We start from the raw sequence: 144,179 nt of genomic DNA on the forward strand, positions 1-144,179 counted from the left end.
TGTCTGGGGTGTCAGATATATAATAGGCTAGTGATATGCCACCTAGTCAGCAGGTTTCTGTCATAAACAGCATGCCTCAGTAAATCACTTAATGATTAGATTGTTTGCAATCAACACAAAAATGTGTATCCTGTTTTAATTATGTTTATATTATTGTATTGTATGTTTATATTATTATATTGTTTATAATATTTCGCCATCACATGATTTTTATTTAAACATATTCTATATCAGACTCGTAGCTTGGGGTTTGGGTTCACTGAAAAATATCCTATTTTGATTGCTATGCCATTATAAATGGTTAAAATAATCCATCCAAAACCCATCAAATAAAAATGAATTTAAATACAATTGTTGTTATCATGAATTTTTTTAAATTAATTAATTAATTTATTTATTTTTATTACTATTATTCACATGGCCAGATTCTGTCTGAGGAAAGTTGAATGTGCTGGCCAGTTGGTTATTTATAATTTGCGTAATAACTGACAATATTGTTTTCCATTTAAATATGATTATTTTTAATGACATGTGATGTAATAAATTTGTATGGTAAAATAAGTGATGCCCTTTCAGATGCAACCCAACACTGGGAAAGTAAAAATAAGTATTTTAAAAATGTTTTTGGTACATCAAAAAGTGTGACCATCCGACAAGCTAATCCAGCTAAAAAAAGTGCTTACAATTATTTAAATTTCATAATTAGCTAAATAAAAAATGAGGTGTATTACAGCAAAAAGAGAAAAAAGAATCACCCTTTTCACCAAGCTGGCTGTATATAATGTATTTATTGTAATTGATTGAGAGTTAAAAGGTGGTAGGACAACATACAGTAAAAACGTCTTAATTATAGAGTGTGTCTTACAGAGGTTTATAAAGGGTATAAAGTAAAACTAGAAAGTAAGAATGAGTTATAGAATTATGTGTTAAAATATGCACACATTTGTATGAGTAATAAATGTAAACATTTCCTTATCACGTAGGCTAGATTACATTAATCAATTAAATAAATGATCATTCAAACCGGCGAAATTCGTCAAAAGTCGAGTATTCCTAGTATTTTTGACTGGATATTACTGCCCGTTATAAAACAGTTGTTAAATATGTCTTGAATTCGATCTTACCTGATTTGTTTTAAGGATAAACTGACGCCTCAACTCAATTTCGACCTGTTTCTGTGGTCAGTAAACCACGCCTACTGTATTTTTATTGGTCACCTGTGTTATTTTGACAGATGCGCTGTCAGAAGGTTGATCCAGACCAGCGCAAAAATTCAACTTTTCAACAATTCAAAAATTCTTCTGGTTGTCCAAACAACTTAACGCCGTGTAACGGAGCTTAGCGGAACAGTGCATTTCAAATATTAGGGGCCAATCTGGACATTTCTAAGTATTTCTAAGTTTTTAGGAACTGATGATGTGCGTCAGTCAGCTGATTATTTCTTAGAGGCAGAGCAAGTTTGGTTATTGTGTGGCTACGTGTGCGCGCACGATGGATAATTTTCTTTTGTTCTTGAAATGTGCCTCAAACTACAAACTCCACTGTAAAAAAATCCTGGTTGACTTAAATTTTTAAGTTAAATCAAATTAACTTTATGTGTCAGTTGAACTTATATGATGTTAAACTGACTTAAAACAGCTTGCATAACTTAAACAATTAAGATAGAGCATGATTAACCAAGTTTATTAAGTTTAGTTATAATGGCATTAATGGTTAAATGGCATTAAAAACATATGCTGTCAGGACTAGTTGATCATATAATTTACAGTGTAGGCTCAATTTTGGTAAATTTTCTTTAAAATATTATTTCAATGGAAATGTTACTTTTGAGGAAAGATCAGAACTCTTTATATTCTTTCTATCTGTAACGTCTCTGATTTAGAAGTATTTTAGTAGGCTATAATTTAAAATTTGATATCTGTATTTTTTTATTTAATTTTAGATAAAGTTTTAGTAGTTTTGTGTTTTATTATATGACCATAATGGTTTATTAATATAATTTATTTTAATAAAAATCATGCTGAAATAAAATAAATTCCATTTTGGTGTCTGCATCAGATACAAGTTACAAAATTCATTTTATATATAAAAAACATTTTCATAGAAATAAAATAAGCACATTCATTCTTAAGCACAAATTCAGCTAAAGAGTTTTTTTATTGGTCCAAATTGTATTTGGGGAAACTATAACAAGACATGGGTGAAATATAACTTAATTGTTATTCAGCATAACACATATTTACATAAAAATGAAGCCATACACTTACTGACTTGCTGTTAAATTATAATTTATGTATTTTTAAAAATTCAGTATTATAGCCTACATTAAATAACAAAAAACTTGCTGTCAAATAGATAAAATCTAGTTATCTGAGAGATTCCAAGAAGAAATAAAAAAAATAAATAAATAAACATATTTTTTAGACTCTTTAACTGCCTGCTCTACCAAATGGTTGACCATGTTTTGACTTACCATGGGATGATAACCGTGTTCAAGGTATACCGTGGTTTGGAAAAGTCAAGGTTTTGGAAACCGTCAAAATTTTCTGCTATATCGTTCCTAAAGTATGAATAAGATTTTTTATAAATTGTTTTGTTTTTGTTTTTTAGGACAACATTATCTCCAGCAGAGAAGATCCCAAAAGATGAAGACAGCAGAAGTCTATAATTCATTTAGCCTGACATATTTACTGTTTCAAAATATTTTAAACGTTTCCCAAATTAAAATAAATTGTGTACAAAGGGGAAAAAGTTTTTGATTTTTCCCAGACATTTAAAAAGAATATGTTTGAGAGCAGTAATCACAATATCGTGATACCGTGATATTTATATCCAAGGTTATCATACCATTAGAATCTCATACCAACCCATGCCTAAGTTTGACTGTTTTAAACAATGACTGTTAAAGTCGTTTAAAGAATTAATGTTTTAAATAGTGGTTTACACATCATTTTTGATATTCAAGAAAATCAAACAAACCTAATCCTGTTGCACTACACTTGACTTTGGTTTTACTGTAAAAAAAAAAAAGAAGAAGAAGAAAACATGTTAAATTAAATGGGAATCTAAAATATTTTATGGCATACTTAAAAAAAAAAGATGATTTAGTGTCCAAAAATGATTTATTTTAAATATTGTTTAAAAAATAAATTGATCTTACACTTCATATTTTCTGTTTTTCATAGTATATGTATTAATCTTAGTACTTTTTCCATAAACAGACATATCTACCATTTGGTAGAGGCTGCTATTTAAAAAATTATGGGATGCGTTGAAAAAAAATGCATTGAGTTAACTAGTGTTTAGTGTTAAATAGCAACATTAGCAGTAACCCGGCAAGCATTTTTTGTTTTTAAAAGATGTCTAATAGACCTTTTAACAGTAATCTTGGCTACAACAAGGCTAAACTTGGGCTGTCAGTAAAAATCTAATAGACGTCTACGAAAAGGCCAAAACTAGACTAGTTATCAAATAAACCAAAATGAATAACTACACATATAACGTCTGTCTATTTGACAACTAGTCTAGTTTTGGGCTATTCTTAGATGTCTATTAGATTTTCACTGACAGCCCAAGTTTAACCTTGTTTTAGCCAAGCTGTCTACGTTTAGATGTCTATTAGACATCTATTAAACAAATTGTTTGCTGGGAAGAAATGCACAAAAGTTCATTGTGGGGTGGTTAAAGGGTTCATTTTGGGCCAGCAGTGTGATCAATAAATATAATCTTATTATAATCATCAAATAATTCTTGTTATAAATATGCCTGATAAGATTTGATGGCATTTCCACTTTTGTTCCACTGAACAATAGTTAACATACACAATAACCTTGCTCTGATTCTGCTTGAGAATGTGAGTGAATCATCATAAGCTGACTCTGATGAGATTACTCCTTGATGGAATGATCTGAAATACTTTATTTCCTATATGTTTTCCAGTCAGCATTAAGACTGCATGAAAACTTTAAGGGCCCGTCTGAGTCCATGCACCTAATGTGTAGCTTAGCTTGTGGAAAATCCCCTGATTGGTTTATTGGATCAGTTAGTTAGAAAAGCCTGTCAGCATGTATGACACTTCAGGCAAAGACCAGAAGAGCCGTGACAGGATTTAACGCTCCCCAGGAACATCGGGGTCACGAGTCCACTCCATAGCCGTACAAGGCTCTTTCACAGCGTGCGTTTACGCTCTGATCACCATATGTAAGCACAAATAAAAGAGGAAGTGAGGGATGCACAAAGAGCACAAAACACCCACAGGATGCTGCCTTTCCTCCCGCAGCACAGGCCGGGGTTTGAAGGCTGGTCATGTGATGGAGGGAACGTGTTGGTGGTCTCACTCAATCCCCCCCCTTCCCTCTTTCACACTCTCCCCCATCGTCTCCACCCGTTCCCTCACCCCCAACCACAATGCAGCTCGACCTTCAGCCTAATTGGGCTGTGGGGAGGGAGGAGAGATGGAGCAAGGGGGGACTGGGATTGAGAGAGTGAGAGAGAGGCCTAGACTGTTGTGTTTTTAGGAAGATTCCCAAGACTCAGGAGGGCGGGATTGCTTGAAGACTCGGAGTAAAAAAGTGACAAAGGCCTTGGGTTATGAGATTGCAAACGATGAACATGGATACACACAGTGCTCAGCATCTCTCTCTCTCTCTCTCTATATATATATATATAAGACATTAATTGGAATCTATGCAATATTATATTTGTGCATATACATTAGATTAGTCAGTATTGAAGCCAAACCTAGAGATGATCTAACAAAATAACTTAAGATAATGGTCCAGAAACAAGTACACCCAAATTTATATGTTATAGAAAAATTTAAATACAAATTTAAAAAAGAGGAAAAATCAAGAGAAGCAAAATAATTGAAAAATAAAGTTGAAATTTTTAGGTTGTAATTTTGTTTTTGCAATATTTAGCTTGAATTTAATTGTATTATTTTTTTTAATTTCTAAAGATGTTTGGTGACTAAAATATTGCTTTAATACACATATCTGTTTAATAAATCTGTTTTGTTTAAATGCACCAAAATACACTGCCTATATTCACTGAGAAATGGATAAAATTTTCTAAATGGGGTGTACTCAATTATGCTGAGCACTGTTAAGTGATGGTAAAAAACTGAAAGCTACAACTGGTGTGTTATCAAGTAAAGAAAATGTAGGCAAAGTTGCAAATTGTTGTGTGGTTGGAAAAGGGGTTTGATGTATTAACGCCAGAGTGTACTGAGTGTAGTCACTGCAAAAAGAAGAAGCTCTAAATAAAATAACATGTTACCAGGAAAAATAAAAAAACAATTTAGTGCTTTACTTAAAAATGTGACATTAAAGATTTACATTAAAGGTGTACATTAAAGTCCACTACAGTTTTTAAGCATTATTTTTCCCTTTTTATTTTAAAATAAAATCCAAACTAATAAATGTAGTAAGAAAACACGTTTTTTTTTATTTCATATTTTTAAAGATTTATTTTGATTGAATATTAACTAAATAAAAAAGAGTTTTAAAATTATATATACAGCTAAAGTCTGTATTCTGTATTATTAGCCCCTGTTTATTTTCCCCTCAATATCTGTGATTTCAAGATTTTTTCAACACATTTCTAAACATAATAGTTTTAATAACTCATTTCTAATAACTGATTTATTTTATCTTTGCCATGATGACAGTAAATAATATTTGATATTTTTCAAGACACTTCTATAAAGCTTAAAGTGACATTTAAAGGCTTAACTAGGTAAATTAGGTTAACTAGGCAGGTTAGGGTAATTAGACAAGTTATTGTATAACGATGGTTTGTTTTGTAGACTATCGGAAAAAAACTTAGCTTAAAGGGGCTAATCATTTTGACGATAAAATGTTTTTTAAACAATTGAATACTGCTTTTATTCTAGCCGAAATAAAACAAGTAAGACTTTCTCCAGAAGAAAAAATATTATTAAACATATAGTGAAATATTCCTTGCTCTGTTAAACATAATTTGGGAAATATATAAAAAAAAAAAAAAGAAAAAAAAATTAAAAAGGGGCTAATAATTCGGACTTTAACAGTATATTATAATTAGAGGAAGGGTTGTAAATGGGAAATGAAATTAGTATTGCAAAACTTCAGTTGCACTGAGAAGTTCTGCTTTCGTTTTTTCAGTCATTGCTTCTCAGATAGCTCTAACAAAATCATTTTACAAGGACTAGACGACTTTCCATCTCCACATCTAGAAATTACTATCCATTACAGTTCAAAGAGCCACAAAAACAAATTTATTGTAAATAAAAATCCCATGAATGAGCTATTTGTAAATTAACAACTTTGACTATTTAAATCCTGTTTTAATAAAGTTAGACCCTAATTTCTTCATCCCGCTCTGCTTTTGTGTTTACCACAGATGTTTGATGTGTAAAACCAAGATAACTTGAGATATTTTCATCCAGATGCATCTCTGTGCATTCAAAAAGGTAGAACGCATCTACCTGTCATCCCAGGATATTCAGGGACATTCACCCAAGCAAGGCTGCTCTCCTGAATGTCTGTCAACATCAGAAAACGTCAGCCAGAGCTGTGATGAAACTGGCAGAGTTAAGTGACCTTGGATGATTTGTACCGATGCTGAGATTGTCACATGACCAAACAGCAATGCCATTTAGGGTTTACACAGCTCACAAAAGAAAGACTGAAAAGATTTGTTTTGTTTTGATTTTTTTAGTTATATATAATATATATCCACACTCATACCACGGTTCACAAACTTCAAGATATTTAACAACAACACCACCAGAGCTTTGATTGGATGCTCAATCATAAACCCCGCCCCCCATACATTCATTCTTTCATTATTTGCAGATATACTAATGATCTATTTATTACAGACGTGAATAATTTACAATAAAATAACAATTTTCGTTATTCAATCTTTTATACTACAGTGATCGTACCCTGTTCGTCCTTCAGAGATGCGTCTCGTCTCAGCTCTGATAACAGAAAGGGCGTTGAATTCTTCTGGAAAACGGTAGAGGGGTTTGCTGCAGACGGCAAAACGTCTAGTCCGATAATGAAAGGGTCTCATCGATGCTCCGGAGCTTAATCCCAGGCAATCTTGAGCTCTTGAAAGGTTTTCAGTTAAACACGCACCTAAACATGGAAACCAGGACTACAACTTCAGTACCAGCACACACACACACACACACACACACACACATACAGAGAGAGGAGAAAAACTGCATATTAAGACATACAAACTCACAAACTGAGACTGCCTTCAAAACTCGTTTTGGGGAGCACCCTCACAGAAACCATTTAGAGAACAATGAACACAGGACTATTGGACTATTTAACGGTGTGACAGTGGTTTTCCTTTGATTTAGTCAGAACATGTTTAACCAAACAAATACAAAACGGTATAGACACCTGATCTTGGCAAATTCGTGATCTGTGTATGTAGCAAACTGTGTATACAAATCCGCGGTGTGGCTGAATAGTTTGCTAGCCTTTGGAAAGGAATCCCGATATAATATATTTGAATATTTGAGCCTTGGCAGACGCTACTATGTAGAAATCTCACATTTAGATCGCTCTTAAAACTGAGAATGTAAAGAATGTTGCCGTGAGTTCAGTTTTTGTTTTTTTTTCTTCTCTTTCTTTCACCCAGCAGCTTTCAGATTAGTTTGATAATCTGAACACAACTGTCCAGCTCCGAAAAAAAAGGTGTACAAGGAAAAAAAAGTGCCCCAAAAATATTGCCTCAGCAACCGTTTTCATCTCTCCTCCCCTCCATAATCTCTTGCTACATTCCTTCCCCGAGCTCTCTTGTGTGTCAAATTAGAGAAACTTTGATTTAGTGCAAAAAATCCTTGTTTTTTTTTCAAAAGTGAAACCTTTTTACAGTTGTGAGAGGCATCAAGTGTGCAGGTTGATGACATGGGAAAAAACAAAACAGCACCAATGAGACAAAAGGGCGATTTTCAAGGGTGATAATCTGAGCTCAAACTAATTTCAAAACAACAACAACAACAACGACAACAAAAAATAAAAAAGGACAAAAAAAAGAGAAGAAACCCCTTAGTGATCATTCCAAAACTTTTTTGTCAAGTGCTTCTTTGCCATTGGTCCGCGAGTAGGGCTCAAAGGCGGAGGAGCTCAGGTATCGGGCGGAAAGTTCCTGCAAGTTCCCTGCAAGGGATCCAGCCATGCCGAGCGGGGTGGAGGAAATACGTGAGGCGACCGACCCGAGCAGAGAGGGCATTGGGAAGCTGAACAGCCCGTGGGCAGGTGGGGATCCCTGCAGTCCCGTGACTGTCCCAGAGCTGGTCACGGTTGGCAGCGGTGGACTTCCTCCCGCTGTGCCCGAGCTGCCGGCACTGCTGCTGCTGCTGCTGGAGGAGCCTCCGTTAGCTGTGATCCCTAGCGATGGCCCACGCAGAGCTGAGCCCAGCGACGAGCTCCCGCAGTGGGGCAGCAGTCCTGGCAGGCCCGGTGGAGTGAGGAGACGGCCCTGCTCCAGGAGGCGCAGGACGCTGCAGGTGGCGGCCGTCTCAGAGACCACCGAGCGCAGCTCTGAATCCTTCCCCTGATCCTTCTTCTGCTTGGTGCGCCGGTTCTGGAACCACACCTTCACCTGACAGAGGATAAACAGAGAGAAATTAGGTTAGAAAAGATAAATAACACGAGGAATGATGTGAGCTAGCATAATGCTACTAATGTTAATTCCACACTGAATTTGGAACGAAAGAAAGAAAGAAAGAAAGAAAGAAAGAAAGAAAGAAAGAAAGAAAGAAAGAAAGATTGAAAGAAAGTTGGTGTTATAAAGTCATGCCAACTACATATTTTTACAGCAAGTATGGAACTTAAATGTTACTATAGTTGAAGGAAGAATTATTAGCCCCCTGAATTATTAGCCCCCCTGTTTATTTTTCCCCCCAATTTCTGTTAAACAGAGAGATTTTTGTCAGCACATTTCTAAACATAATAGTTTTAATAACGCATTTCTAATAACTGATTTATTTTATTTTTGCCATGATGACAGTAAATATATTTGACTGGATATTTTTCAAGACACTTATAATCAGCTAAGAGTGACATTTAAAGGCTTTACTAGGTTATTAGGTTAACTAGGCAGGTAAGGGTAATTAGGCAAGTTATTTTATAATGATGGTTTGTTCTGTAGATTATCGACAAAAATATACAGCATAAAAGAGCTAATATTTTTGACCTTAAAAGACTTTGACCTCAAAAAAAACTTTCTTTGGAAGAAAAAAATATTATCAGACAAACTGTGAAAATTTCATTGCTCTGTTAAACATCATTTGGGAAATATTTAAAAAAGAAAATAAATTCAAAAGGGGTTTAATAATTCAGATTTAAACCATAGATATCATTTAATAAGTGTTTAAACTGGTTAAGATTAAACACATTCTGGGATTTAAAAATATTTGAAAGTGTTTATTAAATAAAGGTTTATTAAATAATATAAATAAATATAGATAATATAATATAATATAATATAATATAACAATATAACATAAATGTACTAAATTTAGAGTATTAAATATGATATTTCTATCATAGCTAAATATGGTCAGATTGTATATGTTTAAGTTGAATCCAATGAAATCAGAGTTGCAATTTGATGTGTATTTTAGGGTGGTAAAAAAAAACACTATAAATGGGGAAAAGAATCCCTGTGCACATAAAAAGGGGAACTAAAATGTAAATGTTGTAAGTGACACTAATTTTAAAATGAAACAGCATAAATGTTACTATTAAAATGTAAATAATAATGTGTATATTCTTGAATAACACAGCAACATAACTTCCTTTTGCAAGGATGTCTGGATCAATACTGTTTTGAACCAAGTAATTGTACTGTATCCATTTAATTTAGGTTTACAAAGAAAGAGCAAACTGTAATTTCCAGACAACTCGTGTTTAGATCAAATTCCAATAGCAAAACAAAGTCCTATGACATACATTTAAACTCCATAGAGCAAATGAAGTCCGCCTTATATTCGCTGTATACTTCAAATGATCGATAACAGCTTCACAGGAATAAGAACAAAGGAGAATGACTAACATCACGGAATTGAGTCACACGGTTTAACCGTCACTCTTATAAACAGCTTAAATGCATGGCAACGGCAGAAATAATCTTTAAACACTGTGTATTAAAAAATAATTATGTATCAGTTAGTTATATAAGTGCATGCCTCAATGTTTATGAATGTTGTAATGGAATGCTAAATATTGAGTTTTCAGATTACTAAATCACTAAAATCCACATTTGTCATTTGTATTTATTTAATGTTTTGCGAAAACCATGAACCCAGAAGGTCAAGGAATTACCAGCAATTACGTTTTCTAAACACAATTCTTTCCCTCTCATTCTTGACGCATTTTTGCCTTTTAAAAAACAAACAAACAAACAAACCAAAAAACACACACACATTGCTGGTGCACTTTCACAAATGCATGACTTTCCACAGAACATTCTGTGTTTCCGAACACAATGTTAATTTCATGAAGCTGTCATTAAGGAGCACTTCACCCTCCTCATCAGGCGGCCAAGAAGAGACACGGGAAGCTTTAATGTAATCAAGGCATGGATTTGAACTGCGCTGCTGCACGGGGCATTAGAGAGGGCATTAGTGAAGCGAACTCTATTGTGCACCCTGTGTTAGCAGCACCGATCTGCCTCAGGGCTTTAAATGTCGTAATTTCGGTCCACAGGAGAGCAGAAGAATTTTAAAGTCGTTAGTGGGGCGATGATGTGATAGAATGTGACATAGTTCAAATGGCCAATAGAATTAGAAACATTGAGACGGCATTGTCGGTTTGCAGGTGTTCAGAGAGTTTAATTAGTGCATCCCTGACTGACAATACACATCACCCAGAAGAAATGAGTACACCCTAACAGATTAGTTTTTTAGAAAGATTGATTCTGAGATATTTGTGCAAATCTCGTTTATTGGTTTATTTTACATTAGATTAAATAAGACAGAACTAGAATTAATTTAACAAAATAACTTTAAGAAGCCCTGGTGCAAAAATTACAGCGCCCAGCAGAAATGAGTACACTCTAACATATTTGTTTTTTAGAAAGATTGATATTTGTGATGCTTTACACTGAGATATTTGTGCAAATCTAGTTTATAGGTTTATTTTACATTAGATGAAATAAGACAAAAATAGAACTAATTTAGAATTTAATTTAAAACTAGAACTGGTGCAAAAATGAGTGTATTTGCAAGGAGAACACTTAAATATTATTATTATTATTATTATAGAACAAAAAATCTGTTTATTAAATTTAGTTGATTGTTGTGTAGGTATTTTTTTTTGCATCATTTGAATGCATTTGAAATTTAATTTATAATTTCTATGTATAACAATGTATATATTTGTAGAATTTAATTGTATAATATATAATCCAATATTTAATATGCAGTGCATAATTGAATACAGCCCAATTTTGAAAATTAATTTTTGTATCCATTTCTCAGTAGTTATAGGCAATGTATTATGGTGCATTTGAACAAAACAGATTTATTAAATAAATATATTAATTAAAATAATATTTTAGTCAGTTATTTGAAAATTGAAAGATAATACAATTAAATGCAAGCAAAATATTGCAAAAATAAATTATAACCTACAAAATTTCACCTTTTTTGTTTTTTTTTTTTTACAAAGTTTTTGCTTCTCTTAATTTTTCCTCTTTATTAAAACCGTTATCATAAGTTATTTTATTATATAAGCTCCAGATTTGGCTTCAGTACTGACTAATCTAATGTATATGTAAACTCAAATATAATATTGTATAGCTTCCCATAAAAAATATTAATTTAAAAGAGAGATTTGTGAGGAGTGTACTATATATATATATATATATATATATATATATATATATATATATATATATATATATATATATATATATATACATATATATATATATATATATATATATATATATATATATATATATATATATATATATGATTTGAAATTATTTTATTTAAAACTTAAAAAATGTGTTTATATGCAAATTATTTATATTTTTTTCCCCAAGACTTTTCTTATATTTTTAATGCATAATGTATACTTTTTCTAATCCTAAAATTGTTAAGTCACCATAGTCTAGTTTTAATAAATATACCTGTTTCGTTAAAACATTTGTTATAATATGTATAATATTGATAAATGTTGTACTCATGGTGTACTCGTTTATTCTGAGCAGTAGGTACTTTATATAATGAATATTTAATCTACAATTTGAGTAAATAAATTAACACAAATAAATAACTAAAGCCTTAAAATTGGTAAACACAGCAATGTAATTTTGATTTATCATTTTCCAGTGACTTATTTTCCCTAATAAAAGCAGTGCTTGGTCACGCAAGCATGTGATATAATGAACATGTTCACTGACGAATAAACAAATAAAAACATAGGATCCAAAATTAGCCTTACTACTGCAGTCAGAGTTTCCCCGCACTGCAGATTATCCAGGGAGACACGGAGGGAGAGGGAGAGAGAGAGCGAGAGGGATAAAAAGAGGTTGAGAGAGAGAGAGACAGAGTGCATGTACAGTTCAGTCATGTAATCTCAAGCTTGTGACCTCTTACTGACCCCTGTGCAAAGCATGTGCCGCAAATGCATCACTAGGCTTATTTTTGTAAAGCGGGCCTTTATGCCACTAACAGACCATCAAACTATTGCACTGCTGAAGAGGGCAGAAAAAGGGAATTGTCCAGAAACAACAAAATGCGATCAGATTGTTGATATTTTAGGTTGCCTTAGGGTGATCAAAATGCAAATAAATGAAATATTAATATCATGAAGTAAGTGCATTTTATTTTCAGGTAGCTCTGTGTGTTTTGGTAAAGAGCCTCCGCAATGCACTTCTTTATACATTGAATAATAATTATGCTAGTGCATCAGACATGAGTCACGTGGAAAGACATATTTGTGAGAGGCAAATTAATTATTTTGCAATTGTATGGCAGTGGCTGTCTTCAGTGGTCTTTATAATGTATTTGCAATAGTGTTTGTGTATCACTATTTGCATTCGAATGTGTACCTGAGTTTCAGACAGGTTAAGTTGCCGGGCAAGTTCAGTTCGTTCCCGTCCCACAACATACTGACACCGCTGAAACTCCATCTCCAGTCTGTATAGTTGCTCTGCTGTGAACGAGGTCCTAGTGCGCTTTGGTCGGTCTAGATCCAAACCCTTGGGGAGAATAATTTCTCGAATCGACCCTTTGGCATCTACATGTGAAGAGGAAAATGTGTTCAGAAAATTGTCATACCTGCTATAAGACTAATATTAAAATTACTTGAGATAAGCAGAATATGTTATAAGTTTTAAAAAATGCTAAAATGCTTTTTCTTTTGAGAAATTAATATTGGTAGTCATGCAAATCGTATTAAACATTGCACAATTTCGATTGCTAAATAACCAAAGCATTTGATGTTTTTATTAAATAAACCCTTGTCCTGCCTGAATGCTGTTTTTGTTGTTGCAATATAAATGCCAAACAAATGCTGATTAGAACAATATTATTTTATTAACAAACAAAATTACATACTCTTACAAAAAATCTGTAAGCAGAAAAATGCTAAATTAAATTAAAGTTCAAAGCAATTTTAAATAAATTTGAAAAATGGCATAAATCACAAATAAATAAAAATACTGTCATATAAATAGAAAAACTATTTTCTATTTTAGCTGTAAAATTTATAATCGTTCTGCTGTCAAAACAGATTAAGTAATAATAAAATTGTTAATAGTAAAATAAGTTTTTAATGACGTACATGAATGCAAATAGGAAGAGAAATGCGTTGTTTAAAACAGATATAAAATATTTTAAAACATTCATCAAACACATTAGCTGGTGTGTTTTTGTATGTGTGTGTATCTCTGTGGAGAATGTGCTCTGGTGTGCTTAACCCTAAAAATATATATATAAATCTTTAAATATTATTTACGAATTGTGACAACTGTAAAATTACTATTAAAAACACAGTGGTTTATTTAATTATTCAACTTGAAAATAAAAAAGACTGCATTAGCTGTTAAATTTTAACAGATGAAATTACACAATAATTTCATAAGGTTAATTTCCTCATATTTCAATAGGCCTCTGAGACTGACCTAGATTTAGCTTCACAACCTAAATAAATTAATGGATCTGATTGCTCTCCAGAATTTCACAATCAGCTGACACCAGCAGGAGGGGCTTCACAAATATTCACAATTTAACACAAATATAGACAAACTGCTTTTAGCCAATTGATCGCATTATAATAGCTAGAGCTTAAATAATTACAGCTTCTCTGTAAACGTATTGTGAAAAATGATAAATCTACAAATAAACTGCTTTGTGGGCTCCACAATATAAATGAAAATTGTGACTAAGTAAATGTAAGATGTAGTAAAATAAATTTAGATATATAAAAATGGAGCAAATATAAATAAGAATGAGAGATTATAAAGCAGAATAACTCCAAAAATAATAAACAACATCCAAATAAATGTACATTATCGTTATGGACAATAGTAAAGTATTGCTTACATAGCTAAAATTTTTAAAAACAACCATAATCATGCAAAAGTAATTTCAATCATTTTTAATTATTAGATTTTAGCATTTATGTAAAACATTTATAATTTTAATGCACAGCTGAAATTAGTCTAAATAGCATTTACAATTATCATTAACCAAAAGGTAGCACAAATTTTTATTTTAATTATCAAGCCATTAACTGCACCATTACAGTGAGCAAAATTAAAGTATTATTTTTTTCAACAATATTCATACTTTTTTCTGTTATCAGCTTAGTTTGTATCAATTTGCATCATCTACACTTGTGCACACTCAAATCTATACACACTTGCCGATGGAGGAAAAATAATAAAAATCCAGCGACTAAAACTGACACAAAAAGCAAAATGAAAAGTTCTTGTTATATCGATTTCTTGTTTATTTTATTAGTATTTTTTGAGGGATGGGAGCAAAATGTGCAGAAAGCTCCCAGGAGTGTTTTTAAACTCACCCCGAACTAGAATCCTCCGGCAGTAGTCAGGATCTCCTGAGCTCGCCCGGCTCTTTTCACAGTTTTCCACCGCTCCGGATGGAGAGAAGGACTCCTGCTGGTCCTTCAGGAACGTTTTTGAAATGCTCCCCTGGGAATCCTTTCCCTCTTTCCCCTCTTTTAGTCCATTCTTCAGCAGCATTCCGGACTCTGAGTCTTGACTGTAGCGGACTTCCATAGTCTCGTATCCTCTGCGAAGAGTTCTCCTTCTTTTTCTCCTTGTTGGGCAGAAATAACTGTTTGGGGACGGACACACACTGCTTATTGTGGGTAATATAGGTTTGGTCTTTCTATAAAACAGCAGCTTGGAATCAGAGTCAGATAGCTAATGTGCCACCAGCACTTGCCCAGTCCACTGATCTGCCCTATTATCTCTGTGCAGACTCACTTGCCCAATGATCATAGACTTCTCACCCAAATTCAACAGCAATTTAACAGCTCCTCTCCTTGCAACATTCACATCAGGCTGATCTCCGGGTAATCAGAACTGTGGACGGACGCATGCTCGCCGCTTCAATTGATTACGGTAATTTTGCTGCCTCCACATTTGCGTAACCTCATGAATACTCTAAACTGTTTGGGAAATACACATTGTCCTGATAGAGGGGTCCGCTCACTCCGACCCCTCTCTCCGCCCTCGTTCGCACAGGATCAAGGGAGATGATTTGCCTCGAATCGTCACCACGCACAATCACAGCGCCAAAGGACCGCCAGAAAAGTTCCACTTCATTCCTCGATGCCCCGGCACTGGCAGTTGCCCTGCTGTTGGGCTGTAGACGTTGGCTCGGGGTAACTTTGTGCGCAGGCTGACAAATCTCCCCCCGGATAACGGCCCGATACCAGACGCTGAACCCTCGGAGCTAATACAAGCAAAGACCGAAAAGAGATAGGGAAAGATCGGTAGAGAGCAAAGAGAGAGGGAGAGAGAGAGAAAGAGAGACAGAGAGAGAGAGAGAGAGAGAGAGAGAGAGAGAGAGAGAGAGAGAGAATGAGGGAGGCGGAGAGACCTGAAATACGAAAAAAAAAAGGAATCCACTTCGCTCGGAATCTGTAGTGGTAATGAACACGGATTCACAAAAGAAAGGAGATGAACACAAGGGAACTCTGTCGAGCACTGGACAGTGAGCAACAACCACCTCGAGTTACCCAGCACCTCTAGTACAACCCCAAAGCAAACACTACGATCACTCAGCCTATAGGAAACCTACTAAAGAACGCCAAAAAACTCAACCTGCCCAAGATCCCAATGCTAACACCCAAAACGACCCCCTCCTCCTCCTCCTCTCTCCCACTCCTTCCACACCACTACACACCCACCCACTCAGTCTCGCCTATTTTCATTGTCAACGCAACAATATCTGGGGGAACAGCAGTGGTCTGTAATCCAATAAGACCATTGATTAGGCTACAATGATTCAATTCAAGCCAATGGTTGTGAGCAGGGAACAGGCTCGGACCCTTCTTGTCACCTTGCTGGGCCAGAGGCCCTCTTCATGCTGAACTCCCCCCTCCCGAAGCCATTCAGTCCTTTATGGGAAACGGAGAGCAAAAGGAGTGAAAGATGGCAATTATCTAATTGGACTATTAACAAACAATTCTGTGAGTGTGTCTGGTAGGGAGCAGAAGAGGATGGGGAGGGGGTACTGGACTAACTTCATTTAGCGAGTGTGTGGGGCAGCCTGTTGGAGAGAGGGAAAGGTTGTTTAAAGAAAAGATGAGAGGGAGGGATTGTTTAAAGAAAAGGTAAGAGGAGGCTACGAAAGGGGGCCGCAGGGGCAGCCGGATGATTCTACGCTGAGCTTGGGAAAAAGAGTTTGGTGGGACGTGCACCAGCTGTGGTCCGAGACGTCCCAGGTCAACAAAAGATGAAGATGTCCCGCATAAAGACTTGAGGACATAAACTGTCTCAGCACAGAGGCATCTTTAAATATTGCAAGCTTCTTTAGCCGGCATGCCCCATACAGTAACATCTAAAAATAACTAAATCTCTTAGGTTTGGGATGGAAGGTTACCTACCATGCAATAAGTCACTAAAATTATCTCTTCAGTTACTGATCTCTTGAGGTTCTAATAAACACCATTAAGTAATGAAGTACCTTGAAGAACTAGTATGCACCATTTTGTAAAATCATTTTTGTCTTTTTCATGATATGACAGTATTGACTGATAGAAATCACAGTTTAAAAGAGAATAAAAAGGCACCCCAAGTAAGGAATTGAACTCAAATGGCCTAAAGCAAAAAACTGATATAAACAAATATGTGAAAGCGCTGCCTCTGAAAGCAAACTTTTTTGAGTTTCTTTCTTCTGTTGAACACAAAAGAACCTGAAACCAGTAGACACTGACTTCGATTGTACTTTTTTGTTGTTGGCTACCCAAGATTCTTCAAAAATCTTTTGTTTTCAAAAGAAAAAAGACCACTTGTAGGTGAGTATAAATATATAATCTCTCAAAAAAGGTTTTTTCTAGTTTACTATAGAATACTTCTTTAAAAAAAAAAAAAAAAACAGAAACTATACTTTGTATATCCTTCTCTGAAATGTACATATGTACTGCTCAATAATACTTATTATTGCCCTAAAGTATACTTGGCTTTTACTAACAGAAAATTTTTAGTATATTTGGCTAATGTTTGTTCATTGATATATAATTAAAAGTATAATTACATATTATAAGTATACTTGGTCTGCAGTTGTTTTTATTATTTTGATTAAGTGGCCTATTCGTTTTTATTCATTATATTACTATCTATCTATCTATCTATCTATCTATCTATCTATCTATCTATCTATCTATCTATCTATCTATCTATCTATCTATCTATCTATCTATCTATCTATCTGTCTGTCTGTCTGTCTGTCTGTCTGTCTGTCTGTCTGTCTGTCTGTCTGTCTGTCTGTCTGTCTGTCTGTCTGTCTGTCTGTCTGTCTGTCTATCATCTAACTATCTATCTATCTAAAAATACTTATTTTGCAACACAAATAAGCTTGAATCTTGACTAGTTGTGTACCTAAAGTGTACTGCTGTTACATTTAGAATACCTTTAAAATATTATATATGATAATTTATTCCCAAGAGGTGTTCAAGCAGTATACTTACAATAATAGTTCTAGTACTAAACGTACAGTTTTTCTCAGTGGCTTTAGTGCATTTCTCACAACACTATTTACATTTGCACAACAGTAAATGCATTTCTCAAAACAATTCCTGCAAAACCACGTCACTTGCTCTAAATGGATAGCTCATTCCTCAAAAGCAAGTATTTATGTCAATCAAAGTGTCAGTGTCATCAAGATGAAAAGTCCTGACACCTTTGTTTATGAACAAGATTTTTCATTATGACAGTTTACTCTGTAAATTTTTTCCAATGCAAGACTTTGGAAACAATTTGCACAGCCAATTGAAAATTACAGTAAAGTTAGATATCACTGAATTTAGTAAGATATCTAGGTACAAGACACTGAATATGTATGTTTCACAATTTTACTGCATATGCTATGTGCAATTCTAATTTATTCACAGCATTGTGCAAAAGAATAAATACACCTTTATTTACAACATAAACTTCCTTTGGGTAGAGCTGCGCACAACTGTAAACAATATTGCAGTACATATTGGAACTGAACCTAAAATATTCATAGGTATGTAAATCATTCATAAAATTGTTCAATTTAGAAAATATTTTCAGGAAAAAAGTTCTAAAAATGCTTATAAAATTAGCTTGACAGATTTTGACAACTAGTTCAACATTTTGTATGTGATAACTCAAGTAATGAAATGAGGTTATTAGTTTTATATGGACTGACTATTCAGCATTCACAAGTGTAGTTAATTTTGACTGACATGACATAAGCGAATGATAATCTTATAAAACAGCAGAGAGCTGTATGAAAGCAATTGATGCATGTCCAAAAGCATTTGCAATTTGTTGGAAGGAATAAGAAACTGCTACTATGATGTGCACAAATGACTAATTGTTTTGAGAAATGCATTAACTGTTGTGCAAATGTAAATAGTGTTGTGAGAAATGCACCAACGCGATGGAGAAAAACTGTAATACATGAAGTATATGCTTTAAATATAATCCATTCTACGTTGTTTAAGTACTTAATCAAATTAATTTGAAGCATTTTTACAAACGTTAGCCATCCGTTTTCCAACATAGCAGATCAAACATATGTTTATGCTGGTGTGTTTATGTATAAGCACAAATGTCTATACTGGTGCAATAACTAGATGGCCACCTAACCAGTGTAAACCAACATGGACTAGTATGCAAGTTAAATTCTTATTTAGTCTGTGCCAATAATAGAAACCAATGGCAGAAACTTTGTGCTGTGGATTTTATGTTTGTTTTTATTAACAAGTGGAGTGTAATGAGGGTTGATGTACTATTGGGCAATGGGATTGGACTAAAAAGCAGGTCTTTGAGAGCCAGCAGAACTTGCATGCATCTGACATGTCAGAAAACATTTGACCCTGTACTCACGTAAATTACTCATCAATCTTTTGATAAATACTAATTTTGCAAGCATTTGAATATGAAAGACAAAAATTCCACAGATTTGACAGGGTCTAAAGCCTCACGGCACAACCATTTGTTTAGGAAATTGTTGTCCTGACCTTCACTTTAGTCACTTCTGTCATAACAAAAGCAAACAAAACATTGTGAAATGCTAATATTTTGAATATAACATATTTTTGGCTTTCATCAAGTTTTTTCGTTGTTGATATTTCTATATGAAAGTTATTCAGATATTCTCAAATAAAGTATCTGTGAAGATCTCAAAACAATGTTAGTGCCATTTCCTCTTCCTCTCTGTATGTCACTATTGTGCCAGTACTGGTAAAGCCTCCAATCAGATGGTAAGTAAAGCTCACAGTGTCAGAATGACAAAACTCACCCACCTCATTTATTTACAGACAACAAAACACTTCAGCGTCAAAAGAGAAGAGGGACAAAGGGGAGATGGGCGGAAACACACACAGATAGAGACAAAAAGACAGATGGTGAGACATATCAATAGATAAATAAGAAACAAGGCACGACATGACAATACCTGTAAATGTGAAAGGTACATTTGGTGCAGCTCCTTTGAGACTGGGTGATGCATTTGGGAAACACAGCTCTCAGAATGCCAAGTTTTTAAACACCGCCTGTGGATTTTGAAAAAAACATAACAGGTGTGCATAAGAAGAATGGCAAATTCCAGGACTGTAATCACTTGAATAAATACAGAACACCTGCTTCATAAAATATCTGTAGATGCTATAAATGTCTAAAACTATTTGAACTCCGAATTTTCAACATTCATAAAATTTCATAATTATTTAAAATAAAAAAGAATAACAATAAGTCTAAAAATACGAAAAGCACTTTTTCCCTCCAAGTATGATAATTAAACGGAGATTTCTCCTTTCCTAAGGGAATAAATGAAGAATGTTGCATATAATCCCTCAAGCAAAGCTCTTATTACTATTTAGTGTGGACACATCATGGTCAGAAGCAGCTTTACAAAAATAACAGATAAAAAATTTAGTAAGAAAAATGACTAACAAAGAAATTTTAAAACATTGCAAATGACGAAAGTAAAATTCAACAAGTCTCAGTCAAAAAAGGTTTGGAGTGCATATTTGATGCATAAAAAGTTAGGATGGATCTTCCTCTGCTTGTCAATCTATAAACGAACACTTGCGATGGGTTCATGTGATCGGTCAGATTAGTATGTACCGATCGAGGCATAAAATGTGATTATCGGCTGATATCTCTGGCCGATCGATCGGATCCCTAACATATAGTAAATTTAACATACAGTTGAAGTCAGAATTAATAGCCCCCCTTTACATTTTTTTTAAAAAATATTTTCCAAATAATGTTTAACAAAGCAAGGGCATTTTCACAGTAAGTCTGATAATATTTTATCTTCTAAAGAAAGTTTTATTTGTTTTATTTTGGCTAGATTTAAAGCAGTTTTTAATTTTTTTAAAACCATTTTAAGGTCAAAATAATTAGCCCATCTAAGCTATATTTTCTTCTGATAGTCTACAGAATAAACCGTTATAGTACAATAGCTTTCCAAACTATCCTTACCTGTCTAGTTAACCTAATAAACCGGTAACACTTTACAATAAGGTTCATTAGTTAATGCATATAACATTAACTAATCATGAACAACACATGTACAGCATTTATTAATTATAATTTAGCATTTACTAATGCATCATTAACATCCAAGTCCATGCTTGTTAACATTAGTTAATGCACCATGATTTAACATGAGCTAACAATGAACAACTGTATTTTCATTAACTAACGTTAACTAACAAGAACAAATACAGTAGTAAATGTTTTGTTCATTGTTTGTTCATGTTAGTAAATGCATTAATTAACATTAACTAATAAACCTTATTGTAAAGTGTGACCAATAAACCTAGTTAAGTCTTTAAATGTCACTTTAAGCTGTATAGAAGTGTCTTGAAAAACATCTAGTAAAATATTGTTTACTGTCATCATGACAAAGATAAAATAAATTAGTTATTAGAAATTATTTATTAAAACTATTATGTTTGAAAATGTGTTGAAAAAAAATCTGCTCTTCGTTGAACAGAAATTGGGGGAAAAAATAAACAGGGGGGCTAATAATTCTGACTTCAACTGTATATGGCCATACTGATGACTAAATCTTTTTGGTTTGAATTTATTTTAAAAAATTATTTTGTATATTTTATTTTAATCGTATATAATATTATTAGGTTATCACATTCTATTTTATTAAAAATATATTATATATTATAAAAATTATTATATATATAAAATATATTATATAAATATATTATTAATTTTAATAAAAAAAAGCTGTTTCAAACGCCACGTTAAGAATAACAAAACTATAATCGACAGAATAAAAAGTGTAATATTAACACTGCCACTAAATCAATGATACTTTTTAAAGCCTTTTATTAGGTTAGACTTAACAATTAGCACACATGACTAAATATCAACTTTATATAATTGTAAAAGAATATCTAGCACTGTCAGATAAACTGATGTGATATCAATAAATCTCCCTAATCACTAAGTAATGATCAGTTTGTAGATTTAAATACTGACAGACCACTGTACTTGTAGCATTGTGGCAATTGAAAAAATAAAAGTACAAAAATAGTATCTGCAGAATCACAACACAATAAAAAAATACAGTTAAAAATCAACTAACTTACTGTAACAGGGTAAAACATGCATCTAAAATACAGATTCTATTCGACACCCCCAACAAACACAAGTGCGGTCTTACACTGCTAATACACCCATTATCAGACAAAGTGTGTTTTGGCTGCAAAAGAGACAGAGGGGGAGAGACTTGAGTCCTATCTTGCTCTTAATAGCTCATTAGTAGGGCTAAGCAGGCTCTCTTCTGTATCGCTAGCACCTTTATTCTCCTAATGTTCCCCGTACCTCTTTCTGCCCTCTAAATGTGTCAAATGTGCACAGAGAGACCAAGAACAGCCAAAACCTGGGAACGGTTTCAAAACATACTATGTTGCTTCCACAGAGGGATTGCTTTGAAATATCCTGAAAGGGTCATCCTTTTTTGTGTTGTGGGCTTGAAACAGGCAGCTGCTTCCGTCTAGTTAAAGTATGAAAGTTCAGGTGTTTGAATCCTTACATGACACGTGAAAGCAAACAATGCCTGCGCTTAAACTCAGCACCAAAAGGCATAATATAATACCTTGAGCCCCATAAATGCACACCATATTCAAATACAGCAATACTACATCGTTTATGCAACAAAGATTTTTTATTTTTTTTTTGCAAATTTAAAGCATGAAAGAGAATTAAATAAACAAATATCCATTATATTATTCATATTACACCGCATATAATATTTGGCTCACTTCAACTGAATATATGCTGCAAAAATAACATTTCATCAGAAAGGCTATAGGGGTTGATTTTCGTATATGCATTAGATATTTTAGACCCTATGCATTTATAGACACTCAATTATTTGACGTCTGGCACATTCAGGTCACAGATTCATTGTTTTACATGTAGCGGCTCAGAGTTTGGTATATTCACAAGGATTAGACAAAAGACCTGGCTTTTTTAAACGGAAGTGATTTTCACATAATTACTCTGAAGGGCATATGGTCAATGTTTCCTCTTTTCTCTTCCATGCTGTGACCAAAAGCCTCTCATTCAGATATATGAATCAATATCTCAGTCTCTTCTCTCCTGTTCTAGCAGTGTTAGGACCACCTTCAAATCATAATAGATCCTATAATACCAGCATAAAAATAAAACACAGCTTTGTGTAAGTGTGTCACCCTGACCTGGAGTCTGTGTCTCTCAGGCTGAGCTTTCTCATCATGTATAGAACATTTTGTGAGGGTCTAATATGGAGTTTCAGAGCCATAATAGGTGGAGCAGGAGGGGTGTTTGTAGCCACGGCTCTCATCTTTGAGACGAAATCGCTGACAATCACTCCAATTTCAATTAAATGAGTCAGGCTGCAGAGAGATGAGGAATTTGTGCATGTTTCAGTTTTCTTTTATGCTCAATAAAAGCTTGAACAAAAGCAAACGTGGTCTTGTAAAATTAAAAAAGTGCAGTCATTACGTTTTTAAAGCATTCAAAAGGCACACTAAAGCTTTGATGTTTACAGGGGAAAAATGATTCAAATTCAATAATCTAAACAAAGAACCTGTAAATATTTGTGAACATTTAATGATTTTCTGTTCTCTTATTTTCTTTTCACTTCACACAAAGAAAACCAACTAATATGCTTGCACTGTTAAATGCATGCTCTTTTAACCAACTACTTCTTTAAAGGAAAAATGTATGAATAAGTTCCCAGTAGGACAATCTGCAGTTATAAAACATGCAGCGTTTAGGCTTTTTAGGATAAAGATCTCCCTCCCCCTTCTGGTGTCCCACTTTAGCTTGGTTTCAGGATTTCATCTGTAAAGCTCTTCTTATAGGAGCATCCTCCTAAAAACCTCAATCTGTTTCCGTACACGAGTTTGAGAGTAACGTAAATTAATGCGACGCACTGGCTGAATATAATAACTTACACTGAAGATTTGCAGGTGCAGGTAACGTTATGGTCATCGGTAGACATATGCGAGGCTCTGCAAGACTGATTCAAACAGTTGCAGCCAAATACAAAGTCTAATTTGTACATTGCTACTACCTCAGTGTTTTCTTTTTTGAAAGTAACTTAACTTCCGTGAAGCTGGGAACACATACTAGCGTTGAGATTTCAATTAATAGCCAAGCCACCTTCGAAATAGGTCTGAAGGTGCCTGTAATACAAATTAGAATGAGCGAGGATAAATTGTTTATGTTTTATACAATTCTGGAGAGCAAACCGACCTTAATCTCGTTATCCACAGTTTCCAAAGTGCTTGCCTTTGGCGCTTCTTCAGCCTCCTACAGTTTAGCGACTGACGCCATCTTCTGGTGATGTGACGACATCACTTGCTAGTTACTAGAGGATAACTTTTGACCTCCGATAAATTTTACTTTATGTTTTTGAAAATTAAGTAAGCTATTTTAAAGGGCATTGTTTGTAAAAATATTAACATGTTAAAAAATATTGTGATGTTCACAAATCACACTGATATCCAAAAAATATTGCTTTTGACAATATGAGGCAAAATATTTCCATGTTTGACATTTTAGCTGTTTAAATGGTTAGAAAACATAAAAAAATAGTAAGTTAATGTTATAGAATGTTATCAATCTATTTAACGGGCCGTTATCAATGGCTCTGATAGATATGGGCCAGTAGGGGCCCTTTTGCACTGGTAGGCTCAGAAGGCTGTTAACATCCATCCACATGCACTGTAAAAAATGCAGGGATCCACACAATTCATTTATGTTGTCCCAACACAAATTGATTAAGTTAACGTAACAATTTTAACAAATTTAGCCTATATACAAAAAATAATAATAAATTAAAAAAACATGGTCCCAATGAAATGTCAAGAATTGTGTTGTTTCAGCTAATTTTAGTTTAAACAAGTAAAAAATGTTTTTTGAGTGTGGTTAGTCAGCTATACTAATAGAGAAGACTCCAGATCCAGATCTGTTTTGCATTACTGTGACGGTTGGGTTTAGGGTTGGGGAAGGGGTAGATGTTAATACACATTACAATTAATGCGAAAATTAATAAATAATAAAAATAACTTTCTTTAAGTTCTGGACGCAGTCACATGTGATCTATAGGTGATTAGCCATGTGGATGCATGATTACAGTCTTCTGAGCCTACCAGTAGGCTCAGAAGGCCTCTACAGGCTCATATCGATCAGCTGATAAACACTGATAACGCCCATTCAATGGAGCGGTGACATTTTTATCAGTCCTCAGATAGTTAAATCCTGGTAAAAAAAAAAAAAAAAAACAATAATCAAAAAATTGTTGAGAATTAGAAAATATCATTGACCTCTTTATAAAAACAATGTAAGTCTGTGAGCCTGAGGTATCCACACTGTTTTACCACAACAAAAATTAATATAAGTTTTTGACGCTGAAAAAATATTCATAGGATTAAAACATTTCTTTAAGATAACTAGTTGCAAAAAAAAACTAATTAAATGTAGTAATTTTTTATGAACTTAATTTTTTTTTGATGAAATGTATTTGTTTAAATTCAGCCCATTTCAATTGTTTGCTGCCAGTTAGTAAATCCAAAGAATAATTTTAGTAAGTGTATACCATAGCAGCCAAACTGTTTTTACTACATTAACCATAGGGTAACCATGTAATTTGTAGTAAAACTGAATGGAGCCAATAAACCATGTTACTATATGCTTACTATAGGGGGGACAAAATCTTGTTTATTTTTCGTAACAGCAAAATAGTCAGATCTTACAAGTTACCTGACATTCTAGAAGAAACAACAATAGTTAATGCGGAGGAATAAATGCAGCATTTATAATAATTATAAAACAATTAAAAGTTCAACACTTGACAATTAATGTTAATTATTTAAAGACATTCCAAGAGGATACTTAGTTATTTGAGTGTCTAATTTGACTGTATGCTTACTGTTGTCTTTGTACACAAGCTATCTTACAGGTGATATTTGTGAGAGGAGCAAGTAAGGTGAGTTTTTTTGTAAATGTTCAGAATTGAGGTGGAGTAGACATGCTGTAGCAAAGCAGAACTCTTGTACTGACACATGACATGAACAATCAACAATGACAATACTGGCAACATTAACACATGTCACAAATATGCCTTCAAGAAAATAGGGTGATTTTAATGAGTCAGATGAATGAGTCGCTAGCCATAATCTCTTATCTTGTGATAAAGGTTTGAAAGAGGAACAGTGGTGAAGCTACTTATTCTCAGCCAGACAGAAGTAATCTTTCTAAAGCAACTTTGCGTTCGTTGACTTGGGTGAGTATCCATTTGAATTTCATTCTTCTGGAGAAAGCCTTATTTGTTTTACTTTGGATAGAATAAAAGCAGTTATTATTTTTTTTAATTGGGGAAAAAAAATAAACAGGGGTTCTAATATTTCAGGGGGGCTAATAATTCTGACTTCAACTGTATGTATATATACACACACACACACACACACACACACACACACACACACACACACACATATTACTGGATCTGGGTGAATCATTGTGAAGAAATGACAGCATAGTTCACCCAAAATACAACATCTGTCATCATTTATTTAGCCTCTACTTGTTCTAAACTAGTTTTTCTTTTTCTGTTGAACACAAAGATATACTGAGGAATGTCAGAAAGCAACAGCCAATGCCTTCCATAGAATTTATTTATTTTTGTTCTTACTATGGATGTTAAACCTAATGACTGCAGGTTTACCACAGTCTTCTGATACCTTGTGTTGCGCTTAAAAGCAGAAAGGTATACATAAAATGTTACAAGCTCTTTAATATTTCCATAGGAAATATTCATTTTTACAGTATTACACTTTATCAATGTTTTTGTATAAATAAAATACTGGGTCATTAAAGAGGAATTTTGTTTTGAATTCCCAGTCAAGGTGAAAATGTGACTTCCTGTTTGATTACTTCATATAGATTTATATGCATTTGCTTTTTCTTGTAGTCTAGTTATGACTTGTTCGAATATGTCAAATGATATTTGCATTGTTATGAAAGCTTGGCATTAGTATGTGAATGAAAAGGTTAACTTCATGTAGGTGACTTTTTAAGAAAACTAGCTTTTCAAGCTATGCATGTACCGCCTTTTCCATACTCAGGCACTCTCACTTGCGTTTCAAGGACAGCTGTATCCAGATCTCCACACAAAGCTCCAACAATGCTTAAGGTTAGATTGTCTTTCCCTTTTGGATTTATTTTAAGCACCTGCAGTTGACATGCTTGTAATGTAACATTTTGTGAGACATAAAATAGTTCCCTTTTTTCCTCTAGCTGTAATGATTGCTTACATCAGTTGAGAGTGCAAATCTTGTGATCATATAGATCATGTGTTATTTGGGAATTTTTGTAAATCAGATGGTGATATTTCTCAACCGCCTCAGTTTCTGTTTCTGTTTGTTTTTCTTTTAATAGAAAGAAGCCAAGCCATACTGGAATCTGTCTGTCAAAGTTTTGCGCGCAAAGATCCATCAGTCCTACGACTACTGTGAGACAATTCACATTCTTAACAGCAACCAAATATAATCTTACAGATTACAGACCGTACTTTTTAGCAAAAGTCCCAAGCTCACTGCAAGCACGTCCAAACCTGTTTGCAGATTTGATGTAAAATGTGTGCTGTTGTTTGAACTTGCTCTGCTGATTATGTTTGACGCTTTTATAGAATATGTAATAATACACAATAAAAGTTCTAATCCAAAGTGTCAGAATGAATATCAGTATGATCCTTTCCAGACTGAAAGGCATTTTTAAGCATTTACAATTCGACTGTCCATCATAAATATCTCTTTGTAAGTGTACATTATGACTCACTAACATTTTCAATTTATTTTTCTTTAGTGAATGAATCAGACTGCTATGTCATCCTGAACTTACCCACGGCATCAGCCCGCACAAAACGCACCAAGACTATCCCAAGTAATAACAACCCCGAATGGAATGAAACTTTCACTTTCCGGGTGTTCAGCAACATTAAGGTAAACCATTGAAATTGATAAGATTTTTTTAACCTCCACTATTCAGTCATCTTTTTAGTAGGATGTGTCATATGAACTAAAATGTAGGCATATCATTTTTACTTTACGTTTTACGTTTCATCATATTTACGTTATGAGATCAGTTATTATTAATTACAGTTACTCTTGCAATTCTTTATTCATGTCCTCCTGCACAGAACGTTCTGGAGATCATGGTCTATGATGAGGATCCATTCATGAGAGATGACCAATGCGGCACAATCCTATTTGATGTCAATAACCTCACTCCTGGGAAAAAGGAGACCAAATGCTTCATAATAAATGAAAAGGTCAGTGCTATATATGAGCTATATATGAGAATCTAAAAAGACAGTGCAACATAAAACGCATTCTTGACAGAGCACCTAATATTTGGTTTGTGATTATTAACATTTCTTTCTCAGACCAAGAATGAACTGTGGGTAGAGTTTGAGATGACTAAAAGGTGAATGAGCTTCTGGTAATTTTTTTTTTATATTTACTTTTATGTACAATTATAAACTTGTAAAAACTTATGATAAAGGTTTTTTGCTTGTGCATGTATTCCAGCTCTGTGACACCAAGACCATGTACATCTAATGGAGTGTTGGTGGTATGAATCTTTACTTTGACAGCTTTCTTACGTGTATCATGAGTTACAGTAGAATATATTGTATTCAGATTATTCTGAATGATAAAATTCTGAACTATAGATTTTCTCAAAAGGTTTCAGGTTCACTCTTGGCACAAAAAAAAAAGATTCCTACATCAGATTAACTTTTGGTTTCTCATGAAAACAGGCAGGACCTTTTTGTGAGCTGAATGTGGAGATAGACAAGCTTCTTAAGAACTCTGAAGGTAAATATGTTTTCATTACAAAACATTTTCATCCTAATTTTTCAAGTAAAAGCTTCGATAATAATACTATTCACAAATAGATGCAGTAGAAAATAAAACGTGACCCTGGACCACGAAACCAATTATTTGTAACAGTTTTATATATAAATAGATTTGTCCATCACATGAAAGCTAAATAAATACACTTTCCATTTATGTATACGTTAGGATAGAACTATAATTGGCCAATATACAGTACAATGTAAGTAAAATGTTTATCTAAAAACAAGAAAATCACCTTTAAAATTGTCTTCACCCGCTTCGAATGATATCACTCGATTGAATGAGCATTATCAGTGGTTATCAGCTGATAGATATGGGCCAGTAGGGGCCTTCTGCACCTACTGGTAGATTTAGAAGGCTGTTAACATCCATCCACATGGTTAATCAGCTATAGTAATAATGAAGACTCCAGATCCAGATCTGTTTTTACATTACTGTGATGGTTAAGTTTAGGGTTGGGGTAGAGTAGACGAGGTGTTAATAAAATATAATGGGAAATTTAATAAATAATATTAATAATTCTCATTTACTTCAGGCCACAGCCATATGTAATCTATAGCAGATTAACCATGTGGATGGATGATAACAGCCTTCCGAGCCTACCAGTAGGCACAGAAGGCCCCTATTGGCCCATATCTATCAGCTGATAACCACTGAAAACGCCCATTTAATCGAGTGATAACATTTGAATCGGCTGTAGTCTTAATGAAGCAAACGCACAACATCCAAAAAGGGAGTTTTGATACAAGAGGAAATTTACAAAAGATCTTCAAGGAACATGAAAGCACGAATGCTTTCTATTTAAATGATTAATGGCATTAAAGAAAAATGTCATCATTTTGACCTATAAGATGCATATTTGGCTATTCTTACAAATATATGTATGTAACTTAATACTGGTTTGTTGGTCACAAATGGTTAACTGCTTTATAATTATTGTTGACAACACAAGCACTGTATAAAGCACTAGACAGAGTGAAATAATCCCATATTTAGGTGTGCTCCTTTTTGTGTTCCAGCAATGCAGAACATGGTGTTAAAACTGAAAGGGGCATATAAAGAGGATATTGTGATCTCAAATTTGGATGAAAGCTCCAGCATCATGACAACATTACGTTACTTCATTAACCGAGATCTGGAAACTGAACTCAATCTAACCTCCGAGGCAGCTGTCAGGCCAGAAAATGTAAATCTGTAATGCCAACATGCATTTCATACACACAAATATCATGTTTATTGATAATGGATTTATCTAAAAAAATCAAAGCAATTATATTGGTATTTGGTGTAATTGGAAACGACACGCCTCACATGTTGGGTTATTTTTAAAGCATCTAAAACAGAAATTGTGGATTAAAAAAGCTTTTAAATATTATATATTAAACATCCTTTTCTCCAGACTGTCGTAGTGGATGGTACAGTTCCAGCTCTTGTAGATGCTGAACTGACTTCTGTTCCTTTAAAACCACTTCCAGCCAAACAGAAGCTTACTGTCTCTTTGCCTCTGGGAGAGGTAAGCACTATTAATGTCTTTTTATGTTTACAGTTTATTGATTATATATTAAAACTATTATGTGTTTATATTCTTACTAAGTGCATTTTATCTAAAGAGACATCTTTTTTTTCTGTCTTTTTTCATAGAATAAAGTGGATCTGCAACTGAAAACAGATGATCGGTAACAAACAAACCTATTTTCAATAACAGTTTAATAACAATTTGTTATAATTCGGATGTGTAAACAAATCATTGTAAGCTAGAACACTATTATTCATCTACTTTCATATCAAATCCACGCTGATATCAGACTGAAAATGTGTTTGTGTCTGTTCTGAAGCTCTGATGAAGAGATGGATGTGCGTCTGGATTTTGACATTCCAGAGAAGGAAAAAAGATTTCTGGCAAAGAGAAGAAAAGTTGTTTCACAAGCACTTCAGAAAGCTCTGAATCTCAGCTCTGCACCAGATCCAAGCAAGGTACTGCATTGCGTACACACAGACACAGACACATTGTGGCTTATGTGGATATTGGTTAAAGTATGATTTTTAAGTGTTTTTAATTATGAGGACACAAGACATGTCCTTGTAAACCACCTTCATGAAACACAAACACATTGTATATGTGGTTTATGAGGACTGGCATTAGCTATGATTTTTAAGGGCTCTATTTTGACGATCCATGCACAAAGTGCAAAGCGCAGGGCGTAAACGCATTCAGGGCATGTCAGAATCCACTTTTGTTAATATAAGGGCAGAAAAATCTGCTTTGCGCTGTGGCGCATGGTCTTAAAGGGTTGAGCTTATTTTCTTTATGAGTTATAGATGTGTTTTGAGAATTAACCAATCAGAGTCTCATCTCCCATTTCCTTTAAGAGCCAGTTGTGTCGCGCCATTGCTTATTTGCTTTTTACATGACGACTTTGTAAGTGGAAAAACTGAGCCTTTCACTAGCAAGAAAACAGCTAAACAGAGCATCTGCAGCATGAGAATGAGAGATAAGGCCTCTCATTATCTACTTTCCCTTTCGTTCTAGTGGATAGGGAAACCTTGTATGCACAGACATCAATTAGCCTATAAATAATTAATTTCGTTTGGTAAGCGCAAAGATTTGTTTCAAAACTATTTCTAAATTCAGTTCTAATTTCCAGCAAACGAATAAATGAACAATAATAACTAAGCGTGGTCAAAATACTGAGTTATATCCAAATACACATGCTGTGCCCCATATGGTGTGAAACATGAGAGGTGGGCAAATCTAAGCTTGTTTTTAATAAAACAAATATAAATATGGATATAATAAATAATACGGCTAATAATAATAATAACATTATACAAAAGCAAATTGTCACGGAAAAACTGAAAAAGTCCCCGAGATGAGAAAAGCATGAAAGTTTGGTTTTTATATTTATGTAGGCTAGAAAATAATATGTTTTGTAATATTTTAATCCTTTATATTTATATCCTATATATATATATCCTTATTTTATACTTTATATATCCTTAATATTTTAATTATTTTTCATATGTAAAGATATTTGTGTATTGCTCTACATCTTGTATGTATTCAGCAGTGTGTAAGCGAGGCGCACATAACGCGCTCTGCGCTGGACAATAGACCAGCTTTGTTCTGGTCTATTGAAAAATCTATTATAGTTTCTCAAAATAGCAACGCGCCAGCAATCCGCCTCAACACGCCTTCCTTTTTAGACCAGAACGCCTATGGGTGCACATTTGAGTGCAAATGCATTTGCTATTTAAACAGCTTGGTTAAACGTCAAAATGACTCTTACACCAAGCTGAAACTAGCAAACAACAATTGCGTCGCGCCTTGTGCCACATTGCGCCGGGTGTATGATAGGGCCCTAAGTGTTTTGAATTAAGAGGACACAAAGCATATCCTAGTAAACCACCTTAATGGCGCACACACATTGTATTCTGTATGTGGTTTATGAGGATATGCTTAACATATTTTATTATTAAAAAAAAAACTCTCATTTTATGGCCTTACCCTACCCCTACCCCTAAACCCAACCATCTCAGGAAATCTGTGGCAAATTTTGAAGGTCCAACCCCTATCATTTTAAAGGGTTTTGAGTTATGAGGACACAAGGCATGTCCTAGTAAACCACCTCAACAAACGAACATCTAGGTCATAGCCATGTAATTATAAAATTTTGTGTCCCCGTACACCACATAAACAAGTACAAGCACACATACACCCAAAACCCAGAAACTTCAACTACAAAATTGAGCAAAAAGAATCAGTTGAAGTTCAGCATTTATAACCAAACAAACCAAAATGTGATAAGTTCGGTGTTTGATGTGACTCTGCAGGTACCGCTGGTGGCTGTGGTGTGTTCGGGAGGAGGGAGCAGAGCTTTAACAAGCACATACGGAAGCCTTAAGGGTCTGCAAAATATCCAGATTCTTGATACAGTCAGCTACATCACAGGGGTTTCAGGTGCCACTTGGTAAGAACGAGGAGCATACGTGTAGTTTTAATCTCTTGTTTCAGGACTGATAAAAAGCCTTTGTGCCTTTCTCTTGAAAGAAAAAGTGCCAGAACGTGTTTTGTGTAACGTTTGCCTCAGGCAGACTGCAACTTAAGGGGTAGTTCATTAACAAAAACCTAATGTTACTCACCCTTTGATTCTCTTTTTTTCTGTTAAACACAAAATAAGATATTTTAAAGAATGTTGTTAACCAAGAGAAGAAAACACCAAAGAATTCAGTGGCTATTAGTTTCAGTGTTCATATTTGCTGCTTTCTTGTTATACTGAAGAAACATGTTTTGGAAATGGAGGGAGAGCAAGTTTTGGGGGGAACTATCCCTTTAATACAAAATTAATTGAAGATGAATAAGTACACTGTATAACACTGCTACATTGTTGTATGGCTAAGGAATTTATGTTTTTTTTTTCTTTTATCTCTGTAATTCAGGGCTTTAGCCTCTATTTATGAAGAACCGAACTGGTCAAAGGGTGACATTGATAAAACGATGGAGTCTGTAAAGAAGGAGCTCTCTAAAACCATATTCAGTTTGTTTTCTTCGGAGCAGCTACAGCGATACAAAGAGAAGATAGATGAGCGAGAGAAGCAAGGACACATTGTATCTCTCATAGACATGTGGGGTCTGGCTTTGGAGTATCTTTTCCGGGGGAAGGTAAAAGCAGCACCAAATGTTTGCTGGCACTTTTAGGCTTAAAACTTGAAACATATAACATATTTTTTTTATTTAGCAGTTTGTGGATGTAAAAAGACATAATAACTAAGGGATAAAAACTGACATTATTACATGACTCTTTATTACATGCTAATTACATGGTTACTTAAAACTGAACAGTTTTACAAAAAGCATTTATTTGAGCTGTAGTAACTCTGCAATTAAGCATAAAGCTGACAGGAACACAGATGTCTGAATTAAATCTATTACTTATGTCTATTTAAATTCAAAACCCTACACTACACATGCACTGTGCATGCTGAGAGTCCTGGATGAGTTTTGAATGTTTTTCCCTATATGCATGAAGCATGTCACCATCATGAGATACATATGCTGATTCTTGATGTCTCTGTGTTATTAAGTTTCTCAAATGTGCAAAACATTCAGGCTGCAATGTGTTTTTGTAAAATCAAAGTGAAACTATATTCAAATACAATTTAAAATCAAATCAGTCTATTAAACATTGATTTAATCCGATTATTTCTCTTGTTATAACTCAAAATGACAGCAGCCAAAGAAAATTATGAGCCAGAGAGCACAAGTAAAGCAGCCACTGTTCTTCAGAATGGTGATCTTTAACAAACCCAGTGTTTTTAGTAGATGTTACTAACATAATACAACAATTTTGATTCATTTAGTTTTAAACAAGTAAGACAAACATGTTAAAATCATATTTGAGCTACAAGTGTATATTCAAAGCAAGTTTTCTTTGAGTAGATGCAAAATATGTGCCCTGATTAAATCATGTTCATTCAACAAATAAGTGTACATAATGCACTACAAAGTATATACACTTATGTTCATGTTACACTTGCAACAGAGGTTTGAGTTGATCAACTTGTTCGTCCAGTGTTTAATGATTGATTGTGGGCTTGTATTGATATAATATTCCTACAGTGTTTCCATTCGCTGAGACAAGGAAGTTCAAATGCACTATATCAAGAAAGGGCAAATCTTTAAATTAAATTATTGTAACAATTAAAGTATTTTGATCTTGTATGTATACAAAGCATAATAAGGAATCTTCCAAATGGTATAATAGAGACACATCACACACTTTCTTTTTATAGAAACACATGGGAACACTCTCTGAACTGCAGAGGACTGTGTCTGAAGGCCAGAATCCTCTGCCTATCTTCACATCTGTCAACATAAAGAATGGCAGGGCAGAGTGTATAGAAGATGCAGGTATGTACTAAAAAAATATAATGTCTATTTGTTCTAAGACTAAAGTGTATAAGATTATGTGCAGTAATCATGTTGAACACATAGTGTTGACTTAAGGTGCTTTCTTTAATGATCATAGTTGCGTTTAAACTCAGATGTGTCCTGCTGTACTGGTCGTACAAGTTTCTTGCTGACATAATTACTGGGTGTGCATCATGCTTTGTTTTAAAAGTTACTACATGGGTTAAAACAATACGTACAGGATTAAATAATCCTTTCATAGTATACTGTTCTGTAGCTTACATATATTTCTAGAAAAACTGCTATGCATTTTTTTTGCATTTATATGGTGTGTAAATCAATTTGTACACTGAAAAAAATGTTATGTTGAATTTACTTAATTTTATTACGTCAAGGGGTTGCACGAAATAATTTTATCTAAATCCAGATATATTTTTTAAGTTAAGTGAATTTATATATTTTAAGTTGAGTTTACTTATATTTTATAAAGTGGTTCTACTTATATTTTATACATTGAGTTTATTAATCTCTTTCAGTAATTTCAGATTAATTATATTCATAATTTTAGCTAAACTATTTTGAGTAGAATTAACTCAAATTAATTGTGCAACCAGATCAATTTAATCGTTTAATTTCTACATATTAAAATTAATTTTAATCCAATATTTTTTTATCTATTGTATCTTTCATTAATATTCAGACAAATAAAGCAAACCCAATATTTTCAACTCTAACTTTATTTTTGTGATCCAAGAGATATTTTTGCTCTCTCAAAGAATGGCAGTAATGTAACTCAGTAATCATTTCTCAAATTGTTTTCTTATAACAAAATGCAGTATATCATCCATTAACATAAAATACATTGTACCATTCGTAACAAAACAAGTGCACCAGATTAGCTGGAAGACAGCGAACACTGAATAACTTGCGTGGGATTATATTTAACTGCAAACTTACATTGAGTCAATATTCCAAAACATCATTAGTGCAGCTTTAAATATTTACAATAGTGGCTGTATACATATAGACACAGGAGAACTTTGGAGGGAAGCCTTTTAACACACAACAAAACATATACAAGTAACAAAATACACCAGTACTATACAGAACAAAAAATGCTATAGTACAAGAACTGTCCACAGCTGCAACACAGTGCACACTGAGGACCTGATGCTGAAATTACAAAAAAACTGTAGTTACATTAAAAAAATACTAATTAAAAAAAAAGATTGTTATATAACAAAATAGATTTTATGTTTGGCTGAGGTGAAAAAGTTGGTGTATAAATATGGAAACAGACTTACTAAATAAAATGAAACGTGACTTAAATGTCCACTGAAGCTTAAGCTACTCTAAAAAAAAAAAAATAAATAGTGTCAAATGAAAACATCACATCTGTGTGAAGCAATGAGGAGGCTGTAACATTCTCACATGAAACTAACAAGAATTGTCATAATTCCATGTTTTACACATGGTTCCCCATTGTTTGAACTTTGACTGGAGCTCTTTTAATGACGTCATCTCATTGTGTCCTCTTCTTATGCAATGCCTTAATGGTGCAGACATCATCAACTGTTTATCTCAAAGCGCTTAACTTCTAAAATTCATATGGCGTTAATGGATGGATGGATACTTTTTGTGCTGAGTGTGGATAGAAACCTGGCCTATTTACAGGATTGCAATTTTTATTTCAGGTGAATATTCCACTAAATCCAACGACAACTTTAAATGTTCACACCAGTGGTTATGTATTAAAGTCCACCACTCACTTTGTTTTCAGTTTGAAACATTTTCTAGGGCTGCATTTTACATCATACTATATGTTTTCTATCGCCTCCCAAACCAGATTTAAAAATGCAGCTTAGCAGCGTTTACATGAGCGGCTGAAGAAATCCTACAGTCCAGCAATGATTTTGTTCTTTAGTCCAAGGACTTTGGGGGAAAGTCTTTCTCCATCCATTTTCAAGAGCACATTTTGAATGAATTCATAAGAGTACTTCAGCTCTTTGGGGTAGGCCAAGTTCAATACATAGATGACTCCCAGCATCATTGCAGATGCTTGGGCTACAGATCCAATGTTGTCCAGAATGATTTCTCCTTCAACATAAATGTCATCATGTGCTCCAATTTCTCCACCCTCCTTGTTGATGACATATACGCCCATGGTGGAATTCTGCAGGTCTCTCTGGATGCCATCTCCTTCAATGTCCTGTATATTTGTAGAATATAAGAAAAACATGAATTTATGTAATAGATTTTAATGACCTGCAAATTCAAAATTTCTTTATATTTACAATACATAATTACACTGGTCAGTAAAACCATTGAAAATATTTTTGTCAGTTAAGTAAAGGTTCATTTGAATTAACAAACCACAGATTTTTGTTTTTATGGCTTTATAAAAAATATCCAAAATTTTCTGCAAATGGAGCAGACACAGAAGTCAGAATGGATTGAGAAATGGACTAACACATTGTTGGTTTTGGTCTTTTAATTTAACAATAAGAAAAGTTATGAATAAAGCCTGCCTTATTGTTTCAAGAACCAAACTGATGGTTTAAAATGTTTTAGCCAATTACTGAACATCTCCAGTCCAGACACAGACAAATGTACATCATCCTGTGACAACATCCATGTTATTTTACTCTGCAACATTTCATTTCCTCAACATAAAGTTTGTCAGAGTCTGTTAATAACTATTGTATGTCAGACTTCTTGAATGCACCAGGGTGTGTTTAGAAAATGTTACCTGCTTTGAAAACTCTGCAGCAAATTGTTGATTTTATAAAAATATTCTCATAATGTTAAAGAATAAAAAATGAGCTCAATGTTAAAATTGACCAGAGTTCTCCTTTAATGCATTCATCATCAATGGACTAAAACATAAAAACCACAGTATGATCCTCTGTAGTGACATGCTTTAGTGGCTAGAGCATTTTTCATAAGTTTTGCATTAGTTGATTTAAATAAACAGCAGTCTTCCACACTATAATAGCTCTAGACCCCAAAACACGACAGCATGCAGACTGTGTAGGACTACAGCTGCCATAGTTTTGGTGTCAACACACTGATTTTGTTGTGCACTGGGTTTGTTTTTGTTGAGTGCCCCTTTAAATGTATTTTCTTCTAACTAGTGGGTTAGTGACATTAGGATCTTAAAACATTTTATAATACAAGACAGTACATCAGACTGATAAATGCAATTACAATTACTTGCCTTATACTCCTGAATGAGATGTTCATCATCCTCACCAAGATAGATGCAAAGTGCCTTGAGGACTGCTGCCCTTTTAAGATTGATGTCACTTGTAGCCTGTGTAAAAGGACAACAACTATTAAAATACAATTAATAATAAAAAATGTCTAAAAACTGTAGAATACTTTAAACCTGTGGTAACCTCAAAAATATATACACAATGACTTCATGATACATTCTGTAAATGGGCTGCCTTCTTTAGCTAAAGAATGTTAGTGTATTGTGACTTCATTTTCAGGTCTGAATGTGTAGGGCGATAGGGTGACAGTTCAGTCTGCATGGTAGGTGCAAATGTACCAAAAGATCTCCGTTTTAAAACAAAAATGTAGTAGTGTGGATGTAGCCTTAGGAACCTTGCCATTTACAAATAATCAAGGCTGGCACTAGACAGGTACATTTCAGGTTTCTCCACATTGTATATGATATTTTCAACTAAAATGTAAAAACATGTTTACCTCTTGCAAGATCGCCAGATGTTTGGCTAGTTTTTGGCCAGAAACACCTTCCTGATGTCAGCTAGGGTAAATGGCTGTCCAACTGAGCCATAAAGGTTGTTTCAAGTGGGATGGTTGTTATGCGCTGGAATTCAACATTTATCTACACACATAAAAACAACAACAGAAGACAAAGAGCACTGTGATCAGCCATTGGTGTAATGATATTTTGTAGCTATTAAATAGATATAATCAAATTTTCTTATATTAGGTGTACAGTGTGTTCTAGCCAGATGTATTGCTATCAATCAAGAGTAATGGCAAGATATCAAAACTGGACCAGCATCCTTATTTAAACCTTAATAATATTTTTTTTATATTTACAATGGGTCAAAGTGCAATGTAAAAACCCAGGGAGCAAGCATGTGCTTACCTCATCAATGTTTCTTAAATTAACTACCATTGTTTGTACAACAATGCATGAAATATAAACACATGTACAGTGATTTAGAATAAATAATTGTGTAAGGTTATTTACATTGTGTCAGATCATATTATATGGCGATTTATTATAAACTGTTTGTGAAATCAGAAACAGAAAAATCTCTTCGCAATGCAGTCCACAAGCCTACTACTACTAAGTACATTGTGAGATATTATAACTGAGTCAACAAGTCAAGACCCCTGCCAGCTCTTAGTTTTGTAAATGTAATTAATTTGTTAATTTAATTAAAATTAATTAATTATTTATTCTGTCTTCATGCCATATCACTAACTCTATTAGTATTTGGATTTGTCATGTTCCACTTCTATACTAAAAGTATTAGTTTAAAATTGGGAGCAATAAATGCAATGCCAACATAATTGGTCTTTGTATTTAACGTTAGAGCAGAAACAAAGTTGAACAACATCAACCTGCTAGCTAAACCCTGGTCTTTCACTGGACTATCGGCTGTGGTCGTACTAGTTGGTCCTTTCGTGTCATATGCAAATCTCCTGCAATTTAGTTATGAAACATTTGCATGCTTCTACAACATCTACTTTCACCCCCACCTTTACGTTTTAAACCCTGATAAGGCGAGTCGGAGACAGTCCACGAGGACTGCGACCCATGCCGCTGCCACGAAAGAGAAGCTTGTTTACTTTTCCTACCCGCATTCCGCGAAGATCTGCCTCTGATTGGCTAGTGTTCGTTGCAATCGTTGGTTAGGTCAAAAAAGCTCTTTGGTTAGGTTTGCGCAAGTGGAGCGACGTCACGATCGGTCGGAGCCAGTCAGCGTCAGAGTAGGGGCGGGTCTACGGGTGTAAAAAAAAATACAAACTTTTAAAGAAACGATAAATTCAGGTACCCAACGTAACTTATGACTGCCATTATGATTATGTAGAAACATAAATTCTTGCCGTCAGTGCACATTAACCACATTTTACCAACATGATTTCACAGGTCTATTTTGTTCTAATGTTAACACATTGACAAGATTAGAAGAAATGCTTACAGCCAGTCAGGAATAACGTTATGTAATGTTAGGCTTGGCCAGTCTAACGTAACGTAACGTTACAAGCCTAGACAGCAAGGAAGGTGCTGCTACAATTAACGTTAACATTCGTAAAACTGTTTTGCTTTTATTCGGCTTCCACAAACTAATAAATAATCAAGACAAACACTGAATTCACCAAGCATTTAACACTTAAGCTAAGTTAATTTACTAACCTTACACAACTCACGTAGTTAAGCTAATCGCTGACACCTTAGTTGTAATTTAATTTAATGTAACGTTAATTGATATAAAAACATACCAATTTAGCATTAGCTAAACACATTTTTCTATAAAATGTTTAAAAGTGTAAACAGAACCATGTTTAAGTAACAAATATAACACACCAATGATTATATATTGATTACTTACCGAAAATGCAGAGCTGGATGCAGCATTCAAATGAGTGCATCACGTTCAATCTCCCCGCCTTGGCCCCTTCAGGAAAAAAAGTGTCTGCACATGCGCAGACCGGATAGTATATGGAAATTAAATGAAACGTATTTTTTTCTAATTACTTTTAATTGAATGAAATTAACTTGTTTTAAACAAAAGCAGTAAATTTGAAAACTAATAATAAAAAATAAGTAGGATTAAATAACACATTAAAATCAGTGAAATTAACCAGATAAAAACATGTAACATTTACAAGGGGTCAGAATCATTTTTTTCAGTGTAGTTAAAGGTGCTGTATGTACGTTTTTGACTCTTCTAAAGCATAAAAATACTATAATATGTTTGCAGATATTTAGGAGATATGTTAAGTTAACGTTATTATTTATCTGAAAAACAATGCTAAAGTCAAATATTGTGCTTTAAAAATGTGCATTAAGTGCCAGAATTCTGTTTTTGTTTTGGTTCTTTTAACCCGCCCAATGTTTATCCAATTCTGTTTCAGCACCCCGGGTTGCCTTGATTGAAACCCGCGTGTTTCATTCATTCAGTCGGGAAGGCTCTTAAAGCATGTGTTCATGACTGAAATGCGACCTCCGGCGGACAGTAGCAGACTCCGAAATGAGACGCATATTCATAGTTCCACATGATGTTATTAATTAGCAAATTATATCAATATTATGAACGTAAACATTAGGGGAGCAGGTTACATTGTAACCCCGAGTCCTAACAACACGCTACATGACGAGATGCGCAGTAATAAGCAATTTGGCTGTTTGCACCTTACAAAACATGACAGAAATTTGAATACCGCCATTCAGAAGTAAATAATATGCACTCACTAACTAAATGGTAAGGTTTTAATCTAATTTATACATATTAAACCTCAATAACATTATTAAATGTTGATGCTCAATCACAGATTGGTGTTGGTTTGCATTATTTCAAAGTTCTAAAGTTCAATTTCAAATGGTTTGGTTTGTTTTCAAGATCTGAGGTAAACTATCTGCTACTGCTTTCAGTAGTATGGCACAAAACATCATATAAAATGGCATTCAAACTTACTTTGTTAACATTTAAAACTGAATAAAGCACATGAGATGTACCTGAGGTGATCATTGTCAGTTTTATAAATTCCAGGTGTTGGTAATGACAAAAACTCCTTCTAATATGAAAAAATTCCTTTTATCACGTGCCGTTGCTTTTATTTAAAAAACAATTTAAATCACCCTTAATTTAGCCTTTATAGGCTTAATGGTCAGGCACACTCCTGTTGGTTCTCAATCTGGGCATGTTCAACCCCTGGGTGTCAAACTTACATACTGCACCTTTAATTATACAGTACATCCATGTGTGATAATATAAATATAATTGCCATTAATACAAATTGCCATATTTAAAAGCACTGAACTGCTTGATAAATGTCTCTAGCAAGTTTTAATTTAAATAAATGTCATTTATATTAAATGTGTTTTTATATTTTATCGTGAGAGTTGCATTGTAATTGTTGCATCTTTATCACATTATATCAGAGTGTTGCCTAGTTTTCTCCTCCTTTATTTTAATCCAACATTGACTGTGCAGAACAACAGAACATTGTTATGTAGAGCAGTTAGTAGAATTTCCCTCTGTTTTCTCTGAAAATGATTTATCAAAAGCCTAATTCAAAAATGATTCTTAACAGGTCTTAAAGGTTACTTCACATTTTAGAACAGGTTCACTTTATCTGTTTAAAAAAACAAGACATAACAATATCTAACTTGATTTCATGTTGTGCTTTATTTAGAATGGTGTGAGTTCACTCCATATGAGGTTGGATTTCCCAAATATGGTGCCTTCATACCTGCACAGAACTTCGGGAGTGAATATTACCTTGGGCACATGATCAAGAAGCTCCCCGAGACTGCACTCTCCATTCTTGTGGGTGAGTTTGAGGTTATGAAAGCATGAAATGGCTATCAGCGTCTTAAAATTTGCATTGCTCTTAATAGGCTGTAGACATCTGTATCTGAAAGTGATCCAGTGCTCCAAGTAAGTGATGTGATGTAGCCAGTCACCATTTACAAATCCAAACTCTGTATGTTTTGGAAGGAATGTGGAGCAGCATTTTCTCTGTAAATCTGACAAACATCTGGAGTATAGCCACGGGAGCCGCACCTTCCTGGACCCCTCAGGTTGAAGGAGGAAAGAGCAACACAGGTGAGATTTTAAACCCTGTATGTACTAATTATGTATGTACTCAACTAATTCATAGAGCACAGACATTTTTTAGATATTTAATTATTTAAAATGTACTGTTATGCATTAAATCACTACACTATTACTATTTTATGTATATTTAAAATAAGTAATGCAATTAAAAAACTTGACTGGACACTTGTTTTTCTGTTCTTTTTTCTAAAGAGACTAGTAAACCGACAGCACTTACCACACACCTGATCAACCCGGTGACTGACTTTGCTAAAATGCTCTGTGGCTTTATGACCAGTCGTCCCATAGTCAGCCAAATGTACAACTTCCTGAGAGGCTTCAACCTGCACAGAAACTACCAAGAGAACACAGGCTTCATAGCATGGAAAGGTCCAGAGCTCTCTACTATACTTATTCTGTGTTTTGCATCTCCATTTAGAAGTCAGTCAGTTGTTTTATTCTTCAGATGGTCTCTGTTGTGTCCTATTTCATGTCTATAAATGTACTTGATCCCTACCATTCTAGAATAATGTTTTTTACACCAGTATAGTGTTTGCAGTCCTCCATAACATTCCTGTTTTGTCTTCAGAGAAACATCCGGATGCCTTTCCTAACACCATGACTCCATCTGATCCAGTGCTGAGTTTAGTAGATGCTGGATTTGCCTTAAATGCAGGATTTCCACCGGTAGTTCGCTCTCACCGGAATGTGGATGTTATTCTGTCTATAAACTACTCCTGGGAGCTGGATCAATTTAAGGTGAGGAAGATCTGGAAGATTATGAAAGATCTGGTTAAAATACCAAGGTCAGGAAATTAAAGGGCTATGAAAATAGAGTAATTCCTTGCTCATCTAGTGATGTATTTTTCTTTCTGACCACAAAAAAAAGGTAAAAAACTCTTACAAACACTAGAATGGCAGTGGATAATATCACTTGAAAAGTATTAAAGAATGTTATGCAAAACGTCATACTTTTGTGTTCACTAAGTGCTCTCAGGGTTTACAAAGAAGTTTGGTAAAAACGTGAACAAACCAAAATTGTGTATTATTTAATAGAACTCTTAACTTATTAACACTTCTGTTCACAAAAGCAGACACATGCACAGTTTTGATCAATTGAGTTAAATCAAGCATACAACAAAATACCGTAATACCCTCAAAAGTACTTGTTTGTTTCTGAATATCACCAAATGAGATCTACAGTTTTTAGTTTCAAGGTGCATATTTTTTAGATTAAACCCTGGCTTGTTTTTCACTCAGCTCTATCATGCACCCTTTAAACACTTAGAATATGTGTACATCAAATGCAGTGTATACCTGCAGTTCTACTTTATGAATTTCAATGCTAATTCATTGGAAACCTATGAGTGAGTTCAAGCAGGACTTTTTTAAAATTTAATACAGAAGGGCAAATAGCTTTGAAATAATAGGGTGAGAAAATTATGACTCAATTTGCACTTTTGGATCAAGTATGCCTTTAGGTTTGCTTGAAAACATAAATTTTTATGCTTGCTTGTGCCCAATAGGTCGTAAAGCAAGCCCAGGAATACTGCACCGATCGAAAGATCCCATTTCCAAAAATTGATTTCAAAAAGCTGGAGTCTGAGCCACTGAGGGAAGTTTATGTGTTTGAAGATAAAAATAATCCTGATGCTCCCATAGTGCTTCACTTTCCCTTGGTCAATGTCTCATTCAAACAGTTCAAAGCTCCAGGTAAGACCTACTAACTCTTTGGACATCTCATCTGCCATATTCTTGGATATTACATTATATTTAACAATGTTAAAATTTGTTGTTGTTGTTGTTGTTGTTGTTGTTTTGTGCGTTTTTTTCTGGAAAAAAGAAGCTTAAAATAATATTTATTTAAAAACCATACAAAAGTCTGTAGTGTTACTTTTAATTAATTGAAAGTGTCTTTGTTGAAAAAGTACAGTATGAATGAATAAAAAGTCATTGTCAGGGTGTTTTAAGTGAAAACAAAAGATTTAATTTTGAAAATCTTCCTTTTACTTAAACTGTTAGAATGCTCAGATGTACTACATTGCCACTACTGTACTTTATTTTACACTGTTTGCATACTGTTTTTTCTATTGGTCCTGACATTTGTTTTGCCTATATTTATTCAATTATACTTTACATTGTACGTACAGACATGAGAATATCAAAAGCAGCTCTAAAAACTGAATCATATTATTCTGTTTCCTCTCAAGCCCTGGTATTTCCTGTAGGAAATGTAAATGTGACCCTGGACCCCAAAACCAATCATAACAATCTATTTTTGGATATTGGGATGTAAACATCATGTGAACGCTGAATAAATAAGCTTAATGCATAGTTTGGATAGGGGAGCATTTAGCCAAAATAAAACTGTGAAAATCTAAAGGTTTAAAAGATTTATAAATACTGAAAAAACACTCAAAATCACCTTATGTTCTTAGCATTGTATATTACTAAACAAAAATTATGTTTTGATACATTTATGGAAGTAAGTTTACAAGCATGTGGTCGATGTATCTGTCCGTTGTGGTAAAGAAGGAGCTGAGATAAAAGGCAAAGCTCTCGATTTACAGGTCGGTCTACGTTCTTACTCTCACCTATCGTCCTGAGCTTTGGGTCTGGGGTAATCTCCTAAGACTGTCCCCGCGACCCGGCCCTGAAAAAGCGGACAAAAATGATAAAATGAGATAAGTTTACAAAATGTCTTCATGGAAGATAAATGTTAATATTTTAATGTTTTTTGGGTTTTTTTTGCACTCATCTTGACTCATGCAATTTATATTTGTCTATTTCCAAATATACAAGTGCAACATAAGGCTGGATTTGTGGTCCAGGGTCAAAAACTATAGATTCATATTATATTCTATGCATGAAAAGTTTATTTGCAGTGTGCTTTGAAACATCAGCTAAAATTTGTTGATCATGTATTAGTTGATCATGTATTATATTTTGGTACAATACATCAGTAAACATTTTCCGACGTCCAAAAAAGTAGCTCATTAATAAAAACTAATCATAAATAATGCTCTGTATGTACTGTATGTGACGCAGGAGTGAAGAGAGAGGGTGAAAAGGAGCTGAAAGAGGGAGCGGTTGATGTTGACTTTAACAGTAACACATCTCCATATGCCACTCACAAACTGACATACACACCGGAGGACTTCCAGAGGCTCATTAACCTAACTTCCTACAACATCCAGAATAACAAAGATGTCATTCTGAACGCATTAAACAAAGCACTGAACAGAAACAGAGACAAGAGGACAGGGGAAGAAAGCAAAAAAGAGGAGAAAGGAAAGACCTGTTCAGCACCAACACCACAACCAGGATCACAGAAAACACAAAAGACACAAAAGTAATCTGAATGCAAAACTTGATATATCTTGAATTGTTGTTGTTGTTACAACCTACTCTAATCATGTTTATGTAACTTACAACTAGGGAATGTTACTTAAAACTCACTAAGTTACATTCAACTCACAATTGTGATTAGTGCTTGTGATAGACTCAAGGCAAGACATGCTCACTGCCAGAGCCACACATAGAGGGCAGTATATACAGTAGTACTCTAGTATGCACTCTACAGGAATGCTGCTCTGAAGAGCAGAGAAGTATAGTTCAGTTTCAGAGTTTTCCCTTTGGTTTGAGATACACTGCTGAAAAATAAATTGAACTTCTATTTTATTAACCAATTGTGTGTGTGATGAGAAGTATTGAGTATGTTTTACATTTGCACATAGACAGCTTTATCTGCACTGGTACTATATGAAGGGCAATTGCAATGACGTGTGCAATGTTTTTAAATGTAAACCTGTGCCAAAAAGCCACAGCTATTGCATTATGAGGGTAGGGTAGTGTGACATTTATGATGTCATAGGTAAGGTAACGGATGTGTAGTTCCCAGCATGCTTTACGGAGAAAAAAAAGGAGAAAATGATAATAATAAAAGCATTTATATCACAATTTTATTCAAATTTTATTCCAGCTAATTAATTCATTTATTTTTTTTTTTCGGCTTATTCCCTTTATTCATGGATCTCCATGGTGGAATGAACCATTAACTTATCCCGCATATGTTTTTAAGCAGCGGATGCCCTTCCAGCCGCAACCCGGGAAACACCCATTGCATTCACACACATACACTACGGCCAGTTTAGCTTATTCAATTCACCTACACCGCATGTCTTTGGACTGTGAGGGAAACCGGAGCATTCCTGCTAATAAAACATGCATATTTACATTAACATGAAAATGATTCTTCCTTAGATAAGTTAAAACAGATCCTTTCAAGCTTGCAATGAGATATAAAATAGCCAGACCAATCAAGTTACATTCACTGACAGACAGCTATGCCTTAAGCCTCTGTACATTTTCAAATAATTAAACTATAATTAGTAATGGTGTCATGGTGGCACAGTGGGTCACATAATCGCCTCACAGCGAAAAGGTCACTGCTTCGAACCTCGGCTGGGGCCGTTGGCTTTTCTGTGTGGAGTTTGCATGTTCTCCCCGTGTTGGTGTGAGTTTCCTCCGGGTGCTCCGGTTTCCCCCACAAGTCCAAAGACATGCACTATAGGTGAATTAGGTAAGCTAAATTGTCTACAGTATAAGTGTGAATGAGTGTGTATGGATGTTTCCCAGTGATGGGTTGCAGCTGGAAGGGCATCAACTGCAAAAACATATGCTGCATAAGTTGACGGTTCATTCCGCTGTGGTGACCCCAGATAAATAAACTAAGCCAAAAAGAAAATGAATGAACGAATGAATAATTAGCAGACTTACATTTGTCATTGATATTGTACAGGTGTTACCACATGATTTACATTTGTAAGTTGATCCAAAGCAAATTTTCAGTATGCTCTGAAGGAAAGGATGGTTCTCTTAAATAAATAACGCAACAATTTTAAACAGCAAAAATTGATTCAGAAACAAACTTAACTAATTTTGACAGATATCACATGTAGTGTACAAATTCATTAATTTCTGATTTCTGACCAATTAAGCAGAGAAATATATTTTTCTTCCTGCTAACAAAAACACAAATAACTGACAAACGATTTAATAATACAGTAAAGATGTATTATGACTTGTTTGTTTGACTAATTGTTGGATAGACAGAAGTTGGTGTTCTTTTTTTTTTTGGATGTAGTTCATTTCCTAATCAGGTTTTTACCACGTGCCATATCTGTGAATGTATTCATTGCACTTCCACTATGTAAATATTATGAGAACTAAAATGTATGACTTTATAAGGTATACTTTGTAGAAATGTTCAATATATATATATTTTTAAGTATTTTTACAATAGTGCCTGTTAAATAAAAATAAATAAATAAATGTGGCAGTGTTTAGTGTATCATTATTTTGTATATTCTATTATTCATTTTCTTTTGGGACAATGGGCAATAAACAATTCAGTAAAGTTGGTTTAGCAATGTTTACCAATATACAATTAACCAATATACATATTTTTTATTAAGTGAAACCAAAAAAGCGTGCTACAATAAATTAAAATATTCAATTTCACCAATAACATTAAAAGACTTGATACAGGCTACTACTAAATTTAGATGTGACCTACTAGACAATTTTGAGTTTGTGGAGTAAATTATTTTACAGTGCATAAATAATAATCATTTATATTTATAACATAATTGTAAATAATATTCTTTCAAAATGCTGAATCATTTATTTTTAATATTTGTTTATTGTATGTATTTTTTAAAATAAGATTATTATTATTATGGTTTACTATTATAGTTTTTCTAAAGCAGATTGTGGTGAATTGCACAGGTTAATATGAATATATAATAATAATAATAATAATAATAATTTCATAACTATTCAGAATATGATTTTACAATGTTTTTGGCACATGAATACCAATATATATATATATATATATATATATATATATATATATATATATATATATATATATATATATATATATATATATATATATATATATAACATAATAAAATTCAACATAGGAAAAGAACAACAAAATAAATGCAGCCTTTTTTATATTTCATGAATTTATTATTTGATTTATTTATTTACAACCCACGAATCCACCTGTGACCAATCACTGCTAGACAATTTAGAGTTTGGGGAGTAATTTTTTTTTACATGAATAAATAATTAGAATTTATATTTATACCATAATTGTAAATATTATTCAATTAAAATATGGAATAAATACATTCAATATTTGTTTTATTTATTGTATTTTTTAAATTATGATTATAATTATTAAGGCTCATTATAGTTTTCATAGGGTAGTTTGTGGTGAATTATTTACAAAATCAGGTTAACAGAGTAATAATTATATATAATAATAATTACATAACTATTCAAAATATTATTAGTTTCATAATAGTCTATACCCCTGGAATAATGATAAAGTTAAATATTTAAATAATAAATAACATAGTGAAATTCAAAAAGAAAAAGAAAAGAATTGCAGCCTCTTTTATATGTATTAAATAACCAATTTATTAATTGATTCATTTATTCAGAATGGTTGCTTCCACGATTCCTGCGACTTCCACATCTTCAGGTGATTCTGATGTAAATCTGCTGTCCAGAATCAGCTGGTTTGTCTTAGTCGGGCATCTCCGCTGAGACCAGTCCACTATGGGTGACCCTGCCGGTATCTGTGAAGTACCAGTGGCGAAGCTCTCAGCATCACTGATGCACACAAGCCCTCACAGCACGTCAAGCTGCAAACCACGTGAGGGACCCTAACCTAACCTACCCTACCCTAACAGACACCGCAAATCACCAAACGCATCGAAACTCTAAGAAGAGTCCAGCGACCGACCAGCAACACGAGAACACCTGCTCAGAAAACCTCGACAACCGCGCAGAAAACCACCTGAAACATCCTGAAGACCACCGAGCAAACCAAGAACTTCAAGTCAACAACACCAAGAATCAATAAAAACAACCAATTGATGAAACAAAACATGCAAAAGGAAACTTACTGTGAACTTGCTCTACAACTATGTACACTATATACATATATACATACGCAGGCCTGCAGTGTGGTTTGGGACACTGTGAAGACTCAGCGTCTGGCCCTCTTTCTGCTGGGCTTCTTAGGCAGTGGCTCTCCACTGATGTCCACATGGAATCGAGGAGCGATGATGTTTGGCCCGGGTCCACATCTGCGTTCTGTAATCAGGATTCGTCCATCAGCCTGCACCGTCTCCTCCATCACAGGACACCTGAGCGCCTCCCACAGCCGCTGCTTGATCTCCAGGCCCAGCTGAAGGCTGTAGGGACGACTCTTAATCATGGGCTCGACCACAGAGCAGTAGATGTCCTGGTAGGCCTGAACGCTGTAGCCGTGGATAGAGAGTGGCTCCTCCTGCTGTCCCACGTCCACTGAAGGCACTGGGGATGCTGGACGGATGTGGGGAAGGACAGTCGCGTTCTTCAGGTGACGCTCCTCCAGACCTGGGGAAGAGACACAGCTGTAAGTGTGATCCAACCTGATCACAGCTGCAGGATCCTGAACAGATGGGACACCCTCCAGCAGGAAGTCCTTCAGGTGTGCTGGAAGACTCCTGGTTCGTCTGAGGCGCCGCTGCTCCATGAATATCAACTTTCCAAATCAGACAAATCTGAAGAAACTTGTCAAGCTGGAGAGTTGAAAGAGCTCAAGTGATCAGATTCAGAGAGATGTGTTGATTTCCAGTGTAAACTCAGGTTGCCGTGGTGACAGAATATTGGAGTCATTTAAATGTAAACAATACTTGATCAGCAGAAAGTCAATTAGAGCAGTAGAGGAGTTCTTCTCTGTTGCTTCTCTTTTACATAGTTTGTCATTTTTACATTATAAACAAATAAATATTGTGTGATCTAAACAAAAGGTGTAATACAGAAACATTAACACTTTCAGTTAAAATTGATCAGTTAGGTTAAGCAGATATCATGATAATTATTATTATTATTTTATCATAACTGGGTCTAGATCCCAAAACAATAATAAAAACGAAAACATACACAAAATATTGTCTTTATTTATTTATTTATTTTCGTAATTAATTTTAATCAAATTTTGTTGCAATCTAAGTTTATTTAACCAATTTTCAAATTTCATTTTTTTTTATCTGATCATATTTTTGCATTAATTGTTTTATTATTAGAATATATAAAACAAAATTACACTGTAAATAAAATAATTGTGGACACTGACCAACAAACATTGACTCAACAAATGACTTCACAATAATAAGCCCCAAACGAAAAAAAACCCCACATTATTAATTTTAGCGGATGGTCTGAAGTAAAAAATAAAATATATATTCACCAAACATAAAACTGTGCTTTGCCAGTTTATCAAACAGAAGTGAAATAGTATTGGAGTTTGGCGAACAAACCTTGCAGCAAAAAGCGCGTTTACGCATGCGCGTGAGAGTCGTTTGTTGGATCAGATTTAAATTCCAGCGCAGCAATGGCAGAGCTCCTCCGAAACATCATATTCAGGCGATTTTTCTTCCTCAAAGTTATGGTGACTGTGAGTAGTGAATTCTGTATTTATTAAATCGTTTTTAAGTTTAGCCAAATGCAAGTCTCAGTAATTCCTGACATAAAACGAAAAGGTATTACGTAGCTAGCCGCTCCGTCATAATGTTGTACATAACATTAGCACTTTAACGTTAATTATGTGCATTTATTTAAGACTTTTCTTTACTTTAATGAGAGGGAAACAATTATGCCTATACTTTTTTGGATGGAGTAGCTTTTTTGATAAAAAAATGTGACAACAGACATGTCAGACGATTGTTACATTACTCTGTATATAACGTACCTCCCCAAAATTTTTTGGACCAACTTCTCTGACTGCATTCAATGGAAGAGAGCATGGTTATTACCTGAAAAATTCAACATATCCAACAAAATAAGAGAGATACATTTTAAGATCTTGCATAATGTTTATTCTACAAATTCCCAAATTGCTAATTATTTTGATATATCTAATTTACTTTCTGCAATATACATGAAGAGACTTTATTTCACTTATTCTATAGTTGCACTCACATTAAACATTTTTGGAATGACATCATTTTTTATTTATCATCCTTATTTATTTAAACATGATTTAAATTTGTTTATAAAAGATATATTTCTGTACTTCTCAGATGATGATCATGCTCTCGATCTTATTGTAAATTTCTTTTACACAAAAATAAGTTTCTAAAAACAATACCTATTTTTAATTCTTTCCTTGTTGAAATTTCGCACAATATTGAATCTCTTAAGCTTATTAATAATAATAAGAATAATAAGTTTCTTAAAGCTTATGACTATCTTTTTTCTTAATAATTGTGGCTGTTTTTTGTTTTCTCTCTCTTTTCTTTCTTATTTTTTGTTATTGTATTTTTTCTTCAATGCAGTGATGTTATTATTCTTGTATTCAATAAAAAAAAACCGTTAACGTTAATTAACTTGCATACATTGCTCTGGCTAACTATACGTTACCGGTTGTCAGTTCTACTGTAGCCTTATTTATTTTCTATAAAACAAAATATTATGTAAAACACAAGCCTGCCTTATTGATTTCAACTTGAAAATATTAAACATTGATTTGGAGTTCTTAAAGGGACAGTTCACTCCCAAATCTAACTGTACTATTTACTCAGGCACATGTGGTTTCTAACTTTTGTAAGTTTCTTTCTTCTGTTGAACACTAAATGCCATATTTTGAAGAAAGCTGAAACCTGTAACCATTTATTTCCATGGTAGGAAAAACAAAGACTATGGAAGTCAATGGTTACAGGTTTCCAGCTTTCTTTAAAATATATTATTTACAGAAGATAGAAAGAAAAACAGGTTTGGAATAAGTGAAGGGAGAGTAAATTATGACAGAATTTTCAGTTTTGTGTGAAAGATAACCTGTTTTTTGTCTTCTGACGTTATTTACTCACTGTAAATGATATTTAGAACCATTGCTGTAAACAAACAGGTGCCTGGCCAAAGTGACATTTTACATATAAATGTGCAATTTACCACATGGCATTCTCACAGTATGGAAAGTATTAATTACTTTACTGTTACTTACTATGCTATTAATTATGTGAACATCCACATTCTGTCATTCTAAAATAGCATTTTCTGATCCAACAGGAATAGTGTTTTTGAAAATAACACAGTATTATGGTGACATTTGAATATGTATTTGATATAGACTTAATATTGACATTGCTATGTTATATTTTTAACATACAGGGCCATTGGAAAACCACACAACTACAATGAAGATGGGAATCCTTGAAACAGTAAGCAGTAGCAGCAGCAGCATGAACTTTAAGAGCCCTGTCAACTGTGCTGAATGTCTGCTGTCCTGGAAGAGGAGATGGTGTTTGACAATAGGAGACTTTATCAATGCATCTTTTGTGCTTTTGGATTATAGAATCTACTCAACCTGGAATACAATCACTAAATAGGTTTACATGGTGAATATTTAAAACAGATGCAGCTTTATGTGCTTGAAGTTCCTCTTGAAGATTTATTTTGAACTTTTCTTGAAACTTTTGTGAGTTTTTTTTTCCTGTTTTGGAGTCATCTGTGTTAACTGGGTAAAGTAACTCATTGTTTAGATTTGATGGTGTTTTTAAGATTTTAATATTCATTTATTAATTTTCCTGCAGCTTATTCTCTTGTTTATCAGGGGGCGCCACAGCGGAATGAACCATTCATTTTCCTATGAAAATATATTAGATGTTTAATGTTAATGAATGGGTTTAACCACTAAAAATGTGATTTCATAAGTTCAGATTACCTTTTGTAGAATGAAAGTATTCAGGTGACAACACTAAACAATGGTTAAAGTAACCTCACAAAAATACTTACATTTTATGCAGTTTTTTTTTTTTTCATTTTTGCAGATAAAGTATTTGGAATATATATCAAATATACTTCAGCTCTATGTATTGACCTTATTCCTCATGTACGAGCAGGCACAGCCATTTGAATCTTTTTGTCTGGAGATTTCTGCTCTCGTTCACTTCCATTGATTTTTAGACATTAAAAACTGTTTGTTATGATGCTTGATGTTGCAAACTGATATTTTCTTATTATATTATTCTGCTTTGTCTGTAGAGTCAAAAACACACTAGTTTGTAGAGGAAGTAGTTTGTCTATTTTCCAGTGTTTATTATTCCTAGTCATTTCTCCCATAGGGCACTGAATCGGATGTTCTAAAACAATCGCAAAAACGAGGGCACTTCCGCCTTGAAGAATAAGGTCAATATTAGGAGAAATAAAATGCATGACTTTATAAGGTATACTTTGTTAAAATGTGTAATGTATTTGTAATTCTAAAGTACTTTTACAATAGTGTCTCTTCAATAAAAATAAATAATGAAACGTGGCAGTATTTAGTGCATCATTATTTTGTAAATTCTATTATTCATTTTCTTTTTGGACAACGAGGAATAAACAATTCAGTAAAGTTGCTTTAGCAATGTTTACCAATATACAATTTACCAATATACAATTTTAAATTAGGTGAAACCAAAGAAGTTTGCTACACACAATTTAAAATATTCATTTGGGCCATTAACATGATTGGGCAGACTTGATGGTTTTTTAATTGGCTCAACACATTGTTTCTCATTGAGCCAATGTTGACAGGCTGTTGCTACAATTGAATTCAGATGTGACCAGTCACTAGAAAATATAGTTTGGGGAGACATTTATATTTAAATTTATTTAAATAAATTATTATATTTATTCATTTTTTACAGCATATAAATAATTAGAATTTATATTTATAACATAATTGTAAAAATTATTCAATCAAAAACTTGAATAAATTATTAAAATATGTGTTATTTATTGTATGTTTTTTATTATTAAAATTAACATTATTATGGCTTATTATATTATAGTTTTATTATAGTTTTCATAGTGCAGTTTGTTTTGGATTGTTTTGAAAATCAGGTTAAAAGGTTAATAATAATTCCAGAATTGTTACTTTTATTTATTAATTATAACTTGATAAAAATCAACATAATAGAGAAAAAAGAAAAGAATTGCAGCCTCTTTTATTTGTATTAAATAACAAATTTATTAATTGATTCATTTATTCAGAATGGTTGCTTCCACGAATCCTGCGACTTCCACATCTTCAGGTGATTCTGATGTAAATCTGCTGTCCAGAATCAGCTGGTTTGTCTTAGTCGGGCATCTCCGCTGAGACCAGTCCACTATGGGTGACCCTGCCGGTATCTGTGAAGTACCAGTGGCGAAGCTCTCAGCATCACTGATGCACACAAGCCCTCACAGCACGTCAAGCTGCAAACCACGTGAGGGACCCTAACCTAACCTACCCTAACCTAACAGACACCGCAAATCACCAAACGCATCGAAACTCTAAGAAGAGTCCAGCGACCGACCAGCAACACGAGAACACCTGCTCAGAAAACCTCGACAACCGCGCAGAAAACCACCTGAAACATCCTGAAGACCACCGAGCAAACCAAGAACTTCAAGTCAACAACACCAAGAATCAATAAAAACAACCAATTGATGAAACAAAACATGCAAAAGGAAACTTACTGTGAACTTGCTCTACAACTATGTACACTATATACATATATACATACGCAGGCCTGCAGTGTGGTTTGGGACACTGTGAAGACTCAGCGTCTGGCCCTCTTTCTTCTGGCCTTCTTAGGCAGTGGCTCTCCACTGATGTCCACATGGAATCGAGGAGCGATGCTGTTTGGCCCGGGTCCACATCTGCGTTCTGTAATCAGGATTCGTCCATCAGCCTGCACCGTCTCCTCCATCACAGGACACCTGAGCGCCTCCCACAGCCGCTGCTTGATCTCCAGGCCCAGCTGAAGGCTGTAGGGACGACTCTTAATCATGGGCTCGACCACAGAGCAGTAGATGTCCTGGTAGGCCTGAACGCTGTAGCCGTGGATAGAGAGTGGCTCCTCCTGCTGTCCCACGTCCACTGAAGGCACTGAGGATGCTGGACGGATGTGGGGAAGGACAGCCGCGTTCTTCAGGTGACGCTCCTCCAGACCTGGGGAAGAGACACAGCTGTAAGTGTGATCCAACCTGATCACAGCTGCAGGATCCTGAATAGATGGGACACCCTCCAGCAGGAAGTCCTTCAGGTGTGCTGGAAGACTCCTGGTTCGTCTGAGGCGCCGCTGCTCCATGAATATCAACTTTCCAAATCAGACAAATCTGAAGAAACTTGTCAAGCTGGAGAGTTGAAAGAGCTCAAGTGATCAGATTCAGAGAGATGTGTTGATTTCCAGTGTAAACTCAGGTTGCCGTGGTGACAGAATATTGGAGTCATTTAAATGTAAACAACACTTGATCAGCAGAAAGTCAATTAGAGCAGTAGAGGAGTTCTTCTCTGTTGCTTCTCTTTTACATAGTTTGTCATTTTTACAGTATAAACAAGTAAATATAGTGTGAACTAAACAAAAGGTGTAATACAGAAACATTAACACTTTCAGTTAAATTTGATTAAAATCAGTTAGGGTAAGCAGATATCCAGATAATTATTATTATTATTATTATTATTATTATTATTATTATTATTATTATTTTATTATAACTGGGTCTAGATCCCAAAACAATAATAAAAAGAAAACAAACATAAAATATTGTCTTTATTTAGCTATTTATTTATTTTCATAATTAATTTTTTTATCAAATTTTGTTGCAATCTAAGTTTATTTAACCAATTTTCAAATTTATTTTTTTTTTATCTGATCATATTTTTGCATTCATTATTTTATTATTAGATTATATAAAACAAAATTACCCTGTAAATAAAATAACTGTGGACACTGACAATTAAATATTGACTCAACAAATGACTTCACAATAATAAGCCCCAAACGAAAAAAAATATCCACATTGTTTATTTTAGCGGATGGTCTGAAGTAAAAATTACAAATATATAATCACCAAACATAAAACTGTGCTTTGCCTGTTTATCAAACAGAAGTGAAATAGTATTGGAGTTTGGCGAACAAACCTTGCAGCAAACAGCGCGTGTACGCATGCGCGTGAGAGTCGTTTGTTGGATCAGATCTAAATTCCAGCGCAGCAATGGCAGAACTCCGAAACATCATATTCAGGCGATTTTCCTTCCTCAAAGTTATGGTGAGTAGTGAATTCTGTATTTATTAAATCGTTTTTAAGTTTAGTCAAATGCAAGTCTCAGTAATTCCTGACATAAAACAAATAGCATGGGTATTACGTTAACAGTTAGCTAGCCGCTCCGTCATAATGTTGTACATAACATTAGCACTTTAACGTTAATTAACTTGCATACATTGTTCTGGCTAATTATATGTTACCGGTTGTCAGTTCTACTGTAGCCTTATTTATTTTCTATAAAACAAAATATTATGTAAAACACAAGCCTGCCTTATTGATTTCAACTTGAAAATATTAAACATTGATTTGGAGTTCTTAAAGGGACAGTTCACTCCCAAATCAAATTGTACTATTTACTCAGGCACATGTGGTTTCTTACTTTTGTAAGTTTCTTTCTTCTGTTGAACACTAAATGCCATATTTTGAAGAAAGCTGAAACCTGTAACCATTTATTTCCATGGTAGGAAAAACAAAGACTATGGAAGTCAATGGTTACAGGTTTCCAGCTTTCTTTAAAATATATTATTTACAGAAGATAGAAAGAAAAACAGGTTTGGAATAAGTGAAGGGAGAGTAAATTATGACAGAATTTTCAGTTTTGTGTGAAAGATAACCTGTTTTTTGTCTTCTGACGTTATTTACTCACTGTAAATCATATTTAGAACCATTGCTGTAAACAAACAGGTGCCTGGCCAAAGTGACATTTTACATATAAATGTGCAATTTACCACATGGCATTCTCACAGTATGGAAAGTATTAATTACTTTACTGTTACTAACTATGCTATTAATTATGTGAACATCCACATTCTGTCATTCTAAAATAGCATTTTCTGATCCAACAGGAATAGTGTTTTTGAAAATAACACAGTATTATGGTGACATTTGAATATGTATTTGATATAGACGTAATATTGACATTGCTATGTTATATTTTTAACATACAGGGCCATTGGAAAACCACACAACTACAATGAAGATGGGAATCCTTGAAACAGTAAGCAGTAGCAGCAGCAGCATGAACTTTAAGAGCCCTGTCAACTGTGCTGAATGTCTGCTGTCCTGGAAGAGGAGATGGTGTTTGACAATAGGAGACTTTATCAATGCATCTTTTGTGCTTTTGGATTATAGTATCCACTCAACCTGGAATACAATCACTAAATAGGTTTACATGGTAAATATTTAAAACAGATGCAGCTTTATGTGCTTGAAGTTCCTCTTGAAGATTTATTTTGCACTTTTCCTGAAACTTTTGTGAGTTTTTTTTTCCTGTTTTGGAGTCATGTGTCAACTGGGTAAAGTAACCCATTGTTTAGATTTGATGGTGTTTTTGACATTTTAATATTCATTCATTAATTTTCCTGCAGCTTATTCTCTTGTTTATCAGGGGGCGCCACAGCGGAATGAACCATTCATTTTCCTATGAAAATATATTAGATGTTTAATGTTAATGAATGGGTTTAACCATTAAAAATGTGATTTCATAAGTTCAGATTACCTTTTGTAGAATGAAAGTATTCAGGTGACAACACTAAACAATGGTTAAAGTAACCTCACAAAAATACTTACATTTTATGCAGTTTTTTTTTTTTTTTCATTTTTGCAGATAAAGTATTTGGAATAAATATCAAATATACTTCAGCTCTATGTATTGACCTTATTCCTCATGTACGAGCAGGCACAGCCATTTGAATCTTTTTGTCTGGAGATTTCTGCTCTCATTCACTTCCATTGATTTTTAGACATTAAAAACTGTTTGTTATGATGCTTGATGTTGCAAACTGATATTTTCTTATTATATTATTATGCTTTGTCTGTAGAGTCAAAAACACACTAGTTTGTAGAGCAAGTAGTTTGTCTATTTTCCACAGTTTATTATTCCTAGTCATTTCTCCCATAGGGCATTAAATCGGATGTTTTAAAACAATCGCAAAAACGAGGGCACTTCCGCCTTGAAGAATAAGGTCAATATTAGGAGAAATAAAATGCATGACTTTATAAGGTATACTTTGTTAAAATGTGTAATGTATTTGTTATTCTAAAGTACTTTTACAATAGTGTCTCTTCAATAAAAATAAATAATGAAACGTGGCAGTATTTAGTGCATCATTATTTTGTAAATTCTATTATTCATTTTCTTTTTGGACAACGAGGAATAAACAATTCAGTAAAGTTGCTTTAGCAATGTTTACCAATATACAATTTACCAATATACAATTTTAAATTAGGTGAAACCAAAGAAGTTTGCTACACACAATTTAAAATATTCAATTGGGCCATTAACATGATTGGGCAGACTTGATGGTTTTTTATTGGCTCAACACATTGTTTCTCATTGAGCCAATGTTGACAGGCTGTTGCTACAATTTAATTCAGATGTGACCAGTCACTAGAAAATATAGTTTGGGGAGTCATTTATATTTAAATTTATTTAAATAAATTATTATATTTATTCAATTTTTACAGCGTATAAATAATTAAAATTTATATTTATAACATAATTGTAAATATTATTCAATCAAAAACTTGAATAAATTATTAAAATATTTGTTATTTATTGTATGTTTTTATTATTATGATTAATATTATTTTGGCTTATTATATTATAGTTTTATTATAGTTTTCATAGTGCAATTTGTTTTGGATTGTTTTGAAAATCAGGTTAAAAGGTTAATAATATTTGCAGAATTGTTACTTTTATTTATTAATTATAACTTGATAAAAATCAACATAATAGTGGAAAAAGAAAAGAATTGCAGCCTCTTTTATATGTATTAATTAACCAATTTATTAATTGATTCATTTATTCAGAATGGTTGCTTCCACGAATCCTGCGACTTCCACATCTTCAGGTGATTCTGATGTAAATCTGCTGTCCAGAATCAGCTGGTTTGTCTTAGTCGGGCATCTCCACTGAGACCAGTCCACTATGGGTGACCCTGCCGGTATCTGTGAAGTACCAGTGGCGAAGCTCTCAGCATCACTGATGCACACAAGCCCTCACAGCACGTCAAGCTGCAAACCACGTGAGGGACCCTAACCTAACCTACCCTAACCTAACAGACACCGCAAATCACCAAACGCATCGAAACTCTAAGAAGAGTCCAGCGACCGACCAGCAACACGAGAACAACTGCTCAGAAAACCTCGACAACCGCGCATAAAACCACCTGAAACATCCTGAAGACCAACGAGCAAACCAAGAACTTCAAGTCAACAACACCAAGAATCAATAAAAACAACCAATTGATGAAACAAAACATGCAAAAGGAAACTTACTGTGAACTTGCTCTACAACTATGTACACTATATACATATATACATACGCAGGCCTGCAGTGTGGTTTGGGACACTGTGAAGACTCAGCGTCTGGCCCTCTTTCTTCTGGCCTTCTTAGGCAGTGGCTCTCCACTGATGTCCACATGGAATCGAGGAGCGATGCTGTTTGGCCCGGGTCCACATCTGCGTTCTGTAATGAGGATTCGTCCATCAGCCTGCACCGTCTCCTCCATCACAGGACACCTGAGCGCCTCCCACAGCCGCTGCTTGATCTCCAGGCCCAGCTGAAGGCTGTAGGGACGACTCTTGATCAAGGGCTCGACCACAGAGCAGTAGATGTCCTGGTAGGCCTGAACGCTGTAGCCGTGGATAGAGAGTGGCTCCTCCTGCTTTCCCACATCCACTGAAGACACTGGGGATGATGGAAGGATGTGGGGAAGGACAGCCGCGTTCTTCAGGTGACGCTCCTCCAGACCTGGGGAAGAGACACAGCTGTAAGTGTGATCCAACCTGATCACAGCTGCAGGATCCTGAACAGATGGGACACCCTCCAGCAGGAAGTCCTTCAGGTGTGCTGGAAGACTCCTGGTTCGTCTGAGGCGCCGCTGCTCCATGAATATCAACTTTCCAAATCAGACAAATCTGAAGAAACTTGTCAAACTGGAGAGTTGAAAGAGCTCAAGTGATCAGATTCAGAGAGATGTGTTGATTTCCAGTGTAAACTCAGGTTGCCGTGGTGACAGAATATTGGAGTCATTTAAATGTAAACAACACTTGATCAGCAGAAAGTCAATTAGAGCAGTAGAGGAGTTCTTCTCTGTTGCTTCTCTTTTACATATTTTGTCATTTTTACATTATAAACAAATAAATATTGTGTGATCTAAACAAAAGGTGTAATACAGAAACATTAACACTTTCAGTTAAATTTGATTAAAAGCAGTTAGGGTAAGCAGATATCATGATAATTATTATTATTATCATAAGGTTTAGATCCTAAAACAATAATAAAAATGAAAACATACATAAATATTGTCTTCAGTTGATTATTTATTTTCATAATTAATTTTTAGCAAAGTTTGTTAATCTAACTTTATTTAACCAAATTTCTAATACGTTTTTTTATCTGATCATATTTTTGCATTAATTATTTTATTATTAGATTATATAAAACAAAAATATACTGTAAAAAAATAATTGTGGACACTAATAATTAAATATTGACTCAACAAATGACTTCACAATAATTAGCCCCAAACAAAAAAACAAACACTTTATTAATTTTAGCTGGTGGTCTGAAGTTAAAATTACAAATACATATTCACCAAACATATTAAATTTTGCCCAGCCAGTTATTCAACAGAAGTGAAATAGTATTTGGAGTTTGGCAAACAAACTTTGCCGCAAAAAGCGCGTGTACGCATGCGCGTGAGAGTCGTTTGTTGGATCAGATTTAAATTCCAGCGTAGCTCCTCCGAAACATCATATTCAGGCGATTTTCCATCATCAAAGTTATGGTGAGTAGTGAATTCTGTATTTATTAAATCGTGTTTAAGTTTAACCAAGTGCAAGTCTCAGTAATTCCTGACATAAAACGAAAAGCATGGGTATTACGTTAGCTAGCCGCTCCGTCATAATGTTGTACATAACACTTTAAGGTTAATTACAGACATGTGTTCTTTTTGCCTCTTTAATCTCTTTTTTTTAATATACTGTGATTGTATATTCTCATTTTCGTATAAAAAAACATTAATTACAGACATTACTCTGGCTAGTTACCGGTTGTCAGTTTTACAGTAACGTTAGCCTTATTCAATTACTATAAAACTAATTATGTAAAACACAAGCCTGCCTTATTGATTTCAACTTGAAAATATTAAACATTGATTTGGAGTTGTTCTTAAAGGGACAGTTCACTCCCAAAATAAATTGTACTATTCACTCAGGCACATGTGGTTTCAAACTTTCGTAAGTTTCTTTCTTTTGTTGAACACTAAATGCCATATTTTAAAGAAAGCTCAAAACCTCTAACTGTTTACTTATATAGTAGGAAAAACAATGATACGCATTATGCACTATGGAAGTCAATGGTTACAGGTTTCCAGCTTTCTACAAAATATATTCTTTTGAGTTTAACAGAAGATGGGAAAACAAACAGGTTTGGAACAAATGAAGGGAGAGTAAATTGTGACATAATTTTCAGTTTTGTTTTTTGACTTTATTTACTCACTGTATATGATATTTTAAACAATTGCTGTAAACAAACAGGTGCCTGGCCACAATGACAATGCAATTTACAGCATAGCAATCTCACAGTATGGAAACTATTGAAAGTATAGTATGGAAAGTATTAATTTAAATTAATTAAAAATTATGTTAATGGCATGGTGAGAATTGTATTAATATATGTACACTTAGTATTGACATTGTTATTTCATATTTTTAACATACAGGCCCATTGGAAAACCACACAACTACAACGAAGATGGGAATCCTTGAAACAACATCAGCAGCATGATTAACTTAAAGACCCCTGTCAATTGTGCTGAATGTCTGCTGTCCTGGAAGAGGAGATGGTGCTCCAACTTAGAGACTATCAATGTGATTTTTTTGTGCTTTTGGATTATAGTATCTACTCAACCTGGATTACAAGGACTTTCTAGACATGTTCGCATAGTAAATATTTGAAAAAGATGCATCTTCATGTTCCTAAAGTTAATTCCTCTTGAAGATTTTTGTTTCACTTTTTTATGTTTTTTTCGTCTTTTCTGGAATCATCTGTGCCAACTGGGTTAAGTTGTAGAAATTTCAGGCACATGCATGATATTATGAACAAAACAACCTACGTTAGCTGTACAGGTAAACAACGCAGTGTAAACAGTTTATAATGGCTCAATTTTCTTCATTCAGAGCATGAATCAGCAGGAGTGACGATAATGTGGCATGTGAATAAAACAGGGCTTGGCTGATATTTACGGGCATGGAAGGGTAATCTCTGAAATGTTGCTCACTCCGCATCTTAGGAGTTTTAAAGCATATCATGAGCCTCAGTGCATCACATTTATTTTATTAATCAGTCAAAACCAATCAAGTATCTGTAAAGTTGCCATTGAAAACATATTTCACGATAATTATTTTGCAACCTGCCAGATCTACAAAACATTAACAATAATACATTTTAGAGATGGATGATGAGCAAATAAAGGGTGGAGATTATTGTAAGCAAGCTTCATGGACCCAACTTCAGTGCTATAACTCAAGACACTATCAAATGTATTATCAGGGAAAAAAGGGATGGACAAACTAGTTTCTCAGGTTTTCTTTGTTATATGTGACTTTGACTGGTGCAATCTTCATTTCTTATTTAGTTCTGAGACTTCACTGCAGGCCTGCTGAGGAGAAAACAATGCTGAAGGTATTATTTAGCTCATGGACATTTGACTGTAATTAATTACAATGCTTTTTTGTTCGTTTTGCCTGTTGTGAAGATTATGTCCAACCAAGGGCTGAAAAGGTTATTAAAAAGTGGTTCAAAAGATTTTGTTATTTTTTATTGAAACTGAATCTATTGAGAATGAATATAATATAATTAATATTGCCATCTTTATTATGTTATTGTTTTAACTCATTCATAGTTGGATGGTCATAAAACAGATTTGTTTTTCAAACAGAACAGAAGTAAAACATTTACCAAACTTAAAATTGAAATGTACAAAAACCAAAGTGCTTGCAATAATATTAAACACAATTGTATTTATATACATTTATTTATTTATTTACATTTTTATATATTTTCATTAGTCTTGAAGTTAAGCCTCAGGTTTAAATGAGTGAAGCTTACATATTCCATATGTACTGTATATATTCCATGCAACACAACTTCTCTATTAAGATCAGTAATCATGTTTCTGTCCAAAATTTCCTTTAAAATGTAAATATATCTGTTTTTATTTTACTTTTGTTTCACAGATAGAGTTGATGCCATACTGGAACCTCAGTGTCACTGTGTTGAGGGGAACATTCAGTCAGTCATATGATGTTTGTGAGTTGTCAATCAGCCTCTGAAAAACTTTGTGACTTGTGGAGAACTAATGATAAATATGCTTTGTAACATAAATATTTAGCTTGATTTAGCTGTCTTTGATTAGAATACCTATTTCATGTAATAATCATGCTTGGTGTGCATTGATTGAGCTATGTCTGTCCAGTGTCCAAAAATGACTGCTACGTCACGTTAAAGTTACCCACGGCCAGTGCCTGCTGTCACCGCACCAAGACTGTGAAAAATAGTAATGAACCAAAATGGAATGAAACTTTCCATTTCAGAGTGCACAGTGGTATTAAGGTAAGAAATACTGTTTTAGACAATTGCAAAAATTTTTAAATAATATCCTTGATGACGTAAAACATTAAGTTTCTCCACCCTCATTGTTCTTGACTAACGTGACAAATAAGGTTGATTTCAATAATAGTGGTTAATAGTGGTAATCTGGTTGACAACAAAGCCATTTTACATAGAAGTAATTAGATTAATTACTGTACTTAATCAAACTTTCATCACATTTATGTAACCATCAAAACAGTTCTCATAACGCTTGTTTAATTCTCAGCTAGTGGCTAAATTTGATTGCAGTACCTTAAAAATATACTTTCTGTGAATTTCTGTAACAAAGTACAGTAGATTGTACAACTTTTATCCAGTCTGTTTTTGCCTTTATCACCCAAAATTAAAAATAATTACTTACCTTTTACTAACCCTCATGTGGTTCCAAAAGAATTCGAAAATCTTTCTTCTATTCAACACAAATTGAATATATATACTTTTCTAAAGAAGAAAATTAAGAATGTTGAAAACCGGTAGGCACAAACATCCACAATACTAATAATGCCAATGACTACTTTTTTTTTTTTTTTTTTTTAAGCATTGTTCATAATAGCTTCTTTTGTGTTCAAAAAAAGAAAATAAATGAAATGACAGAATGTTCATTTTCGGGTAAACTATCCTTTTAAAATTGAACTAAAGGCATAATGAGATCAGCTTTGATTTACACAAATAGATAATGTACTTTTGTAACTACATCCGCAATGTTTTTGAAATTAAAATAATATTTAACGTTTTTAATATTGTCATTTTGATTTAAAAAATGCATCCTTGGTATGTCAGTCTGATGTTATTGCTGCCATTTTTTTCAGTTGATTCCAGCGAGTCAAAACACCAATGGCATAAAGACAACTTAACTGTACTAATAAGACATGGCTGCAGATTTCGTTATTGGGGGAGTTTGGAGTTTTTATTGTTTGTTAGTTCACAAAATCAAAATGTTTTGCAGTGAGATTTAAGCTTCAGACTCATCTGCGGATTAAAACACAACTCTCATGAACAAAATATTGTTAATCCACAAGTGTACCTTATGCTTCAACCCTAAAGTAGTACATGTTTAGCTTCAGCCCACGTTTACATTACTACAGACCAGAATTGTCTCACAATAATAATTTGATTTGGTTGTTTTGCTTTTCTAAAGTAGACTGTATTTTTGTCTTTTCAGAACATTCTGGAATTCCACATGTTTGATGCTGACAAATTAACGAAAGATGACCATTTATCCACCATCCTTTTCGACATCAGTAACCTCACACCTGGACAAAAGCAGACCAAATGCTTCATGTCAGATGACGAGGTATTGTATGTAATTTGGAATTAGAAAATGACATATAATATCTCCTTTTATTTAAAAAAGTTTTTAAAGTCAAAGCCTTTGGTATCCATTACTTCAAATAAATGAATGCATGTCAAGTATAGTCCTATGAATGCATGTCAAGTATAGGCCTATTTTTTATTTATTCTAGAGAAGGGGTGCACTGTGGGTAGAGTTTGAGATGACTGTGAGGTGAGTTAAAATAAAATTGTTAAAAATTATGGGGAAAAGAACTTAAAAACAGTTATAAAGGTGGCAAAAATGTTTTGTTTATGTTCTCTATTTTTTTTCTCCAGCTCTGAGAAGCCTATACCATACTTTTCTAACGGAGTACTGATGGTAAGAGTTTTGACATATTTAAATCTAAAGGTAATATTAGCGCTCCTGAGAAACTGTAATTCTTTTTCAAGAACTGTGAAATAGGACTATGAAATATTTGAAAAATATTAATTTTTACTTTTCTTCCATCTAGGGACATTTTTATATTTTACAGATTAAATATATAAAAACTCCATTAGTTTCCATTAAACAAAACTGACTGTAATTTGAAAATCGTTGTTGAATTAAAAGAAAAGCAAAAGCAATTTTTTCTTTCCATCCCACTCATTTCTAGGCAGGTCCATTCTGTGCACTGGATGTGAAGTTGCAAAAACATCTGAAGACAAATGGTAAACAGAAGAACATTCAATCATTTCTGAGCTTTGACGTCAAGAATTTTACTCATACAAATTTACATACACTGTAAAAATGCTGAGTTCCACACAATTCATTTATGTTGTCCCAACACAAGTCGATTAACTTAATAGTTTTAAAAAATCTTAAGTGTATTGAACATAAAAAGTAAAGTTGTCCCAATACTTCAGAATTGTGTTGTTTCAACTCATTTTAAATGCGTAGTTTAAACAAGCAGCAAATTTTTTTTTTGAGTGTAAAGCTAACCACAATGTGACATTAATATATACAAGCTTTATAATGACAACTGAACAATTATAACTGAAATTATAACCAGTTTTTGGTGGTAATTTAAGTCAACAGTTATAATTTACAGTAAATTTTGTACTAATTAGAAAAAAAAATCAATTAAAGGCGATGGAATAAGTATGTTGTAAAAATTAAGATTTTTTTCTGCATTTACCTCAGCTGAGAACAAGATGATGTTAAGACTGCGCGGCGCATATAAGGAAGACTGTATGATCCTGAGCTCTGATGAAAACTCAAGCTGCTTGCAGAACACGTGCTTCTACATCAACAGAGATCTGGAGACTGAGTTTAGTCTCTTACCCCCAAAAGTGTGTGACCGATTACACAGATGATCTCAGAACATTTTTTTAACAACTTTTACCAAATTAAATAAGGAATACAAAATAAGCAACGTATGACAAAATATGAATCTTGCTTATTTGTTTGCATTTTTTTTCCTAGGCTGGGGCAGAAATGGATGAGAAATATGCAAATACTGCAGACATTTTGTCATCTGTTCCTATGAAACCTTTATCGGCCAAACAGCAAATGAAACTCTCCATGCCTATTGCACAGGTACGTACTGGTAAAATCAGATTTTTATTGTATATCTATACATTTTTCCAACGTACTGTAAAATGAAAAGCTAGTAACTAATTGGAGTAATAATTTATTTTAGGGTGAAGTGCATCTAGAACTGAACACAGAGGATTGGTAAACAATCTTTTCTATAACCGTTTAAATAAACTTCTTTTGCATGCAATTTATTGATCAAAACTGAATGCTTTTAATTGTGTAATTGATTATAATTAAATAAGATAAATCACAAGGAACTACCAGCATTTTCTCAACTGATTCCATGAGTCATGTGAATGTGTTTTTGTTCTAAAGCTTAGATGAAGAAATGGATGTGCGTTTGGAATTTGATATTCCAGTGGAGGAGAAGAATTTTCTGCTGAAGAGAAGAAAAGTTGTTTCACAAGCTCTTCAGAAAGCTCTGAATCTCGGCTCTGCACCAGATCCCAGCAAGGCAAGAACACAAACACTCACATAAAGGCATTCAGCAGATAATAGGATAATGGCCTGACATGCATATTTTATTTTTATTTTATTTCTGGGTGGAGTTTGCATGTTTTCCATGTGTAAATTTAATTAAATTAATCACATTTAAAATGAATAGTACTGTCAAACAATTATTTGTGGCTAATCAAATTCAAAACAAAAATTTGTATCTACATAATATATGCATGTATATTTATTATGTATAATATAAATAGCACTAAAAGTTATTATAAATGTATTGAACATATTTACTGACATAATGTTACAAGAAGTTAATTAATGTCACATATACTGTATATGCATATACTAATTTAAAACTACTGTGTCTATATAAATCTATGATGATTCTTCAGGTCCCACTGGTTGCTGTGGTGTGCTCTGGAGGTGGGACCAGAGCGATGACAGCCACATTCGGAGGCCTAAGAGCTCTGCAAACGCTCCAACTTCTTGATGCAGTCAGTTACATCACAGGGGTTTCTGGGTCTACCTGGTAAATGTAAAATTAATATAAATTTAAAAAGCAATACAGGCAACACATTAACATTTGCAACTCTAAATCAGTAGTTCTCATCTGTTTTGTATCATAGCTTTTAGATTACATAAATGTCATGTGAATAATTATTTTTATCTTATCTCACAGGACTATGGCTTCACTTTATAGTGATGCTAACTGGTCAAACAGTGACCTAAATGTGGCTATGGAGTCTGTAAAAAAGGAGATCTCTAAAAGTGTGTTTAGTGTATTTTCACCTGAGCAGCTACAGCACTACAAAGAGAAGATGGAGGAGCGAGAGAAACAAGGACACCTTGTATCTCTCATAGACATGTGGGGTCTGGCTATAGAGTACCTCATCCATGGAAAGGTACTCTGTGTCTTTAATATCAGATGCAAAACTCATTTTATAAGCATAAAAATATCAAATTTAAATGCAGTGTGCGAATTATATATTGACTATCAGGGGGGTCATCTTTTTCGGTAATGTTAGTTTGTTTAATACATCCTTCATGAAACAAATGTATGCATTCATTTAAATGACATTTAATTTAATGAAACATTAGTTTTCAGTGTTTTGTGGGATATTTTGTGTATTGTGTATTTGTGACCTACAATATCATCTGATTAGCTGTTTCAGAGGTTACTGTATATCAAACTTTTCATCTAATTTTACTTTACTTTTAGGCTAAATGTAGAAACAAACACCTATTTGTGAACACTTACCATGTCTATTGGTGTAGACTGATTGATGTGTTTATGCTTTCACAATGGTATAATCCATCATAGGGGTGGTCAAATATATATTTATATTATCTATGTATTTTTAAGTATTAGCATTAGTATTTAAGATACAGATCAGAGCAAACTATTTCTCACTAGTTAGATGGCTGACCCCCCCTCCCCCATGCTGTTTTGATGTCCTTTAGGAGGAAACAAATATTAATTAGCGGGGTCTGTCCCCTCTAAACCCCCTTGTAATTCGCATCTTGTTTAAATGTAATTTAACAATTATTTTCTTCCTCAGAAAAAATTGGGTACACTATCAGACCAGCAGATGGCACTGTGTAATGGCCAGAACCCACTTCCCATCTACACAGCTCTCAACATGAAGAACGGCAAGACGGGATGTATCATAGAGACTGGTGGGCAGTGTCTTTAATTCACTTTGGCTTATGTAATCGCCTACCACTTCCTGTCCTGCAAGATAATGGTCCATTAAGGTCATGTTTATTATGTTTGTTACTTAACAGATCAATTCTCTGGATTGAGAGCAGCTGAAAGTGCTTACGTTAGATATTAGTGACGGGAGAAACAAACTTTTGAATCAACAACTGGAATCAACTGTCCTAAAACAATTCACTGTTTCAAAAGTTCAAAACTGTTTAAATGCATCGAAAACTCAAATGATTACAAAAAATGTAATCTATTAAAAGCAACAAATGAACAAATCAACACAACATTAAATATGAATTGTGTGTATAATATGTCTAATTTTCAAGTCAATAGAGGCATTAAGTTAATCAGATCAACTGCAATTCCTACTTTTTATTACACAAATTTAATTTCAATGTCTAAGAAATAAATCAAGTTCACAGAGGTTATCACCCTCTAGTGATAGCAAGGATGCAACTGTATGACATCATCATAATGCCTATATTATTTGATTTTGGTATTTTCTCCAAATCACTGGTTTGAAGCAAAGACTTCAACAAGAAAATGTTTGAAACCTTCACAAATCAGCATTTTAAAGGCTTCTATCATGCTTCTCTTTGCTCTCTTGTCAGAATGGTGTGAGTTCACTCCATATGAGGTGGGATTTACCAAGTATGGCGCCTTTATACCTGCACAAAACTATGGGAGTGAATATTACCTCGGTCACATGGTCAAGAAACTCCCTGAAGCTGGAATATACTCTCTGTTGGGTAAATAGATGTAAATGCACTTGGAGTAGTAAATCATAACAAGTCAATGATAGTGACTTATTGTTCTCAAAATGTCAGTCAGAATGTGTTATGTTTACAGGAATCTGGAGCAGTGTTTTCTCTTTGAGTCTGACTCAGCTTTGGACTGTCGTGACTGGAGTGATTCCCTCCTGGGCCAGCAAGGTTGGGGAAGAAGTGAACCACACAGGTAAGAGAAAAGCAATGAGTTTGAGCACAGGAGAAAATGTCACCAGGTAGTGAAGCTTTTTATTTCTTAGGCCACCTGTTTTATTAAAAGGATAGTTCACCCAAAAAAAATTATTCTTTCACCATTTACACACCTTTTGCTTGATCAGAATTTGAGTTTCTGTCTTTTGTTAAACACAAATGCTGGTAGCTAGTGCCATTGATTTCCAGAGTTTTTTTCCTATGATGGAAGTCAATGGGTGCCAGCCAGTAACCAGCATTCTTAAAAATATAATCTTTTGTGTTCAACAGAAGACAGAAACTCAAGGATTTACAATCACATGAAGGAGAAAATAATTTAATTGATCTACTATGATTTAATGAATAAAATTTAATTAAAATACAAAAAAATAATCACCAGCCTGTAACTTAAGCCTCTATAGATAACATTACATTTGTTGGCAGTACACTTTATTACACATTTATTATTTATTTATTTCACATAAAGATTGTAACTTCTACATTAGTAGGTCAAAAAAGCACTCTTAATTTCAACTAATTGCATTTAATATAACTTTAAACTACAATCAATATTTTTTTTTTTCAACTGCAAGTAACATGGACTTAAGAAAGTAAGAACTGACTGATTCACTTTGACTGGGTTAATTTGCCTGCAACTTTCCATCATTTAAGATAATGGTCCATTATGGTCAGTAAGTAATTGTGTTCCTCCAATGATCAATTATTTATATTGACATTGGCCGACTAAAGTGCTTACTGTAAATTTGCTGCCCATGCTTCTCTGCGTTCTCTCTCTATCTTTTAAATTGTTTTCTGGCAGTGCAATTTATGAGGAAAACTTGGATATTAATGCAAAAATATGAAATTTTCACTGCTAGAGGGCATGTATTCATAACAAACAAGTGTGCATTGTGGAATCATGGGAGTTGTAGTATTCGTTACATCAGGACTCCTGCAGAAATCATGTTCACGGATAATCTAAATCAGTGGTTCTGCTCCTGTTTTTAGAAATAGTTTTGAAACAAATCTTTGCACTTAACAAATGAAGTTATGAAATTAAAAATGTAATTACTGTCTTCAGTTATAAACACACTCTTAGCTCATTGAGAAAAAAAGCATAACCCCTTTTGACAATGCACAGATGCAGTTTTTTTTTCATCCTTAAAATAGCAAAAGTGGATTGTAATATTGCCCTTAGTGCTTTTGTGCCATGCACATTAAACTTTGTGCTTAGATCAATAAAATAGAGGCCTATGTCTAATCATTTCATAAAACTGTGTGCAGACTAAGTATATGCATTTTGTTTTATCTATATGCAAAAAAATCCATTATCAATAGACACGGACAACAAACCATCAACATCGAACACGCTTCATGTCAACCCTATGACTGAACTGGCAAAAAAGCTAAGCAACTTTTTAACCAGCCGCCCCATTATCAGCCAAGTGTTCAACTTCCTGAGAGGCTTCCAACTGCACAGGAACTACACTGAGAACTGTGACTTCACCGCATGGAAAGGTCAGAACATCATTTATGCAGTTCAGTTTAGCTTAATTAGCACCATTCCTTCTTTGAATCAGTTTAATCTCACAAGGCATGGTCTTAATTATAAAGTGGACTTTTTGCAGACACACATCCAGACGCTTTCCCGAACTCCCTGACACCAGCAGATGCCACGCTTGGTCTGGTGGACTCTGCTTTTGTCCTCAAATCTGGATTTCCTCCTGTGTTACGCTCTAATAGACTCGCAGATGTTATTCTTTCTCTAAACTATGCTTGGGACTCAGACCACTTCAAGGTGAGAGTCACCAGAAAGACCTGTCAAATTTTGATGAGAAAAATAATGAGGACAAATTTGATTTGGTTGTTTATGTCTGTGTCCATTACTGTAGATCTTAAAGGAAACTCAGGAGTACTGCAGGGAGCACAAGACTCTATTTCCAAAGATCGATTTCAAAAAGTTGGAGACTGAGCCAATCAGGGAAGTGTATGTGTTTGAAGATGAAGAGAATCCAGAGGTTCCCATAGTGCTTCACTTTCCCTTAATCAATGTCTCATTCAAACAGTTCAAAGCTCCAGGTGAGTATTGCCCTCATTACCTTTAATATCATCATCATTTGTACCATCAAAACACATTGGAGTTCACCTAATCCATCCTGTCATGTTCATCAGGCATGTTCACACCAAGTGACAATGATATAGTTAAAATATATACTAAAAATGTACTACACCATTGTATACTATAGGAATGATGTAGTTTGAAGTTATGGAAGAAGTTTCAAATATATGTGTGTGTATATACAGTGAGGCCAATAAGTATTTGATCACCCTGTGATTTTTCAATATCTCCTACTTAGAAATCATGGAGGGGTCTAGAATTTTCACCATAGGTGCATTTGCACTTCCAGAGACAAAATCTCAAAATAAAAATCCAGAAATCACTTTGGATGATTTTTTAACAATTTATTTGTAAATTAGTGTGTCAAATAAGTATTTGATCACTTGCTTTTCAGCCAGATTTCTTACCCTCAAAGACCTGTTATTTTGCGTTTAAATAGTCCAGCTACACTCTGCTCATGATTTTAATTTAGTAGCACCCGTTTGAGATTGTTAGCAGTCAAAAAGCCACCTGTGCACTCCACAATCAGTCAAAAGTCTAAGTAGCAACATGGGCAAACCAAAGAGCTGTCAAAAGACACAAAAGACAAAATTATAGACCTTCACAAAGCTGGAAAGGGCTACGGGACAATTGTCAAGCAGCTTGGTGAAAAAAGAACAACCGTTGGAGCAATTGTCAAAAAGCGGAAGAGGCTAATAATAACCGTCAATGTCCCTTGGACTGAGGCCCCATGGAAGATCTTTCCTTGTGGGGTATCAATGATGCTAAGCATGGTCAAGAATCAGCCCAGAACTACACAGGAGGAGCTGGTCAATGCCGTGAAGAGAGATGGAACCACCGTTTCCAAGGCTACCATCAGTAATACATTAAGACGTCATGGTTTAAAATCTTGCATCGCAAGGAAGGTTCCTCTGCTTAAGTCAACCCATGTTTGAAGTTTGCCAGAGACCATCTGGATGATCCAGAGGAGTCATGGGAGAAAGTGCTGTGGTCTGATGAAAACAAAGTAGAACCTTTTGGTCTTAACTCCATTTGTCGTGTTTGGAGGAAGAAGAATGATGAGTATCATCCCAATAATACCATACCTACAGTGAAGCATGGGGGCTGGAAGCATTATGCTCTGGGGGTGTTTTTCTGCACAGGGGACTGCACTGTATAAAGGAGAGGATGACCAGGCCATGAATGGTGAAATGTTGGGCAAAAACCTTTTTCCCTCAGTCAGAGCATTAAAGATGGGTCGTGGCTGGGTCTTCCAACATGACAATGACCCAAAGCACACAGCTATGAAAACCAAGGAGTGGCTCCGTATGAAGCATATCAAGGTTCTGGAAGGGCCTAGCCAGTCTCCAGACCTAAATCCAAAGGAAAATCTTTGGAGGGAGCTGAAACTCTGTGTTGCCCAGCGACAGCCCCAAAACCTGACAGATCTAGAGTAGATCTGCATGGAGGAGTGGGCTAAAATCCCTCCTGCAGTGTGTGCAAACCTGGTGAAGAGCTACAGGAACCGTTTGACCTCTGTAATTGTTAACAAAGGCTTCTGTCCCAAATATTAAGCATTTTTGACTCAAGTGATCAAATACTTATTTGACACACTTATTTACAAATAAATTGTTTAAAAATCATACAATGCAATTTCTGGATTTTTATTTTTAGATTCGGTCTCTCACATTGAGAAGGACCTATGGTGAAAATTCTAGACCCCTCCATGATTTCTAAGTAGGAGATATTGAAAAATCACAGGGTGATCAAATACTTATTGACCTCACTGTGTATATATATATAAATGTTTTACTGAAGATCTAATAAAACAATGAAATCAAAATCCACCCTGCTTTAAAGAGCTTGCGTTTATAATAAAGAAAATGTGGATGCTTAAAGTTATCATTACAGTATTGTTGTTGTCTCTATGATTATCATTCTAAATGAGAATGGACATTAAGGCCCAATCCCAATTCTACCCCTTAGTCCTTCCTTTTACCCCTGCCCCTCATTTTGCACTTTCCCGTAAAGGGGAAGGGATAGATAGCCCTTCTAATGTATTTTTCAGGACCACACTCGAAACCAAAGGTTAAGCAAATTTTCCAGAATACACCATCTACAACGACAGTATAGCTGCACCCGGAAGTAAGGAGATCCACAAATTTGTATTTTTATCATTATTAGGAATTTTTACAACAAACAAGTACATGTTCGTGTTTTACTGTGATGCTTAAAAAAACCCGCTAAAATAAAAACTGCTAAATTTCTTGACACAAACTCCTGTACAGCAGTCCCACAACATTCTGACACTCGATGCCACTCGAATACCCTGTCAGAAAAGTCTAGTGGCTGGGAATGAGCTTTTTACAGTGTCTGCTATAATGTTAATGTTGTTTTTGTGTGTTTACATAGATGAATATGGACAATGTGTAAATACACGAAACAGTTATGATCTTATTGCCACATTATATTGTTATGATAACATAATACATGCCTTCAGTGATTTTCAGAAGATAAATACCAAAAAAATAACACAACTGAAATAACTACAGCAGTCGCGATCGTCTGATCTCATATGAAGCATGAAATCGCAATGACATCTGATGATGTGTACAGGTGTTGAAGTGGTTTCCCATTTCTTAGGGGTAAATTTTGAAGCCCTTTCCCTTCACACTCGGTTTTAATGGCCAAGGGGAAGGGGAAAGGGAATGGGTAGGGGTACAAAAATAGAATTGGATTTGGGCCTTATTCTCCAAAAAGTAGATATTTAAAGAATGTTTTTTTCCATTGCATTGATATTCAGTGGAATCTAAAACAACTAAGGACCCAACTGACTTTCATTGTGTGCACTGAAAAAAGTTGTCTTTATAATATCTAATAAATTCTATTTATATTAAAATATTCCTGTTAACTATTCAACTGTTAATCTTAAATTTGGATTCTTCTGTGAAATTAAATCAACCTCATAATCTACTGATTGTAAATACTACTGCTACTACTACTAAAAGAGTGTGCGTGCCTGTGTGTGTGTTGTTAGGAAAGAGGCGAGAAGGTAAAGTGGAGATGAAGGAAGGAGATTTTGATGTTGACTTCACCAGAATGTTCTGTCCATTCTCCACTCTCAATCTTACCTATGAGCCTGAAAATTTCCAGAAACTGTCCAGCCTCACCGCCTACAACATTCTGAACAACAAAGACGTAATTTTAAATGCCCTCAAAAAAGCACTTAAGAGAAACAAAGAGAAAAATCCTATTACAACAAACGTGTCAAAATTCTAGCTTTGACTTTTAGTCAGGCTTTGCAGCAGGAGCAATTGGAGCAACTGATGTTCATATATCTACTTATAAAATGATGAATTATAAGCATATTTCAATCAAAAATGCCATTGTTCATCATCATAATCATCGGTGGAAATGCTCTTCTGTGGATTGTCCTTCAACATTGACATTCATATTAAACTGAACTGAATCAGGTTTAATCTATACCAGCATTATACTATACTCTGTTTTCTGCTTGATATGCTATGATTTTCCATAATCTGAAATGTTGCCATGGCTTTTATTCTTAAGAAATAAAGGTGACTTGACATATAAACCTATATATGGCCTTCTGTATGTTTAAGAAAAAAGCTCTAATAATTTCAATTTCTGGGGCGGCATGGTGGCACAGTTGAAAGCACTGTTGCCCCACAGCAAGAAGTTTGGTATTTCTGTGTGGAATTTGCATGTTCTCCCAGCGTTCGCTCAGGTTTCTTTCGGGTGCTCCGGTTTTCCCCACTGTCCAAAGACATGTGTTCTAGGTGAATTGGATAAACTAAATTGTCAGCGGCTGTTTTTCATTAATTTATAAAAAGCACACAAACATACAGACAGTAATATGTAACTTTCTGTTCAATGTTATGGGTCAATGATGCTAATTCCGCACAAATCCATCATTCCCCTTTCTGGCTGTTCTGTCTATGAATGAACTAACGTTATGTAACTGTTCATGTGTGCTTCCTTGTTGGTTAACAATGTTATATTTCATTGCACAAAAATTAATCTATCAGGCTTTTTGGCTAAAAATAGAGCAATCTTGGTTTCATTTGTTATTATTAAATTATTTGTAAATTTCACCTCTCCTGCTGAGCATGAACTAAGTTGTTGAATGGTGAGCGTATGAGACGGCAAGGCTAAGCTAGCTTCAATTTTGATTGAATTATTCTCTAATCGGTTGCCTATTATGTTGTGAACATACTCCTGTAATGCATACTGCAGTTCTTTTTTGTCTAGCTTCTTAGATATCTCACCTGTTCGCCAAAAATGACATTATATCCCTGGCAATGCCTGACATCGGCGCATGCACATTGTAAAAACCCTGCCAGGCATTAAAGCTTGACAGACATTGCAACAGTAACTAAGGAGGGAGGGGCTTAGCGAAGGGTCAATTGGCTGTAGTGTATGTATGTAAATGAGGGTGTATGGATGTTTCCCAGTACTGGGTTGCAGCTGGAAGGGCATCCGCTGTGTAAAACATATGCTGGATAAGTTGGCGGTTCAATCTGCTGTGGTGACCCCTGATGAAAAAAGGGACTAAGCCGAAGGAAAATGAATGAATTTTAATTTCTGTATATTAGTTTTACTGTAAATGAATGTTATACAGTATATTAATTTTCCAATAATAATAACAATGATAATATGTTTAATTCAGGCAGTTCGCTGTGGTGACCCCTGATTAAAGGGACTAAGCCGAAAATAAAATAAATGAATGCCTTTCAAAAGTTAAAGAAGAAAAATACATGACTATTAAAAGGGCACTTTCCCAGACCAGAAAAAAAGGCTAACAGTGTTGCGTAGTAGTTAGGCCTATTCTACCAAGATGTGAACGATATCTAATAAAGAGGACCTAATTGGCTCTAAAAATGCACACAAAAATCCTATCAGTTCAATAATAATTGTACGAGTGTTCTAGAATCATACTTTAGTTTTGTGTTAGAAATGTAAGAATTTAAATGTATAAAATATTTACCAAAATCCCTTTCCACGAACCACAACCATAGATCCAAGATCTCATATTATGTGCATATACAGTTAAGTGCCACGTGCTCAAAAGATGAGGCTATTGTCAACGTCGAAAGCATTTAAAACGGAAATATCTGTAACATGGCTACAGTTGGACTTACTGTAGCCATATGTAATATTACAGGTACTTCTGTTTGCTGTGACTTTCTTGTTAAACGGAAGTATTCATTTTTATGCAAATTTTTTTAACCCTAAATTTATGAGCTGTAGTATGTTTACGCAGCAATACACGCAAAAGAGTGTATCAAATCAAAGTATCAAAAATTCAATCGCTTACACTTTTGACCACTAGGTGGACCTGCAGTCATTTCTGGCGGTCATTAATTCACTTCAGACGTGCACTTTCTCCAGTGTACATCGCTTCTGCAGTTTTTCCTCAGTTTTAACAGGCTTACAAGGAATTATGGAGTCTCTCAGGACGCTGCCGTTACCTGTCATGATTTGCTCAACAGGAGTGACATTGATGCACAATGCTCTCAATACCTCGGGGCGAGTCAGTGTGGAAGTGTGAATGTGTTAGCAGATATAACTAAGAGCCATGTTTTATTAATCACCAAGGGGAAAAGCTGCACCTGTTTGTGCACATTTGATTGATTTGCCCTGGGTGAAAAAAGCTCTTGAAATCCACCGAGTAGGCTTTTTTTCACAGTGAACTTTTGAACTGACATTTATATAAAGTTGTTTTTCTCAGTTCAAAATAAAGACATTACAATGGCATGTATTTAAATAAATCCAGTTAATATTTTATCAAATAATATTTAATTATTAATAAAGGTTTTTAGGCTACAATTTTGCTCTGAAGCTTTCGGAAATGAAAGATGAAACCAAAATTGTGCTCACAATGGGCAGTGCACTTTCTCTCACATCAGCAGTATAACTTAATTTTTCACTTGGCCAAATGAAATATGGACACTGACTAAAAGCTGTTGAGTCATTTGGTTTCCATTACACATACTCTGAGTTATGCTGAGAGGGCTCATTCTCTGACTGGACATGACTGTTGCAATACAGTCAAAGGGGAAATGAGGCCAAAGAGAAGTGATTTTGACCTCATGTTAAGTCGTACTGACGATCCACAGTTCAGATATGACGGTTTATCATTTTCAAGATCTTTTTTTTTTTTTGTAAATCTTTTTCACTACTAGATATAAGAGTTTTTTTGTAGATGAGCAAAAGCTTAGTAGTCTGGGAAATACTGCAACACAAATATTATAACAGTGTTATGTTTAATATCACTCAAAAACAAACACCAAAGCGGAAATCTAAATGAGATTTGTGATCACAAGCTTTGTGAAATTATTTTTCAGAGCATAAAAGATGAAGTTATTCAAAAATAAAAACAAAAAAGTTTGTTTTAACAAACAGAGAGCAAAAGGAAAGAAAAGGAAAAACTAAACAGAAGCCATGAGATCGAGTTTTTTTCCTGTGGGAAGAAAATTATCAAAGAGGTTTTGATTGAACAGATCTTGAATGTCTTACACATGTCCAAGTTTGTTTCATGTTAGATTAAAAGAAAATAGCAAACTGTATTCTCCACTGCAATTTGTGATGTTAGAAAGGGAAGCAGCCTTTCACTTATCAACTAAAACATGCATTTATTCAAATCAGAACCATGTGACCAGTCAAAGTATTAGAATTTGATTGTCAATTTGAAGTTGATAAGAAAAAGCAACAAAAGTTGGTATAAGCTAAATACAGATTAAAAAAAAGATTTTTAAATGCCCATTACAATTTTTTTTTCATTAGAAAAAGATTTGTTTCCCAGAATTTACCATTAAATACATTAAAAATGAAGTAAAAGATAAAGTAAAACATCATTCATTCATTTTCCTTTGGCTTAGTCTCTTTATACTTCAGGGGTCACCACAGTGGAATGAAATGCCAAAAATTCCCTTCCAGCTGCAATCCATTACTGGGAAACACCCATACACTCTCACATGCACACACAGCCAATTTAGTTTGTTTAATTCACCTGTAGCGCATGTCTGGTCTGGGGAAAACCGGAGCACCCGGAGAAAACCCATGTAAACACGGGGAGGACATGCAAACTCCACACAGAAATGCCAACTGATCCAGCTGGGTCTCCAACCAGCGACCTTCTTCCTGCGAGTTGACAGTGCTAACCACTGAACCACAGGGTCTCCCACTAAAACATCATTAAAATATTATTTTATACATTAAAACAAAATGAACAGTAATAAATATACAGTTCACACTCACAGCAGTGCAATGCAATGTAGTGTATATTGTCACTGGCGGCCTCGTGCCAACGCACGCCTCCCACCAGTGCCGATATATACAGTACAGCCACATCGCACTACTACGTGTGTAAGATTGCATTTATACAACAGTTCAATTACATAATGCTGTATATAAAAAGAAAATCAAACATGAAGAGTCTCAAAACCCTTTTTTAAGAGGAATACTTTCTTCCACCATTCCTTCACATCTGCAGCTGATGTCAGAACAGCAGAAACCGTTGCTTATTCGCTAACGTCACTTTAGAGCTAGTGTTTGAATGATTCTATAGCTTAATGTCTAAAATGATGATGAAACAGGTAATTTTTCTCACATTTCAAGATTATAAGGTTGAACGGCATGAAATGCCTTAAGTCTACAGAGATTTCCCAGTAGGCTATTTCTCTGTTGCAACCCGGGAGATCACAATATTACTATGGTATGAATACAGCACTACAACATGCAAAACAGAGAGAATGACTTAGAAAGTAATTTACCTGTTTAATCATGCTTTAATCAGCTGTAGTTAAAAAAATGATGCTGTATTTCTCTTAGAGCTTATTATGCGCTCTGTCGCCATTTTATGGTTGAACATTGTCTACTATCTTTGCTTAAAGACAGGCTAATGGCCGCCGACATGCTGTCTCAGAAATTCTATTTAAAAATAGGCACTATCCTTATAAATAAACTGCATAGTTGCAATATAAAACCAGATAGAACTACTGTGTGTGTGTGTGTGTGTGTGTGTGTGTGTGTGTGTGTGTGTGTGTGTGTGTGTGACAAGTTTAACATACTGCTTAAGATAATGATGTTGTTCATTGCTGTGGACTTGTACAACAACAAAAAACATTCATTCATAACTTTGTTCAAGTTGCAGGATATAAAATGGCAATGCATACATGCATAATATTTTCAACAGTATAGGGTTACTGTGCTCGGAAAGCAATAATCAAGCATTTAATTTAATGTAAAATACAAACCCAATACCCAGTCTCGTGGTTCCACATTGAAATAGTTCAGTATTGTGAGGTCAATAAAGCTGACTTGAGCATTAAAAGAAAGACTCTGAACAACGCACAGCATTGTGAAATGATGAAGCGCTGTGTGAATTTTTGACCCATGCAGAGGGTCATTGTCTCATCTCTCCTCCACAGTGGTGGCGTTTTGTGCGGACAGGAAAAAGTGATTTTGGTTTGAGATGAGCATTTGGCCTCCTGGCCCCTTGGTTTGATGGAAAACTGCAGCCAAGGGGAAACAGTCATGATGACTGGAGTCTGTGGGGAAACGAACGCCACGTCTGATCTGAGGACAGCGCCACAAGAATGAAGAGAGAATGGAAAAGAAGACAAGACTAATGAGGTGGTGGGTGTGAGGTTTGGTAAGAGAAATGAGGGCGGTGGGATGGTAAACAAGTGTTTTTAAAAAGAGATGGGAAGGGAATAGAAATGGAGACAAGAGAGAGAGGAATAAATTCTCAACCTGAATCTCAGCATGAACTGACAGTCAAAGTCAGAAGGGTTATTGTTCTCTAGAACGGAGACATTTCAGTAACCTTTCAACTCTTCAACACTCCTTGCATCTCAAAATACTCTTCATATATTTCCCAAACATGGACATTGCATTGTGGGAAATCAGACATCTTACAGCTGGCATTCGTACTAAAATAGACTGTGGAAAATGAATGTGAGACTATAAATCCAAATACATAAACAACAGCTATTAGCTCTTAAAGATGATAGATGGTTTTGGTTTTATATTTTTGCTACATCAGACGGATAATTTCATAGTTCCTCTCTCAAAATGAAAATGAAATACAAACATGCAAAAAAGCTTACCCATGATTTCTGTAGCAAAACATTGTGTCAGGATGACCAAAAATGCCTGTGTCCAGTTTAGTGCTTAACTATCAAATGTAAATACCCCTTCAAAAGGGCTTGCAAATAGACTGTAGGGTGATCCAGGCTTCAGTCATTGTTGCAAATCCACCGTTAACACGCATGAAGAGCTGAATATTGATAAGCAAAGGTTATTATCATCATTTACACCTGTAGCAAAAGAGGTGATACATCAGCATGCATAATAACTCTGCAAACAAGAAATAGAGCCTACCAATTGAGAGGGGTCTGAATGTGACCTGGTGCACTACAATCTGAGCTGTATCCAATGCTTTTTAATGGGCTCAACTAACCCTACCCCTCAACGTGACGTCACTCACACCATTTAAGTGCATTGTGTCTGACATTGCATCGCTGAATGACGCAGCTTGCATCATACTACTGCATCCAGATACTATTGACCAACTGTGCTTTGAATTTGCATTATAACGACTTGGGCTCCGACCATTTTTATTGTTAAAATTTTTTTTAACAAAGAGCTTTTTTGACGTTTTTAATTTTGAACAATTTTGTATTATAATTATAGAAATATATGTGTTCATGTGTCTTGCTAGACTGTGCATGTGTCTGCCGCGCACAGAAATCCGCAGAACTCCGCAGATCTTTAGCCCATCATTGAGTCTATTTATTTACTTGTGTAAAAGTGTGTAAATTTATATTTATTCAGTTTTTTAATTAATTTCAGTAATATTACTGACTAATATTAAAATGTTCACATTTATTTAAAATACAGTGTGTAAAGTAATATTTTATGTCTTTTAGCATTATTTGAGAGAACTGCTTTGTTTACAAAATAAGTGGATATAATTGTTTTTGCATTGTGAACATTAAGCTAGCATATGTTTTACGCAGTAAATGCCCTTCCAGCTGCAACTCAGCACTGGGAAACACCTATGCATTCTTGCATTCACACACATAAACTAAGGACAATTTAACTTATTCAATTCACCTATTGCACATGTCTTTGGACTGTGGGGGAAACCAGAGCACCTGGAGGAAACTCACGCCAACACGAGGAAAACAAACTCTACATAGCAATACAAACTGACCCTGCCGGGGCTCAAACCAGTGCTAACCACTGAGCCACCGTTTCGCCATTTCAATATACTATTCAATTATAAACTATATTAACATAACAAAATTTAGCATGTGCAAACAATTATCAGCATCCATTTAGCAGACCCATCAAAACATAGCCTCCAATGTGTACTTTACACTGCAGCATTTCTGCTCTGTCTACTGTTTCTTTTTAGGAAATCTTAATGCAATCATCATTCATTTACATTTAAATATATTCATTTAGCAAATGCTTTTAACCAAAGCGACTTTCAAATGAAGATAAAAGAAGCACTTCAAATCTCCAGAGAGCAGCTATATATATGCCATGACAAGTCTAAGTTATTTTTTCATTGTATAAAGTGTTTGTAGGAAAGTGTCTGGTGCAAATAGAGAACAAAAGGAGCATTTTCTACAGGTGGTTTGTTAGGCCAACACACCTGTGTGAAGCATACATTAAAATCTAATCTATATCAATAGATTCACAATAACAAGGTCACTTTCCCACTCATCCTTTTTGAGAAGTATTTTGTGCTTCAACTGTTTTGGATTTTTGTCTTATCAGTACTTCCTGAATATATTGCCTGAGTATGCATTCATTCCTTCCTCTCCTCATATCTTCCACCACAGGATGTTACAACACAACCAACTTTCCGCTACTCCTAATAACTACCATTTGGCTTTCTACATGCTTTTCCGTTTCATAACCCCCTTAATCCTCCTGCATGTCTTTTGCATTGATGAAGAGATTACATAGTTTTGTTCTCGATAAGTGTACTTGCAGTGACTTCAGCTTCTAAAGTGCATTTCTTCAATTACTTTAAGAACCTTGAAAATTGCAAGCAGGATGCATATACATGGGCTTCCTCTGCTTTGTATGAGCTTGTTTTTCTCATCCTCTGCCAGGCCTTCAGAAGAGCTCATGGTGATTGAGTGTATCCACAACACCCAGAGGGACTCAGACTAACAGTATTCATTAAGCTCTGGATTTGTCATCACCTGGCTTAAAAAGGCCTACAAAGTCAATTAGGCTTCGAGACCTTATAAAAGCTGGATCAAATATAACTAACATTTTCACAGAATGTAATATTCATGAAATGACGTAAAATGTTTGAATTCTAATTTTAAAACATGAATATAAAATATGAAAAAGAATATTTATCAAAAAACTTTCATTCCCCTTTTTTTGTAGGGCCATGAAAATAAATGTAGGATGAATGCATTCTTGATTAATGAGTATTTATTATCAACCCAGGCTCATTCTGAAAACGTACTTCAATATACATTTTTACCGTGCACCATATTTCTCCCAGGAGCTGTTTGTTTGCAGTTTCTGTTTTCACAAATCCACCAGAGGCCGCTGTGTACGCTTTTCATTCATTTTCTTGTCGGCTTAGTCCCTTTATTAATCCAGGGTCGCCACAGCGGAATGAACCGCCAACTTATCCAGCGCGGATGCCCTTTACGCAGCGGATGCTCTTCCAGCCGCAACCCATCTTTGGGAAACATCCACACACACACACATGCACTCATACACTAGGGACAATTTAGCCTACCCAATTCACCTGTACCGCATGTCTTTGGATTGTGGGAAAACCGGAGCACCCGGAGGAAACCCACGCGAATGCAGGGAGAACATGCAAACTCCACAAATAAACGTCAACTGAGCCGAGGTTCGAACCAGCAAACCTTCTTGCTGTGAGGTGACAGCACTACCTACTGCGCCACTGCATTGCCTGTGTACGCTTCTCTCTCGGGAGTGCCATTTGCGCCTGTTGTTTTTGCATAAATCCAGGCCATTGTCGACTGACTGACTGACTGATCGACTGACCCACCCTCCTCCTTCCTAAACCCAACCAATAGAGTGGAGGAACTATGATGTCAATTTGGATGCAAAAACCCAAAAGCTAGTTAGCATTTTAGCAGTTCCGGTTCCCTCGTCCCAAAGTCAATGGGTTTTTAAAATTAATTTGAATTGCTTAAATAAGGTTTGTGGCTAGCACAAACTCAAGAGACTTTCATATTTTATTCTACGACATAAAACACATCAGTTGCAGTACATTCTTGATTTTTTAAATCAGTTACGTTTCTTTAAAAAGACGGTTGCTATCAAGTTGCTAAATGGGACTATAAGCGATGACGGAGACATACGTCATCGAGCTGAGTTGGTCTGGAATGCAGCCTGCTTGTGTTGGGCATTTGGATTTGTCTGTTATTTAAGTATTTTTATGAGTAGTATTTTATAGTTTGTGGTATTTTTCTAATTGAGAATGCATATTGTGTGTAGATAATGCTTTTAATTGTAAAGACAATAATTTGTTGATCATTAATTTTGGTTTAACGATATTATGAAGATACTGCTCACCAGTGCAGCCTGTCTCTTTCCTGCTCTCAGAAATGTGAAAAAAACATGTAAAAAATATATACATATTAATTGTCATTTTAACGTGATCAATGGATTTTTTGTCAGGTTTTTTCTTAATCTGAACACATTTAACTATGTCATAACTGCAGTATTTACACTCCTCCTTAAAATGTATAGCATATGTGACTGAATGTGCTGCTTTTCGCTGGACTCCGTGACAAAAAAAAAGAATATTGAATGTTGTTCTCTACCTATGATGGAACTTGCAGGCATTTGATAGACCTGTTCCTTACGCCTCGTTTCCATCATCTGTTACTAAGGTAAGCGGGCTGTATGCACGCGAGCGATACACTTATTTAAATATGTTAATTATTTAAATACATAGCATTCATTTTAAAAACGAAATGCAGCCATATGTACTTCTGGCTACATAATTCGCTATCTCCAGAAACATAGGTCTACATTTTCAGAATGAGCCTATGCTGTTTATTATTAACTTCCAAAATAAATCTATTTAATCTGTAATAACTGCATCTTGTTGACTAATGGTGTGAATGTCAGATCATTTTCTTGCTTTATGTAGACCTTTATATAGTGTGTCTGCTTGTGTACTGCCCCTTGAAACATTTATAACCTTTACCTTTTCTTTACTGTCTCACAGTGACAGCACACAGGAATGTTTTCTGGAAAACCTCTGAACTATTCACTTCCAGATGCGCATATATCCTCAGTTCTTTGGCACACTCCATCATGCCATGAATATAAAGAGAAGATGGCACAAGGTGATCTATATGACCACATTTCTTTCATTTTCTGCTATCTGTCAGTGGTCTCTCTCTTAAAAATATTTTCGAAAGAAATACTTTAAAAGAAAGTATAATTATTGCCATTTATTGCACTGCTCTCTGGAATATTGGACTGTGATTGGTCAGTCATGGAATTTAGTGGTTTGATATTTCCTAATCTTGACTTTTGACCAATGCAAAGGATCTGAAAGTGCTACTTGATTTCTTTTTATGGATCTGATCTCACATTTCATGCAAATGAATCTTCAGAGAAAAAGGCTTTTGCAGCAATGATATAAACTTTTCAGCTGCGATCTCTAAAATAACAGTGCCCGTGACTTGCAACCTCCAAATTCCTCTGAGGTGGTTATAAATATACAAATGTTGCGCACACAACAACAGACCTACTGTATATAAACACAAGCATATTTACAACACAAAAAAGTGCAACAGTCTAACAACCATACAATTTTTCTAGTTATTCATTTATTTAATTTAATATTGACCTCAGCTAAAGAGACTCGTGGATACAATGTTTTCATTCTTGGTTTAATTTCAGAAACCACCACTCAGAGATCATTTTCAGTGTTCAGTTGTGGCCTGTATTTAATTTAAATGTATTTGATTGCTATAAAAGTGTTAAAAAGTTTAACCTGGTGCTATAAAATCAAGCAGCTGATGCTAGTGCTGTGTTGTTAATTTAACGTAAACACACCAATCCTATGAAAAAAAGTAAAGGCTGATGACTTTTAATTTGCATGTTGTTGTTTTTTTTACTATTATTAACCACTATTTTTATTTTCTGCAGGTTATGTTTAAAATATGGTAATTCTAATAGTTTAATAAAATTTATTTGGCTTTTGGAAATCACCAAGCGACCTCCTGTCATTATCCTGCGACTACTTTGAGAACCACTGATATAGAATATGGATCTCAAACTCAGCTGATCTATCAGAGTCTTGAACACCGTGATTGTTTGGATCAGCAGTGTTTAATTAGGGTTAGTGCTGAGTCTATCTAACTGTGCAGAGCTGCGGCCCTCCAGGAATTGAGTACTATGAAATACAGAAGTACCATTTTCATTAAATGGTTCTTAAAATATTTTTTTCCCCTCACAGTATGTTGTTTCTCTGACACTGAGCTAAAAACTGAAAACTGCATGTTGGTCATTCATTCACATTCCAATATTTAAATACAAATGATTTGTATCTGGCTTTGATTTCCCCTAGAAGTCCAAAGACATGCACTATAGGTGAATTGGGTAGGCTAAATTGTCTATATTGGATGTGTGTGAATGAGAGTGCATGGATGTTTCCCAGTGATGGATGGCGGTTCATTCCGATGTGGCCACCCCTGATTAATAATCGGTATAAGCCGAAAAGAACATGAATGAATGATTTGTAACTCAATAAGGAAATATATGCACATAGTTATTTCTAAAACACTGACAATAAATTAATAGAGAGAAGTCAAATATACGGCGACGCAGTAGATAGTGCTGTCGCCTCACAGCAAGAAGGACGCTGGGTCGCTGGTTCGAGCCTCAACTCAGTCGGTGTTTCTGTGTGGAGTTTGCATGTTTTTCCTGTGTTCGCATGGGGTTTCTCCGGGTGCTCCGGTTTCCCCCACACTCCAAAGACATGCAGTACAGGTGAATTGGGTAGGCTAAACTGACCACACATAGTGTATGTGTGTGTGTGGATGTTATGTGTGTGTGATTGTTTCCCAGAGATGGGATGCTGGAAGGGCGTCCGCTGTGTAAAAAACTTGCTGGATAAGTTGGCGGTTCATTCTGCTGTGGCGACCCCCGAATTAATAAAGGGCCTAAACCGACAAGAAAATGATTAAATGAATGAATGAATGAATTCAAATATACCTTCAACACTAAATCAACATATCTACTTTGTTTTCGCAGTTTTACCATATTGTAACATGCTGTAGTTTTTCATTCATTCATTAATTTTTCTTCAACTTTAATCCTTATTTATCAGGGTCGCCACTGTGGAACAAACCGCTAACTACTTCAGCATATGTTTTATGCAGTGGATGACCTTCTAGCTGCAACCCAGTACTGAGAAACACCTATACACTCTCACATTCACATATGCACTCATACACTTCGGCCAATTTATTAAATCCAATTCTCTTATAGGGCATCTCTTTGGACTGTTGTGGTAACTGGAGCACTGGGATGAAACCCATGCCAACACAAGGAGAACATGCAAACTCCACACAGAATTGCCAACTGACCCAGCTGGGACTACCAAACCAAAAACCTTCTTGACAGTGCTAACCACTGAGCCACCATGCCACCTGCTGTAGTTTTAGAATAATAAATACATAAATTTAGCAAAGATTGAAAAGGAACTTGTCCACTGTATTCAGCCCCCAGACAAGTGTCTCCCAGCTGAGATCTGTAAAAGCCTGTCAAGAGACTCATTAGGAACAATGAATGAGGGATAAATAAAACACTCAAATAGCACACACACACACACACACACACACACACACACACACACACACACACACACACACACACACACACACACACACACACACACACACACACACACACACACACACACACACACACACACACACACACAAAACTTTTAAAAGCTAAAAGAGAATGTTGGAGTTAGTGGTTTTGGTCAGGAAATGGTACTGAAAAGTCAACCTGAAGTGTAGCATGCTTTGAATAATGACTGTTTGGAAAAAAAAAATGGATTGTGGTTATACAATTTCAGGAGCAGAAACACAGGTCGCTTTAATGAGATTTATGCAGTCATCTCTGCTGGTGTCCTGTTTTGACATTTCATCAAGGGCCCAGGTAACATTTGCAACGAGTAGGCTGCCTGATGACAAATTAGAGAGTAGACCTGAATGAAAAATCAGAAAGTGATTAACATCATCAGCTTCATCAAGACATGCAGGATTTCTTGGAGTCGAATGTCGAGTTGATCAGCATTCAGATGAGATGTTTATAAACACAAGTCACCCAGCCATGAAATTACACATGCCTTTGTCATGAATATGGATGAAGAGCGTTTGGCTTTTTCAAAGAACATTTTCAGTCAAAATAGAAAAAAGAAAGGTATTTTCTTTAAGGAAAGCAAAAGGGAATGATCCTGTGATTTATTTCTAGAAAAAAGGAAAGAAAGAGCAAGAAAGATTGCTTGCTTCATAGAGATTTTGTGTTGCATTCCCAATGGTAAATCTCTCCCATTCCCTTCGGTTTTTGAACAGAAAAGATTTAGACCAAATGTGGAAAGAATTTCATAGATAACAGGCCTTGAACAACAGCCCTTGTTTATCTTACATTATTACTATTTAATCTTTAATCAGTTTCGCTACATTCCTGTGTAGTTGACTAATCAACTGTGTCAGACTAGTAGAATAATCCAGCTGGGTATGGATGATTATACAACAGTTGCCAGTTTATTAACCATTTGAGGATGGTTGAATCCGTTCTTCTGTTCTCAGCTGAAACCCTGCGGTTTGTTTCGATTTATCTTAATTCTGAGGGATTTTGCACAGCATGTTTTCAGTAGTCAGGGAGAGAAGGAGGGAATCCATGTCAAAACATCTCCACAGGCTTCTCAAACAGATGTCCGTTGTGTGACTGCACAGGGAGTTTGAAATCTATGCCAGTTTTCCTACACGATCAACAATCTCCGGCCACTTTATTAGGTACAACTTGCTAGTACTTCATTGGAATTTCGTTAAATTTTCCCACTTGCGACCTTATTGGATCTATCTATCTATCTATCTATCTATCTATCTATCTATCTATCTATCTATCTATCTATCTATCTATCTATCTATCTATCTATCTATCTATCTATCTATCTATCTATCTATCTATCTATCTATCTATCCATCTATCTATCTATCTATCTATCTATCCATCTATCCATCCATCCATCCATCCATCCATCAGTTTATTCACATTGATTTTAGCAACATAATTCAACACATATTCAACTTCATCTGTTTCTGCATCAAGACAAGACCCAGTTGTTCAATCTCTGATTCTGAGTCGAGAACAGACCATTGAACAAACACGAGGATGTGACAGTGTTAGTCAAATCCCATTCGTTACGGCGAATTAAATTTTGATTTCCCAGGGGGCATCTCTCTTTGAAGAGGTGGGCTGCTGGCACCGATGGCGGCATGGAGAGATAGACAGAGCATGTGCTAGAGAGAGAGCGCGCGATTAGCTATGAGACATGGCATCAGAATCTAGAGCATGCCGCTGTAACAAACACATCAAATGTAGCAAGTTTCTGAAATATAAGAAAGTATGCTAGGCCTACATAATCTTTTTTGTTTAATAAATTAATTTTGCAGACTTTTAAAGTTTCCTAAAAACCAGAACTTTTTACAGAAAGTAGATGGCGGAAACACAGGACAGGAGTGATGGTCTGTTAGGATTCAAGTTTGAACTCTGACTCTGATTTTCAAGTTTTTGTCACAACCATCTAGGAATGGCTGTGCTATTGCTACATATTCACTCGATTGCAAAATATCAGGGGACTGACAGAAAGACAATCCTGTCACTGTGTATACACATGTTTGGAGAAGATTGCTTCATACATAATTTATCATGCAAAAAAGTTTCTGAAGAAACAGTGAATCAAGCAAGTGGACAGGATATACTGAGTCACTCCTGGCATTATGGAAATATTTCCAGATGTCACCACCTTGCAAGTAAATTATCATTTTTCTGCAGTATATGTGAAAACTTACAGTATGTGCACACACTTTTGTCAATGACTCAGTGAAATCTTGCAATAATTCCTTCACCCACAGAATTCTGCCGAAACCATTGCAGATTTTACCCAGAATTCAAAGGCCCATCATTCGGAAAGTGAAACCAATTAATTTACTGTAAACTGAACTTTAATTATTTTTAGCTGGAGTATATTTTCTTACTTACTTACTCCCAGGGCCGTTTATATCAAAGGTGATATTTAGTTGCACCATAATTGTGTTTCGTAACATCTAGTTTTTACGAGGTGGGTGGTTAGCCCAATGCTCAACCCCCAACCTGGAGGGCCAGGACATACACAATGGACAATATTAGCTTACCCAATTCGCCTATATCACATGACTTTGGACTTGTGGGGAAAACCAGAGCACCTGGAGATAACCCAACTTCCAAGAATTTGTCCCCCGACTCAACACAAAACATCAGTAAAATAGTCTCATTCGTTTGTGCTCTGTTTGTGCTGCAAAAATATTAGTTCATGCTGATTTGGTTTTTTAAATATTAAAGTAATCTTTGTAGGTCACTCAGCGGTCACACAGCTTCCCACATGTTTCAAATTCACCCCAAATAGCCTTGTTCATTTGTGCTGGTTAAAGTTCCATTTGTGCTGTTTCCGCTATTAAAATATTACACATTTAATTAAGGGCGATGACGTCACCAGCCCCCCCAATATGCTCCAAATGTGACCAAAATAGTCAGGAAGAACATGCAAACTACACACAGAAATGCCAACTGACCCTGCCTGGGCTGGAACTAGTGACCTTCTTGCTGTGAGGTGACAGCGCTACCCACTGCGCCACCGTGACACCCGTATTTTCAGCAACTAAATATACAGAAACACAATTTACATGTATTTTCTTCAACAATTAGCACAGAAAATGCAATAAAGATACATAAGCCTCATTGCTGTTTCTATGGGTCATTATACATAAGTTTTGAACACTCAAAAGATAACTGACAACCCCAGTTATTCAAGTTTACGAAAAGCCAAATACTTTAGGTAACACAACATTAAAAATTTACTATACTTTAAAAACCTGTAATATTGAGTTAATCTGAAAAAGTTGACACATTCTTCATTTCTCTGTTTCTTCAGATATTAAATCTCGGAGGGCAACGTTGTGGCATTTTGGACAACTAATTTTTTTAAATGAGTACAGGCACATTTATAAGATGGAGGACACGTCAATGTATCTGGAGTGGTCTATTTTTTGTGCTGTTTTCATGTCTCTTTTATCATGCCTGCAGTCACTCATTCATTTAATGCAATCACAACCAGCGCCATTTCTCATTTTTTTAATTATTAAATTGAACAAATAAAGATCTGATCATTTAAATTGCCTTTATATTTGCAACTGGAAGCTTAGACTTAAATTGGCTTAAATACATTCAGTTAATAAAAGCCATAATTTGGAACAAAAACATTTTGATGATGATTTTTTTTTTTACATTTTATACCAACCCTCGAACAACCTATTCATTCATTTTCCTTTGGGTTAGTCCCTTTATTCATCATGGGCCGCCACAGCGGAATGAACTTCCAACTTATCCAGGATATGTTTTATACAGCAAATGTCCTTCTAGCTGCAACCCAGTACAGGGAAACATCCATACTCATATACTATGGCAAATTTAGTTTATTTAAATCACCTATACTGCATGTGTTTGGATAGTGGAGGAAACCGGAGCACCCCGAGAAAACCCATGCAAACGCGGGGAGAACATGCAAACTTCACACAGAAATGCCAACTGACCCAGTCAGGACTCGAACCACCAACCTTCTTCCTTTGATATGACAGTGCTAACCACTGAGCCACCATATCGCCATGCTTCAAACAACTATACCCAATGTCATTAGGCATTAAAATTAGGTTAGATTTAAGTCACCAGCATCTAAGCACAATGTTTTTTGATGTCCAATAATGACATTAAATGATGTTGATATTTTGTTGATTTTAGGTTGTGTTGGAAACTGACCAAAATCCAACCTTGAGCCAACGTCTTAAACCAACGTCATATTGACAACAAATACTGACATTTACTCGTCAAGTCTGGCAACCAAACTCCAATGTCTGATAGGCGTCATATTGGCAATGTCTACACAACGAAACAACATCTAACAGCTTTAACATCATTAGACGTTAATATTTTGTTGTTTTTAGGTTGTGCTGGAAAGTAACCATAATGCACTGTCTGTCCAACATTGCACATTGACGTCGGCCTGATGTTGGGTTCTGACGTCTACCCAATTTTTATTTCCAAACAAAATGCAACGTCCCACGACGCTGGGATACAACGTCAATCTGATGTCAAGTTGACGTCCTATGCCTGCTGGGTAACATTTAATTCCCTATTTAGAATTTCATCCTCCATATTTAGTTTGACAAATGAAAGGTTACTAACTGAAGCGGACACACGTCAAGTCTCTTCTCAATAACTTCTAGGCTTGATAAATTCCTAAAGTACAGCTAAATCTTTTTTTGTTGAGAATCTGACTCCTAGTTATTGTCTTAGGGTACATTTGTGGTCTGACAAATTGCCAAACATACAAGTCTGAGTGGTAGAAAACAGATTAATAAATTTAGAACTAATCAATAACAATTATGTAATGACTTCTGTTCAAACCGCTCATGCTTCTTTTCACCACTGATTTATTCTGGCATCTCTGCTGCGGCAAATTTGTCTTGTATAATCAGTCATTTTTATCTCCCATTGGAAAAAAGTATCTGTGGTTTGCCAAAGGTTTTGAGTTGTTGGTTTTGCCACACACACACCATCAATCTCAAAGCATGGACCTTTGTGAATCCATCAAAGAGATGAGGATCAAGGGGACTGTTTGCTTTATATGAATGCTATACACGCTATCTTGTAGACATATAAAAATAACTAGTGCAGCGAGAATCTGGTTTCCTTTGCCAAAAACCCACATCCTTCATTGAACTGCATAATAGATTTAAACATGCCAGTTCATTAGTAGAAAATTGTGAGGTACAACAAGAGATTAGAAGAAAACCAACTAAAACTGTTGTTGTTAACATGTCAACCTGTGTATGCTATTTACAGGTTCATTTTAAGGTAATCCAAGGTAAAAAAAAAAAAAAAAAAAATCAAAATTCGCATTTCAAATCACCTAATTTCTCAGAGATTCTCAAAAGATTACTTTAAAGTTTCATTCTTTCTGAAGATCTCCTTTCCATAAACTTATTAGGCCTCTGTTGTGATTGGTCAGATGGCATGGTGTGTTGGATTGGTCTACTGCTTGTTGCAAAATAAAAAGTCCATACTGTATGTATTTCATCTCCTAATGTTTCCCATGTCTTTAATGACTTTAATGACCATAACATTTAAAACAAGTCTGAATTAATCAGTTAGTTTGCTCAGGTGTGTTTGATTAGGGCTAAAGCTAAACTGTGCTAAAATGAGGCCCTCCAGGAACTCAGTTTGACACCTGTGCTATTGACCGGTGATGGAAACACTGGATCAACTGTATAGTTTATCAACCCAAACTACCCATGCACAACTTAAGCTGAATAACAACCAATCACAAACATTTATGTTGAGTTTATGAACACAAAAGCCAATCAGATGTGTTACTTAAAACACTTTAGTTTTCATTAGTATCGAAGCAGTCATAAATTTTGTCATATAAACTGGAAAGATTATACAATGTATCGTGAGCAAGAAATTACTTTACATTATTTAGTGATTAGAGGGAGTTTTGTAACAGTGAACACTGTAAAATTTTAGGGGGGTGGTTATCCCAGGAACTGAATATAATACATTGCCTACACTTGTTAAGTGTAAAGTCATGTAAAGGGGCTTCCAGGTCCAAGTGCTCAGTGAAACTGAATGGGGAGACTCAACAAATGCTAATAATAAACATTTACAAAGTGGTGTAATACTTTCGAAAATCGTGATCGCAATATATATGTCCATGCCTAATATCAGATGGTCAGAAAGTGATACATTTTTTATAAATTGTTAAAATTTTGGTATTTGTGATGCAGCGAGTCTAGAAGCCGACATGTATGCTATGATTTTACAGTATATAAAATTCACTTTAATGTGCAATTTGACTAAAAAGTGGCCATGAGTAGCGACTTGGACCCAGAAACAGTATTTTAAACGTCACCGATACGTCATAATTTAACAAGCGGATAGTATCTGGATACTTAAACTGTCAAACAAAATGTATTCACATAAATTTTATTTTAAGTTTGTTTATAAGCAATATTGTTTATTGTTTAATGTGCAGTTGGTTGAAACTATGCAGTTTAAAAACATTATTAAAGTCCTTTTTAAGATGATCAATTTGTTTGAATGTAGCCTACACTATTTAATGTGTATGACATATTTTCTATTATGTTTTGTGGCTCCACTGCTAGACAGGCTACTCTAGTTTGAGCTAAATTTAATAAATTTTTACTCAATCCATACTTGTTACATTTAATTAATAATATAGCTTGTAATCTGTTACCTCAAATTTATTGTGTAGATAGGGTATTATTTTTTACAGTAAGCAAATCATGCTAGAATAAACGCTTTTTTTGACAATGTTTTTTTTTTTTTAGAAATGACGTTGAAAACATGAACCATTTAAAGGCAGACAGCAGTACAGACCAGTAAAGGGTGATATTATGCTAATTCAACTTTGTTCATTCGTTTTTGCCTTAGTCCCTTTATTCAATAGGGGTCACCACAATGGAATGAACCACCAACTTATCCAGCATATGTTTTACAGCGGATGCCCTTCCAGCTGCAACCCAGTACAGGGAAACAGCCATACAGTCATTCACACTCATACACTACGGACAATTTAATTTATTAAATTAATCTATGCATGTCTTTGGACTGTGGGGGAAACCAGAGCACTTGGTGGAAACCCACTTGAACACAGGGAGAACATGCAAACTCCACAAAGAACTGCCAACTGACTCAGCCGGGGCTCGAACCAGCGACCTTCTTGGTGACAGTGCTTACCACTGAGCCACTTTGACGCACCACAAACTGAAATCTACATACTAATGGCAAAAAAGAAAATTATAAACCAACATTGCTGACATATTGTTTTGCAGTTCGTAATAGATTTGTTTGTAAGACAGTAACATTTTTTAAAACACTGCATTCAAACAATTTTTATATTTTAAAATACCCTAGCTCTGCCACAGTTTACATGAGGTGTCTTTATTATGCACATTAGCATTTCATTAGAATGCATGTCACTGTTTTGCAAATCTTGAAATTCACATTTCAGAAGGTTATTTGTCTGAGGAACAGAATAAAGATTTTTAGGTTAGCCATTTTTCTTCCAGGTTTTAATGTTATTAAATAATTCATTAATTTAATATTTTTACATTTCCCACCCTTCTATATTCTTTTATTTATCGATCTCAAGCCTGATTTCACAAAATAGCAACGATTGGTGGGAGAACAGCACATCAGTAGCAGCATGTGCGCTTTATTCCATTCCCACCCCCTCTACTGACTGAACCCCTGCTGAATGAGAGAGAGAGAGAGAGAGAGAGAGAGAGAGAGAGAGAGAGAATTGTGCTTGAATATAGACAGAAAGGCTTTCATCAACTCAGTCGCTCAGAAAGTTATCGGTATCGCAGTCACCAAACGGAAACGCGCGTTCATTGGGAATATCAAAGCTGGACAAGTTGTCAAGGTAAGTTTAACACGCCAGTAATATTGAAGGTATTTTTGACTAGACTGTTCGAGGATTTACGTGTAACGCGTTTAAATCTAGTTAATAGATTTATCCAAACATTAGATGACAGCGAGGCGCCTGACAGCGACGCTCCGTCTGACACTGACTGAACGTTCGTCAGAAACAGCATTTCTAAAAGTAGCTCATTGAGAAGCGCTTCGTAAATAGCGTCTCTCATCTAGATTTTCGCACACACACATACACACACTGTTTCATTCAAATGGACGGGATGCTGCTGTCACAGTATATTCGGTGTGTGCGACCTCAAGTTCAACCCATTATTAGGATAACCACAGTTTTCGGCGGAATAACATAATTGTGGTTGTTGTGACTGAAAACAAATCCGAGGAGACCGGGGTCGGTTGGTGGGCTAAGGTTTCAGTCTTTGCTGAATATTTCTTGTGTAACAAACATTAAAATAAGTCCATGAGTAAACAACAGACAATTTCCTGATTACAATCCTATCTGTGTTTACTTTTATTCACGACTAAAATTATATTGTGCTTTTATATTAGGATACATTTGTATTAGTTGTTTGGAGGATGGGAAATGCAGTGGTGTAAAGTAACAAATTACAAATGCTTAAATCACAGTAGCTAATTGAGCAGTTTATCTTAGATATCGTAATTTACTAAGTAGTTTTAAAAACGTGTATTTTTACTTTCCCTTGAGAACATTTTTAGTGCTGTATCATGTACTTTTACTCTGCTATTTACCTTAAACCTGCAGTCACTACTTTATTTTTACTTGTAGGAATTGGAATAAAAAAATCAGTCCTGTGATTCTCATTGCACATAGTAAGTAAATGGCATCATACTAAGCAAACCCAAGACATGGGTGCTTTATAAATGCAGCAAACCATTTGGAAACTTAGAAGTGTCCAAGAAGCTTTCTATAATCATTACATGCAGTGATCGAGAGACTGTTTAGATGCATGTCACTGATGAGAAGATGACAGATTCATATGATATGATGATTGAAATCGCCAAATGACCTTAAACAATTACTAAAAGCTCTACAGAATGTTACGTTTTCACACACATGCACAAATTGCATCTAAATACATCAGCTTTTCAAAGCATATACTCGCTACTCTTGAGTAATTTTAGGCCACTTTACTCATACTATGAGAAATATTTTCAACAGATATATGTATTCTACTTGCACTACATTGTTGGGCAAGTAATGGTATTTTTAACTTAATTTTTCAGAACTCTTTCCACCAAGAAATGTGAAAAAAATAATAATATAAATTAACAACTTGTATGGTTAGATAATTATGAGGCTTTGGTTTAGGGTTAATTGCATGCAAGGCTAGAAGCAGTAGCCTAACAATGACACTAAAATTGAGTGATATTAGAGTATGTATTCAGAACAAACAAAAAAGTGCATATCATACTGTATGATTCATTGTAATTTACATCAAACATGATCTATTTATTCATACTTCATATTCCATTCTCTCAGACATCATAAATTATTCATAATTTAAGTGTTATATATAATGTAACTGGTTCCTTCAACATTCATATATTTTTCTAAACCTTTCTGCAAATCGTTTTGAGAACAATTAGAGCGAAATGAGGTGAATTTGTGTTTAAAAAAAGAAAAGCTGTCCTCACAATCCATGAATATCTTAATGAAATCAGTGAATATGAATTAAAGGAGCAAACATTTTGTGACAGCCCCAGATTAACCCTGACCAGCCAAGCCCTCTTGAATGATTTCATTTAATTTTATTTCATTTATTTCTCTTTTTTTGTGGTGGTGACTAATACCAAGTTACCTAGTTACATTTTTGTGAATGCTAGGGTTACCATGGTAAATTTCTGGACTATTGCTCTTTAACTATTTTTAGACGCTCACAGCACACTAAAACACACTTTCTATTTCTATTATTTATCACATCATAATGCGATTTACACATTCATAAGGGAATTTACACTGCTTTCACTTAATTAACAAATAAATAAATATGTCATAAACACCTCCCAACTGATAAATGCTTTCCAATTCCACTTTCCAAATCTATTTTCCACACATAACTCAACTTTCCATAAGCTCCACCCAAGACTGTGATTTTAGGAACGGGTTTAGGGTGAAGGAAAGAGACTGCAGGAATGTTATCCTAGGAAAGCAGTGGATGTTGATAGAAGAACATGTCTCACTTGGGTATCCTATTGTGTGTATTTCCCTTGTGAAATACACTGACAGCTATGCGAGAGAAAAGAACAGATGGATCTCGTCGTACATTATTCAGCGGCGTCAAGTGGCATCTACCAAGTACATGTCAAAACCTGTTTAAATCTATGCTGTACTGTGAAACACCTGTTAATCCGGCTGGTTAATCGTAACCAGCAATGAATAAAGAGTAAGTTAAAGTGGAGGTTGGGATAAATTTGAGAGCTCAGCATGTCGGATTGATTGCTTTTATTGTAGTGGGTTTAAGAAATGAAGGAGTTGCTCTATTACCAGGAAATTGCCATGGAGTGCGTTCGTGTTTGTCATGGCTACTGCACTTTGGAGTGTCTACAAGGCTGTGATGTATTAGTAATTGTTGGCATAAGGAGTGCGTATTGGATGGCTGGAGAGTCTCTTCTTTAGAAAGACATTCACCAGGCTCAGATCTTAACAGCTGCGGAATATATAACTCAGTGCTGAGTCAACATGCTATCCATACCAACAACAAGCAAAGCCTTCTTCACTCTGACCCACTGTCCATGGACACACACACTGAGAGTGTCATGTCTGTAAACACGCATACTTTACTCTTATAATCTAAATATCTAAGAAAATGCACACACACACAAACACACACAAGAAGCTGACTCCATGTCTGCAAATGCACACATAGTGTAGTGTATACACTCATAGTTTATTTATCTCAGAAAATGCACAAATACACACAGATACACACATAGTTCCATGTCTGCAAACACACACATCCTGTACTCTCATGATCTAAATATGAAAATGCATGCACACACACACACACACACACACACACACACACACACACACACACACACACACACACACACACACACACACACACACACACACACACACACACACACACAAACACACAAAAGTCTGACCCCATGTGTACACATACTGTAGTGTACACTCTAAATAGGCTAAGTCTCTTAGAAAATGCACACACACACACACCGAGAGCCCCATGTCTAAACATCCAAGAAAATGACACACATGCACGCACACAAACGCACACAAGTCTAACCCCATATCTGCAAATCCACACATTCTGTAGTGTACACTCGTAGTTTAGATATCTCAGAAAATGCATGCACACACACAGAAACACACACACTGAGAATCATACTCTACACTCATAGCACACATATATACACCACCACACTGACAGTCTGACCCCATATCTGTAAAACGCACACATACTGCACTAGAAAAAATGCTGGGTTTCACACACTCGATTTGTGTTGAGACAACCTGAGGAAATGAAGTTAACTTATTAGTTTTAACAAGTTTAAGTGGATTAAACATCAAACAATTAAGTTGTTCCTGCTCATTTTAAATTAGTAGTTTGAACAAACAACAAACATAATTTTTGGAGTGTTTACGCCAAGTCTAAATGTCTAAAACATGCACACAAACACACACACACACACACACACACACACATTGGCAAGTGTGCAACTGCACAAATACACTCATAGTCTAAATATTTAAGAAAATGCACGCACACACACTCAAACCGAGAATCTGACTCCATGTCTGCAAGTGCGCACACACTGTACACTCAGTCTAAATATCTAAAAAATGCACACACACACCACCACCACCACCACACTGACAGTCTGACCCCATGTCTGCAACCGCACAACAAATACACTCTTAGTTTAAGAGCACATGTACGCAAACAATAGACGTGGGCCGGTGTAAGATTCTGACAGAATGATAACCTTGGATAAAAATATGATGCTTTCACAGTATGACAGTATTGTGATTACTGCACTAAAATATGTAAAAAGCAACTACTTTTCTCCCATTGAACACAATACATTTTATTTTAATAAACATTTAAATATTTTGGAGCTGTAAACATGTCAGATTAAATAATTCAAATAAATCATTGACCTCTGCTGTCTTCATTAGTTTCAAAAACACTGATTTCTTTACATTTCCTTACATCGACATAATAATTTTTATTGTATGCAAACTGTATTTCCTCATTTGTAAGTCGCTTTGGTTAAAAGCGTCGGCTAAATGACTAAATGTAAATGTAAAAGTAAATGCAACCCTCGCAGAAAACATTCTGTGCCCTTATGTTTTCTAAATTATCTTAATGTACTGTGATTTGTAGGTTGTTTTCTTCATGGAGACCACACACAGACACACACATTTCAGTTTTTTATGGCGTCTGGTTTCTGTTTCTGGTGAAATCAGTCCCGTTTTTACCTCACAGTACTGTAATTGTGTCAATAAATAAACACTTTGCATTTACTTTCTCTTGCTTTCAGACTTTTCATCGCCTTTGCAGTAGGTTTTTTCTGTTTATATATGACAAAGTGTTGCTGCATGGTGGCTCAGTGGTTAGCACTGTCACCTCACAGCAAAAAAGTCACTGATTTGAGTCCCACCTGGGATCCCAGTTGGCATTTCTGTGTGGAGTTTGCATGTTGCCTGGGTTTCCTCCAGGTGTTCTGGTTTTCCCCCACAGTCCAAAGACATGCAGCACAGGTGAATTAAATAAACTGTCCATAGTGTATGAGTGTGTGTGATTGAGTGTGTATGTATATTTCCCAATACTGGGTTGCAGCTGGAAGAGCATCCGCTGCGCAAAATGCATGTTGGAATAGTTAGAGGTTCATTCCGCTGTGGTGACCTCTGAAAAAGAGAATAAGCCTTCCTTATTATTAATGTTTATTGCATTCATTCACTTCACATTATATTCTAAATATCGGTCTAATGAATCAAAATAAAGATGTCAAATTTTATGTTACATATATTTTGCTGCGGTTGTTTTTTTGTTACACTTGGCCTGTGATGACACAGTAAAAAGAAGGAAACATATATATTTTATCATAATACACAGTATTTGTTTTAATAAATACACAATTTTTACCATTTACTTTTTCCAAGCAAGCATTTTTTGTTTTTAAAAGATTTCTAACAGATGTCTAATACAGGATTGGGCAATGTCGACCAATTTGGCATTTTACGATGTTTAATGTGAAACATCGCAATGGACGATGGCATTGTCGTTGTAGGTGGCGGTGAATTAATTATTTATAAATAATTAATTAATTCATAACAAATTAATTATTTGTAGCCTACTGTTTCTGCTACCTGACCTGCATGGTCTTTGTTTTACCCATTATTAAATGATAAATAAAGATAAGTTACACACAAATTACTACCTGTCAATCACTTGGTTGGTAAAAGAGGTGCAAAACCAACAAGAACAAACCAACAGTATCTGATGATTTTTGCTAAAATATGAAAGTACAAGTCTGAAAGCGAAAGATTGAAGCTGTGTACTGATGCTGTGACATGTTACCTGATGAATTTAAAAGACCGAAAAGTCGTTAGAGGGAGACAAGATAAATTATATATCCTGTTGTCTAATGACCCAACCCTAGTCTAATAGACATCTAAACATAGTCGTCTAGACTAAAAGAAGGCTAAATTTAGGCTGTCAGTGAAAATCTAATAGACGTCTACGAATAGGCCTCAACTAGACTATTTATCTAATAAACAGAAATGAATGACTACACATATAAAGGCTGTCTAATCTGTCTACATGACGACTATGCTAGTTTTGGGCTATTCTTAGATGACTATTAGATTTTCACTGACAGCCCAAGTTTATCCATGCTTCATTTAACTGCATTTATCTGACATCCTCTGCGCAAGTAACTTTTTATGTTACACTTGGCCTGTAATACAAGTCAGAAAAATGCATAACTTGACTGTCATGCTCATTGTCATAATCGTAACTTAACATAAAAAACAGCTATTTCAATTTCAGGATCGCTGTTATGGCACATTTTGTATATTGGAAGCTTTTCTTATATACTGCTCTTAACAGTGAGATGATTCTCAGTAGTGGGTCTCTCAGACCTCACACACTATAGGGCCTATACTTTGAGGCCTTTGATTAACATTTCTCTCTCATTTTCTCCTGAGAGTAACAAAAGTTGGTCTGACAGGTAGACAGATGCCCTTTGGCTTCTGACATTGAGCTGTGTTTGTGCTTGTAGTGTGTATTTATGTCTCTTGTCTGCCTAGGTGTGTGTGTGTGTGTGTGTGTGTGTGTGTGTGTGTGTGTGTGTGTGTGTGTGTGTGTGTGTGTGTGTGTGTGTGTGTGTGAGAGTTGTTTGTGCTCTGCTCCGGGCAAACCCCCTCTTTTTATTTATTTATTTATTTTTATTTTTTTTGAAAATGAAAGCTGCCTCCAATAACCTTTGGGGAAAATAAAAGGGGATGAAAGTTGGAAAAAAGCAAATGAGAAAGAATTCAGTTATTTATGGCTCATGTCATCTGTTCACTGGCACGATTTATGCTCTATAAAGGCTCTCCACTCTCTCTTTTCACAATTTCATACCCCAGCAAATCAGATATTACACAGCTCTAAATTTTTAATTTTGTGTGGTCAGCGCGAGACAGAAAGAGAGATGTTTTAAGAACTTTGAACGTAGTTTAAATCAAGGGTTGTAAGTCAGGAACTAAGTTCAATGTGTTGGATACAAACAATTCCAAATGTGTTATAAATTAGAGCACATAAATCTAAATATATACATACACTGTCATGCCAAAACTTGGGGTCAGTAAGATGTGAAAAATAAAAAAGATTTAACAAGTGCACATTAATATTGAGGTGGTTCGAAAGACACACCCTCCCACTGACAAAGTCCAGAATATGTATGAGCCCCTATATGAGCTCATTTATCCTATTTTAGACTGCCATTCTATCACAAAATTGTGAAAATTATCGATAGAAGGCTTTAAAACTAATTTAATTTTGAATTATTCAAGTGGCCAGATTGTGCCTGAAGAAAGTTCAATGAGCAGGTCTGTATGTTACTTGCCTATCGGCTGCAGTTTTTATTTTAAGATTTATTTAAGATTCTTATTTTTGTAAATGATGCATGGTAATAAATTTTTATTTAAAAATAAGTATTTGTTCTTATTTCTTTATTTTTAAAATGCTAATCTCATAACTATATTTAAATTTGTAAATAAATACTTCGTAGTAAAATAGTATGATGATCACTTTGACAAAATTCTAGGAATTTTTTGTTGCATCAAAAAAGTGTTGTTATGATCACCATCTGACAAGCTGATCCAGCAAATAATAGTTCTTAAAATGTCACTAAAATGCATAATTGAATAGAAAAAGAGGCGAATAACTGCAAAAAAGGTCAACGTTTTCCGTGAAAGGAACCACCCCTTTCAATAGGCCGTGGGACTGTATATTTTACTGAAATATTTAGACGAATAGGAAATTTGTTTATCCTAATGATTAATGTTAAACTTCAAAATAAAATATATCAAAGCAATATTAAGACATGCGTAATATTAGGATATTAAATATTACACTAAAGGCTGAAGTAATGAAGCTGAGAATTCAGTTTTAAATCATAGGAATAAATAGATTTTTTACAAAATATTAAAAGAGAAAACCATTGCTTTAAATTGAAATAACTTTATTAAATAAACACATCTTTTGTAGGTATGAAAATGTAAGGTAAAATGCAAAATTGCATTTTTATTTTTCTGTCAGTGAAAATCTAATAGACATCTAAGCATATCCCAAAACTAGACTAGTGGTCAAATAGACAGATTAGACAGACGTTATTTGTGTATTCATTCATTTCTGTTCATTTGAAGACTAGTCTATTTTTGGGCTATTTTTAGATGTCTATTAGATTTTAACAGCCAGCCCAAATTCAGCCTTGTTTCAGCCAAGACGACTTTGTTTAGACGTCTATTAGACATCTTAAAAAAAAAATGCTTGCTGGGATATTTTGCATATGTTAAACAAATGGAGATGCAGTGGTGCAGTGAGTAACATGTTCGCCTCACAGCAAGAAGGTTGCTCGTTTGAGTCTCGTTTGGGTCACTTGACATTTATGTGTGGAGTTTGCATGTTCTCCACTTTGGCGTGGGTTTCCTCCGGGAGCTTCGGTTTCCCCCACAAGTCCAAAGACATGTGGTATAGGTGAATTGGGTATGCTCAAATTGACCGTAGTAAATGAGTGTGTGTGTGTGTGTGTGTGAATGAGTGTGTATGTGTTTCCCAGTGATGGGTTGTGGCTGGAAGGGCATCCACTGCGTAAACATGTGCTGGATAAGTTGGCAGTTCATTCTGCTGTGGCGACCCCAGATTAATAAAGGGACTAAGCTGAAAAGAAAATGAATGAATTAATGAATGTTAAACAAATGAAAAGACAAGTAAATATTTCTATTTAATAATGATTAAATCAATAAAAAAATTCCATCATTTAATCCGTGTGAAAATCCGCATTTTCACTTTTAAAAGCAAAGGTGGCAGAAAGTTTATTTATTTATTTATTTTTTAAGTAATGCTATAGAAGAATGTTTTTGTTTCCAAACCTAACCTTTTGGTGAAAAGTGTTTTATTTTTTTTATAATTTATTAATAACATTTCTGGGATAAAACACGTACAGCATGTTCAAAAGTTCTTCACACAACCATCAACTCCAAAAAAAGAATCTTTATTTTGCAACAGGGTAAGGATCAACCATGTCATATAAGAAACACACATTTCTTTTATTATGTAAACTTGACCTTAAACTCCTGAACTCAAGTCAGCTATTATTGTGCAAGTCATCTTAACCTTGCAAGACTCACAGCCACTGTGGAGTTTAAGTGAACCCGCAAGCAACAATGCAGAATCTCCACTGAAATATTTGACACGACATCTCCCCAATAGTTAACCTCAGCCCGGTCAACAATATATTTGGCAGTCCGTGTGAATATAAACGGTGTCGCCTCCAGCCATGTTATGTTTTGCAGGGATGCTAACAAGAACAGGAAACCGTGAGTGCTATTGTGGAGTCATTTGTATGCAGCATTAACCTGCATGAGTGCTTTTTGCTAGTCCTAATGGTGTCGGCCAGAGTGGTATTAATCTCTTGTGTTGTGTTAGCCAGTCTTAATGGTGCAGGCCTGTCTGAAACCACCAAATAGGGAGATGTGTCTGCCTGTACCACTGAGCTAAAGTCAGCTTGTGTTAATGGTCTGCCGACTTCAGTCATAAAATATTTCTGCTTACACTTGTGTGACCTTCTGACATTTACTGCAGTGGACATTGCTACTTGCTCCGTGCAATGTTTGTTTCCTGTTTATTCCCTAATTGCTTTATTTAGGACTTAAATGGTGGAATCAGAGATAGTTGTTTGCTGCAAAACTTTGATAAACTGGTTTGTTGCCAGAAAGAGGAAAAGAAACAGAGTCTGAGAGTGAATTTCAGGACGATGGCCCATTCCACAGGGATGATTCATCATGCTGGGCGCCTCCAGGGTTACGTTGCTTTACTTTTTTAAAAATATGAACACACGCATTTACTCGTACACAGTTGGATGTTCTTAAAGTAATGTTTTTATATTAGAAGCTTACATAAGTCTAGCTTGCTTGATAAATGCTTACCCTATGCAAAAATATGAATGCGCTGATTGTCAAAAAATAACTTTAGCAGGTCTCTGTAATGCACTTGCTGGCTGATTCGCTGTATAGCTTCTATAAATCTGAGGGAAGTTTATTTTTTATCCATATCTCTGCCCAGTGATTTGGCTCAGTGCCTTAAAGGGATAGTTCACCCAAAAATCTAAATGTACTATTTACTCTGCCTCAAGTGGTTTCAAAACCTTTATAAGTTTCTTGATTCTGTTGATCACTAAAGAATATATTTAAGAAAGCTGAAAATCTGTGACCATTGACTTACATTGTAGGAACAACAAATATGTTACAGGTTTTTAGCTTTCTTGAAAATAAAAACTTGTCAGGTTTGAGACCAGTAAAGGATGACTAACTGATTTTCAGTTTTGGTTGAACTCTTCCTTTAAATGCTTAACTTTATTTCGTTTAAAGTGAAGAGAACTCATTTCACAGTTTGTGTATTTCTATGCTCTTGTCATCCTAAACATAGTCTCAGTCACAGACGGCATGCCCACAGACGCCCACAGTTCGTTCACTGATGCCTGATGCTTATTGGACACAAAACTAGAAAGTTCTTTCCACATGCTTTTTTTTTTTTTTTTTCAACAGTTCATTTTTTTTACTGTATTCAGCAAATGTTGTTGAGGATTGAAACATCAGAATTGGTATAGCAAAGAATATAAATTGAAGATACTTACAGTAAGTTCAATGATTTGGTTAAATTTAAAACAGCACAATTTATGTTTAAAGCTAGGAATAAATTACTTTCGAAATGCATACAAAAGTTTTTTAAAGAAAGACGAAGGGGATTTAATCTGAGAGAAGAACAAAATCGTAGGAGGTTGAAAACAAGGAGAACTTTAAAAAATGTGTGTGTGTCTGTATGTGGTGTAAAATTTTGGAACAGTCTAGATCAGATTCTCAAACAATGTCAGGATATTATTCAATTTAAAAAGTTGTATAAATAAATATTATTAAAGAAATATAATGGGGAGTAGAGGTAATTAAAAAAAGATAAAATGAGAATGGCATGATGAAATTTTAACTAATGGTTGTTTACAGTACTGTTTTTTTGGGAAGAAAAAAGAAATGGGTAATTAGAAGAAATAAGTTGAAGTAATAGACGAATTATGTGTGTAGTAATGTGGTGAATAAAAATTTTTTTTTTTAAATATGTTTTTTGCTAAAGAATTATGTATTATATTTCTGCTCGAAAATAAATCAAATCAAATCAAATATTAGCTGCATGGTTAATGATTCAAACACTCATGTAATCTAATCCGCTCTTTGACTGTTAAACTCTTCATAAGTATTATTTTTAAACACATAATTTTTTTCAAGGTCAAATGATCATAAAAGTTCTTGACTAAAGGTTTATAGTTTGGATGGACTGTAAGCATTGACTTCTACAGTTATGATCAAAATTGAGTAAATTGTTGTAACGCCATATCAGGAGAGGACGCTCTCACCTGAATACTGATTGATAGCATCCTCTGTGCTGTTTCCAGGTGCTCAAGGGTTTAGGGCATTTCATTTGAACCCATTCGGATGTTCTGCCAATAGTGGACATTTGTGTGATGTAATTAATGGCCTACTTCCAAAGGGAATGAGACTAAGGGAGGTTAGCGGGTAAAGGGCATAAAAAATTAGGAATGAAATGCAGCCCTTGTGTAGTATTGCCACTGCCACTGTTTCACTGCCTTACACCTGTTTCACACCCAAGCGCAAGCAGGGCGTAAGCAGCGCATGCGCAGTGCATATGGAGAGCAGAAGCAGTGCACAGGCGTTTGCCTTTCACACCGACTGGGTGTATTCCTAGTATTCCTAAATGTATTGTTAAAAATGTTCAATAAATATCAATACCAAATTATATAAAACATGATATCATGGTAATGTTTTTGCAATATCGCCCAGCCCTAAGTTCAAATTGATTTTATTTAGTGATTTTATTTCAATTAATGTTTTTATGTAAACTGGATCAATTACCATTTTTCTAAAACTATAGCTTTCCCAGAGATTGGTTGCAGCTGGCAGGGCAGCCATCCGCTGCGTAAAAACTAGCTGGATAAGTTGTTGGTTCATTCCGCTGTGGCGACCTCAGATTATTAAAGGGACTAAGCGGACAAGACAATGAATGAATAAACCTATAGCAAATTTTAGGTTATTTTGTTTCGTTGCATACAGAATCATGTGTGAATCCTGATTCTTATGTCAAATAGACAAAAAACAAATATTAACAATATTAATATTCTGTCTTAAAGTTTTAAAAAGTTTCAGCCTTAAATTAGGCTCTAAACACTTAGTTTATCAGTTTGGATGTTCAGGTATCACAACATCACATTGTAAAAAAATCTTTCCGGATTTAGTAAACCAAAACATTTTTGAATGTTTTTGTTACGGTTAAACAAGCAAACCAGTCAGACAGTCTCTTCCTGTCTCAGCAGATTGTCCTTCGCTTGAATAAGCTGCAATAAGGACCAGACTAGACTTTTTAATCACAGATTTGGCTACACAAAGCTATGCAAACCACAAACAGAGGCGCACTGGCCTTCGATGCTTCCTTTTCCATATACAGAATATTTATAGCACCTGCACTGCGTAATGAATAGGTATCATCAACAGCCACAGAATGAGATCAGATTAAGTCTTAATATGATTTTACTTGTGGCATCAGACTCCCCGAGGCTCAGTTCTGCTCTCAGTCTTTCATGTCTATTTGGAGCAGAAACATAAACATTGTGCAATATCAATGGAGGACGGATGGGCTGAGCGAGTTCCCTTTTCTCTCTCTTTTCTGGTCATCTGTGCCAGGAGCTTTGGTCTGCTGCCCTCTTTAATGATGCATGCAACATTAGCCAGCCACTGTCCCAAGATAGGACGGGGCCGATGGCATTCTCTGGTCAAAGAGGCTGCATTGTTTGGGTTCAGAATAGCATGGTCTACTGAGAAAGGGGAGAACAAAGTGTGCTGTCTGCCGGGGCTGTTTTCTAAAATTGTTATTTTGGGATTGCCACAAATTATATTTTAATGTCTTTGTTATTTAAGCAGATTTCTTGGAGCGTTCGGAAAGCAGATGTTGTCGGAATTAATATAGATAATTTACGGGATTATTAAACTTTTTGAGGACTGATAATTTTAAATAAATGAATAAATGAATGACCACTAACCATTTATTTTTTTATTTATACTTTTTCCCTTGGCTTAGTCTCTATTTCAGACAACCCAGACTCATTCTGAAAACATACCACTATATACATTTCTGGAGAGCGCCTAATACATGCCAGGAGCTACTTTTTTGAAGTTTTTGTTTTCGTGAATCCACTAGAAGCCACTGTGTATGCTTTTTTAAATCTTAAATATATATTGCGAGTGCCATTCGTGCCTACTGTTCTCGAGTAAACCCACCAGAGTCCAACCAATTGTATTAATTGACCCGTCCACCCACTTCTCTAAACCCAACCAACAATTTTCAAAAGCAATTCAGAAAAAGAAAAGCCTTTGTCTGATTTTTACCACATTTTCAGAGTTTACCAAATTCTCACCGGACTCAAACCCTGTTGTCGTGGTCAACTACTCTCTGTGCCTCAAGTCTGCCCAGGCACATGGCGAGCTAATGGGACAAACTGGTAACAGCGGGAAAGCTGTCCATACGGATGTAAGCAATCAGCTGGTAAGCGTGAAAAGGAACGGCCTCATACCACCTCATAGCGTTCATTTTAAAAATGAAATGCAGCTTTATGTACTTCTAGCTACATAATTTACAGTCTACAGAAACGTATATAGCGCGTATACGTATACTCTTTCAGAATGAGTCTAGGTTGATTTCAGAGGTCGCCACAGCGGAATGAGCCACTAACTATTCCAGCAAATGTTTTACGCAGCAAATGCCCTTCCAGCACAACACAGTACAAGAAACACCCATACACACTCATTTACACACACTCATAGGATACAGACAATTTAATTTAAAATGTCAATTCAATTTGCAATGTCAAGTTATGATTATAAATGATTATAACCAGGCATCACATCTTACAATATAGAGGCATCATTTTAACCTTAGAGTGAAATTCAATTATTTGCATTTGATTTTAAGGCCTGTCACTAAGTATAAATTAAATGTTTGTCCCTTAAAGATCAATGAAAAGTTCAGATGCAAAAACCTCTAAATGCCGTCTTAAATGTTCTTCTAAAATTAGAATTTTTTTCTCAGTCTCCTATGTTTATGTTAAGTTATTTCACTTAAAAGGCAATAAAAAGAAGTTATTCGCCACTATAAAAAGTAAACTTCCTGAGTCTACATACACGAGAGAAAAATGCTACGTTTAGAAGAAAACATCAAATGGCTTTAAAAGGTTTTGCATCTAAACTCTTCAATTGTACCTTAATATAATTATTTAATCAATGAAAACTAATTATTTTCTGTTGCTGAATTCTGTTTGACTCCCCAGTAGGTCATAAGTCATTGTTTATTTAATTTGTAAAATTGCTCTGTTAAACTTATTTAACTTTGCTTGTCATTTTGAAATTGTTTTTTATGCACTCCCCTATAAAATCATCCCAATCAATCTAAAATGAGGCATTCTTTACAAAGAGATATTCAAGTCATCTGTTGAAATTGTATTCAAATGAATGAATCGCATTATATAAAAAATAGTCCGTTTTTTTGAATATCAAAGCCCTAATACTGATTTATTTTTATTCTTTTTCTAGTAACTAAATGACTAAACTTTTCAAAATGTAAATAAAAGCAAAACATATGTAAATAAAGAACAATTAGACAAACTATCCATTAAAAATACAATAGTTTCTCAATAACACTAAAACAACTTGTGTTAAACTGTACATAAAATGTAACTTCCTTTATATTTGGTTGTGGAATCTCTTGCAAGGAACACATTATATTTGGCAGCAAATCATTTGAAAAAAAGGGACATTCTGACTAAAGTATAATAATACAAATAGATCAATGGAAACGGAGAAGGAGGAAAAAAATAAGAATTTACAGTGCTAGGCAAAATCTTGTGTTAAGAACAAATGAAAGCTACCTTCCATAACCTGCATTTGGGGGTGGAGAAACATAAAACAAGAAGATGAGAGAGTAAAAAAAAGAAAAAGGAAATGAGAAAGGGTTCTTGAGGTTATTTGCTGCTCACGTCTGTTCATACACTCTGTAACGAATCTCCCATCCCTCTATTTTCAATTTGTAGCTTTATATCGTAAGTCCCAGGCAGCAGATTTAATTAAGAATCCAGTCCAAACATGGCTTATTTATGAGATAAATTCAAGTGGTTGTTATCTGACTGTACAGAATCTGCGTGACTTCGCATTTTTATGCACAACTGCACTGCTGACATTTGCCACATATTGTACTTGTGAATTGTGCATTGGGATGGTAACAAAGAACAGGCTATTGATTAACTGGCAAGAGCAACTTGGATCTATTGTTGGACTGTGTGCGTATCTGGGACATTAAAGGTCTGGGAAGAGCTGTCCTGAGCTGCCCGTCAGGAACACAATAGTGTTTCAACAGCACATTGTCGATGGGAAACACATAGCAGTTGAACACATGAGCGTGGAGTGGTTCATTAATTGCAACTCAGGCTGTAGATGTTAAAAAAACAACTGGTCAGGTTGACCCCTTATTGACACTTTTTAAAGGGTTAGTTAGTTCAAGCTAAAATGAAAATTGTCATCATTTACTTGCATGTTATTCCAAAGCCTTTTTCAAAATCTGTACATTATTGGAACACAATTGATTTGATCATTTGTGATCATTCATTCATTTATTTTCTTGTCGGCTTAGTCCCTTTATTAATCTGGGGTCACCACTGCGGAATGAACTGCCAACTTATCCAGCAAGTTTTTTCGCAGCGGATGCCCTTCCAGCCGCAACCCATCTCTGGGAAACATCCACACACACACTCATACACTACAGACAACTTAGCCTACCCAATTCACCTTTACCGCATGTCTTTGGACTGTGGGGGAAACCGGAGCACCCGGAGGAAACCCACGCGAACAAAGGGAGAACATGCAAACTCCACACAGAAACGCCTACTGAGCCGAGGCTCGAACCAGCGACCTTCTTGCTGTGAGGCGACAGCACTACCTACTGTGCTACTGCTTCGCCCATTGATTTGATCAATTTTAGTTATTTCTATCACTCTATTAAATGTCAAGCAACCCTATGTGAAGCAAGTCAAAATGAAGCAAAAAGAAGGCTAAGAACTTTGTTATTCAGTCATTAGGACCTGATGGAGTCTGTTAGGGGTCGATCACTCCAAACATGCTTTTAAGTTCTAAAAATGTGAGGCACTGCCTTTTTGGTTAACTTCGGAAAAGATCAATGCACTGCATTTTTTATATTGCTAGGCAACTACTTTATTAACATTCTTGATGCTACTTTTTTTTTGTACCGAGTTGACTTTTTTTCCAACTTAAGGCACACAGAGTGATTTATCAAAAAGACTAGGGACAGCAAGTGATTGGAACGCAAGGTGCATGGGGCTCATAAAATGCTTGCTGCTATTAGAAAACCATTTAAAAAGATGCCTCTCACCCCAAAAACATTGACAGATGCTTTAGCACTAAACAAGTGACTGTTTGGGCCATATCACACACCTGGTACAATTTCAGATTAATCATGACAACTTGCATTTGTAAAATGTTATTATTCTTATTAATTTTATTTATTAAATGCATATTTGTATTTGTTTTATTAAAAACAAACTTGGATTTGTCCACCTGTCAGGTCTTGGACCATGGAATAAACCGTATTTTTCTTTCCTTAAAATAGCAAAAGTAGATTAAGACACGCCCTTATTACTTTTGCGCCATTCGCTTGAAACTTTGCGCCTAGATCATTAAAATAGAGCCCTTTAACTTACTGAGGGAGATTGTACACAGAGTTATTCTGTACTCACATTTGCAGTTTTCGAGTCCGTCATCAGTGAAGTTAAATATCATTGGTCACTTGATCTTACACCAGCGCTTCAGACAGTGCTTCCCTCAGTCTCAGAGCAATGTCTTGCCCAGACTCACACAATACATGTGAGTTAGCCATGCCCATTTATATGCAAGTCCTTGTAAACACCAAATAAAATTTTATATTACAGATAAACAATTTATTCCATTTTACTGATATATATGTCACTCTTCCCAACCCTAGCAGATCCCTTGATGTTGGTACTTAAAATCGTTTCAGTTGTCTTTAAATATACAAACAAAACTATGTATAAAAGGAATATGTGCTGTTTTTGCCCATTCACATAGTTCTATTCATGGATAAAACAAAATAAAATTAAGAAAAGTAAATAGAAAATAAAATAAAGTTGAGAAAATCAAACCAATAAGGCAAAAAAAACAGTAGCCACTTTTATTTTTAAAAAGTAAGAGAACTAAGTTTTGCCAACATTTTATTTTAGCTATAAATGCATATAAACACACAAATATAGAAAATAAATTTATATTTTAACACTTTTTTGTCCACATTAACTTTTAGTAAGCATAATAAAGCAAAATTAAGCTAAACAAATCACAAGGGAATAAATGGATCTGACATTAAATTGGGTCACAATGCATTAAAAAGCATATCAGTGTATTATAGTATATTAGTTTCCTTTTTGTATCATTGTATCTTTATTTGAAATGGATTACATTACATCTGAGCGCGATTTTAAAAGTGTGAAAGCTAGTGTGCAATCATATTAACCGAAATTGTTCAATTTCTTTCTTTCATCCCTTCATAAACCAGAAGCATTGATTCACACAGGCTGCTGAGGAAAGCACCTGAGGGAACTTCTCTTCTCTCATCTCTGTTGTTTAATTACACGTCTTTTCTTCGGTGTTACTGACTTTTCAGCATGGATTACATAAACCGTTCCTTCGAGCTTCCTTGCTCTGGTGCTGCTGCACACAGCGCACAGCATCAGACAATAAAGTCTTCCATCAACACACTGACAGCCTGAAATCAACAGCAAACCACATGCCTCGTGTTTTAAGCGCTGAGACACAAACATCTCCTCAAAGCTGCAAAACAAATTTAGCAAACTGAACATGAGCTTGTCATCGCATATGTGCACGCTGAAGGATCATAAGGAGGATAAAGGGACATTGAGAAAACCCTACTTCTGCGGGAGTTCGCATAACATCACCCATAAGCACATCTGTTTGCCAGATGGGTCCAGATTTATACAAGATGTCACTAATAATAACTGCTTTATTATTTATGGCCTTGTATTTATCAGCTTAGGACCAGACAAGTAGCATTTTAATGAGGAAAGTGTGGGCTTTAGTGATCTACCGCCAAGTGCGCAGTGCTATAATGTAGCTTCACGTGGATTTTTAGTGAGTGGATAGTTTAGCTTGTGATTTATACTCAGAAGTAGGCATGGGCTGGAATACGATTCTGAACCTTTGGATAAAAATATCACGATTTCACTGTATTGTAATTAGAGCTCTAAAATAATTCATTCATTCATTGATTTTCTTTTCGGCTGAGTCCCTTTATTCATCAGGGGTCGCCACAGTGGAATGAACTGCCAACTTATCCAGCATATGTTTTACGCAGCGGATGCCCTTCCAGCTGCAACTTCCAGCTGTTATTTTTAAATTTCTTTAAAAGACAGCAACTTTTTTTCCACTGAACACAATATATATATATATATATATATATATATATATATATATATATATATATATATATATATATATATATATATATATATTGGAGCAGTAAACATCCAAATAATCAATTTAAATCAATCTAATCAAGCTAAATAATTAAAATAAATCATTGACTTCTTTTATGTTCAATAGTTTCTAAAACAGATTTTGTACAAAGGCATCTTTGGATATCTTTCTTTTCTTTGGATATACAGTAAGCCACTGCACTGTTGAGGTCTATAGCATGCTTGCATGTTGGTGTGTAATGGATTTCTTATCAATTTTTACTATTTTAACTTATGTTCAAACCTTAAAGTTCGCATTATGATTTTTTCAAAGAACTATAAATAACATGAACGTTATTATGCATCTTTATACATTAGATCTATTTGTCCTCTGACAGAAAAAAATATATATAGTTCATGTAAAATAATCTCATTTTCAAACATTTTTATTTTTGCGTGAACTATCCCTTTGAGATATCTTAACTGTAAATATAAAATGCAAATTTTAAGGTATACATTAAACACATTTTGTTGCAAAATTAATTATCATTTCTTTTTCAAATGTTTTCTGAATTGTGGGCTCAATGTTTTTTGCGGGTTTTAAAACCTCGACTTTTCCAAAATGTAGTAAACCTAGAAACCGGTTATCATCCCACGCCTACTCAGAAGAGCTGTGACTTAGGTCGTAATTTTACAAAAGGTGCTTATTTTTACCTAAAGGGTCCAAATTATTGTCAAAGGGACATATTAGCGGTGGTGTGAAGTAAATTCCCCCAAAAATACTGTAATTGAGTAGGTTTTCTTAGAAATTGGACTTTATTAAGTACTTTTAAAAATGTGTACTTTCACTTGAATACATTTTTAGTGCAGTTTCGGTACATTTACTCCACTATTTTCCTTCAACCTGCAGTTTTTTCTTGTCTATGGTGATTGGCTAAATTACAATAATCAGTCCTGTGATTCCCATCCAATCAAATCGCACATAGAAAAATTGCATCATACAGAACAATCTCAAGACACAAAATTGTTACATGTTATAACCGAGAGACTGTTTAGAAGATGACAGATGCCTACTGTATGATGGCTGAAATCGCAGGATTAGTTTATTGACCTTGTTCTTCAATGTGGAAGTGCGCTCGTTTTTGCGATTGTTTTAGAGCTTCTGATTCAGTGGCCTATGAGAGAAATTACTAGGAATAACAAACGGCAGAAAATGGTCATTATTTGCTCTGCAACCAAGTGCTTGCATGAATATATTGACAAATAAGAATAATATAATAAAAAAGTATCAGTTTGCAACATCAAGCAGCAAAACAAGCTGTTTTATTGTGTAAAAATTAATAGGAGTCAATTAGACTGGAAGACTCGAGCCAAAAGGATTCAAATGAATGCACCCGCTCGTATGCGGAGAATAAGATGAATTAACAGGGTTTCTACAGGGTTCATCAAGTCAAATTTAAGACTTTTTAAGACCTTTTCATAACCATTATAGATTAAATTTCAAACTTACACAAGGCTAAACACTAAGGATTTTTTTTCTTATGACCCAGTTAAAACATTAAAAAACCATGGTGTGGGCCAGATTGGGTAGCTTTACATGGACATACAGTAGGAAAATTAAGACCTGTTTCAAATTATTTAAGCACTGCACCTTATTTTTCTATAAAGTTAAGACTTTTTGACACTGTTTTTGAAAGTTAAGACATTTAAGACCCCACCCATACCCTAAAAATATTATTAAAAATAAATAAAAAATAAATAAATAAACAAATACAGTATATACAGTATATATATACACAATTGCCGACGCGGTGGCACAGTAGGTAGTGCTGTCACCTCACAGCAAGAAGGTCGCTGGTTCGAACCTCAGTTGGGTCAGTTGGCGTTTCTGTGTGGAGTTTGTATGTTCTCCCCGCGTCCGTTCCGGTTTCCTCCGGGTGCTCCGGTTTCCTCCGGGTGCTCCGGTTTCCCCCCACAGTCCAAAGACATGCGCTACAGGTGAATTGGGTAGGCTAAATTGTCCGTATAGTGAATGAGGATGTATGGATGTTTCCCAGAGATGGGTTGCAGCTGGGATGGCATCCGCTGCATAAAACATATGCTGGATAAGTTGGCAGTTCATTCAGCTGTGGCGACATCCAGATTAATAAAGGGATTAAGCTGAAAAGAAAATTAATGAATGATGGTGATTATGTTATTTTACTTTGATTGTTTAATTTCTGTACTTTAATACTTTTCTATACATTTTCTGTACCTAAACACTTTTCTATACAATTTTTGTTTTTGCCCTGTCATATTTATATATGCTTTTTTATTGTATGCAGATGCACTACATAGAAAAAGACTTGATCATCAGTTGATCTAAATGAATTAAATCTTTCCAAATGGAGCTATTCAAATCATCAGGTGAAATTGTATTCATATCGCAATATACATTGTGCTAAACAAAATATTGCAATGTCAGATTTTTCCAATATCGCGCAGCCCTACTGCCTTTAGTTTTGTGCATTTTGGCTTTTGTGACAACCATTATGCGACAAATGTGTACCGTAAAAATAACAATATGGTTATTTTATTTTTGTTGTTTAGTTTTTTAACTATTGTTAAATTTATTACAGGTAATTTTTTACCCATTAATCAACAGGAAGTTTAAAAAGATGTACATCCCCGGTGAAAGCTCTTGCACCTTTATGTCTAAAAGTGTAGTCCATGTTTAAAAAAAAAAAAATCATCTATAATAGTCTCTAAAAAGTACATGATAAAGAATAGAATCAATGCAAATAGATTTCAGTGCAACTGCAAAGTGATTTGTCAAGACTGAAAGTAATTTCGGAAGCTGTATGTGCAAATTAATGTGACTGAACGGCAGGTATTAATCTGATTCAGGTTATGCACCAGCTGCTGTGGCTGTGATGAAGTGGAGACGTTGAGAGCAGAGAATACAGAGATGTATCCAGGGCTGCTCAAATGGTGACATGGATTAATGTGATACATTTTTGTTTGCAATTGCTTTGTTCAAAATTACATTTAGCATAAAAAAATTAGCATTGAATATAATGGATTACATGCGGTATGCTACAACTTTAAGAAAAAACAGAAACAGAAAGTCCTAGATGGCAGGGTGGACTATTTTAGCTAACAATTCTTCATTAGTGTTTTTCCAGCTTATTCCCTTTATTAATCTGAGGTCGCCACAGCAGAATGAATTGCCAACTTATCCAGCATATGTTTTATGCAGCGGATGGCCTTCCAACTGCAACCCATCACTGGGAAAATTTTTGCCTAAATTTAAATAAAATTCAAAAAAAAACAGACAAAAAGCAAAATAAAACAAAACCAATAATCAAAACAAGCTGTTTTTTGTGTGTTAACAAAGTTAGATCCAGCGTTATTCATTCATTTTCTTTTCGGTTAGTCCCTTTATTAATCTGTGATCGCCACAGCAAAATGAACCGTCAACTTATCCAGCATATGTTTTACACAGCAGATGCGCCCATGCCTTCCAGCTGCAACTTATCACTGGGAAATTGATTCACCTATACCACGTTTTTTGCATTTATGGGGGAAACCGGAGCACCCAGAGGAAACCCACTTGAACACGGAGAGAACATGCAAACTTTACACAGAAATGCCAACTGACCCAGCCAGGGCTCGGACCAGCGACCTTCTTGTTGTGAGGCGATTTTGCTACCCACTGCGCCACCGTCTGCCCCAGATCCAGCATTAATAAACCTTTAAATACATTGACGGTTCATTCAGAAATGAAGACATTTTAATACAATATATTTTAACTGGACTTTTAATGCACAGAAAGAAAAAAAATGAAAAAGCAGTATAAAAAACAAAGCAAAACATAGCACAGCAGCAAAAATTTGCCCAGTAAAAAGAAGAATTTGACTTGACTTGTGTTAAAAAGCAAGTAATGCAGCTTTGACACAACAAGATTTTGTATGAATGGTCCTTTTAATGAACCTATATGTGGCGACAATCTGGCTGCATTTCTTTCTTTCTTTCTTCTTCTTCTTCTTTCTTCTTCTTTCTATTTATTTATTCTGCCTTCAGGGGCATTTTCACATGCTGTCTATTGTTAAAAAGGGATGTAGAATGCTTGAGGTTTGTCGCCATGCATCTGTATTAATTGAACTGTCATTCTCACCCCTTTTTCTGTGTTACTTTTGTCACATTTTTGTGGCCAAGAGCAATCATATTATCATTTGATACTCACCAAAACCTTTTTCTTTTCAGGTTATTTTGTAGGGCATTTAATCGACATAGTCCATGTCAGTCGAAAAAACAGAAAACAGCTACTGTTTTCATTTGGTTCATTAACTTTGAATACAGTATGTTTAACACAAAAATACTACTAGGCCCTAAATACTGAGTAATCCAAATGTTTTAATAAACCATTTGCTTAGATTGTTATACTGATGAATAATATATGCACTTATTTAAAAAAGGAAAAAAGAAACATTTTGACCTGTGAATGTTTGAATGTAATGTATTTGCTAAAAGTATTTGCATTTTTAACTCGCAGCACAATCTGTACATCTTTAACACATTAAAAAACATCACATGTTAGGTATTAATAAAAAAACATATTGTGGAAAAAGTATGAGTAAAACAGTAAGATTTGACAGTGTCAAATTGCTTTGAATAGGTGATTTGAATGAATATATAACCAAGGGAATCCAGTGCAGATTATTCAGTTTGATGTAATCAGTATATACTAACTGACTGATGCCATTTCAGACTCGGCTCCATTGAGCTTCATTATCCATCTCTATTGGCTGCTGCATTCATTCATTTCCTCTCACTTGTACTGACTGTGGAATAGATGTTATCCCTGCATGTTTTCCCTCTATTGACACTGCACAAATGGAATGTGTACTTGTTAGTCTGTATGTGTGTGTGTTTGAGTGTGCGAGTGTGTGTGTGTGTTCGAGAATTTAGATTAACTCGGGAAGAGATGATAGAGAGCCCTTTTTGTCTTTGAGCTCTAGAGCGGGATTGTGAATTTTTACACAGTCTCACACAAATATATGAGCATATTTAAATTAGTTTTAGACAGACAGACAGACAGACAGACAGACAGACAGACAGACCAAGAGATTTTGTAGATAGATAATTTTAAGTCCATGTTGCCCATCCATATTGCTTGAGTGTCCAAATATGGTTTTTTGGCCACTCTATTGTCCTTGTATATGTGGATACATTTTCTCTCTGCTGTATATTGCGATTCCCCAGATCCTTGGCATTCCCCTCCATCCACTCGTATCCAGTCCTACATACTGTGATCCGTTAGTCATGGCACTGGCTGGCACAGACAGAGCAGTCTCTGTGCTCAGAGGCTGTGGTCCTGACAGCTCTGCTTTCCTCCTTTTCTGACTCTGGAAATGAGTGAGGGAGTGGGAGTGGGAAAATGTCCTGGAGCACTTTCATAAAGAAACATCACAGCATCCTGACACTAAGCAGTCAAAGCAGTGTATGATAAAATGTTTTGTGTTGTTTAATAACCAACCCAAAAAATCTGAGAAAAAAAAGCTGTGTAGAATAAGTGCTACATCTGTTTAATTTATAGTTTTTTAATAAACAGGAGCTTTTATGAATTTTATGAAGATATTGGCTTTTGATTAGTACTTATAAAGTACGTTATTTTGATCTTATTCTACATCCCTAACACCAAAGCATACTACCTTAATAAGAATGAGCAGTGGATTATGATTTTATATATGCAAAAGTCATATTTAATGATTTATTAAACATGTCTAACACATTTACAAATTAATATAATTTGTGAATGCACAAATAAGTATTTTTTATTTAAATTTATTTTAATCTTTTTTTTACATATATAATTAGTATAATGCCAAGTATTTATTATGCACTTTTGCTCAACTTTTTAAATTCAATAATAAAAACTAGGAGAAAAATTGCAAAAAAAAAAAAAAAAAGCCCTACAACAACATGTAGGTCAAAGCATTGTCTTAATAATGTCTTTTGAGAGCAATATAGTGGATGTGTGACGATTTTTGTTAGTTAAGGGTTAGGGTTAGAGTTATCCTTTTGTGCTTTGCTGAAAAGGATCTTGACTCTGTTCATACAATCTCAGTGCAGTTTGAATATGAAACACAACATGGACCAATAAATGTGAACATGAAATATCAAGACAACATGGACCAAAGGCATCTGTAAGAGCTAAAAACAGGAGATGATGTCACAAGCAGATCTTTGTTTGTTTGTGTGCGTGCCATGCACTATTTTGAGCTATTCATGAGTTCTCAACTGAATAAAATATCATAACATTTATGTACACATCATGAACACCTTTAGCCCACACAGAATAGTTTAAGATGCTGGGTAAGTTTTGGCCTCTTTGTTGTTGTTTGAATCTTTGAGTTTGGACTTGTAAGTGAACCCGAAAAAAAAAAAAATCATTTTCACTTATAGTACTAAACGAATCGGTATGGGGTGTGAACACATCCCAAGTGCCAAATCCTATTCTTTACAATTCTACTTAGTGTGTTAAGAGCAGAACTGAAAAAAGTTGTTAATAACACATTAAGACCCATCATAGATGTATCTCTTTTCTGTGTGCATGGTGCAAATAATTACAGGGAACAAGCTGACAGGGAACAACTTGACTCATCCTTGTTGCCAGATCTTTCTGGAAAAAACAACAAGAACAAGCTCATAATAAACTTTTGCAATCATTTTATTATTTAAATAAGCCAAAAACCTGCATCTGCCTACTTTAACTTTCTGAGCCTAGTGCAAAAAGCAAGCCCACATATACAACTTGTTGCTTATTATAAGTGGACTTGGCTGTGGCTTTGTGAAAATTGCTGAACATAATGATTTTTTATTAAATTTATTTATTTTTTTAATAAAGGATCGTGCATTAAACAGAAAAACAAGGTGTCCGGTGTTCAAAAATAACAAAGTAACAAATAAACAACAAAACAAGAAACTATGACAAGAATCAGGAACGGAAACAAGGCTCAGGAAATAACAAACTCGATATACAAGACTTGCTAGAATATGCAGACAGGAAAGACAAACGACGCAGTGAAGAGGAGCGGAGACGGAACAAGGGGAGGGATGGGAGGGTCAGACCAGGGTGGGTTCAGTGGGTCAGGTACCCCATCAGGAAGCCAGGGTGTAGCCGGAGGGTCCATCCCAAGTAGTGGGAAGGACCACCAGGGAGGAGCGGGAGGGATGACCCATGGACGATCCCGTAGGAGACACAAGGCAGGGGGTTTTAGGAGAGCTGGCTGGAGAGGCAACTGGACAGGAGCCGGCGGGACTGGAGGCAGCTGGACTGGAGCCGGCGGGACTGGAGGCAGCTGGACTGGAGTCGGCAGGACTGGAGTCGGCAGGACTGGAGTCGGCAGGACTGGAGTCGGCAGGACTGGAGTCGGCAGGACTGGAGTCGGCAGGACTGGAGCCGGCAGGACTGGAGTCGGCAGGACTGGAGTCGGCAGGACTGGAGTCGGCAGGACTGGAGCCGGCAGGACTGGAGACAGCTGGACTAGAGCCGGCGGGACTGGAGGCAGCTGGACTGGAGGCAGCTGGACTGGAGGCAGCTGGATTGGAGCCGGTGGGCTGGAGGCAGCTGGACTGGAGCCGGCGGGGCTGGAGGCAGCTGGACTGGAGCCGGCGGGACTGGAGGCAGCTGGACTGAAGCCGGTGGGACTGGAGGCAGCTGGACTGGAGCCGGTGGGACTGGAGGCAGCTGGACTGGAGCCGGCGGGACTGGAGGTAGCTGGACTGGGGTCGGCAGAGCCTGGAGCCGGGCTGGGGTCGGCAAAGCAAGGAGCCGAGCTGGAGTCGTCAGAGCAAGGAGCCGGGCTGGAGTCTGCAGAGCAAGGAGCCGGGCTGAAGTCTGCAGAGCAAGGAGCCGGGCTGGAGTCGGCAGAGCAAGACGTCTGGGAGGTGTCGGCAGAGCAAGACGTCTGGATAGCATTGGTAAGGCCAGGAACCGGGGTGGGACCGGCAGAGCAAGGAGCTGGACTGGGACTGGCAGGGCAAGACGTCTGGGAGGTGCCGGCAGGGCAAGACGTCTGGATGGCGTTGGTAAGGCCAGGAGCCAGACTGGGACCGGGAGGGCCCGGAGTCTGGGTGGCGCTGGCAGGGCGAGGAGCCTGGGTGGCGCCGGCAGGGCGAGGTGCTGTGGAACTGGAGCCGACACTGGCGGGCGCTCTGGGGCTGGAGCCTACACTGGCGGGCGCTCTGGGGCTGGAGCCGACACTGGCGGGCGCTCTGGGGCTGGAGCCGACACTGGCGGGCGCTCTGGGGCTGGAGCCGACACTGGCGGGCGCTCTGGGGCATGGTCAGTCCTCTTCCTACGCCTCCTCCGTCTGGTCGTCTGAGTAAGAGGAAGGGCGTTGTCAGCAGAAGAAAGCCTGCTCTGGGGCTGAAACCGACACTGGCGGGCATTGTGGGGCTGGAGCAGACACTGGGGTTTCACAAAGTTCTAGAAGTTTCTCCAGAGGCTCAGAGAAAGGTGGTCTTTGGACAGCCGACCCGGATAAGCCCGCAGCTCCAACCCAGCTTCTCTCCTCCTTCCCACAGACAAATCTGCAGGCCCCAAAAATATACCTCTCTGTAGCCCTCCACTCAGGCCTCTCTCCTGAGGATTCTTCTCCTTCAGGGCAACAAAGAGAGGGGAGCCAGAGATCAACAGCGCTGCTTTAATGAACCGATAAAGGTTCCAGTCCTCCTCATAAGGAGGCATTCGTAAACAGACTGGTTCCAAAAGTCCTCCCCGAAAGAACATCATCAGCAGTATGTCGCTGTAAGAGCTCCTTAATGTAACGCTCAACTGAGCGGTCACCTTGTTTTATCTGCACGATAATATCATCTGCTGGATCCATTGTTTGACTGCGTCGTTCTGTCACGTTACGGGTTGAAAACAGGAACAAAAACGGGGTGTAGGATCCAAGTACAGATTTTATTAAAGGATCGTGCAGCAAACAGAAAAACAAGGTGTCCGGTGTTCAAAAATAACAAAGTAACAAATAAACAACAAAACAAGAAACTATGACAAGAATCAGGAACGGGAACAAGGCTCAGGAAATAACAAACTCGATATAAAAGACTTACTTGAATATGCAGACAGGAAAGACAAACGACGCAGTGATGAACAGTGGGTAAATGGTTGTATAAATAGTCCAGGAAATCAACAGGAAACAGGAACAGCTGTGAATGGCCAATCAATGTAAGTGAACCGGGTGTAATGCACGTGGGATGTATGGACTTGTAGTTCTTGGGCGTTGTAGTTCACTCTCAGAGTTCGTTGAACTACTGCGCTCTCAGGTGGTTACCAGACGGTCATGACATTGTGTGCCTGCTGGGATTGTAGCACTGACTTTAACATCTCTATAAACTACATTAAAAACTGATTTAAAAATGGAACCACCACTTAAATGCTACAACTAAAATTTTTTTGTGGTGAGTATTTATCCAACTAAAAAGACAAACTAAAAATCAAATGCAAATTAAAAAATAAGTAAAGTGCAAGTTAGCTAGAAAATGAAATCAAAATTCTGCTATAATTTACTGACTTTCAAATCTGTATGTACGAACATATTTTGAAAATATATAGAGTGAAAAACCACACTGAATCCCACTGAAATTTTATTGTATAGACTCAACTATAATGTTTTGCATAAGAGTCATAGTTTAAAATGAGATGTCGCTTCGTAAGTTACATGTATGACAGAATTTACATTTTTTAGGTAAACCACAAGACATTATCTTCCACATTTCAGTCGGTGACAAAAATTAAACTGCGATGTTTGACAGAATTTTCATTTTTTGGCAAACCGTTCCTTTAACCTGTAAGCAGCTTTGCATAAATGCCATCAAAAGCACCAATAAACACCTAGTTTGCAGAGCGCTCACTTGTCGCTTTGATTGACAATGATAATGATGGAGCTTCTCTGTAATGAATCATTGAGCTGTGGACTGCTGTGGCATCCCTGCAGCGAGCGCTCATTTCAGCATCCTCTCGCTGTCCCGGACTCCTCCTCTACTTCAGTCACATCCGTAATGAAAACACGCTCGCAGATGCTTCACCTCCCTGCACTCAGAGCCCAGTTTGTTATTCTGAAATATATTTAAAGTGACAGCACACGTCAGCCCAGCTCCATGCTAAAGTCATCAGAATTTTTAACGCTTATGCTTAAAATAGACACCCACGCTGACAGCGGTGGAGGTCCTTATTGCCACAAACTCTTTATTTTCGACACAGATAGTGAGACCTCACTTATCGCCAGCCTACGTGACTCAGATACACAATCTGTTTCTCGGATGTCATCTAAAGGTTCCCTGAAGTGCCTTAAAATGTGCGGCTTTGATATAATTTTAGCTGAAACACGATGATGGGTAGAGGTGGGGCCAAACCTGTCAACATTGAGATGTGAAAATCAGGGATCCCCCCTACCCCCCCGCAAAAACGATTCCCCAAATCACTAAATATGTTCATCATTTCATTGTAAATAAACAGTTGAAATGGTCAGTAATATGTTTTATTATTATTTATGATATTATTTACAAAGAATAGAATAAATAATATACATTAGAAAAAAAATGCAAATAAATGAGCAATTAGACTATTAAAATGTATAGCCATTATTAAAAAATTTAATTAAGTTATCAGATCTCATTAACTTTTTCTTCACTGTATAATTAAACATTCTGATTAAAGAGCAGCAAATTAATCTTTCATTTCGATTTTTTATTTGTGTAACTCCTACTGCACCCGACTTGGTCTTAACTGGGATTGAACCAGGGATTTATTGTATGGGAGTCGGTTGCTATAACGAGGAGGCTAACGACTATGGCCTGTAGTGTCTGTTGCTAGAGTACCTTTAGAGGTCAGAGGAGTGAGGTTTACCTGCATAGCACTTCGCAAGCTGGCCTTCATAACACTCAGCCCCCTAAACCTCACTCCTATCCTGGACGAGCCCTCATGTGTAACCCACCGGTCCTACTGCAACCAAACCGGTATGAGCTGGGATCAAACCAGCGATTCTTTGTATAAGAGTCGGTTGCTCTAACAAGGAGTCTAAAGACCATGGCCTCTAGGCTCTGTCGCAAGAGCACATTTAGAGGTCAGAGGAGTAAGGTTTACTTGCATAGCACTGCACTAGCTGGCCTACATTACACTTGATTACATTTAATAACAGAGTTGTCACTTTAAAAGTGCATGGATCCATTATGAAAGCATTCGATTTTTTTTTTAACTGTTTATGCTCTTTTAAGACAAAATTTGTTGTGTTTAACAGAAAACCTACCAAGATCGACATGTTTAGATGTTGTTATTATTAATAATATTATTATGTGCATATGTCTGTTCAAAAATGCACGTTTCCACTTTTGCTCCGCTTCAAATGACTTGTGCATTTGGGAAACGGCATCTGACAGTTTTATTTTAAGGATACGGCGCCTGTAATGGAAAGGAAAGGGAATCTTGCCATTTTTATATTTATTTCAAAGTGTTTTCATGCTTAAATAAAATGAAAGCACTGAATAATTTCACATTTAAGAAAAAGGGGTGTCCCCTAGTGGTTCGGCGGTATGGGTTAAGTGTAGGGAAGATCAGCTTTTCAATGTTTATTGCCACCCTTCATAGAAATATTGAAAAAATGGAGAAATGCGTTAAAATACCTTTACGGGATGATAGCAGGACAGGAGAATCCCGGGAAAAACAGGAGGGTTGATGGGTGGGGCATATAGCCCCTCCTCTTTTTTAAAACTAGCCAATGGAGTTTCATTAAGCTGAAAAAATGACTTTTTTCAGTCTTTTATTGTAGAGGGCGGGATCACTTAAGATACTAGTCAGCTTTTGATTGGTTAGAATATTTAATGAGAAGCTGATAGATGAAGTTGTCATAAAAATTGTTCAAAAATACACGTTTTAAATGCTTATATCTTCTAAATGCACATTTAATCAAAGTTTTAAAGCAAAATAGCTCATTGATAACACTAAGGTGGTTAAACCTGAATTTGGATTTCAGGGGGACTTTAAGGTCAGCGTACACATACAAACACTCCCAGAGTCTATTTTCCATAGCAACACAGATCAATGACACCTGCCTTCATCTCCATGGGAACACACATGTCCTCCTTTGACTACCTTCGCTCTCTTTTTCTTTCATTAATCTCTCAGTCTCTCTCTCAGCATTATACAAACCATTTATTTTCATGCACAAATAGGAAATTATCTATAATTTATGAGCCCCACATCTATTTATTAGTTCAGCATGGATTACTGTGGTCTGTGTGGGCTTTGGGAGAGTCGCATTTCTGGTAATGATCTCCCCAAGGTAAATTTAACCACAATTAGGCGGTAAATAACAGCACTGATCCGTCTGGTGAAATGATGAAGGTAAACCCTCCACCAGAGGATCATGCAGACCCTTTCATTTGATATAATAAAGGCAAGAAACCAAAACAAGACAGACCAATTGGTTTGTTAGGCTTTTGAAAAGCTCTGCTTTAGATTTCCCAACCCTGTGTATTCAGCTTTTAGGCTTGTGTAGAGAAGAAATGCTCTGTTGTATGAGGGATACGTTTATTTCTTGCTTCCATAACTTGAATTAAAGGGTTATTCTATGCATCCCAATTGCTGCACAACACAGCGCATGCTATTCGGACTCAAAAGACATGAACTGCGTCCCAAATGGCACACTATACATTTATGCTTCTACACACTCAGCAGCATTATATGTATGTAGTGTCGTCCCAAATGGATCACTAAAGCTGCGTCCCAAGTGGCACACTATACACTCTGCTCTTACGCACTATGTACTTATGCACTTACACACTCAGCAGCATAGTATATGTATGTAGTGTCATTCCAAATGGAACACTAATGTTTTTTTACTAAGCGGAAATTCAAAGTGTTTCCCTGATGCTGTTTAGCGGTTGCCAAATAAGTTAAATAAATGACCAAACTACCAAATAATACCTGCCATGATACCTGCATTCACCATCGGAAGGCTGTATAATAACTCTATAGGAGAATTTTGCTTTCACAATACAAAATAAATAAAGTAGCTCCACCCCTTCTTCTACATGAGCAAAGCAGCAGCTGTTGAGTGCTTGAAGTGTCCAACATTCCACACTTCATTTCAATGATTTATTAAGTGTATCATCTGGATATTTAAAGTACACTTTTTCTATTTAGAATTTCAGTGTGAATGCACCACTTATGCTATTTATACTACAAAATGGCGTAGAATAGTGCAGAAGTATATGCTATTTGGGACGCACCTACACTACTGGTCAAAATTTAGGGGTCAGTTATATTATGTTTTTTTTTTTATGAAATCTGTTCATCAAAGCGAAAAATAGATATTACTCCAGTCATTATTGCTTTTATTGCTAATACCATTAATAATAATTACATTAATAATAATAAAAAATATTAATTAATATTAGAGTGATTTCTGGGGAATCCCGGGAAAAACGGGAGGGTTGACAGGTATGGGTGGGGCATATAGCCCCTCCTCTTTTTTTAAAACTAGCCAATGGAATTTCAGCTGAAAAGGTGACTTATTTCAGTCTTGTATTGTAGGGGGCGGGATCACTTAAGATACTAGACTAGCTTTTGATTGGTTAGAATATTTAATGAGAAGCTGATAGATGAAGTTGTCATATAGTGGAATAACATTTTACAATTTTTTACTGTATTTTGATGAAAAAATGCAGCCTTGGTGAGCAGGAAAAGCTTATTTTAAAACATTTAAAAATCCTACTGACCGCAAACTTTTTACCTGTAGTGTATGCTTATTTTTTGGGGGAAAAGTGAATGATATAAAGTACATGGTTGATATCAGCTTGCTTGTCATTAAATAAAATAACAGTTAGCATATTTTAATATATGATAATGTGAGAGGTGGCAAATGTTGCACTCTCTTACAGCCACCCTTTTGTTTTTATCCTCATTTGGTACATTCAGACCGGGTCAGACCTCATCAAACCTCTAATAACTTTCACTGTGCATTTCCCTTTCCACCCCAGTTGTTTCTATCATTGATCTTTTTCTCTAATTTCTGCTTTAAAATCACAACCCTTTCTTGCATCATTGCCAAGAATCAAAGAAAGACAAAGAGAGTGCGACCGACAGAGGGAGTGGAGGTTGTCAAATAAAAAATGTATCCATTAGCTGCTCTACTGTGTTCTTAATTAACCATGTCCTCAGGCTATCATGTCTAAATAGATTACGGCCTTAACTCTCCAAAACACACATAACACACAATCACTGTGCATACCAACACACACACACACACACACACACACACCATATGCCACACAGTCTGTGGCCTGTGTGATCTTCCTGCCATCCTTTCTCTGATGCTTATCCAAACCCAGTCACAGAGTTATTGGCATGCGTGAGAGAGTATTACCAGCATCCGCTGCCTCCTAGACTCAAATCAATGAACCATCAATGTGTATTTATGATTGCTCTTTTTGTGTGTGTGTCTTGCAGGAATAGACCTTTCTGTTATCTGAGCTGCTGTTGGGGCATTTGTGACCTTGACAACCGAATCTGGAGTGTGTTTGCGCTGGAACGCCATCAACCGCTGTGTCATTTGTGGCAGCTAAATTGAAGGAGCACTCTAATCGTCTCCCACACGCCTTGCCCCTCACCACAAGCGCGGGACGCCCTGCTCATTCCACTGTCTGTCTTCCTGCCCACAAACATCCCATCATAAACAATGACCTGAAGCCAAATGGCATCTGCTGCATGAAGGATGTTGATTGCATTGGCAAAACATTGCTCTTTTGGGTTATGCTGTGCTTCGTAATGGAGCAAATATCATGCAATAGCTCACATCGCTGGGATTCACTTCATATGCGAAGAAGCTAATGTAAAATAAACAAAAATGGACCACAAGTATGGCCTCCTAAGCTGTCCTTATGAAAAGCTGGAGTACTGCAGAAATAAGCAAACGAGAGACAGGTGGACGGGTGTATTGACTTCTATAGAGAATAATAGAGCACAGAATCAAGTATGGGGTTTGTGGACACTCGCGTCTGTGCGGAAAATCAAAATCTTTAGCTTCCTTTTTGGACTCATGGTTACTGTTCTTATCATGGCATCCTACATCTTGACGAGGGACCAGAAAGGGCTCTTTTTAACACCGTCACCGTATCACTTTACTGTAGTTTCTCATCAGGTACAGCTCAATCTGTCCTCCACTACAAACTATGCTGTTGTGAGGGAAGTGGTGAAGAGCATTGTGACCAAAGTGGATTTCAGCCGTAGACGAGTGCCTGACATGGGAGAAGTGAGAGAGAAAGAGCCAAATGTATGTGCATTTCAGTTACATTGCTAATAATATTTATTTTGTTTAACAATAAAGAAAATGATGTCATCTAAAAATGCAATATATATAACCTCTTAAGACCCAAGCTGTTTTTTACATGCATTTTTATTTCTCTTTGCTATTCGGGCTTATTGGAACATGATTAGATGATTATAAAACCTAAGTATCATCTTTTGATATGATGTACTTTTAGAGAAAAATTATGTCCATATGGACTCGTGGCCCAAATTTACATAAAACACTTTTTCCTGATTGTTTTTTAATATATAACTTATATATGCATTCATTGCAGCCTTGTTAGAAACTTTGCAACATGGGAGGTAGAGCATTCTCTTATCGTGCACCTAAATTGTGGAATGCTCTCCCCACAAATGTCAGGAATGCCAGTTACCTGGACTTGAAAATTCGTAAAACTTATCTTTTTATTATCGCTTATAACTTATGAGGCTTTCTTTTAATTTGTATATTTTATTATTATTATCATTCTTATTTTTTGTGTATTTCATGTTCTACTGTGTTTTGATGCTCTTGTTAGCGCTTTGAGTTTGAGAAAAGCGCAATATAAATAAAATTTATTGTTATTATATACATTTTTTGAACATGTTTTGACTATCAAAAATTTTGAATTTAAACAAAACTGATTTATTATATATTTATTAAAACAATATTTTAGTCACCAAACATATTTAGAAATTAAAAGATAATACAATTGAATTCAAGCTGAATGTTGCATAAACCAAAATTACAACCTACAAGATTTCAAGTATATTTTTCCATTATTTTCGCTTCTCTTGATTTTTCCTTCTTTTAAAATTTGTATTTAATATTTTCCTATAACATATAAATTTGGCTATACTAGTTTTTGGACCATTATCGTAAGTTATTTTGTTAGATAAGCTCCAGATTTGGCTTTAGTACTGACTAATCTAATTTATATTGTTTGATGAACATTAAAAACACTTTAAGAGTAATTAAAAAACTGCATATAACAGGCGAACTAAACAAATGCCCAATTGAATGAACTAAATTAATCACATGGTAGGTTTTGGCAACAAAATAAATATTAGGGATCCTTTGAATACTATTTTCGTTTATTCTGCTTTAAGACTTAAGTGTATCCTCATGCACCACTGGTGTTTTAATACAGTACTGTATTTACTATCAGTGCATTATTAATATCAGTGTAAAAAAAACAATGTTGGAAACCATTATGCATCTGTTATGATTATTTAATGAATGCTGATAGAAAACAGCATTTGAAAAATAATAACTTTTATAACATTTTAAGTGAAGTTTATTCATTCATTCATTCATTCATTCATTCAATTATTCATTCATTTATTCATTTTTTTTTTCGGCTTAGTCCCTTTATTAATCAGGGGTCGCCCCATGGAATGAACTGCTAACTTAGCAGGCTTTACTGGGTTAAATTAATTTCCATATTTTAAAGACATGGCACGGAAAAAATATAATTTAATGCAGGGCTTCTTGTTTGGTCTGAGACCCACCTTATATTGTATTTCAGCCAGGCATAAATGATCGCTGTTTTTTATTTTATTTATTTTTTTTTTTAAGAAATCAGATCTTAAACGCAGCAATTTTGTATGGATGGATGGCAATTAACCAGATGCCCTGGGGCTGGCTGACTAAAATTAAAAGTCTGTATGAATATAGCCTATTGTGAACTCTTGAAATGTGGATACTGTCTCTATCGATCAGCTTAACGCATCCTTGTTTAATAAAAGAAGAAAAAGAAAAAAACTCACTGACCACACACTGCTAAATTGTAGTGCAAATAAATATACATACCTGTGAATAACATACATTATATACAACATCATATGAAAACATTTAGCATCTATACTCTAAGTCTATATCACAATGGCGATACTGAGTGCTTTGTTGATCCTCATTTATAAGTTGCTTTGGATAAAAGTGTCTGCTAAATGAATATATGCCTATTATAATCTTTCCAATCTTCCTTATCAACAGATATTCTCTGCAATTCCTCGCAAATTTCTTCCCTATCTCAAGAATCCTTGCTGGTATGAAGAATTCTTTGGGAATCTCACAGCTGATCCATATGGAAAAAACCTGTATGCTCTTTATTCCAAGCGCTTCCAAGCAATATATGACCACCTGCGCAGAGCATTCCCAGCTCATCTGCATCAACATGCAGGTAGACAGTATCGACTGCGCTGTCTGCCCTTCTTCTATATCATCGGTCAACCCAAGTGTGGCACCACAGACCTCTACGACCGGTTACGATTGCATCCAGAGGTCCATTTCACCACTATGAAGGAACCACACTGGTGGACACGGAAGAGGTTTGGTGAGTTCACATAAGAGATATGCTGAGTTTTTCATTTTGACTGGTCTTCTTTAGAAAGTCAGCAAAATGTTCCCTATCATCTCTCCTATTTTCATGCAAAGCGGAGCATCTGGTTAATGGTAGACAGATCATTGAGTTTTATCGCATTCAGTTTGTTACACACATTTCACCGCAACAGAGCAACTGCCTTGTAATTCTGTTTGGAAGCTTTTTTACAACTGAAATAATCACAGTTTGTTCTCTCCTGGTTTTAAGGTATCATCAGGTTGAGCAATGGTTTTAATAGCCCCTATCCACTAAAGGACTACCTGGACCTGTTTGACCAAGCAGCCAATCACATTCAAGATCAGCTGATCAGCAATTCCTCCAAAAGGCACAAACAAGTTGACATCATAATTGGTAATTTGTATTGCTTTTCAGTCTTATTAAGGAAAGCCACACCAGTGATGTGTTGCATGGTTATTCTAGTTTTGCTTTTTATATATATATTTTTCAAAACTATTATTAATATTACTAACATTATTTAGTTTTTGTTTGTTTTATTGATGGTTTTGTTCATTTATGTTAAGTTTTTATTTTATGAATGCATTTTAATGTAGTTATTATCTGTTTAGTTTAGTTTTCAGAACATTTCTAGTGTACTGTGTAAAAAAATACTGGTTGCCTTAAATTTTTGAGCTGAATCTAATTAACCTTTTAAGTCTTTTGAACTTACAATATATTAAAGTGACTTAAAGCAGCTCGTGTAACTTATAAAATGAGGTTAGAACATGATTAACTTCATTTAATAACTTACAATTAACTAAAAACATACAGTTGAAGCCAGAATTATTAGTCCCACTGAATTTATTATTTCCCCAATTTCTGCTTAAAGGAGAGATTTTTTCAACACATTTCTAAACATAATCGTTTTAATAACTAATTTATTTTATCTTTGCCATGATAAAAATACTTAATATTTCACTAGATATTTTTCAAGACACTTTTGTACAGCTTAAAGTGACATTTAAAGGCTCATCTAGGTTAATTAGGCACGTTAGGGTAATTAGGCAATTTATTGTATAACGATGGTTTGTTTTGTAGACTATTGAAATAAAATATAGCTTTAAAAGGGCTAACAATTTTGACCTTAAAATGTTTTTTAAAAAATTTGAAACTGCTTTTATTCTAGGTGGAAAAAAAATACTTTCTCCAGAAGAAAAAAATATTATATATGTAAAAAAAAAAAGAAAAAAAAAAGGGGGGGGGGGGCATTATATATATATATATATATATATATATATATATATATATATATATATATATATATATATATATATATATATAGTTTTATTAATTTCACGTTTATGGCACAGAATAGGATCTTGGCATTGGTTTTAATAAAGTGAAATAACTAAGCATAAACATAGGAGTAAATAAAGATAGTTTTAGAAGAAAATTTCAAATGGCACTTAGAGTTTAGAGCATCTTAACTTAATCATTCATTCATTCATTCATTCATTTTCCTTCAGCTTAGTCTCTATTTCAGAGGTCACCAAAGCAGAATAAACCGCCATTTATTATGGCATATGTTTTACGCTGTGGATGCCCCTCCAGCCGCAACCCAATACTGGAAAAGCATCTGAACTTTTCCTTTATAATTTTAATAATTTGTCATTAAAGATGATATATATATATATAGTTCAATAAGCCCAGTTTACATTTTGGCAGACAAAGAATAAAATAGATTAGATGTTTTGTGTTTATACAGAAAATGTGTTTTTTGCACATGAACATTGTCTTTGGCTGTCGTGTCTGATGTGCAAGAAGCTCCATCTACAGGTGTTTCCCTGACAACCACAGATTTTCTACCACAGAATCAGTGAATATTAATTCTGAAAACTGTTTCAGAAAATCTTACGTTTTTGCTCATTTTTATTTTGAGTCATTTTTATTGTAATTGTTGCTTTTGTTTAGTTTTAGTTTTTCATTTATTGTGAAATTTAGATTTTATTTCAGATACTTTTCATTTACTAAAATAACCTTGATGTGTAGATTCCTGTAGTTTTTTATTCTGCTGACTTTGTCCTAAAATATTTACACACCGCCTAAAATATTTAAGCACCCCTCCAGGATTTTAAAATGATCATTTCAATAATTTAATAACACATTGGCCAATATCCAGTTTTCTGATGTCTGTTAATAAAACGCAACAGTCAGGTTCCAGAAGTAAAAAATCCATTCAGATGTTTTAAACACTTGAGGTTTTATTTGCTTCTGTTTGCATGAATTAAACATATACGCAGTTGTGTCTAATAATGGAATGAATGTAGAAAAACAGCATTACCCATGATTCTGTAATAATTCTACCAGTCAGAGTCGCAATGAGCAAAAGTTTGCCAAATGATACATGTAACTCTGCCAACTCCCTTGAAATACTGTGAATACTGAAAGCTGGCCTGCCTACGCTATTGAAGTGCTTCAATATTTATACTTATGTTTGTATTCAAATAAACCTCGTATATATTGTTTGTACAGAGACAACCAACAACTCCTTTGTTCTTAATTTGATTGCATCATTTGCAATGCTTAATGGTGAAAAATTGTAAGCACTAATGCAGTCTATACTGTAAAAAAATATATTTTATTACCAGTTTTCATATTTTATGAAATAGAGAAACAAGTCTGTAAAACAACATAAAATGTACTGGCAGTTTGGTTTTTGCAGCATAATATTGCAACACCAACCCAGACAATATACCACTTTAAAGTCACTTTTTCCAATATTTCAGATTTAAAAGTTGTTGGAAGAAAGATCACGGGCCTATAATCCAATTCAAAAGCATAAATAAACACGGAAAAATAAAACAAAAATAAAACATGAATCACAAAATACAGAAAACTGCTTATTTATGGATTTTTTAAAATGTAAAGTCCCATGACATGCAGGTAAACTAATATACAAAAATATATCATTTTAAAACATGTTCATTTTAAAATTACCTTATAATTACCTTATTATTAGCATTTTATCAATTCAAAAACATCAGAGTTCACAAAACTCAAGATCAGAAACCCTTATTTATAAGGTACTATACATTATTATGATGAAAGAGCTCCAATTAAATTCCTATTGTCTAGAAACACAGACTTTCTCATTAGAGGTGCCAGATGCTGTGGTCAAGGTCTGTCCTTTCTTACACTAGAGGTATTAAAATAATAATAGAAATTTCATTCTTAGTCTGCTGAGACCTGAGGAATTAAATCAGCTCGAAAGAACCCAGTCAAATATAATCACTACTACCATTCATCAGATTAGCCCTGTGTTCAAACAAAAAATCCCCCAAAAAGTGGGACTGTAATATTTTACTAATAACCGCACACATCCTTTGATTGACAGGTGAAGCCAGCGCATCCACAATGTGGGACAACAACGCTTGGGTTTATTTCTACGACAATGGCACAGAGGTTGAGCCTCCTTTTCTGGTGCAAGATTTTATTCATGCTGTCCAACCAGATGCCAAATTCATCGTAATGCTCCGAGACCCAGTCGAGAGGTAATACTTCACCTTTAAAATAAGATATAATGATGATTTATGGCTAACAATAATAGAGTGCTGTGTAAGAGATGTTTAGATTGTTTTCTTACCTCCTGTTGTGTTTGTGCACTTTGTTTGTGTGTGTTTGTGTTTGAGAGAGCAGGCTTTACTCGGACTATCTGTACTTTGGCATGGCTAATAAATCGGTGGAGGATTTTCACGAGCGAGTATCAGAGTCCTTGCACATGTTTGAGGGCTGTTTGGCCGAGAGGTCTATCCGTTCCTGCATTTATAACACCACTCTCAACAACCTGATGCCTGTGAGTGCAAAATCAATCCCCATCATCTCTCCAATGCACATGTTTAATTTGCTATAGCTGTCTTAAAGGGACAGTTCAGACGAAAATGAAAATTCTGTCAAACTTAAACGAGAGGTCAGTCAAAAACTATTCCTTCGGTTCACTCATATGTTATCAGATCTTCCGATAGATATTTCTTACCAAATCATCGCCGTTGGTAATTCTCATTAGAAACGGCCACCGAAGGCGGCCGGTGGGAGTCAGAGTCAGATTTTGCTCAGTCTGATATGATGTAATTGGTTCAGCCACCAGGTGCAGGCACCGAGATAAGATAAACCCACCAGGGGATGAGCTGTTCTGGCTGTTCCCCAAAGCTGTGCAGCCAGTAGATGATCCTCTCCTCACCTCTGGAGAAAGCTGCTGGAAGCTGAAATCAAAGCAGTTTTGGAGAATTCTAAATGTGCTGTGAAAAGTACATTGTTTTGCGGCACTGATCTGGGGATCAAGTCATGAATGATTTATGATGCTGGTTAAGCTGGTTGATGAACCTGCAAAACTCTTGGCTGCTGAGTCATTGCTGCTTAGTCTGGTAAATTGGATGTAATATAATACAAACAAAGACTTGTGCACCATGCAGAACTTAAAGGTCCTGTGAAATTAAAATAAAGTTTATTTTAGATGTTAGCATCAGTATGTTAGTTTTAAGGACATCTATAAGCTAGTGTGCTCAAAAACTATGAGAAAATCTGCGTATAGAAGATTTAAAGCTGATATAAACAGCCAAAGCTAAATGGATTAACAGTTTATTTTTTATCTAACACTTCAGTTTCTCATCAAATCTTGACCAATCAAGTCTAGTATCTGAATTGCCCTGCCCCCTTCAGACACTTCTCTTTTGCTTTTTATTTGATTTGCTTAAGCTCAACCGTTCTCACTGACAGTGCTGTGATAAAACAAAATGCTCTTGGCTGTTTTTTTAAAGGGGGAGAGCTACTCAATATACTAAATATCCAGAAAATTTCCGGAACAATTTTACTGGTAAATTCACTCACACGAGGATGTTCTGAAATTTTTCCGGAAAAGACCGTTCAAACATCAATTCCAAAACACTGGTAAATTCTGACATCATTAACCATAAATGACCTCTAAATGGCTGTGTTTGTATTTGTAAACATACCGCCCCATTCACACGGGACTTCAGCATCAACACTTGACAGAGTCTGAAGTTGGGGCTGACGCGATCGTCAGAGCAGCGTCAGCCAATGAAATTAGTCAGCAATAGGCCACTGTCTGAGCTGGTGTATTTGCATACAGCGATCTGAGAAAGTCCCAACTTTTGCAAGAGCAACGCCTCTGAAGCAGTGTCGACGGATCCACAATGCAGTTCGGCTACGCCTGACGCCACCCATTCAAAGTGAAAGGGAAGCGTTGTAGCTGACGCCCCGTGTGAATGGGGCATAATAGAGGTCAGACTTTTGTTGATCGTTTCACTTTTATATAAAGCTTGGTTATTCATGGAGATGCTTTTGTCACAGAGATGTCCAAAGGCAGGCTTACAGATTTGATTACATTACAAATTCTTTGGATGGATAAGTAATGAGAACAACTTTGATGTAAACATATACAAGAACATTTCGCATGGCGAGATGTATGTTTGTTTGTGTGCTAGCACTCATCGGAGCGACCCTTCTCGTGCACGAGCGCCACATGCAGGGCTTGTAGGTAAACTCGCTGTGATTTATCGTAAACATTTTATCAGTGATAAAATGTTTTTCCACAGTTGGCATTTGTAATGAACATAGAAACATTATCTGACTAACATCTAGCAGCTAAATGTATCTAGAAAAAGTATTCAAAGGCTTGTCATAAACAGCGCGGATGTGGATGATTCTGAATGTTCAGATTGGCTGGAGTTAACATTTTTAGAATGTTTAGAACGTGCTCCTTCTGGCAATTTTCACTTTGCATTCATAAAGATCAGCATTTTAGCAAATTACCGGTAATGTTTCAACTTCTTTTTTAGGAAAATTGCCATAACAAATTTATCAGTATTTTCAAAAAGGGTGTTCACACATGATCTCGTTACGGAAAATTTTCTGGAAAAGTTTGTATATTTGAAAGGAGCAAATTGTCTCACACTCTCTTAATTTCTGTTGAGATTACATCAAATTAAAAAAAAAATCACATTTCAAAGCACTTCACAGGATCTTTAAGGATCAACATCATTTACTCACCTTTACCTTATCACAAAGATGCTTGAGTTTCGTTTTTAATCTGTTGAACACAAAAGAAGATATTTTGAAGAATGATGAAAACCATTACCCATTGACTCTCACAGCATTTGCTATGACAGTCAGTGGTGACCAGCTACCAACATTCTTCAAAATATCTTTTTTTATGTTTATAAGAAGAAAGCCACATTTGTATTTTTGGGTGAACTATTTCTTTAATTCGGTGGCGCAGTGGGTAGTGCTTTCATCTCACAGCAATGAGATCGCTGGTTCAAGCCTCGGCTGGGTCAGTTGGCACTTCTGTGTGGAGTTTGCATGTTCTCCCTGCGTTCGCGTGGGTTTCCTCCGGGTGCTCTGATTTCCCCCACAGTCCAAAGACACGCGGTACAGGGAAATTGGTTAGGCTAAATTGTCCCTGTGTAGGAGTGTGAATAAGTGTTAATGAATGTTTCCCAGAGATGGGTTGCAGCTGGAAAAGCATCCGCTGTGTAAAACGTGCTGGATAAGTTGACGGTTCATTCTGCTGTGGTGACCTTGGATTTATAAAGTAACTAAGCTGAAAAGAAAATGAATGAATAAATGAATGAATATCCCTTTAATTCAGAATATCTATTAAATTTGGTTGGATTCAAGTTTAGACGACTCAAAAATTTTTTAAAACGTATAACAAACATTTGTGTTAGGAACTCAAATTAAAATTTAAATTAAATTAAATTAAATTAAATTAAAAGTATACTGTAACTACACTACAATATGATATAGCAGTGAATAAAATTCTATTCTAGAACTGAAACCATGAAAGATTGTCTCGCTGCAATATGCTGTACTGAACCTTTGGGTCCCTCTGTTGGTGAAAAAAATGAAATAAATGCAATCCTTTTAAAAATAATTGTGAAGGGGTTTTCTCAAAAATGAAAATGTACACATCATTTACTCACCCTCAGGTGGCTCCAATACTAATTATTTTTTACCCTGTAAAATGAAAAAGAAAATGTTTAGAAGAATGTTGAAAATCGAGAAAGTCAATAGCTCTCAGTTTCCAACATTCTCCAAAATGTATTCATTTGTAAGATAAGAAAGAAATTCAAACAGATTTGGAAAAAGGGAAGAGTGAGTAGATGGTGACAATTTTCATTTTGGTTGAACAATCCCTTTAATTAATGAAGTGGTTCTCAAGTGGGAGACAAGGTGCCACAAGGCCTCAGCAAACTTTCAAAGTTAAACAAAGTTAAAAAGCAAAAGCTTACAGTAATTGATGATGGGTTTTGTCATAATTAAGTTCATACCCTTATCTTATGAGAAAATGCTTTGCTCAAATATTCATGACAGCACTCATACGTGTCAGAGTGCGAGATTGCATAAACCAGGGGTGTCCAAACTCAGTCTTGGAAGGCCGGTGTCCTGCAGATTTTAGCTCCAACTTGCCTCAACACACCTGCAAAGGTGTTTTAGAAAGCCTAGTAAGAGCTCGATTAGCTAGCCTGATTGTCTCATTAGGGCTGCATCTAAACTTTGCAGGACACCAGCCCTCCAGGACCGGGTTTTATGCACACCTGACATACACTAACTTAGAGGTGCATTCATGGATCAAAAGTGATTTTGTTTTGCTTTTTCATTAATATTTCTATACTCTATTGCTTTTCAATGAGCAGCAGGAATTATTCAATTCAGTTCATGTTTGTTTTTACAGCACTTTTGCTATGTAGATTGTGTCAGTCAGCTTACCATAGAAGTTCCAGTAGATTGAAACTGTCAGTCCAGTTTTCAGAGTAAAGAATTAAATGATCTGTTTTTGTTTTTTGTAGGTAAGGCTTCAGGTGGGACTGTATGTCATGTACTTGCTGGATTGGCTGAGTGTGTTCAGCAGAGAGCAGATACTCATCCTACGACTGGAAGATCACGCTGCCAACCGGAAAATCACTATGCGGAGAGTCTTTGAATTTCTGCAGTTGGGTGAGTTCATTTTCATGCCTCAACATACATGTTATGTTAATTTGTGTATGTCTGCTTGTAACATAAACCTTACCTTAAAGTTGAGTTTTTCAAATAATCTTATTAAATGACAACTTATTTACATTATTTGATGTTTTTTATAAGTTGTTGACATTTGAAGACGTTTAATTTAAAAAACAAAACAGGTTTTATCTACAAAGTCGAACTCTAGCTTGGCTCTATAAGGTTCTTTCTGTGAGCCTATCAGCATTTCAAATGCATGCAGCTTTCTTTGTCATTTCACCGGACTGCTCTGTTGACAGCAGGAAAGACCAGAAAGAAACGCAAAATCAAAGTCGACTAAATAATGCCGCACGACACAAAATTGAGGAGAAACCTGAAACTGAAAATATGTGTGTAAATGTGATGATTTAGAAGCATTTTTTGACATTGAGACAAAATAAAAATTTTAAATTGTTGAAAAAAAAAACAGTTTATATTAAACATTTAAAGTAATTTTAAAAATGTTATATATTAAATGTGACATTTTTATTTGTGTATATGTAGTCAGTAAACTAATTTGCTCATTGTCTGTTTTCTTTAAATTCAATTTTAAGCCTTGAAAGGCAAGTACTTAATTTAAATTATAGGACATATAATTCATTCATTTTCTTGTCGCCTTTATACGGGTTTGCCACAGCGGAATGAACTGCCAACTTATCCAGCAAGTTTTTACGCAGCGGATGCCCTTCCAGACGCAACCCATCTCTGGAAAAGGACATATAATTCAATAAATAAAATTTAATAGTTAATATAAAGCATACAATTCAATAAATATGACCATATTGTTTACATAAAATGAACAGCTGCACTGGACAAAATATTTAGCACAGCCTTTGAACAAGAAAAATATGAATCGTAAAACATTAAATAAATGGTATAGAAAGCAAAAATTTTGCTTTCACAAGCATCAACATATTGTTACAACACCAATTTTTTTTTTTTTTTTTTTGATTGTATTTCTTGAATAGTAATTCTTTAATGAATGATTTGCCAGATAGAACCTTATAATCCCAAGCAGAAAGTGGCTTTTTAGAATTAGAAGGGTGTATCTGCATTTACCCTGTTTTTTCACTCCAATTTACAAATTTAAGAGAATTTTGATTTACATTTAGGGTCTTTTATTGTCATGTTTGTCATGTTAATGTATTAAAGACACATATTGTTTGCTGAATGGAATGCTAAACTTTGAAGCTCATTATCTTAAAATCATTTACAATGCAGATAGAACCTTCTTATTCCAAGGTGACGAAATGTGTCATTATAAGCAGATAAATCACTGACCATGTGTTTGCATTTCACTGACTCTACAGGACCACTAACTCTGCAGAAGGAGGCAGACATCACGAAAAGCCCCGCCTCCAACACCAGACGACCAGCTAATCGAAATCTTGGCCCAATGCTACCCATAACCAAGGAGATCCTGCAGAGCTTTTACAAGCCTTTTAACCAGCGTCTGGCCCAGGTGTTAAAGGACCCTGCTTTTCTGTGGACGTAGCCCTGGGGAAGAAGGAATGAACAGACATTATTGTAATAGATAAAAGTGACACGAATTAAACTCTTAGATTTGCAAGGCCGATGCTTGGTGGCTGGTATCACCTTGGGCCAGGTTTTAAATTAAAGGAAGCTATTTCTATATAGTAATACCACTGACTTTATTTTTGCTTTCCCCTTTGGTTATTTAGTGCTGGACACTTTCATTATTGCACTTTGATACTGTGAGAGTATTGGTTACAGTAACCACTGATAGACACTTTATTTAATGTATTGGTTTGAATGAGCTGGAGCGTGTTTAAACAAAAAGGAAAGCAGAAACAGAAATGGCAGTAGTCAACATAGAAATACTTGGAAAAAAAACAACAAATAAGAAAACGTGTTTGTAAGATTATAAGTCTGTCAGACATGGAACTCTGTTCAATATATATATATATATATATATATATATATATATATATATATATATATATATATATATATATATAAAGGAATTGTGGACATGGAGCACAAAACCCATCTTGGACTTTGTACTGGGTGAATAAAATCTGTAATATAATTTTCATGCTGCAATCTGTTATTGTAAATGTACCAATTTAGCAAGAAAAGGAGTCAATCCCATTCAAGGTCACACTTGAAACTGATGTATATATACAGTTAAAGTCAGAATTATTAGCCCCCTTTTGATTTTTTTTTCTTTTTTAAATATTTCCCAAATGATGTTTGACAGAGCAAGGAAATTTTCACAGTATGTCTGATAATATTTTTTCTTCTAGAAAAAGTCTTATTTGTTTTATTTTGGCTAGAATAAAAGCAGTTTTTAAATTTGTAAAAACTATTTTTGGGTCAAAATTATTAGCCCCTTTATGTTAATTTTTTTCGATAGTCTACAGAACAAACCACCGTTATAGAATAACTTGCCTAATTACCCTAACCTGCCTAGTTCACCTTATTGACCTAGTTAAGCCTTTAAATGTCACTTTAAGCTGTATAGAAGTGTCTTAAAAAACACTGTCATCATGGCAAAGATAAAATAAATCACTTATTAGAAATAGTTTTTTAAAACTATTATGCTTAGAAATGTGCTGAAACAATCTTCCCTCCATTAAACATAAATTGGAGAAAAAAATAAACAGAGGCACTAATAATTCAGGGGGGCTAATAATTCTGGCTTCAACTGTATGTATGTATATATATATATCTGATGATATATATACAGATGAAGTTAGAATTGTTAGTCCCCCTAAATTATTATTTTTTCAAATTTTGATATTTTTAACACATTTCTTGACATAATAGTTTTAATAACTCATAATAACTGATTTTTTCTAATAACTGATTTATTTTATCTTTGCCATGATGACAGTAAATAATATTTGACTAGATATTTTTTAAGACACTTCTATACAGCTTAAAGTGACATTTAAAGGCTAAACTAGGTTATTTAGGTTAACTAGGCAGGTTAGGGTAATTAGGCAAGTTTTTGTATAATGATGGTTTGTTCTGTAGACTATTGAAAAAATATATAGCTTAAAGGCGCTTATAATTTTCTTTCTTCAGAAGAAAAAAATATTATCAGACATACTGTGAAAATGTCCTTGCTCTGCAACATAATTTGGAGAAAAAAAAATCAAAAAGAAAAAAAAATCAAAAGGGGGCTAATAATTCTAACTTCAACTGTATATCCAGGGCCCAGTTTAAAAAAGAAATCTGGATCAAACTGGTCCAGATTTAGAAATCCATATTTTGCTATTCAGGATTACCTGATCTAACTTCCTTTTAGAATCAGAATCAGAAACAGTTTTATTGCCAAGTGTGCTTAACACACACACACACACACACACAGGAATTTGTTTTGCTACAGATGCTTCCAGTGTACATAAGTGACAAGTGACAACAAAAAATAAATGTTAAAAAAAAGACGATAAACAGTCAACAGAGATGCAGTTAGTCAAAAAGATCTGAATGTTGAGTATAATGATACAGGTTATAAGGTGCTTTATGACTGTTTTTTAAAGGGACATTGGGTGGGATCATTGTGATCCAAATACCAAATTT

At 35.3% G+C, this 144,179-nt stretch overlaps 5 protein-coding genes and 3 long non-coding RNA genes across 24 annotated transcripts; 4 read left to right on the forward strand and 4 right to left on the reverse strand.

The window, feature by feature from the left end:
* Positions 1 to 6,679: 6,679 nt before the first annotated feature.
* vax1 (ventral anterior homeobox 1) lies at positions 6,680 to 24,562 on the reverse strand. 9 transcript variants are annotated; one of them, XM_087288700.1, is made up of 7 exons: positions 24,460 to 24,553; positions 24,159 to 24,389; positions 23,418 to 23,594; positions 20,144 to 20,240; positions 15,045 to 15,319; positions 13,069 to 13,256; positions 6,680 to 8,607 (listed from the first exon to the last, which is right to left on the reverse strand). In XM_087288700.1, exons 5-7 carry the CDS (start codon positions 15,259 to 15,261, stop codon positions 8,059 to 8,061), a joined length of 954 nt encoding a protein of 317 aa, XP_087144826.1. In that variant the 5' UTR covers positions 15,262 to 15,319; positions 20,144 to 20,240; positions 23,418 to 23,594; positions 24,159 to 24,389; positions 24,460 to 24,553; the 3' UTR covers positions 6,680 to 8,058.
* Positions 24,563 to 27,340: 2,778 nt separating this feature from the next.
* pla2g4f.1 (phospholipase A2, group IVF, tandem duplicate 1) lies at positions 27,341 to 46,527 on the forward strand. Its single transcript, XM_087290362.1, has 20 exons — positions 27,341 to 27,400; positions 27,646 to 27,718; positions 28,072 to 28,208; positions 28,406 to 28,537; positions 28,652 to 28,692; positions 28,797 to 28,839; positions 29,027 to 29,084; positions 30,146 to 30,312; positions 30,526 to 30,639; positions 30,768 to 30,802; positions 30,962 to 31,100; positions 32,958 to 33,094; positions 33,564 to 33,786; positions 34,917 to 35,034; positions 42,439 to 42,576; positions 42,744 to 42,851; positions 43,056 to 43,232; positions 43,432 to 43,601; positions 44,369 to 44,555; positions 45,891 to 46,527. Exons 1-20 carry the CDS (start codon positions 27,392 to 27,394, stop codon positions 46,196 to 46,198), a joined length of 2,514 nt encoding a protein of 837 aa, XP_087146488.1. The 5' UTR covers positions 27,341 to 27,391; the 3' UTR covers positions 46,199 to 46,527.
* LOC147833070 (uncharacterized) lies at positions 35,754 to 40,701 on the reverse strand. 2 transcript variants are annotated; one of them, XR_015513348.1, is made up of 5 exons: positions 40,632 to 40,701; positions 39,877 to 40,020; positions 38,746 to 38,887; positions 38,252 to 38,347; positions 35,754 to 37,243 (listed from the first exon to the last, which is right to left on the reverse strand). It is a non-coding gene; the product is annotated as an uncharacterized LOC147833070 (long non-coding RNA). The 2 variants fall into 2 exon arrangements; XR_015513349.1 differs by lacking the exons at positions 39,877 to 40,020; positions 40,632 to 40,701 and adding an exon at positions 39,778 to 39,855.
* LOC147833071 (uncharacterized) lies at positions 42,413 to 50,819 on the reverse strand. 2 transcript variants are annotated; one of them, XR_015513347.1, is made up of 3 exons: positions 49,876 to 50,819; positions 45,437 to 45,495; positions 42,413 to 43,612 (listed from the first exon to the last, which is right to left on the reverse strand). XR_015513347.1 is itself a non-coding variant. In XM_087290363.1 (2 exons), exon 1 carries the CDS (start codon positions 50,440 to 50,442, stop codon positions 49,912 to 49,914), a length of 531 nt encoding a protein of 176 aa, XP_087146489.1. In that variant the 5' UTR covers positions 50,443 to 50,819; the 3' UTR covers positions 42,413 to 43,612; positions 49,876 to 49,911. The 2 variants fall into 2 exon arrangements, 1 of the variants encoding a protein (XP_087146489.1); XM_087290363.1 differs by lacking the exon at positions 45,437 to 45,495.
* A 435-nt stretch (positions 50,820 to 51,254) lies between these two features.
* On the forward strand, positions 51,255 to 54,222 carry LOC147833072 (uncharacterized). Its single transcript, XR_015513350.1, has 2 exons — positions 51,255 to 51,366; positions 53,079 to 54,222. It is a non-coding gene; the product is annotated as an uncharacterized LOC147833072 (long non-coding RNA).
* Positions 54,223 to 56,884: 2,662 nt separating this feature from the next.
* Positions 56,885 to 76,300, forward strand: pla2g4f.2 (phospholipase A2, group IVF, tandem duplicate 2). 7 transcript variants are annotated; one of them, XM_087290369.1, is made up of 22 exons: positions 56,885 to 56,987; positions 57,932 to 58,158; positions 63,629 to 63,675; positions 64,230 to 64,302; positions 64,469 to 64,605; positions 65,807 to 65,938; positions 66,108 to 66,148; positions 66,253 to 66,295; positions 66,570 to 66,624; positions 67,097 to 67,245; positions 67,379 to 67,492; positions 67,596 to 67,630; positions 67,808 to 67,946; positions 68,332 to 68,468; positions 68,619 to 68,841; positions 69,499 to 69,616; positions 70,259 to 70,396; positions 70,497 to 70,604; positions 71,942 to 72,121; positions 72,232 to 72,401; positions 72,496 to 72,682; positions 75,739 to 76,300. In XM_087290369.1, the coding sequence occupies exons 3-22, from the start codon at positions 63,667 to 63,669 to the stop codon at positions 75,978 to 75,980; spliced, it is 2,430 nt and encodes an 809-aa protein (XP_087146495.1). In that variant the 5' UTR covers positions 56,885 to 56,987; positions 57,932 to 58,158; positions 63,629 to 63,666; the 3' UTR covers positions 75,981 to 76,300. The 7 variants fall into 7 exon arrangements, with proteins under 7 accessions (XP_087146495.1, XP_087146496.1, XP_087146490.1 ...); XM_087290370.1 differs by having other exon boundaries at positions 57,932 to 57,981; XM_087290364.1 differs by lacking the exons at positions 56,885 to 56,987; positions 57,932 to 58,158 and adding exons at positions 61,683 to 61,777; positions 62,714 to 63,119.
* Positions 76,301 to 78,886: 2,586 nt separating this feature from the next.
* Positions 78,887 to 82,146, reverse strand: LOC141378557 (uncharacterized). The gene is made up of 3 exons (XR_015513351.1): positions 82,110 to 82,146; positions 81,836 to 82,005; positions 78,887 to 81,351 (listed from the first exon to the last, which is right to left on the reverse strand). It is a non-coding gene; the product is annotated as an uncharacterized LOC141378557 (long non-coding RNA).
* A 14,309-nt stretch (positions 82,147 to 96,455) lies between these two features.
* Positions 96,456 to 142,518, forward strand: chst15a (carbohydrate (N-acetylgalactosamine 4-sulfate 6-O) sulfotransferase 15a). The gene is made up of 8 exons (XM_087290371.1): positions 96,456 to 96,540; positions 129,415 to 130,237; positions 132,248 to 132,587; positions 132,843 to 132,986; positions 135,967 to 136,123; positions 136,269 to 136,425; positions 140,441 to 140,588; positions 141,941 to 142,518. Exons 2-8 carry the CDS (start codon positions 129,812 to 129,814, stop codon positions 142,123 to 142,125), a joined length of 1,557 nt encoding a protein of 518 aa, XP_087146497.1. The 5' UTR covers positions 96,456 to 96,540; positions 129,415 to 129,811; the 3' UTR covers positions 142,126 to 142,518.
* The last annotated feature ends 1,661 nt before the right edge of the window (positions 142,519 to 144,179 follow it).

Source organism: Danio rerio, chromosome 17 (genome assembly GCF_052040795.2).
Source record: "Danio rerio strain M-AB ecotype USA chromosome 17, GRCz13ab, whole genome shotgun sequence".
Lineage (NCBI taxonomy): Eukaryota > Metazoa > Chordata > Actinopteri > Cypriniformes > Danionidae > Danio > Danio rerio.

What these genes read in the sequence shown, in the direction of transcription:
- pla2g4f.1 (XM_087290362.1), top strand. An exon ending in GGGTGTTCAGCAACATTAAG is followed by an intron (nt 28,209 to 28,405) that starts GTAAACCATTGA and finishes CCTCCTGCACAG; the next exon opens with AACGTTCTGGAGATCATGGT. An exon ending in TCTCTTTGCCTCTGGGAGAG is followed by an intron (nt 30,640 to 30,767) that starts GTAAGCACTATT and finishes CTTTTTTCATAG; the next exon opens with AATAAAGTGGATCTGCAACT.
- chst15a (XM_087290371.1), top strand. Translation starts at nt 129,812, where the DNA reads ATGGACCACAAGTATGGCCTCCTAAGCTGTCCTTATGAAAAGCTGGAG. An exon ending in TGAGAGAGAAAGAGCCAAAT is followed by an intron (nt 130,238 to 132,247) that starts GTATGTGCATTT and finishes CCTTATCAACAG; the next exon opens with ATATTCTCTGCAATTCCTCG. An exon ending in CTCTCAACAACCTGATGCCT is followed by an intron (nt 136,426 to 140,440) that starts GTGAGTGCAAAA and finishes TGTTTTTTGTAG; the next exon opens with GTAAGGCTTCAGGTGGGACT.
- vax1 (XM_087288702.1), bottom strand. Translation starts at nt 15,261, where the DNA reads ATGGAAGTCCGCTACAGTCAAGACTCAGAGTCCGGAATGCTGCTGAAG. An exon ending in CCGGAGGATTCTAGTTCGGG is followed by an intron (nt 13,257 to 15,044) that starts GTGAGTTTAAAA and finishes CTTCACATGTAG; the next exon opens with ATGCCAAAGGGTCGATTCGA. An exon ending in TTAACCTGTCTGAAACTCAG is followed by an intron (nt 8,608 to 13,068) that starts GTACACATTCGA and finishes ATCCTCTGTCAG; the next exon opens with GTGAAGGTGTGGTTCCAGAA.
- pla2g4f.2 (XM_087290364.1), top strand. Translation starts at nt 63,011, where the DNA reads ATGTTTTTTTCGTCTTTTCTGGAATCATCTGTGCCAACTGGGTTAAGT. An exon ending in AGGAGAAAACAATGCTGAAG is followed by an intron (nt 63,676 to 64,229) that starts GTATTATTTAGC and finishes TTTGTTTCACAG; the next exon opens with ATAGAGTTGATGCCATACTG. An exon ending in GGGGTTTCTGGGTCTACCTG is followed by an intron (nt 68,469 to 68,618) that starts GTAAATGTAAAA and finishes CTTATCTCACAG; the next exon opens with GACTATGGCTTCACTTTATA.
- LOC147833071 (XM_087290363.1), bottom strand. Translation starts at nt 50,442, where the DNA reads ATGGAGCAGCGGCGCCTCAGACGAACCAGGAGTCTTCCAGCACACCTG.